This window comes from Ascaphus truei, chromosome 4 (assembly GCF_040206685.1).
Source record: "Ascaphus truei isolate aAscTru1 chromosome 4, aAscTru1.hap1, whole genome shotgun sequence".
NCBI classification, from domain to species: Eukaryota; Metazoa; Chordata; class Amphibia; order Anura; family Ascaphidae; genus Ascaphus; species Ascaphus truei.
Window position 1 is genome coordinate 398,435,853 of NC_134486.1, and position 121,896 is coordinate 398,557,748.

Consider the following 121,896-nt stretch of genomic DNA (forward strand, 5'->3'; position numbering starts at 1 on the left):
ACCGTGTGTCCTTGTGACATGTCTTATGCGATGCCCGTAGCCATAATGAAAGGCCAGGGTACTCACAGAAGACCGGAAGTAAATGTGGAGGCCACATCCAGTGCCTGAAGATTGAAGTAGAAAGAAGATGACTTCTAAGAAAATAACAAAGAAAGAAATACTTACACAAGAACATTTTTCTATCAACAGAGGATCCAAAGCTTGGGTCAAGTGAAGGATCCCCATTGCAGTCCCATGGATGGCCATGGATTACAAATAGGCCATGTGGCCTGGATCACTTTACTTTCCTTATGGGCTTTTTAGTTTTTATATTGTTTGGAGCATCGGGCCTTCGATTGATTTTTATGTGGTGGGGGTTGGTTATGGCTGGTCTTTGGCCTTTTTTGGAGATTGGTTTCAGGGGCTACAACCTTGGAGATGAGGATAGCCTTCATACAGGATAGAGTTAGTTACAACATTTTCTTACAGCTTCTCATTGATTGCCAATGTAGATATCTAGGCTGCCATTGAGAGTCACAGTGACAATCAATAGATTTCTGTTTACAATGTATTATTAAATATATATTTTTTATGATACTGTTTATGGTAATAATTTAAAAAAAATATTAATTTAATATGTTTGTACGGTAGTTTTAGTGACCAACAGCCCTATTACCCCCATTTGAATAATTGTACTATTGGCCATTACTCAACAGGCAGGGGTTATGTTTTTTAGGGGGGGGTGCTGGGGGTAGATTGTTTCCCTTAGTTAGTAAGGCATTGCATAGTTATAGCAGCCAAAGGGGTTAGCTAGTGTAGTTTGAATTGTGTATTTACCCCTATATAGCCCGTAGTGGTCAGCTAGTCATGAGAACCACTTGGACTACTAAGGGATTAATATGTAGTTAAATGTGTTTTATGCAATATTTTATCAACTACAATATTCCATGTTGGTCTAACTTATCTTGCTTATGTATGTAATGGCCATTATATACATAGGCAAGATAGGGCTAGTGCCAGCCTGGAGTAGGTTATAAAAAAATGTGGTGTTTTTTGGCATTGGCCTGGTTCCGATAATTATCGGGACTTGATGACTAGCTCCAAAAGGAAAATATTTGCAGTATTTAGTTATTTTAGTGCCGGTCCCGGTATTTTTAACATGGCCATATTTTTAGCTGTACATCATAAAAATAATAGCATTTTCTGCCCCATAATATCAATTTTTTTCATTATCTAGGCCAGAGGTGCGCAAACTGGGGCGTACGACCCCCAGGGGTCGCGCGAGAATTTTTTTGGGGGGCGCGGGCTGTTGCAGAGATCCCCGCGCTCTCCCCCCAGGCATTTAAAGTAAATGCCGGGGGACCGCACGAGGCCTCTGCAACCTCTACTTACCGAGGTTCAACCGGCTCCAGGACGTGTATACCATGGCAACACAGCATCAAATTACGCGGCGGGTACGTCGCGGTTGCCACGGTAACGCAACGTCAAATGACACCGCGGGTCACGTGACGTCACACGACCCTGCTGTGTCATTTGATGCCACGCGAGGTAAGGAAGGCGGGCACACCAAGGAGGAGAACAGGCACGGGGGGGGGGGGGGTGCAGCAAAAAAAGTTTGTGTGCCCCTGTTCTAGGGCATAGAATGTTGAGAGGAAGTTGAGAGGTGACTGTAGATATTCATGGTAATTCCAGTTGACTTGTGTGAAGTGTACGTGACATTAATATTCATTAATACATATTTTATTTGAAAAATACTGACAATAATTTAATACTTATTATGCCTTATGATTTCTTTGAGGTGAGTTCCTCTACTGCATGGATGTTAAATCTACACTCAGTGGGATTTGACCCCGATTAGAGTTTTTACATACAGGTGTAGCAAGACTTTCTGTTTTCGGTAATGTGACAAGGTGCGAGATTACAGCTGCAGTCAGCCAGCAGAATTATTTGTTGGTTATTTATGTAATTGCAATTCAGTATGTATCCGGCAGATAGCACACCGAATATCTTTGCCCAGGCCCACGTAACAACACACCCATGTCAGGACTACCACCAACCAAGAAGAGGGCCATTAAATAAATAAAAGTTTAATTTACTATAAATTATATCAATTTTCAAATTTTTTTGTTTTTGCAAAAGATGAATGAAAGTATGCAATGGTTCCTAGGCTGTGGGACTTGTACTGGGGATATAGAGAGAATTTATAATGGACTGAAGAAGTACTGTACATATGATTCTAATACTTGGTAGCGGTCGCGGTGTCGCAAATTAAAAAGAAATGCCGGGGATTTAAACTTGCGTTTGCCGAAAACAGCAATACTTACTACATCTGCATAGAATTAACTTATGTAGTCCGATAAATTATATTGGGTAATGTCACGTAAAAATAAATAAAAAGCTTTACTACACAGAAGGTGTTATGAGGCTCATAAGAAAGATAAACAGGGTTGAATGAAGAAATGTGTAATGGGTTCTGAGATTTCTCCAAGATAAACAAGCACTGCTGGCAGGACACAGCCAGAAGATTTACTGCACTCTGGTCTTCATGGCAGCAACCAAACAGGAGAGGGGAGAAACCAACAATGACATCATTACCCAGTTAAAGGCTGGTAATCTGAGACACACTGATATAAAGTAATTTGCTTAAGAGTTCATCAATTGGGTATAAATGACTGAGACTAGAATTAAACCGCTCTGGACCCTTTGGACCTTCTTCCCTTACTACTATTGGCGTGATGCACGCATCCGGATGAGCTGCTATCAAAGTGAGTACCCCATTCTCTTTATTTATTGAGGAGTCCATGACCATTACATAGTGCTACTCGAGGATGGTTGTCCCAGTGATATTACAGACATGACCATGATCGTTGATACATAGGTCTGTCTTTATCACAGGGACTATTATACTTTCCATACATACAGGAGTTATATGCACCAGTCTTATGAGTCTCACCAAGCTTTAATCAGAGTTCTATCCCATCTCAAGTGATTATTTATATCAGAACTTTATACATCACTGTCCATCTTTTTACTGAGCCCTGATATTTTGGGACTAGTTCCCTTTCACTCTATCTTGAGTATTGTGCCTGTGAAGCTGTAACACTATTACTAATAGGATGGGCAGGTTCAAGGGTTCGAAATCCCAACTACTTAAACTTTGAATTTAATTCGGTGGTCCGAGTTGAATTCATATGTCTTTATTATTATTATTATTATTATTATTATTATTATTATTTTGTTTATTAATCTGTGCAATCTTTTGAGTTAGCGAACGAAAGAGACAAAAAAAATTTTCTTCGTTGTTTTTCCAGATAAGTTTTACAAAGTAAAAAAAAAAAAAACAATTAAGTTCCACCAAAAGCAAACCAAAGCACAAAAAAATGTTTTGAACAGAAACCGAAACCCCAGGTAGTTAGCAACCCCAATACTACTGGTCAGTATGACAAAGCAATAGAATTGCTCAGAATTGTCTCTCACTCTTTCAAACCTTTCTCCTTCTTTACAATCTGTAGTGCCCAAAACAAAATTAATGCAGCAGTAAGTGATATGGAAGCCTTAAATGCAATACCAAACCATGTATTGTTATAACTCTGTGCCCAGGACATACTTGAAAACGAGAGGTAACTCTCAATGTATTACTTCCTGGTAACACATTTTTTATAAAAATAAATAAATAAAAAAACTGGGTGTCTTCATTATTGATACCTTTGAGCCCTTGCTTTCCTATGTGAAATAGAAGATTGAATAATGAGCAGTAATGTGTGAGATAAGGTCGTTTTCAGTAAGCGAAATACTTGCTTTTTCTAAAATCCTAAATTATTCATTATTAGTAATACATCTCCAGATGTTTCCCCCAGTCTGACTGCATTCGCTTTTGAAGTTATTTAAGGAATAATATTTGCAGAGGTCAAGTTAGACAGCGAAGTAAGTGATGTGGGAGGATGGGCAAGAAGGACATAAATGCTCATTACAATCTCCCAGACCACATATTTAAATCCATTTGCTCCCAGGTGCCCACATGCTTCTGTCTCTCTCTCTGTTTTTTTTTTTTTTTTAACTGCATGTTTCATCTGTCATTCATTAGCATTCCACAGATGTTAAGTACATTTTACAAAAATAAGTCTTGGTTTAGAAAGGAGAAAGAGACCATTCAGTCTGAGTAATTTTTCTTCTGTGCAGACTTCCAGCTCACACAGAGAGAGCCAAGTTTATAGCAAGCAACTGCTTAGCCCAAATACCTCTTCAGTCCCTGGGAGGGAAATCGTACCCAAGGAATGGAAGGAGATTGTTGAGTACAGAACATTTGGGAAAAGGAAAAGCAAGAAGCTCTTCCCTCTCCTAGGTCTTTGACATCCTTCTTCTCTGTATGATATGTAAGAAAGTGAACTTGGGATTATGAAGTAACTGACCAGAGAGGACTTGTTCCAAGCTGTACAGAAGCTAGGTGAGTTTTGACTCTTGAATTGTCTTGCAAACATCGCTGCCCTTCAGGTTGGTGTTAAGGGCCCTGTCACTTTCAGCAGCAGTCGTCTACCGCGATAGTGTCACCAGTTCTTATCAACGAATTAGTGGTGCAGAAGTTCATTTTAAACTTGTCGCAGGACTGAGAGTGTTAAAAAAAAAAAAGCCTGTTGTGTATTAAGGAAAAATCGCCCCAATCGTACTTAACATCCCTTTTCTTGAAGGTGCATTTCCATAGAAGACCAAATTGAACTTGATGGACGTGTCTTTTTTCTCTCCAAAATCATCTACTATGTAACTAATGGCAGTGATGTGTGTAATAGATTAACACTATGTGAGAGATGCATTTGTTTTTAATATTAGACATATGAAGGAATTAGATTGTTGTGTGTTTGCTAGTTTTCTCTTACAACATGTACAGTACTTGTAAGGGGGGGGGGGGGTGATTGTCAATCTTGTGTGCTCCACCTTATGTTATAAAGTAAGAGTTAATTGTAGCCTCATGCCATCTAATAACCAGTATACAAAACAAGGGACAGCAGATAAGGGCAATAAAGCCATTCCAGGGCTTCCGGTTACAAACATAGCCAGGGAAATGTTTAAAAATATTATTAAAACAATTCTGCCTATGATCTAGTTTTAACCTATCAAAAATGTCATTGTAATGCCCCATTCAAGGAGCAAGTCATGCAATTTCCTACATGTGTGTGTTTTTTTAAACAAATCAGTTCGGTATTAGTAAATAGTACTTACTACGTTATTTTGTAATTAAACTATTAATGCCATTTTTAATTAGTTTTAATATAGAGCATCCTTTGCTTTCTGTAGCAGGTTTTAACACCTCCCCAGCAGGGCAAGATCTTTGCAACACATCTGTTTGCAAACACTGTTTGTGACAATTTGTTGCCAATATTCCCAGCAGTTTGAGCTGCAAACTGTAACAATAGATAATGTTACCTTAGTGACATACGTAACATTGTTCCTGCTGAGTTACACTGACTGAAGCATTGATTGAAACTGAAAGGCAGCCATTTAGTGAACCCCGGGAAGCAGGATCTTTGCTGATCGATCACAGGAGAATGAATTGATCAGCAGCTTTTTTTTTTTTTTTTTAAGTGGCTCTTTAATTAGATGAACTTGAGTACAGTTCAGTAAGTTTTCGTTCAACGTAAAAATGAGAAACAGATGTCACTGATTTAGCAAATCAATGTGGGTAATAGTACTTTTTCAGCAGCCAGCTAGTGTAAGTGATTCATGTTTTTCTGAGTACATACAGTATAACATTTCATATTTTGTATTATCCTAATAGAGTCAATATGGCTCTTGAACACCAGCCTATATACAAAAACTTTACTAAAAGAAATCACATTTAGTTTCCAATTTTGTGAAAATGAACCTGAACAATGATCACATGTGTCATAAATGAACTATACCACTGCATGTACCATAAACCATGGAAAAATACATAGATTGGCAACACAAATACTAAGCACAACACTACGTGAGAAATGGGAAGTTAGCCTGGTAAGCTGCATATAGTTCTAGCACGCCTAACCTAATGCAAACATGATGAGAGCACGCAGAAATATAACCATAAAGGCCCTTCATGTACAGATGCGCGGCCGTTATTGAAATACTTCACGCGTTGTATACCTCGGAATACCCATGTCATGGCGCGGGATTTCTTCCGACCGTACCGCCTTTAGACGCGAGTGCAGAAAATGGCATTTTAGTGTTCTGGCTTTTAAACACCTGAAATTGACACAGTAGCACAGCACTGTACACATTACAATTCATTCATTTAATTGCATTTAATTGCACACAATCCATGAAATTCAAACTAAGCAACCGAGATAAACACGTGTGCCTGGGGCGATTGGCGGCATTAATGCACACGAAAATGGCGCCGTAATTTGTTCGAATAACGACCGCTGCATCTGTATCTGTTGAAAACCAGTGCAAAAAAGATATAATAATACTCAGCTGTGATAATATGCCAATGAATGCACGTGTCAGAAAATGCTGACAGAAGTTCTCATGTGTAGAGCAGTGGTAAGTTCTTTGAGAAATCATAACGTCCATGAGGGAGGAGACGGAGTGTGTGTGGTCCACGTTTCATCACCAACGGACCAACTGACTTCTTTCCAGAGTGGACTTATAAGCTTATGCGCGTGCACAGCTTTTCAGCACAGCGTAGGTTAAGATGCATAACCAGTAAACCTACTCACAGACGGCTGTTTCGACCTTTTGGGTCTCATCAGTGTGAGGCTGGCTATACTGGTTATTCCATTTGAATCTTGAGTAGGTTTCCACCACACATTAGATAAGTTATGGTGGGTGAAAAAGGTGACAAAAAAACCTCCACTGTATAGCATATAGCAAATGAAAATATCACTTGTGAGCACATTCACATGTCTTAGACAGGTCTGCAACCCAATGCTAAGCGATAATGGTGAAAGGCAGGGTTGCAGATCTGTCTAAGACATGTGAATGTGCTCACAAGTGATATTTTCATTTGCTATATGCTCTACGTGGAGATTTTTGTTGTCACTTTTTCCACCCACTACAACTTATCTAATGTGGAAACCTACCCAAGCTTCAAATTGGTAAAGAGTATTAGTTCTGCTTTGGATATGTTATGTTTCAGTGAGACATCCAGGAGGAGATTGCAGAGAGACAGTTGGTGACAAGGGACAGGAGAGATGTCAGCATAGATATGAAATTAAGCCAAAAGATTGTATTACTGTAGCTCATCAAGAGATGAGGTGTAGAGTGAGAAGAGGAGAGGTCCAAGGACAGAGTCTTGTGGGGCCCCAACAGAAAGAGGGAGCGAAGAGGAGAAGACTCCATACAGTAGAAGGAAACACTGAAGGAGCGGTTGGATACAGTAGTTAGGATGGGAACCAGGGAAGGCAATGCCACAGGGGCCAATGGAGTTGAGTGTGTTCAGGGGAAGGGGGGTAATAAACAATGTTGAAGGCAGCAGAGAGATCCAGGATAACTAGTAATCAGAAGTGACCCTTAGACTTACATGTGAGGAGGTAATTGGACACTTTTGTTAGAGCTTTTCAGGGGAGTGGCTTGGCGGCAAAGGGGAGAAGAAAGATCGGGTAGTAGCTAAAGAGGGACGCTGGGTCAAGAGAGGATTTCTTTAGAAAGGGCGTTATGAGTGCATGTTTAAAAGACGATAGGAATATGCCAGAGTTGGGAGAGATGTTTAAAAGGGGAGTTATGGTAGGGTTTAGTGTGCTAGAGAGGGAGTGGATGAGATATGAGGAAATAGGATCAAAAGGGAAGGTTGTAGGGTGAGATGATGAGAGAAGTCCAGAGACCTCATCCTCTGTCATAGGGGGAAATGAGCTGACAGTGGATTTATGTGTGCGAGGGGAGGTTGGTGATGTGTGTGGAGCTTGACATGAAGAAATGTTGTGTCTGATTGATTTAATCTGGTCTGTGAAGTAGAAGGCGGGGTCTCAGGCTATTTGGGTAGAAGGGGGAAGTGACAAATATGTGCTGAGGGTTAGAGGACAGAGTTTGTACTGTATGAGGGACAAAAAGTAGGTTTGCTTGGCAAGGGAAAGGGCAGTGTTATTGGATGAGAGTATGACTTTATAGTGGAGGAAGTCTGCTTTAGAGCTGGATTTTCTCCAGTAAAGTTCGGCATTGTGTGACCACTTTTGAAGGTAGCGGGTAAAGTGTGTAGGCCTTGCTGTGGCTTAGAATGTCAGGGGCATTGTGTGGTTGCTGGAGCAATCTTTTCTAAGGCGGATGAAAGTATATACTGTTGTATAGAGAGGCTGCTGGGTCCGGTCAGGAAAGGGTAGAGAAGGGAGGGAGGAGAGGTTTTAAAAGTGTTGAAAAATGGAGGGAGGCATGTAGGTTTTTGTGTGCGTCTGGAAGTAGGTGTTGTGGAGATTGCAGAGGGTAGAGTGAGGCTAAAGGTTAAGAGGTGATGATCAGAGAGAGGGAAGAGAGTGTTAGAGGTGATAAAGACAGAGCAGAAGCGGAAAAAAGTCAGGTCAAGGGACTGGCCATAGCAGTGATTAGGAGGTGGACCACTGGGAGAAACCCTAGGAGAAGGTTAAAGAGATATAATGGGCAGCTGAAGTGGCATTGGGATTGTCAATAAGTATGTTAAAATCTCCCAGGATGACAATAGATGTGTCAGAAGTGAGGAAGCTAGGAAGCAAAGTGGTCAAGAAATTGAGAAATAGGACCGGAGGAGGCGAGGGGGATGGCGATAGATGACAGTGACATGGAGGCAGAGGGGGAAAGAGATGGACAATGTGGAATTCAAAGGATAAGGAGAGTGAGGGCAAAGGGGGTATGACATTAAATGTGCAATGTGGAGAAAGTAGTATACTAACTTCTCTGCCCTGTCTATTCCCTGGTCTGGGGGTGTTGCTAAGGGAGAGGTTACCATAGGCAAGTACAGCAGGAGACACGATGTCTGAGGGAGTGAGCCAGGTTTCAGTAATGGCTAGAAGGCTGAGAGAGTTGGAAATGAATGTCATATATTGCAGTAAGATGGTTGCAGACAGTTCATGCATTGCACAGGAAAAGGGAAGGGAGAGTTAAAATGGGGATGACATTGGAGTGATTGGCATAGTAAGTAGGAGACTTTGGGGTAGGGCATGGGACGTGAAAAAATTAGTAGGCTGATAGGTTAGGATTAGGGGATATGTTGCCACAGAGTAGGAGTAATAGTAAGGAAAAGAAGTCAGAGTACTGTAGGACAGGGGGTTGCTGGGTTTTCTTTTGTGGTGGGGGTCCTATGTGAGAAGTAGATTGAGTTGATAGCTGCAGAATGAGGATGATGACAGAGAATGGGAAATTAGGAAGGAGGTTTGAGGGGTGAAAAATGTGGGAGCTAGGAGTAGAGGTAAAAGTGCAAGTGAGAGAGTGTAGGACAATTGGAAATGGTAGTTCAAAGCTAAGAGGTGACTGAAGTAATTGCTTGACATGAAGCTGTAGTGTTTCCAGTTGGCATGACATGAAGCTGTAGTGGTTCCAGTTGGCATGTGCAGCGTTCAAACAGCAAATGGTGTGTGCCCTTCAGCTGCTGCCAAAAGCTTGCCACATTAGGCAGTGCCAGAGTGTTAGAAGAGGTTGCAGAGGGAATTGGAAGATGGGATAGTCAAGAGCTGAAAGTGTGACGAGTGTATGCAAACCAGGGGAAGTTTTGGGAGAGACTGCAATAGATGAAAGTGTGGGGGGATGTGGGGGTGGATGGGGTTGTTGGTGCAGAATACTAGTGTAGAGGAGTGAGCTGATGTGATTAGGTCACCTAGAGAAAGTGTGTACAGAGAAAAGAGAAGAGGTCCCAGGACAGAGCCCTGAGGTACCCCCACAGAGAGATCTATAGAGGAGGAGAAGGTGTTAGCAGAAGGGACACTGAAAGTATGATAGGAGAGGTAAGAGGAGATCCAGGACAGAGCTTTGTTACGAATAACAAAAGTATGGAGCATGTGAAGGAGAAGAGGGTGGACCACAGTGTTAAATGCTGCAGAGAGGCCACGTAATATGAGCAGAGTGTAATGACCTCTGTCTTTGGCAGCATTGAGGTCATTAGTTATCTTAGTGAGGACTGTTTCAGTCGAGTGAACAGTGCTGAAGCCAGATTGTACAGGGTCTAGGAGAGAATAGGTGTTGAGAAAGTGGAGCAAGTGAGAGAATACAAGACGTTTAAGGAGTTTAGAGGCAAAAGGCAGGAGGGAGATATGTTGATAGTTAGAAAGACAGGTAGGGTCAAGCTTGCTGTTTTTGAGTAATGGTATAACTGTTGCATGTTTAAAGGAGGAGGGAAAGGTACCAGAGTAGAGGGAGGAGTTAACAATTTGTGTGAGCATAGGGATTATAGTAGGAGCAAGGGGTTTTAGGAGATGGGAGGGAATAGGGTTAAGAGGACAAATGTTAGAGGGAGAAGAGGAGATCAGCCGTGACACATCCTCTCTGAGACAGCAGAAAAAGAGTCAAGGACGGCAGGAGGAGAATTGGGATGTGCTGTAGGATGGGAGGAGGAAACAGAGGGGATGTTCTGACTTATAGATTCAACCTTTTCCTTAAAATAGTCAGCAAAGTCCAGAGGTGAGATGGAGGAAGAAGAAGAGGCAGCTGAGGGTGGTTTGAGTAGAGAGACAAAGACTGAGAAGAGTTGGCGTGGGTTATACTTGTGCGTATTGATTAATGAAGAAAAGTAGGTTTGTTTAGCCTGAGAGAGGGCAGAGTATAAACAGGATAGCATAAATTTGTAGTGAAGGAAATCTGCGAGAGTGTGAGATTTCCTCATAGGTATTCAGAGGAATGAGTGGAGGAATGCAGAATGCACGTGTGGGAATTAAGCCAGGGTCTGGGGTTCGAAAGGCGAGGACGGCAGAGAGAAAGCGGGGCATGTAGATTAAGAGAGGAGGATAAGGCAGAGTTGTAGTTCCTGACCAGGTTGACAGGGTCTGGAGCAGAAGAGGAGGGGCAGGAGCGTAAAGTGGAATCAAAGGCTGGTAGGTTAATAGAGCGCAGGTTTCTGAAGAAACGAGGACTAGATGGAGATGGAGAAGGGGAGAAGTGAGAGAGAGAAAATGAAATGAGGTGATGGTCAGAGAGAGGAAATGGGGAAATGGAGAAATCAGAGAGAGAAAAGTTTTTAGTGAAAACAAGGTCTAGGTAGTGGCCATCGTTGTGGGTGCTGGCTGCAGTCTGCTGTTGAAGGCCAAAAGAAGAGTTAGAGAGAGAAAGCGGGAAGCCCAAGGAAGAGAGGAATCATCAATGTGGCAGTTGATGTCCCCAATGAGAAGAACAGGAGAGAAAGAAAGAGAGCCAGGATTCAAAGTGAGAGGGAAAGGCAGAAGGGGGATGAGTAGAGGTAGGTGGGCGATAGATGACCGCCACATGGACAGGAAGAGGAGAGAAGATCTGGACAGTGTGAGCCTCAAAGGAAGGAAAAGCAAGAGATGGAGCTATAGGAAGGGTTGGTAACGGCAGAGAAAGGAGAGCAGGAGCCCCACGCCCTGCCATCAGGGCGTGGAGTGTGGGAGAAAGAAAGGCCACCATAAGAGAGGGTAGCTTCCAGAGCAGAGTCAGACTGAGTGAGCAGGTCTCAGTTATAGCAAATAGGAGCAGAGAGTGAGAGAGAAAGAAGTCATGCACAGAGAGGAACTTGTTAGAAAGGGAGCGAACATTCCAAAGGGCACAGGAGAATTGGAGAGAGAAGGGAGGGTGGCAGGGGACGGGTATGAAGTTGGAGGGGTTGACACCAGAAGGAGTAGAAGTTGCATGTGGGAGGCGAGGATGTGAGCATGTAGAATAAAGGCAGGGACCAGGATTGGGAGAGATATCCCCAGAAGCAAGGAGGAGAAGCATGGTTAGAAAGAGAATGTGTGAGGATGATTTGTAGGGATATGTTTTAGTGCAGGTGGTATAGCTGTGTAGTAACAGAGGGCGCAGGTAAGAAAGTAGTTCATGTGAACTCAGAAGTGGCGAAGAAAGGAGAAATGGAGATATATGAATAGTGTTGGAGACATACAGTAATGAGGCTGGTAAAAAGAAGTGCATAATTTGAAAAGAAGTGAGGCCATAGGAAATATAAATAGTAAAGGCAGCATCACAGCAATAGTAAAGTGCTGTGATATTCAGTCTGGGATAGATAATATCCTCCTTTCCAGCATAGATCAAATTCAGGAATCAGGGCCAGTAGGTGTTGTCTACTCCTTTTGAACTCCCTTTTAAACTCCAGTTTGCTTGCTACTTACAATGGGCTACTTGGACATGGGCTGCAAAAGAGAGACCTGTTATGATGGAGTATGTTTAATCAACATACTGTATAACATAGTAAAGAGAGGTTAAAAAGATACACTCACACTCACAATCAGGGTCTTCATTATCTCCCAGGAACATGGGCGTGTTCAGTATTTCTGTCTCTTTGTGTCCCTGATGTTAAATCAACTCTCTCACAGCTCGTGTCCACGGAGCAGGGGCTGCAGCAGGTACTCGGATCACTGGATACAGGTGTGTGGGGTCCAGGTGATGTCACTGATCAGAGACTACAGAAGCTTAAAGGTACCAGAAAGTAGTCAAGGACCTTTGGCCATGGCCAATTGGCCGCGATGCCAGTGGTTCGCCGCCACTGCAAGTCATTGCCAGGCAGGTCTCCGCTGTACAGTTCGCTGCACTTTGGTCGCCCACCGCTCCTTGTCCCATAACCGCCCACCACTCCTAGTCATGTGGCCACCACGGAGCTCCGTCATAATCACTTCAATATATTGATATGACTCACGTGTGTCTATATTAGTGAAAGGAAGTTATGAGTGCGTTTATATATTGAGGCAAAAATGTAAACATTTTTTTAGGAGTTTTTTTTTTCTCTGTCATAAAATCGTCAACCTAGCAGCTGATTTACGACAGGGGTGGGCTTATGTGGTTCTCATTGGGAAAAGAATGGTATATAGGGCTTGCCCTGGAGTTATGAAATCACAATTTAACAGAGGTGTGTTTTGGACCAAACAAGTGAATTTTCATATTTCTATGCCAGTGACCTCTGGAGAGAGTATTTACATTTTCAGACACATTTTGCTACAACAGATTTTTGTGTGTTAAGTGCATAGCTGTTTTTCTCTAATAACCAAGGACCTGAAACCCTGGCAGATATATGAATTTATATATTTTGCCTAATTTCTGGGGTAGTGGAAGTGGATAGACATAATTGCAATTGAGAGGAGAAAGGCGAGTTGGCTAGAGTAGCCGTGTGTATTAACCCTGATTACATATCTAAGTCACGTGTTCACTTCTGTGCTGTTCGTGACATATGGTACACTGGCGACACACTTTATTCGAGCTCGGCTAGTCCCACGAATTCGGGTATACCCGGGTGTATTGAGGTTTGTGACTGTTTTCTGCCCGAGTGCATTGGGTTATTTTCCAGGCAGGGATTGAAGCATTTTATTCCCGCTGGCTGCAATACTGCACAGTATATATATATATACTGCATTACAATTCATGAATTTATGCCATCTGGTAGACACGCGAAGCATTGCAGCCTATTAAATCCTAATCATTATCATTTAACAGATCAGCCGCCCGTCAGCCAGGCATGAACCCAGGCTGGGAAGGCAAACGCAACGGGGCTTGTCAGAGGTGAGGAGCGGCGCATTCCAGGTATCTGCCAGGTACATACTGGGTATTTGCTCGAATAAAGTGTGTCGGTGCAGTATATGGGGATGGTTTGGGGTGATATTTTTCATTTGAGGGACCTTTGCAAAGGTAAAAAGTGGATCTGCTTAAGAGCTGTGTATTAACACTTGTCCCGTATGCAGGTCACGTGCTCACAGGTGTGACAATACCTTAATATGGTGTTAGTGTGTTTAGTCGGGGGATGCTTATGCAATTTGACATGCGTATCTTAAATGTGTTAAAGAAACAGCAGTTTGTGTAATGGAGACATTGGTATGATTGTTTGCAGAGTTGCTCCAACTTTTTGACTTTGCAAATTCAGTCGCTGGTAACATAACAGGGGTTGTGCAATCAAAAAGAGCTTGTGCTGTTTAGCGCATCCAGATATTTCTGTTAGGGGCAGATCAGTATAATTATTCCAAACATTTTTCTAACAACTTAGTGGCTCAATAAGTAAAGACATTGACTAGCATTGAGTTTGAAGCAGGAGAACCTTGTTCAATTCCCTGTGTCAGGACATTGGGCAAGTCATTTTATCTCCCTGTGCCTCAGGCACCAAAAAATTGATTGTAAGCTCCACAGGGCAGGGACCTGTGTCTGCAAAATGTCTCTGTAAAGCGCGACATAAAAATAGTAGCACTATACAAGAACAAACTATTATTATTATCCTTAAAATAATACAATCGCCCTTAACCCAAAGTACCACAACCCCTTCCGGCACTTCACGATCATGTAACTGCTTCTTGGGGGGCATCAGACATTTTACGCACCGCACGGTATTGGTTAGCACCAACTTAATGACTTTTTACATTTTTTTTTTTTAGAGACCATAACTATCCATGCTAGTGTTTTTCCTTCCACATCACTGGACAAGTCATGGAGTTTCCTGTAGATATGCAAACACTTGTAATAACACTACAGCAGTGAGGTGGGATAGCGATATTTTATAGACTTTCTACATTGTTGTGTTCAAATTATATGGGTCTGGCTTCGGGTAATGTACTTAATTACTGAGTTGACTCACGATGTTGTTCTCAAATGCTTTCCTACTTAAGTGAATTTTGGCTCTCTAGAATAAAACAATCCAATTTAAACAAATAGCAGATAAAAGATAATGGTTTATTATTGGATGGTTTAGATGCTTTTAGTCATGACACTTCAACCACTCCACAATAATGTTACCTTGACCTTAAGTGTATCCTGGCTGTTATGTTTGGAAATGTGAGAAAATGAAAGAAGTCTTATTTCAGATCTGGTCTGAATATGTATTCACTATATTCTTTATTAACATCATGAAACATACTACAATATATGTATGGCAATGTACTGTACTGCAGTATTTCAGTATCTGTGTCACTAATGAATATGCCAATTACAATCTAACAGTCTATCACCGACAAAATCAATAATGCTACACTAGAAATATTGCAGAGGTCATCAACATGTAACTACATTGTACTTGGAGAGTCATCTAAATCACTATTACTCGTTGAATAGTAATGATTTAATGGTTGGCTAATTTGTAGAAAGTAAAATTCATCCTCACAGCTCTTTCAGGCCTAAAATAAAGTCATTTCAGAAAATTATTATTATTATTGTAGCCCATGTTCCCACCCCCCCGGACACAGATTGTACCTCTAGGGTGTAGTGAGGGCTGGCTACATGTATATGGTGGTGCATACCTGCTTGGAACAGGAGGGCCTGAGTCTCCCGCGTTGGTATTGGGGACAACAGGGACAGGCTTCTGGGGTATATGCCTCCATCTTCTTAGCAGTCTTTGTGGTGCAGCGCCTCCATCTCTATTAGCCCCAGGGATGTGGGGTGGGACCCTTACAGAGAAGCCCTGGTCCCAGGGCGAATGATCCAGATCTCACAAACAGTCTCTGATAAAATAGCAGCACTCTTTATTGTCCTTGACACAACAGATCAGCGACACTTCATGGACAGCGGCACACTGCAGTTCATATACAGCAGTGTACTCCAAATATGTACAGGTCTTTTCCTCCTCTCCTCTCCTCCAGGCTGTTCCCCTGCAGGATGGGCTGTATGGGGCGTCAATACCCCTTGCACCCACCCCAAGAGTATGTCCTCTGGGTGAGGCTAGATTGTCTTCCCCTCACCCCCTGAACAGGGTGAGGGGCATTGGTCCACCACTATAATTCTGTCCGCTCTACTCAGGCTGAGCCTGATTATCTCCTCCAATGTAGATGACACTCTCAGCATGACCTTGCAGGTCAGACACTCCAACTCGCTCAGCTCCCAGGAGAGAACTCCTTCACTCTCTGTTCCCAGGACATAACTTCTCCAACTCTTCTAACAACTAACTGTCTCTTACAGGAACAGGCAGTCTAAGTTTAGTCAGCCCCACCCCACATGATGTCAGCAGGCCCTCCCCTGTGTCTCAGGCCTTCCCACACAGAGTCAGGTGCCTACCTCCACCAATCACGGCAGGGCTTGAAGCAGGGAAAATCCATGATAACTACTGGCGGCCTGCCCTTAGCAGGACTTACACCAGTAGGAGAAAGATATATAGCCCCCATTTCTTACCGGAGCTACATATTTATTTATTTAATTTATAAAATGTTTTACCAGGAAGTAATACATTGAGAGTTACCTCTTGTTTTCAAGTATGTCTTGGGCACAGAGTTATGATGACAGAATACATGGCTACAAATACATATTTACATTAAGTGAACAGGGTATGCATTATATACAAGACATTGCATGCACAGTTACAGATAATATATATTATAGGCGTATGCAACAGTTACAGACCAGATTAAAATGTGAGACAGCTTTATTTTGAAATAACTTAGACTGGTTGTGGCTGTAAGAGTCTCCGGCAGATTGTTCCAGTTTTGGGGTGCACGCAGTGCTGTCTTAACGCATGGGCATGCTGGGCAGTTGCCCGGGGGCCCCATGAGCATAGGGGCCCCATGGTAATGTATGCACAGACCAGAATTTAACACTAATTTTCTGATCACCCGCCTCAACATTCACATCTCCCGCTAACTCGGTAGAAGGAGAAAAATTACGACTTGTAGCAGAGAGTTGGCAGGGCCCAGTGCACTGCTTTGCCCGGGGCCTATAATGCTGTTAAGACAGCCCTCGGTGCACGGTAAGAGAAAGAGAAGTGGCCGGATACTTTGTTAAACCTTGGGACCATGAACAGTCTTTCAGAGTCAGATCTCAGATGATAAGTGCTGCATGTGGTAGGGGGTGAGGAGCTTGTTCAGATAGGCGGGTAACTTGCCCAGAAAGTATTTGAAGGCAAGACAGGAAAGGTGAACTTGGCGCCTAGACTCAAGTGATGGCCAATCTAGTTCTTTGAGCATTTCACAGTGATGTGTATTGTAATTGCATTGGAGGACAAAGCGGCATGTTGAGTTGTAGAGGGTATCAAGTTTACTGAGGTGAGTTTGAGGTGCTGTACCATATTCTATGTCCCGATAGTCTATAATTGGCATCTGCTGTGTGATGCGCTTTCTGACCAGCAGACTTAAGGAGGATTTCTTCCTATAAAGAAACTATAAAGAAGAAGCTTGTTCAGATAGAAGGGTAGCTTGCCCAGAACGTATTTAAAGGCAAGACAGGAAAGATAAGCTTTGCACATATGTTTTTACAAAGTATTTTTGCTTTCCGCCATGGGCTACCATGTTTTTTTTATGAACTGTACATACAGTATATATCAAGAAGTGATACAGTAGGTGTGGAGAAACTCTGTAGGGGTTATCCATGTGGAGTGTAGAAAGGATTAGCAGAAATGATCAGAAGCTAAGTATGCTACTGTACAGGTAGTGTCAGGTTTGTGAAGAGGTGGAAGGCTGTTACCTTCTGTAAAATGTGAAGCAGCATGTGGATACATGTTGTCATAATGTGCCATGAATCCTGTACAACAATGTAATATTACATACACTAAAAGATAACAACATGGGATTTAAAATATATTAAATTCTTGGTTTCTATGGCTTAAATTAAGATAATGCATACAATTAAAAGTTCTGACAGATTGTGGCTCCATAACAACCAATGAAAAACATGGAATGTCTTTTACAGTTAATAAATGAAAATATATTTTAAACATGTTTGAGTCTATTTCGGCATTTATTACCAGAGAATGGTGTGATACAGTACATTTAAAGCCCATTTCTCAGAATATTGATCTATGCAACTGGTAATGCAGGATCATTGCTTTACGTTTTGTCTGATCAGTTAAAGAAATGATCAACCTCGGAAGTTTAGGAGTGAATCACACAAGAATAATTGTTATAAAACACTCACAAATGCATCTGTCACCAATGGTCTCCATGGGTCTACCGTTTAATTGAAAGACCAGGTCTTCTTTCTTCATCTTGTGAAAACGTGGACGCACAGACCTTCTGGTCCAGTGTAGCTATATAATTATGTACAGAAATCTTCTGGTAATGAGTAAAAGGTTGAAATGTTTTCACTGTGTATCTTTCATTCTGCACAGTATGGGGGTTATATCTTCAATATTTCCTGTTGTAAAACATAGCACCTGGAAAAACTGCATTAAATCAAAAATGAAAGAACTTGTATAATTATTGCCTTCAATGGGATTTTAGCCTTGAATCTCCTGTTTTTGTTTTTGCCCAAGCTGTATATTAGTTTTGAACTGGGGAATGTTAGAAACAGTCTATAATTCTGTTGACTTTGTGAAACATGTTCTCTCGGTTTGCTCAATCATTCTTGCACTTTTGTAGAGTGATTGGTTTTTATCACATTATTGCACATCAAAATGGTATACAATATTACCCATCTGAAGTTAGTGTTAGGGCTAACATTGTACATTTTTGTGCATCAACGTTTGTCTGTATAAATTTGATATTTTCATTCCTTAATGTATCTGTTAACCTCAGAGCCCAAATGCCCTCCTTAGTGCTTTAATGTTACACAAACAGTTTAACATTCTTTGCTAGTCTGGAACAAATGATTCATAGTCAATTTGACTTCCAAGTGTAACTGTAGAAAGTACTATGGTTTTATTTCTTAAGCTACAGGTAATACTTAACAAGGAAATTCAATAAAGACACAATGTTCTGCTACAAAATCACTTATAAATATAAGATTTTATTGCTGGTATATATATAAAATTTATTAGTAGTGCCAATCGAGCTGTAACCATTTCTTTGGGTTTATTTTTTTTATTCTTCTATGGATTTATTAAAAGAAATGAGAATGTATTTGAATTGGAACTGTAACATTCATCATTGGACGTACAATTAGTGTAAATATTCGCACCCTTCCTGGGTTCTTTGTTAGACCAATATATGCCACGGCATACAATAAATGTTCTGTATATAATATTGTGCTTCATTAAATGTGAGACATATGTAAGGGGGAGGAGCCAAGAACAATTCACATTTATAGTTTTAGATATCAAAATATGAATAGTTTAATCTCTGACAGACACAACTCTGGAACATCTCAAAAAGAGATATAGAATTTATTAAATCCATATAGCCTTCTCTTTTATCATATGTATGTAGCCGAGCCCCCTATTGCTGCTGGTGCGGGGGGGATCGTGGGGGGGAGTTGCAGATGGACTCGGAGTGTGGGGGCTGCCGTATTGGGCTCGCACATGTGCACCGCTTTACTCTGTGCGTGCGCAGTGAGTTCGTCGTTGCGGCGGCCATCTTTAGGGCTTCACAAGAAGCAGCGTGGGACTACAAGTCCCAGGATCCTTAGGGAGGGAAACCCACATGGACTGTCCCAGCCAATAGGGCTAGAGGAGCAGGGAGGAAGGGAGATAGCTTTGGCCCGTAAACAACACGCGCCCCAGTCGGACGGAGGGAGTCAGCAGGGAGCAGTTCTTCCCTGGACTAGATAGGTAAGTGGTGTTTATGGTGCATCACCATAGATAGCTCATTGATATAATGATAATTCCATAATGGATCCAGGTTCAGGAACATAGAGTATAATCCATAACATCCCAGGGTGAGAAACCAGAGGCCTGGTGGTCCCCACGCGGGTACCCCAAAGTAGGTCTCCTAATGATGGTGTACTGCACCCTGGGGAATTAGCTCAATCAGTCCAGCACTGGAGGGTAAAAGTATAATGGGCCAAGGCCCTTTACCTTCCTTAGTGGTGTCCTTGATGGGTGGATCCGTTCCCGCGTGCAGTCCTCTCAGGGTAAACACAAGCAGCAAGGATGTAGAGGAGCACAGCAGCATTTTTGGCAGCATACCAGCTAGTGGATCGCCAAAATGAGGGTCATTTGTCATTTGTGACGCGGCATTTGTGACGTCATCTCCATGCGACCGGTAGTCTCGTCGCTGCTATGACGCGCGCTAAACTCCTTGCTCGCGCCCATAATGGAGAAAATGCACAAAGCGCCGTGATTGGCTGAAAAAGCCATAATATTGAATGTGAAAACTTTAATCAAAAAAAAAATGTCAAACACATGTATTACACATAGAAAACTGATATAGACAAAACCAATGAATATAGGATTAAGCCTGTCCCCTTAGAGATGGGTTATTGATTGATTTTGTCTGCCATCCTCCTTCTCTAAGGGGACAGGCTTAATCCTATATCCATACCGGTCGCATGGAGATGACGTCACAAATGCCGCGATTTTGGCGCGAAAATGCTTATGGATATAAGGATGCATCTATGAACCTCTCTTTACACCTTGAGAAAGTCCTTTACGGACGAAACGCGTAGGTGCGTTCCTACCATTGTGTTTTTTTGCACTGACCATTAAAGTACTCTTTTAATACCCATCCCTGCTTGGAGTTGCCCTCATTTTGGCGATCCACTAGCTGGTATGCTGCCAAGAAACGCTGCTGTGCTCCTCTACATCTTTGCTGCTTGTGTCTTCCCTGGACTAGGCCTAGTACTGCCCCTTAGGCCCTGAGTCACCACTTGAGTTAAGTATTGCAGGGTAGGCTCCAGATAGGGACACTTCCCCTTATAGCATACTGATAGTATTTCACCGGTGACCGGAAGGCCTCGCAGTGTACTGTGATCTGGGACCAGGCCACAGGCCCATAGACATTAGGTGAGACACTCCAGCTGGAGCTCGCCTCCCAAGGCGGATTGGACAAGGCATGAGGGGATTTTGTAGACCCCACATCATGCGACCACGGATGCGGCTCTGCTAAGAGAAGATCTCCACAATACCCTGGTTGTAGCCATTAAGTACCCACCATGCACCATCACCACACAAGGGGGGTAGCGCTACCTCACATTTTGGGTGGGCTTGCTCGTGCGGACATTGGGTTACAGGTGCCCAGGGCACCCTCAGTATATTGTGTGACTCACTCTTGGTTGGGGAGTGTTATTGTATTATCTTCTATTGTATTGTTGTTGAGGTGTGTCAGTAAACAGTTGTTATATACCTGTGTGTTCATTACTCAATACTGTGTTAGTTCTGGTGTGGGGTTTACCCACCAACGCTGGGATCCCTCATGGGTGGAGGCCCTGCACCAAAGTAGAAAGAGCTCACCCCAGGCTCCCAGTGGCAGAGGCTTAGGCCTCCTGTGAGCAACAGATACAGCAGCACGTGTAGGCGCCCGCGTAGTTTCCATAGGCATAGGGAAAGGGGGCTACATGTATATAAGAAGTCCTAAAAAAACACATTCTTTACTGGTCCCTGTAGTCGGGGCAACAGTGTCCAGATAATTATACTGTTGTTTTATAACTTCTAAAATAATGTATCATGCTGCTAAGATTTAGGGTTTTCTTGCCAACCCGACCGAAACAAGATCCTCAATTCTGCAGTAAACTGGAATTATTGGAGGAGGATTTGGCAATTCACAAACCTGAGTGGATATGTTCTACTTTATGCTACCTAAGTAGGACAATAAAGCTAATATTACACCTTCCACCTTTTATTGGTTTATTGAAATGTACATTTGTTCTGAGGTGCAGGAAACAAAGCTTCTCTCACTCCACCCCTTCTGATAAATTTATTGACAGAGCTGTAACCACAGACATGCTTCAAAAAAAGAGGAGAGAGTAATCTGCCGTGGATGTCCCAAAACCACAGCCACATGTAACCACAACTCTGGGAACACGTATTCCCACTACATCTGTAATTGATAGAATGTCTCAGATTCCTAATAGAATACAGCTGTGCGGCACCTCTGTTACAGCTTCAAATACCATACACCCTATTACTGTCATCAGTCATTATTCTGGCCCTGCAGTAAAAGTGTGCTTTTCTGCTATTTTGTAGCAATCTTCCTCGGCGTTACCTTTTAGATATGATGGAGACAATGGGAATTAGAAAGGCTACAGTAGCTGCTAACAAGTCACTATTACCGTAGGTTACTATTACTCGCCATTATAGCCATGGGCATGCCCAATAACTTGTGTTTATAAGTGCACATTTCATCACCACTTGAATCCAGTTTTACAGACGTTGTACACATGGACATCCAGAGGGGGGACAGCAGGGACAGGTATGCCAGGCCCAGTGGAGGATGGGATGCTGTTGGCCCTTTTCCTCAGGGGTTGATGCAACCTTCTGGCACCTCCTCTCCACCCAATAAGAACAACCCTTGAGCCCCTGGGAGCCTCCCAGTAGGCCTGGTGCTACAAGATAAGTTGATTTTGCTCTGTACAGTATCTGCACTGTGACATACACTGTTGTATATGAATATACAGGAGTATATCTAGAGACCTGAGCAGACTTCAGTGCCATTTCCTCCCAGCCATTTGTTGTCTTTTGACAACATTTCTCTCTCTTCTACCTCTGATAAAGGACAAGTTAATCCTGAGGGTCTCAAGGAGATCCTGTTCAACTGCAGCTTGTGGACATCCGTGGGGGGGGGGGGGGGAGGGGGGGGGAAGCCACATAGCAAACATTAATTGAAGAAGACCAGTTTAATCTCAAGATTTCAGTTCACATTTTTAATAAACATTTTTTTTCGAGGACTATGAAATATTCTCCTGAATTACCTGTAGGTATGTTTATTCTGTTTATGCGTAAAAAGACTTTCCCGTCCCTACTTCAGTAACATTTTGGAAGTATCACATACTATCTAAACATAGAGAAATCAATTGCACCAAAGATTTATCCTTCTATGCTTTTACATCCTTCTATGCTATTCAATTTGACTTTTCAGAAAGAGAAAATCATCTTGACCTCAAACTGTTGATTTAACTTTGAAACTATGTAACTATGTGACCAGATGTAATATTTTCATGTTAATTTATTTTCTGTATGTATACCATAAAAAGAAAAGAACAAGAAGTCCAAGCTCCATAGCGTAACTCTGTATGAAACAATTTAATAAAAGGAAAAGAAGTCACAAGGCCTTGCACTCACAAGGGGAGGACTTACAATCACATGTCAGAGTAACAACTGTACTGCAACAGACTTCAAGTTCGCGGAGTACATTCAGATGGGCAACAGGCATCCAGGCAGACAATCTCTTTCTTCGTAGTGAGTATCTCCACAAAGGCGTGTACCAAACACAGATTTAAGGTCCGTTTGAATAGATCCATGGGAAATTGGGCCGCCAGATAAACCAGAGTCGGTTCTGACTTACACAGTATTCTAAGTTACGAGTTAACAGGGCTAGAACGTCAGTGCACACCCCTACGTGTTTGGTCACGTGCGTGACTCCATCAGGTCAATGCTTGGTTGACCAAAAGCAGGATCTTAAATAACCAATGTTGCTAGGCAACACTACACAGATTGTTCAATTAACTGGAATAGGTTAGATCAGGGGTGCGCAAACTGGGGCACGCAAAATTTTCTGGGGGCGGCACTTTCAGAGGCCCCGAACTTTTCCCCACAATATTTATTTGCCGGGGAGTGCGCAAGGCCTCTGTATATCCCTTACCTTGTCTCCGGCGGCTTCTTGCGACGTGTCGCCATGGCAACGCAGAGTCAAATGGCAACGCGATGTCACTTGACGCCAGATGACACAGGAGAAAAGGGAAGGGGGGAGGTGAGCATGGGGGAGAGCAGGCAGGGGGTCGCAGACAAAAACATTTGCGCACCCCTGGGTTAGACAATGATATACAAACCAGAAACAAACTAAATAAATGTGGCCATGTATATCCAATAGAAATGACATGAAAATAATATAAAACAATGATAAAAATTATTTCTGAAAATAACAAAAAGGAAACATTTTAAATTGAGTAAAACATTATCTAGAAATGCGATAAAAAGTATATATATTTCCAAATAAATAACTACCGTAAGAAGCATGTGTGTCATATGTGGGTAAATTAAATCCTTAAAGTCCAAAGCCTAATTGCATCCGTGAGATTAAAAAGTCCAGAACAGGAAGAACAAGCAGTAGTACTGTAACTAATGAAATAGCAAGGATCTAAACTAAAATTCTGGAATCTATGCCTATGTTCTGACCAGATGGTGTAAGAGTTCCCATATTGTAGATCCAAAAGGATTCTCGAAAACAAAGACATTTGAAAGCTGTCTCCTCCTAATTTTGGAATGTGTTCCAAACCCATAATGATAAGTTTAGCGGAATCTTTGGAGTGACGAGATAAAACATGACAACTCCTTTGATAATGGCATGTCTATATTCAAGGAACCTTACACACAGCGGGTGCTTAGTGCATCCTATGTATTGCAGTCCTCAGGAAAAAGTCTGAAGAGGTCCAGAAACATTGCACTATTGTGCACATGTAACAGTGCATGTCTGCTAACTTTTCCTCTCCCTGTGTGTGCTGATTTTTTTTCTGTATTTCTGTTTTTTTTATACATAAATGAAGAAACTTGGTGAGACCAAAAGTAAAACGCAAGCCCTTCATTTCTCTTTGATTTAGCTTTTGAGTGCTGATCCAGTTTGTTTTTTGGATAAAAATGTGCTAACAAATCCCATCAAACAAGTCCAGTGCCAATTCTCTCTGTAACAATAAATCCATCCCCAGTGTCGCCCATCCAACTCCACTCATAGAAACACAATTTGCACTTCCATCAGCCATCTATATGAGATTGGATTTCCAGCTGCATATCTAACTGCTCTGTTCGCCTAATGCACAGATTTGAATAATTTCCTCCTGGTAACATTCACGAAACTTGGCTACCATAAAGAATTTGATAAATTTCCAATCTTGTTAAAGCTGCATTTTATTTCCTGTACTTACACCCCCCCCTCCCTGAATGGCGTTAGTGAATTTTGGGAAAGAATCATCAATACATCGATGTTACTGTACATATAGGCACTAATTCGTATTAATACAAATAAAGACAACATTCACAATTTATACAATGGCTTTTCCCAACAACAGAATAATAAAATAAAATAAAACTTCTTAACATTTTGACTGCCAGAGTGTTGTTGTGAGATGCTTTGCTGGCCCCATCTGGCAGGGAATGGGTTAATGTGGTCACTAGTCATTTTCCTCATCCAGAGAGGACCTAGAACACATTTGAGACCCGGTAGAACCCACATTTTAATGTAGGAAACATTTATTTCCTTTTTGTAAGTTTAATATCAAATAACATACAGAGGGGATAAGAGAAAGAAAAGAAATAACCCAGTAAAGTGCATAATTTGAATTGAGTAACTGTAAAGGAAAACCAAACGTACGTGGACAAGAAACAAAATGTAGAGGAAAGGTGAGTCGGTGGGTTGAGAGAAAGCTACAGAAGTTTCAAAGGGAATGGGGGAAAGCAAGAGTGTCTTGGATGTTTAGCCATGATTGTTTCACCGCTGGACCATTGACCGCCGGGACAATTCAGTTCACCACCGTAAATGATCAGGGAGTCCAAGGATTCCAAGCCATTTTGGGTAATCCCAACCTTAACCCCTAATCCTAACCTAAACATAAAAAGCCTGACATTTACCCCTAACCCCAACCTTAGGGGCAAAATGGCGGTGCCAAATGGGCCTGAGCATCTGAACGGCTACAGCTGCGTTGAATTGTTCCATTCCAAAAACAGGATGCACATTGTAATATGCAAATATTTTTTTTACATAGGACTACAATATTTTATTTCCTCTAAAAGAGGACATTGTAGATTTTATACAGTTGTTTAACTTTTATACAGCTTCGCTTAATCCTACACTCACTCATCGATTTTAATTTCCATTCTCACCCCTAAAACCTCAAATCACCAGGTTTATTTCCCTTTCCATCCATCTACTCCTCTTTCCTAGGTAAGCTGCTCATGTAGTGGGGTAAAGGCCAAGCTAATCTTTGAGGCCTCAGGTAAGTAGTCCTGGGTAACGAGCAGGGCAACACTTCTATAATGTATAGCTATTAGAGGGGGGATTTTTTTTTTGCAGAAATTCGCATTCAACGCAAATTGTCCAGTTCCTTTCAGTTGCGGGTTTTTGAGGATCGGTCTTAAACCGCCATATTCACTTTTTTTTTTCTATCAGTGGAAATTCGCAAACGGATTTGAATGTATGAACATCTAAATTTGTACAGAAATGAAAAAAAATCTCTCTCTTTGTCTCTCGCTCTGTTCTCTCTCTCTCTGTGCTATCCAACTCTCTGCCTGACTCCCTCCTGTGCCTGCCTATGTCCCTATTCCTTAAAGCCTCTAACCTACCTACCCACACACTAACCCAGCCACCAGCCCACACCCTGCTCCCTTTCCTCAGAACGTTATCTTGTAATTCTCTCTTCCACCTTCCCAGCTTAGCTTGGTTTATTGGAGTGGTGTGGCGAGAAGGGAAGTTAGAGGTATGGGGAGGAGATGTTATGAGCATCATGGGGGAGGTTGGTAAGAAAGATTAAATAGGAGAACTGTAGGAGGAATGTGAGTGGGTGGGATGAGAGATGGCTATACAGAGTATGAAGGGAATTGGGATAAAGCAGGGAAGGAACAGTGAAGAGTAAAAGAAAAAGGGTATGTATGTATATCTTTATTTATATACTCACAACAATGTACTGTAGTCCTCACTTTATAAATACAGTACAGGGAATTATAATAACACAATAAGCGCAGCAAAGTCAGACAATAGGAAAGGAAATCCCTGCCCTGGAGAGCTTACAATCAAAGTGATATGTTGGGAGAGTTACAGAGACAGCAGGTGAGGGAATAAGTGCAGTAGATGGCAGTGCTTGGCCACAATGGTTGGTAGAAGTGACTGTGGGTGTGGGGCAGTAGCCATGAGTGCAGGCTGTTGGGGTGCTTCATTTAAGAGGTGAGTTTTAAGGTTGGTCTGTATTAAATTAGATGGGTTAACACCATTAGCTGGAGGGAGGAAGAAGCAGGGAGGAGTGGGCGGGAGCAGGTGTGTATATGGAGGGGTCTAGGATTCAGAGATATCGCAAGCATCAAAAATGAGTAGAGAAAGAGAGAGAAGGTCACCAGAGGATTTGTGGAGTGCTTTTTATTTAGGGGCGTAGAAGTTGTTGGTTAAGAGGTTTATGAATAGTGGTGCGGTGTTGGGCACAAGCATAGGTGGAGGGAAGGAGAAAAGAAAAAATGTGGATAGGAAGGGAGTGGGGAAGTTGGAGAGAATATAAAAGTTTACAAAGGAGCAAGGAGAGAAAAGTAGGAGAGTTCCCAGGTACTAGAGCATTTGAGGAGTGGAAGTTGAGGAGCAGGTGCATAAATCAGGCCTGAGAGGGCAATGTAGCACTAAAGGTTACACAGCAGCTTGGAATGCTAATTTGTGGATTAATAAAAAAAGTCTCAGAACGTTTTGAAAGCCAAGTTCTCAAATTTGAAGAGTTGGTAACGAAGTGCAGTTCCTCTTGTATTCTTCCTCTCCAATTCACCACCAATTTTAACTCCATAGACTCATCATATGTGGTAAAGAATAAATCAGAGTACAAAAGGGGAACCTGTTTAGGAAGAAAACAGAAAAGGGCGAAGGGAATAAATGTGACAATGTGCAAATATAAAAGCAGCCAGAAATGGGAGGAGCACGGGAAAGATTGACAGAGGTGAATGGGGAACCAAAGGCAGAGGTAAACGGGCAAAGAAATAGGGCAGTGCCTGAGCTAAGGGGGGTGAGTAGGAAATAGTGAAGAAGAGGGATCTTTGGGATGATAAAATGGAGGGTAGGAGAAAAGAGGGGGAAAAATGGGTGGGCTGAAAGAAATTGGGTCACTTTGAAGTCAATGGGGCTTTCTGTGCCTTCCAGGTCAACTTGATCCAATACTGTAAATCAGTTTCAGGGAAAATGCCCAAAGTGATCAAAAAGTCTTCATTTGTTTTGTATACAGTACTTTCTTTCCAACTTGCAGAACCTTATGGGACTTGCATTATGTCATCCCCGAAATATGGACCTTCAGTTTTACAATCAAGTCAACATAAAGTTTGACACGTAAGGAGCTCTTACTAGTTTACAGTGTGGGAACCGGGGGTCCCCCAGAGCCAAACGCTATCCTTTTCAGCAGTGGGGAACCCCCAGGTCAACAAAATACTTACAGGTAAAGTAACAGGTTTTAATCTCTCTCAGGGTAAACAAAATACTGCCAAGTCTCAAGCCACACGGAAGCGGCAATATCTTGGGGCTTCCTATTGGTTGTCATCTAATAACAGGGTCGTATTAAAGTCTGTGTCAGCCCTGGGCACTCTCATAGTCATAGGCCCCCAATATAGATCTATAGATAAATATTTGCATTGTATACTATGTATAGATCCCATAAAATAATCATAGATCTATATAATATATGACTATGATACTTTGATACTAGAACAATGATATTGTGTCTACAATACTGTTGTATTGTATTGTATGTCTTTATTTGTATAGCACCGTTAATGTACATACAGTAGCGCTTCACAGTAGTAATACACATGGTAATCATATAAATAACAAATAATAAACAGATATAAATAACAGGTCATGGGAATAAGTGCTTCAGACAAACGTAACATTTAGGAAGAGGAGTCCCTGCCCCGAGGAGCTCACAATCTAATTAGCAATATTGCCTTATATATAAGTGGCCACCTCTAATGATCGGGGAGGTTATGAGTTAGTGGGGAGAAGAAAATTGGAGAAGATGTCTGGATTGCGCAGGAGAGCATGGTCATGATATGTGTGTGTTAGAATCAGACTGTAAGCTCCTCGGGGCAGGGACTCCAATTCCTTAATGTTACTTTTATGTCTGAAGCACTTATTCCCATGACCTGTTATTTATATTATCTGTTAATTATTTGATTACCACATGTATTACTACTATGAAGCGCTATGTACATTAATGGCGCTATATAAATAAAGACATACAATACAATAAAGACATACAATCAGGATGCGGATATTGAGAGATAATCTTAGTTAATACATTATGTGAAAGGATTGTTATGTATTGATATAAACAGTTATTTGAATAATAATAAAGTTATGCAACTATTGTATCTATAGTATCTAACTATGGGGCCTATGCAGAGAGCTGCGAATTTTCGAAATTCGCCATTTTTTGGAGATAATCGCGCAGAAAACAGCAGAAAATGGAGATTTCAGAAAAACGCGCCAATTTTTCTTTTCTATTTGTAAAACTCGCCTCGCGGCTGGCGAGAACCGCAATCTCGCCAGTTTAAAAAATATCCGTATGCAGAGAGGCGCGAACGGCATCTAGCGGCTGTTCGCGCCAATAAAATGGCGCGATTGTCTCCGTTTTGCCTCGCCAAAAAAAACTGCCGCTCGCGGCCATTGCAAAGGGGAAAAAAAAGGCGCGAATTTGTTTTAACACATTTCTGAAGCGCGCATCTCGCCAATTTAAACTCGCCAGACGCATCCATGTTAAACATAGCAGAATTCGCACTTTTCTGCATATGGAGATTAAAACTCTCCAAAAAAGCTCCTTTTTATTAAATTCGCCAATTTTAAAATTCGCTGCTCTCTGCATGAGGCCCTATATCTACATAGATGATATTATTTTTATCTGGTCAGGCACTTTAGCACAGTTAACACAGTTTCAGTTATATATGAATAACAACACTAATAATTTAAAATTCACGTTTGTCACTAATACTAATAAAATAGAATTTTTAGATTTAGAAATCACTATAGTTAATAATCACATACACACCAGCACATATTTTAAACCGGTTCAATCAAATAATTATTTACATGCACAGAGTCACCACAACCCCACATGGGTCAAAAACATCCCTAAGGGACAGTTCATTAGACTGAAAAGAAACAGCTCACATCCAGATACATTTAAAATTCAAGCCGAGGATTTAAAACAAAAATTTGTGGAGAGGAAGTACTCCCCACTAGAGTTGGATAGAACTATCTCTGAAGTTGCAGCGATGGACAGAACCAGTCTCTTACAATATAAAAATAAAAATATTAACTCATCAGGCAATTTGTCATTTGTCACTCAATATAACCAAATGGCACCCAACATACGCAAAACTTTAAGAAAATACTGGCCAATATTGAAAAAGGATAAAGAACTAGAGGGAATTTTACCCGAATATCCACATATTATATTCACAAAAGCTCCTAATATAGGACAGAGACTGGCACCCAGCTGTCCAACGCTGCAGCCAGTTCAAAGAGACACAACACTCTGTGGGGGATACTTCCTCTGTAACAAATGCACGGCATGCAAATACAGTAACAAAAAAATAAATTTTATATCAAATAAAACACATAAACAGTATAAAATTAAACAACATATTACATGTAGTAGTTCCTTTGTTATATATTTACTTGAATGTCCGTGTGGTCTGCAGTATGTGGGTATGACAACGCGAGCTATAAAAAGACGTTTGTATGAACATATATACAATATTAAAACTGGTTTAGTCACACACAATGTGTCTAATCATTTTCTTCAGGTGCACAATAAAGACCCAAAAGGTTTGAGGTGCGTAGGAATAGAGCGCATTGTACCACACTGGAGAGGAGGTAACACATTGAGCCTATTGGGGAGAAGAGAGTCCTATTGGATTTATGAGTTATGTACTCTGTCCCCAATGGGCTTAAATGTAGAATTCGATTTGAAATCCTTTTTGGTGGGTTAGTACCAAATACATTCACATAAGGTGACATGTCATATACATTAGTGTTTAAATTCGCTTATAGCAGTAGGTTCCTCCTACATAAATAAGCACACTATCACTGGTTTAATACATTTTATCTAATCATAATTCGCAATATTATATTAAATAATTTTTTTTTTGTTTTTTTTATGTCCTACTTAAAATTATGCATTTTTTATTTTTTTATTTTATTTATATATTTTTTTTTATTCATTTATTATTTGTTTATATACATAAATATATGACAAACAAAAAAGAAAGAAGCAGCGCCTCTATTAAGCCAAAACCATAAAGTGCATGAACTATATAAAATAATTAATAATTAATAAATTATAATAGTATATATTAAATAAACAATATAAACTATATAGTATAATATATATATATATATAATCAATTCAATCAAACTATAAACCATGAACTAATTAAATAAATATATGAATATAAATATGCAACATAAAATATCAAAAACAGAGAAAAAAGAGTATAAAAACCAGTCCTCAAAAATAAGTCCAGTATTGATGTGGGTTCCGGTATGGAGGGTCTCCGGCAGCTCTCAGTGTGGTCAAACCAAGTCCACAGTGAATCTAGGGGAAAAAAAGGAGGAGAGAGCGCACGCCCATAGCGTAAAATTGTATTTTAATGAGGGGAGGGGGAAAGGGGGGGTAAAAAATGCACTCACAAGGGTACAATAAAATCAAGCATTTGTGATATAATCACCACCATCCGGTACGTATCTGCAATGTCTTGGGGCAGTCCCAGTCTTGCAGTCTCAGGATCGTACTCCTAAACAGATGTCCAGAGCAGATGGTATTCGCTCCTGCAGTATAAGAGTCCTGTAAGATGGCTCCGTATTATAGGAGTTTCTGCAGCAGTGCGCATGGATCAGTCCGTTCCAGCGCTCGTTGATGACGTCAGTGTCAATGCGTCTGACGTGATGACGCTCCCTGACGCGTTTCGTCACTCTCGGGTAACTTTCTCAAAGGGTAGTGTGGAGATGGGGGAGGTCCGGTATTATATAGAGAGTCCAATCATCTCAATTACTTTGATCGTCCACCCATTCTCAGCTGAAAGTGCTAAGTGCTCCTACATATATACAAATGCCTTAATTCAAGTTTTAAAAATAAAAAATATCTAAAAGTACTTAAAGAAGCTTGTTGGATTGGAGATAAACAGTACATATTTTGTCACATGAGATATATAGCTCGCCATAAAAGAATCCCAAGGGGAACTACCTTCCAAATAATAAAACATCAAAGTCACATTAGATAGATTCATCACAAAAACAATGTTGAATATAATTTTAAGACTAACAAATAGATGGAGGTATATGGATCAAACAATGAACCACATGAAGCTCCCCCCTAAATTCATTCTGGCCCATATTACATAAAACATCACAGGGGTCATGACAAATAGATGACACAAAAATCATATATCATATAACATATAAACACTATACGTGATAATTATTTAACCCCTTAAATGACAAATATCCCAATGACCTATGTAAACCAGGAGATATTAGGAAATACATAACAAACATATTCAATACCTATGCCACGGACAAAGTCAGCTGTCAGGAATAGTAGGATAAATGGATAAAACAGTATATAAAAAAGTATATAAAAAAGTATATTAAAAAAATATATATAAAAATATTTTTATATATATAAAAAATATATATATAACTATATAACTATATAAAAGTGTTTCTCAAAACCTGTTAGTGCATTTCAATAACCTCGTGATTTTATTAAGTGCTCAGTGAAAGTAAATAATTGAACTGCTATTTAAATGTGTATCTAATACTAGGATTAATTCCATGTGTTTGAAAGAAGTGCCTAGAATGTGTAAAAGTATATGTAGGAAGAATAATATAATATTATCATTAAGGTGTATATGTGTGTTAATCTAACTAACCATAGAACCCATGAATGATATCCAATATTTGTGAAAAAATCAATAAAAATTATCAATAAAAATTATATAATGTCTAATAAAAATTGTTTGAAACAATAAGTTTATTAAAAACATATATATTGAAATATATATATATATATATATATATATATATATATATATATATATATATATTGATATTGTGTGTACATTCTTGAAAGGATGGTGATGACCCCTACTCAGAGGCAGGAGGAGGGACCGGGGCACAGATAGGGATAAATATATATGTTGTTAGTAGTATATGTTCATTGTTTATTGTGTCATGTTTAAATATATATGTTGTTAGTAGTATATGTTCATTGTATATTGTGTTATGTTTAATGTTGTCATTATGTATAACAGCTGTACAAAATAGTAAGTAGCTTTTTTGTTCAAAGACATTCTCACTGTGCAGTGTCTGATTGCAAACACACTAAGAGCAACTTTATCACAAGCACAGCACATGTGCAATTAGCTACAGGTGGAACTATTTACCCAAATGGTGAAGTCAGTATTTAAAGGACATTTTGGACTTTTTTTATTCATATACCCCTGAGGAAGAGAGCAGATCGCTCTTGAAACGCGTAGGGTGGAGGTTCAAGCCCCGCACACATTGGTGTAGTACCCCCCGTACATCGGTGAATCAACGTGAGCTGCCAGCTAACCATCTCTTATAGCCGCCGACGAGTTGAACCAGCTGTTGCGGTTTCCCATTATTCAAGCGCCCTGCTTGGCGCCCTGCAGGAGTACCTGCTGACAAGTTGCGTCCACGAGCGGATAGAGACGCCAGCTAGCAGTGAGCAGCAGATAGACGAGCTCACGGTGGTCCGTGGCTGACATCGTGCTGAATCAGCTGCAGCTGAGTTCCATCTGCTCAGACGTGCTTCCTGGAGCTGCAGGAGTCCCTGCTGATGAGCTGCACCCACGAGCCGACAGAGACGCCAGCTAAGCAGAGAGCAGCACACAGATGAGAGGGGATACTCTCTAAAATATCCACTGCCTGCAAACCTATTCCATCTGGTGAGTAGGCATTGCTATCATCAACATTGGTGCTACGGAGCAGTTGAACCACCTATTCAGATTTTTAATTGCTTAAATCTATATGTCCATGCAAATTGTACATATATTAAATATTAATTGTTATTAAATGATTTTATTGTCCTAAAAATACCATTTCAGTATTCAGCTGTTATATGTTGTCTTATATGTTGTTTGTTTAATGTTTCAACAGTATTACGCTATGTGTTGTGCTTTCTCTTTTTTTTCAAGCCCACCGTGAGGATCAACAATCTTCACAACCAACAGGCTTGGTTTTCGTATATCCTTTATAGTGGTAAAATTTTATAGGCGCCCATGGAACTATTCCCTGTCCATACTGTTTTCCTGACCAGGGGGTCAGGCTTTGTGTCCTAGGCAGCCCCTTATGTATAGTTTTAATTAATATATAAGGTAATAGTTACTACACCACACACATTGCGGTTAGCGCTACCTGTTTTGTTGTTTATATAGCTATATAAATAAAGACATACAATACAATAAAGACATACAATCAGGATGCGGATATTGAGAGATAATCTTAGTTAATACATTATGTGAAAGGATTGTTATGTATTGATATAAACAGTTATTTGAATAATAATAAAGTTATGCAACTATTGTATCTTGTATGTTAATGTGTAGAGTTTATAGTGATAAGTGAGGCTATGATACTTTGTCTATAATATATACTTAAATGCTATGATACTACAGTATAATTTCTTGACTGTGATACTATCAATATGTTTCAATTTTATTTTACTTTACATGCCTGTGTATATATACTTCACATTTGTAGATGTATTATTATAATAAGGTTTTGTAAAGTAATTAAATTAAAGCAAATTATTAAATTTGATTTACCAGTTTTCTTTTCTCATCTTTGAGTCATCTGACATTTTTGGGCCTAAACCTTTATCAAGGCCCTTGGGAGCTTCGTAGGCCCCCGATCACTGTACTCAGTTAATAATCAAGGCCTGTGTAATACTGACACCTTCACAAGTAAGTATCTCAGAATCCCAGGTCCCCGAAGCTGAAAACAATGCGGTCCAGCTATGGAGAATCCCCCAGTTCTAATCCTGTACATGAAACATTAGAGGTTAGTACTGTAGGGTGGATTGCTCTTTTTAAACATCAAGGTGCAGAAATGGTCTTTCCAGATGTTTTTTTAAAATATATATATATATAAATATAAACAAGATTTTTTCATATGGCAATTTTTAATGAATACAATACAGAGGATGGAGTGTTACACAGGATATGATTTCTAGCATCATCCAAAAGGGAAACTCTTACGTGACTGCTAGGGACATATTACCGCACATATTTAAAGGACTAACTAAACACCTGAAATTGTAAAACGTATTTATAACCCCAAATAACTTGAGTAAAGCATCAGCCTTTTAGCATTTCACATGCACAACAATTGTAGATTTTGACAAAATATATCATATTCCATGAATAGCAATCACTGGTGCCCACCCAGCAAACATTAGTATTCAGCCTAAATAACATTAGGCTCATCAGTATCGCTCACATCACCTCTGTTTAAAAGTCCGTAGAACTTCTGTGATGACTCTTAATATTATGATATGTGCAATAAATCATGGATATTCCTGCAGCAGTGTATCCTGTCTATTATTCTCGTTGGGAAAGTGACTGTCAAGGCTTTGATTACGTGCACCGCCGGAACTGAAATATATTGTTTTAGATTTTGGCATTTACAAATGTGTTTGCTCAAATATGCTCATACATTCACGTCAGTAAGGGTGGTACTCACTGTGAGATTGCCAGGGGCCAATGTATTTTATAAGAGCTTTGGAAGCAATATTACTAACAATGCTATCATGTAACAACTTGACGACAATAGTGTGCCATCTGATCAGAAGCACCCACTTACCTGTAGGAGCTTGGCATACAGAGTGTGTATGTATGTATATCTTTATTTATATACCGACATTAATGTACATAGCGCTTCACAGCAGTAATACACGTGACAAACATATAAATAACAAATAATACAAATACATAAAGGGAAGAAGTGCTTGAGACATAAAAGTGACACTTAGGAAAAGGAGTCTCTGCTCCATAGAGCGCACAATCTAATTGGTAAATAGGAAGAACGTACAGAGACAGTAGGAAGGTGTTCTGGTAAGTGTGTCTGCAAGGGGCCCGATGTATGAGGTGTAAAGAATCATCCACAGAGCTTATTCTGGAAGCTAGAGGATCACGTGGTTATGTCTTAGCTCAGATAGTGCCAACTCGCCCTCTTTCCTAAGCACGACAAGATCTGTTTCTTTTCTTGGTTTTATTGAGGGAAAACAGGATAAGGTACAGTCTCTTGTGTAGAGGTGTAGGTGTCTCTGTGTGTGCTCAGTGATCAAGGGAGGTGAAAAGATTCTCCTTCAGCACCATTACATGGTTTACAGAGAGGTACTCACGAATCCAGGGAAAATGGTGGAAAGGATGAAGCAGTGTATGCTGGGTGTAAGATAGTCTGGGGACAGACCATCTGTGGGCAGAACAGAGGGGGAGACAGCAGACTAACCCATTTGGGAGAAAGGCTGGGGCTGCCATGGCAACTCACAGGAGTGCCTGGAGAAGCTGCAACATGTAGCAAAATGTAGCATCTTAATGCAGCAAACTGCTGGGAAGGGGGAAATGGCTCTGTATTATCACACAAGCATTGGATTTGCATGTAGAACCAAATACATACAGCTGCCACTAAGCATGCTGACAAGCAGGGCTGCAAGGACAAGGGGGGGGGTGAGACAGAAATGCAGACAGGGGTATTCCTGTTCCATGACACTCCCCGTCTGGTATCTGTAGATACCACTATATGGTAGGCTATGTGGAACATATGTGCAATGCATACAACATAACAACATAATAATGCAAAGTCCATGTCCACATAACGAGGTGATACCGGCCGGCACCACTGGTGTTGAAATCCCTTGGCAAAGTCTTTTAGCAAAGGATATTGGATGGATGAACCGCTCCAGGTTTGCTGGTTTCACCACAATGTCTTTCTGTGAAAGTCTCTGGCACTGTTTCCTTTCGACTTTGTGAGAGAACAGTCCCTTTGACTCTGTAGCTTTCTCTACAGAGTGCATCACCTCGTGGATGTGCCAGTCATGGTAGTTTGTCATCCCATCACCTGGCGTTTGGCGGGAGGAGATGGCTTTAGGTTCCTTGCGGAAGCGGATTAATGTCCCTGGAAGACTGATCGTCAAGTCTTGTCCAGTGAGGAGGGTGTCGTTCAGGGAGACTCCCTGGAGTTGAGCGCTAGGGTTGAACACTACCCGGATTTGATCGGGTTCCTGAGGGTGGTAGGCCCCAGGTGATTGGAGGAACCGACATTCTCCACCTTTCTTCATTAGAAGTGCTGGTTTTGCGTGGCCGGTAAGGAATATCTTTTGGGTGAAGGCCACAAAGTTGCTTTTGATCGCCGGCTCCCTTTGTGGGTTGTGGCGGAGCAAAGTGAACCTAGAGATGGTAGGTCCTCTATTGTTCGGGAGGCATATTTTTGGTGAACGGACTGGTAGCGGAGTCACCCAACTGCTTAGTCCGTCTTTAGAGAGCTCCTTGACTGTTAACTTCGGGAATCCTCATCTTCCCTCGATGGTGTTTGCTTGTCATCGTCCCTTGTTGTCTGGAACGCTGTGCACCGTAGTTCATCGGTACATTTCTCTTGCACGAGAACATCTCCGTGCGGCTTGGTGAAACGCTTTTGTGTTTCTTTGTCGACTGCCATCGGGAGGTTATTGTCTCCCCGGACGTAACGAAAAACAGTCTCTTTTGCCCTATTAAATCCCTTTGTGCAATGTCTCTGTGGCTGTCTCTTTTTAGACGTGTGAGAGGACAGTCTTTTTGACACTGCGGCTTCACCTGTGGGGCGCAATCTTTTGCGGCTATGCCAGCCGTGGCGGCTGGTTGCTTTGTCGCTTGATACTCTATGGAGAGAAACAACTGTACACTTTTGTCGTGCCATTGCTCGCGAGAGAACTGTTTGATCGTTTATTGTTTTTTGGACGATCCCTTTATCGGTCACCTTTGGGAGGTTACTTTCTTCCTTCGGTGGAATCGACTCCTCATCCTTAGCTGTCTGGACTGCTGAGCATCCTAAGCCATTGTCGCATCCAATCGGCGGGAGGGTGTCTTTGTTGGTCTCAGGGATATGACCTTGTCTTTTCTCTTCACTTGGCCCTTCGGTCACTTGGAGATGGCCAAGACATGGTTCAGAGAAAGATGTGTCCACATTCTGTCACCTCCGTTCTGCGGGCATCGACGTAGTCTTGCCCGTGCTCTTTGTTAGTGCACGAGTTGCCCACTATCACCCATCCTAGGTCGAGTCTTTGGGCGTATGGCGCGTTGTGGGGTCCGTTGTGCTGTTTACGGACTTTATGTACTCTCATGATGTCCCTACCGAGCAGCAGCAGGATCTTGGCGTCTTGTTCCACCGGCCGGATGTGGTTGGCTATTCCTTTGAGGTGGGGGTAATGGAGTGCCACGTCTGGTGTGGGTATCTCGTCCCTGTTTGTGGCCATGTGGTTGCACTCGATGAGTGTGGGAAGGGGCATGTTCACTTTGCCGTCTATTGAACATATGGTGTAGCCATTCACTCTTCTCCCTGTGGTCTCCATTTGCCCTGCGCACGTTCTGAGAGTGTAAGGAGAAGCACCATCTTGTATGTTAAACATGTCGAAGAACTCTGACCTGACCAGTGATCGGTTGCTCTGGTCGTCGAGGATTGCGTACATCCGAATAGCCTTCTCAGGTTGTCCCTGGGGGTGCACTGCGACAAGGCATATTTTGGAGCAGGACATTTTGTCACCTTCTTTTCCGCAAACTTCAGTGCGCTGAGATGTGACGGATGTTGACTCTCCTTCTTCTTTCTCCCCGCCATGCTCCGCTATGGAGGATGGGTTCTTGAGTTGGTGGAGTGTCATCGCCTCTGGGTGTAACGCTGTCACGTGCTTGTCACTCTCGCACACTATGCATTTGATCTCTTCCTTACAGTCCCTGGCTAGGTGAGTCGTGGAACCGCAGCACTTGAAGCAAACTCCGAATTCTCCAAGTAACCTCTTGCGTTCCTCTAGGGACTTCATCCTGAACCCAAAGCACTTGTTGAGTGGGTGTGGCTTCTTGTGTATGGGACATTCCCTGTTTGGGTCCCTTGGTTCCTTGTCTCCGGCGACCGACTGATCGGGAGTAGTTTGGGTTATGGGAGGCACGTCCGTCCTGCGGGCCGAGACGGGTGTTTGGGGGTTACCATATCTCGTCGCTGGTCTCTCGTTCTTCTGGCTGCTCGCACTGTATGTGGTTTGCGCACCTAAGATGAAACTGGGATCGTTCCTTGTCCTTGCCGCTTCGCGGATGAAGCTCACGAAGAATGAGAATGGGGGGAAGACAACCTGCTTCTCCCTTTTGTATTTGGAACCTTGTGAAAGCCACCTTTCTTGGAGGTTGAAGGGTAGCTTCTCCAGGATGGGTCTCACTCCACGAGCTGAATCTAGGGCGTTGAGACCTATTAAAGAATGGTCTTTCCTTGCGAACTCCAGTTCTTGCAGCAGGTCTCCAAGATCTCGTAACTTCGAGTAGTCTTTAGTTGTGATCTTGGGGAAGCTCTCGATTCTTTTGAAGAGTGAATCTTCGACTGCTTCGGGGCTGCCATAGGACTCTTCTAGCCTTTCCCACACTAGGTCAAGACCTACTTGGGGTTGATGCGCGTTTGCCGTCCGAAGTCTCTGTGCTTGCTCCCTGGATACGTTCCCCAGGAACTTGACTAACAGGTTGAGCTCTTCCCTTGCTGAGAAGTCCAAGCTGTCGATTGCGTCTTTGAACGTGAACTTCCACGTCCGGTAGTTCTCAGGGCGGTCGTCGAAGCTGATGAGTCCTGCGTGCACCAAGTCGCGCCGGATCATGTACTTGGCTATGTCTGTCAGACCTGAGACATCGGCGCGTTTGCCCCGTTCTGAGGTAGTTGCTGGGAGGGTCTATGTGGTCGCCTCTTCCTTGGCGTGGACGCGTGATGACTGCTGGCCAGTGTGAGGGGCTGTTTTCTCCCGCGTGGGTGTACCTGGATTGCGAGCCTGTGGTGCATCCATGTGCGCGCTGGTGTGTGGATCACTATTGTGGCTGTGGCTATCCCAGGCAGCATGTACCATTGATGGAGCAGCGTCTTCTCCTCGTGGTCCTAGCGAGTCTTCGTTATCTGTGGAGTCGCTCCATCCATGTTGAGATGGTGCGCTGGTGTTTACACTGAAGAGGCTCCTTACGTAGTCTTCAGTGCGTCGGGCTGGATCCTCTGAGGCTATCCGTCTGTACGGTAGCTCCCCGCCGTCCTGTCTCGCAGCTGCTTCTAGGACTTCGGCTTGGGCTATGGCGGCAGCGGCGTCCTCTTCTTTGCTTAGAGCCTCTAGATCTGCGTCTAATTCGGCCTTTCTATGCGCGTTGGCAGCGGCGGTGGTAGCCGCGGCGGCATTGGCAGCGGCGGTGGTAGCAGCGGCGGCGGCATTTGCAGCGGCAGCGGTAGCAGTGGCATTCTGCTCCTCCTCTTCTATGCGCGCTTTTTCTGCCCTTACGGCTGCCTCTCTGCGACTATATTCGGCCCTGGCACGTGCGGCCTCTGCGGCGGCTCGCGCCTTGGTAGCGTTTGTGCTTGCGCTGGACGCGTTAGATTGCGCTGATCTTGCTGACCTTGAGGAATGCCTAGATGTGCTTGAGCGCTGCGATGCGGTTTCCAGCAAAAGGTCTTTCCTCTTACTCTCGGCTTCCGTGATAGAGGTTCGCACGCGGCTGTCACGTGTCAAGTCAATATTGAGCTGTAAGTCCCTTTCTTGCAGGCTTTCACCGGTGTTAGCCCTAGCCAGGTAAGTGACGTATGCCTCTGACAGTCTTTGGTAGCGTGCGTGATCTATCTTTAATTGAGTTATTGCCTGCTCGAGCTGTTGCACAGAATTGCCAGCGCCGGCGACATTGCATACCCCAAGTGCGGTTGTTTCCCAGGCCAACTCTAATTTAGCGCGGTGCGCTTCAATGTCAGTCTCATATTTTTCGCGGCCCTTTTGTGTCAGTGTGACTGTCCGTTTGGGCCTTGCGCCTGCCTGCGCCTGTTGCAGCTGCGCAGCGGTCTCTGTGTCTGAGAGATCACTTTCCTGCGTGATGTCTGGTGAGGCTCTGAGTTCTGCCATGCTGTAGGTGTGTGTAGGACTTTGCCAGTGCATGTGGCGTGCGGTCTTTTACCTTGTCAGCAATGGGCGTCTGTCTCAGATGATGCCGAGCGGTGTCCTGCAGCGTGCAGCGTTGGGGTAGCTGTACTTACAGGTGTCCGTTGGCTCCTCACTGTGGGGCTGAGCAGCGGGTGGACTCAGACAGAGAAAAAGGCAGTTAGGTATTGTGAGAGAAGCACTGTTTGTTGCAAGGCTGCTGTGCAGTTGCAGAGGCTGCTCTGTGTTAGCTGTGTAAGCAGCAGGCTGCTTGCAGTTTTGAGCTACTGGTGCTTCCTTTGTGTGGTGTAGAGGTTGCTCTGTATAGCTGTGTAAGCTGCTTGCTTGTACTGCTGTAGAGGCCACTCTGTATAATGGAGTCTGGAGTAGCAGCTCCTGTAAGTGTCTGTAAGGCACACGATTATCTTTTCACTATTCTGGAAGCTAGAGGATCACGTGGTTATGTCTTAGCTCAGATAGTGCCAACTCGCCCTCTTTCCTAAGCACGACAAGATCTGTTTCTTTTCTTGGTTTTATTGAGGGAAAACAGGATAAGGTACAGTCTCTTGTGTAGAGGTGTAGGTGTCTCTGTGTGTGCTCAGTGATCAAGGGAGGTGAAAAGATTCTCCTTCAGCACCATTACAGGGTTTACAGAGAGGTACTCACGAATCCAGGGAAAATGGTGGAAAGGATGAAGCAGTGTATGCTGGGTGTAAGATAGTCTGGGGACAGACCATCTGTGGGCAGAACAGAGGGGGAGACAGCAGACTAACCCATTTGGGAGAAAGGCTGGGGCTGCCATGGCAACTCACAGGAGTGCCTGGAGAAGCTGCAACATGTAGCAAAATGTAGCATCTTAATGCAGCAAACTGCTGGGAAGGGGGAAATGGCTCTGTATTATCACACAAGCATTGGATTTGCATGTAGAACCAAATACATACAGCTGCCACTAAGCATGCTGACAAGCAGGGCTGCAAGGACAAGGGGGGGGTGAGACAGAAATGCAGACAGGGGTATTCCTGTTCCATGACAGAGCTACTCATATGCTTCGATAAGGAGGTGTGTTTTAAGATGGGTCTTAAAGGTGGATAGAGAGGGTGCTAGTTGGATATTGAGTGGAGTGATCTGCTTTCATTCTTATTAGGATATACTGTATAGTCATTACATGTTTTTGCCCTGAAAACCAGATGCAATTTCTGTCCCAGAGGCCATGTATTTTGATACCACTGCAGTACCTCATCTTATGATTTTAGCTGTGAAAAGTTGTATTAAGTGAATTAAAAAAACCAGCATTGAATAAACACATATAAAACAAATTAAAACGTTATCACCTAATACTGAAGTATTCAGTTACTCAGCACTATGATGAGAAAGAAAATTCTGTATTAAAGTGAGAGTACGCATGAGTGGGTGGGGGTTAATATTTAAAAACTGCGGTTAGGGTAGTGCAGGAGATATGTGCAGAGGTACGCAACGGAGACCGTTTTAAGGTGAAACTAAAATGAGGCTTTATTGCGCCTGTCCCTTTAGCACGGCAAAAACACTCAAAATAACAAAATAAAGGCCTTTGGAGAATATCTACACCTTTACTCCAGCCCTCTCTTACTGGGTGGGTTGCTAAGCTAGTTACCACCCCCAAACATATACATATAGATATACAATAGTCCAAGAAGAAAGTCCCTTATCTGTTTGTTGTAGCTGTAGGGGAAGACCTTTCTGCTCTCCTGGGTCAGCACCCTTGTGTGCTATGGCAATATATGTGTCCAAGTATAGATGTCGGGTCCCCTTGTCTTGCTATCAGCATACAGTCCTTGGATACTTATCACTTTATGTAACATTTCCCGGCTGCCTAAGGTGGGATAACATTGGCGCAAAAAATACATTAGTTTTATCAAAGAAATTTTTTTAAATAATTTTCTTTGATAACAATTAGTATATTATTATTATTTGAGTTTCACGAGTTGACTAGGAGATTTGGGATACCATTACCTCATGATAAAATGTAAGGACCAACAAAGGTATTGCATTTTCTGGTTAATGAGAAAATTATGGAATGTAGGTTGTTCGGACAAAAATTAAAGTAAAACAGAGGGTAGTGAGGGGCATGTTGTTTAGGAAGAAGGCGACATTAAGTGAATTTGAGTCAGTTTTGGGGCAATTGATATCTGCAGACATTTGGTAAAAGCAACAGCAGGGGTGAAAAGACCAGAGCATTTTCTAAGATTCACAAGGGAGGTGAAAGAGGACTTGAGGGTTTTGGATCAGTTTATAATAGTTGTAAGGGGCAAGGTTAGTCACTTACCTAAGCAAGAAAAATTGGTGTATATAGCGCTAAAAATCAAGTGCAGTGACAGTTATAGTAATGTGATGTGACAGTGCAAATATTAATAATAATAATATATGGTGATAAACATAGGCTGCCAGGTGACACCAACTCCAGGACACAGTTGGAAAAACAGGACAAATATAAACAATACAGACCGGCGCAATTTAAAGACTCTTTCATTGCTGGACATATTTCCACCTTGAACTAATTGGCGCCGGTCTGTATCACTTACCTAAGCAGCAAAGTGGCCGGTGGGATAGGCCCCGCGCGCTTCCCGAAGGCATTTAAATTAAATGCCGGGGAAGTGCCGAAGGCCACTTTAACTTCTCCTTACCTTGGTTCAGACGGCTTCTGGTGATGCGTCGCCATGGCAACTTGATGCCGCGGGGTCATGTGACGTCACACGCCATGATGCCAGAGCCAAGGTGAGGAGGGGGGGCGCGAGGAGAGGGGGACAGCCGGAAGGTGGGCGCAGGGAAAAAAGATTGTGCTCCCCTGTTCTAGACCATTAAATGGAACATCTATTATAAGGCACATCATGTTTCTGGGACTCCTAATACGGTAGCCGACGCATTGTCTCATTTTAAGTTCTTAGAGTTCAGAAGACTGGTTGACACCTAACCCAGCTGCACTTTTCATAGCCAGTATAACCAGCCTCACACTGCTTTTTTTAGGGACATTCACAAAATGACTAGTTTTTAAATGTAAACGGTCACATATTTTACCCCAAGAAAAAGATAAACATATGCTGAGCCATTTAAAAAATCCTGGGAACATTCTTGCAAAGGAAACATTCTGTCCCACAATCCATGTTTTGTTTGTTGATTGTTTCTTTCCTTTATTGTTAGGCGCAGAAGGCTTTCGCTGGAGATAGAGAATAACGGGCAGAAATCTCCCACTCCTGCTTCTTCTCTTACAGAAGCCCTTTTTGCCCTATTAGGAAAATGAGGGTAGTAAGATTTCTGCCCGTGACTTTCCTGGCGATGTGAAAGCTTGGTGTCTAATGAATAGCCCATGAAAATGTTCTTTAATTAATTGGCCTCATCACGCAGAATTGCATAGTCTTTTTGGACTGTGCGAAAATAGCTCTTTCCCTCCGGAAATGCACTTATTAATGAATAAGCCCCATAACCTCTTGTGTGCGGTATGTTGGAACTGTGTTATTTGGCAAACCCCACATAAATGCTAAAACAGAAGACGATAATTTCCTGTTTTGTTCCAACAGGAAGAGATGGGCTCTGGCGTCATGTGATCCCTGCAAATGCTATCACATGACCACAGGACTTCCCTACAAAAGTGATCATATGACCCTTGTTGTCTACAGTAGGTACCAGAAAACCTCTCAGCACTAAAGGGCTAGTTGTGCTAAATAGAACCACCGAATCAAAGTTAGTTTTGCACTAGAAGAGCACGAAGAAGGAATTTTTATAATCTTACATGTACTGTAATTTCTGTCTTTTCTAGCTCACCAGTGAGCTTATTCAGTGACCCCTTTTTTTGGTTCTCCTTCAATCCCAAGAGGATTTATTTTTATTCACAGAATTTGTATCTACATTTGCTCTTCAAAAAATGCTCATCAATGACATCTGACACAATACATTTGACCTCTAGCTATGGTGTATTGTTCATTTACAAGTAGTCTATTATCTGCAAGATGAGTAATTAATTTAACTTCTAATGGTTTCAATCACATTCTAGGCAACCAAAGTCAAACTGACAGGCCTGTAATGACTATAGAAAACTGCAATTTGTAGCCGAGAAAAGTGCCATTAAGTACTTTCTTCTCCTATCAAAGATACTATATATGCACTTAAATGGCTATCCATACTTGTATGTTACTAATATTACTAAAATGATATCACATACCACAGAATTATCACATCTCAAATTTACAGACCAGATACTGTAGGTGGCTATTGCCTTTTTTAGCGTGTCGAAAGTTCGTAAGAATATAACATTTGAAATTTATTTCAAGGTAAATATTCCCGATGCAAACAATGGAGGTTCTGTGAAACGGGGCCAAAATTGGACTAAAAAGCAGCACAATATTTATCACGGTAAAAAATCCCATTGTAATCTCATGGGACCATTTTCTTTGACAAACCTGATGCTCGTTTTTGGCTCCAGTATTGCCCTTGTGAGACTTTTCTGCAGAATCCCACACGGGATTCTATGAAAAAAATACAGGCTTTCTACATCCGAAGTTCTTCAATAACATACTTCTACTCCCATTAACCCATCATCCTACAGGCAAACACCTATTCCCCATATAATACCCACTACAGGAGAGAGAGAGTAGACAAGTGCTCACATCACGGTGCCTGAAGAAGGACAACCTGCTTATATCTCAGTGGGAACTATTTGTCAGCATGAGCAAGTAGAGACTTCCTTGTACGTCACTACATGAACGTCATGATCGCTACTATTTTTCTTTTTACCATGAGGTCCCTGGTCATTCCATCTGTAATGAGCACAGTATCAATTTCTACCATCTCATATTAACCTCTTCAATGCTGGAGGGACCTGCAATGCAAATGAAAGCACTGCATTACTGGGCCAATTGCATTTTGGGGCAGTAACCCTTATTCTACAATAAATGTATGAAAAAGGCAATCTAATGGAGGACAGCAATTCACCAAATTCAAAGATGGATAGAAAGGGAACAATAAATGAAAGCAACACTCAACAGACAAAACATGGATTGTGGGACAGAAATTTCCCTTTGCAAGAATGTCTCAGCTTTTGTTTATATTTTCCTCGTGTGACAGTTTAAGCGTAAAAGCTAGTCATTTTGCAAATGTTCCTAGTAAGACAAACTCGAGCAGAATAAATTGCCTCTTTTGTATTGATACAGAGAAGCTGCAACTACAAGATTTCTCCCCGAAGTTCAGGGAAAATGTACAAATGGGATTTCTTTCCTAATTAAGTTTAAAAACACAGAAACATAAAAAAAAAATATATGTGTAACATGGTACGTCCCATAATACCTCTCTTTCCCCCACAGTGTATCTGTGATGTAAGTCCCTAGCAGGTTCAGGGCCTTCATGGGTTAATCTATGGGCCACTGACCCCCCTTTCCACCCACTTGTAAGTGATGGAAGTAAGGTGGGGACTCATGGCCAGTGTAAGCCTATTAGTGATGGGTACAGTCCATGAGACGCCCCTTCCTGAAGCTAACCAGTGGGTGTAGCAAAGTTAGATCAGTTTGGTCTGCCTTCCAAGGAGAGAGCATGGGCTGTCAGACTCTCCCATGGCGCGGATGAGCTGTCCCACCTCAGGCCTAAGGGCCTGAGGACCACAAAGGCTCAAGGCCTCATACTATGGTGGCAGCACCATCCTGAAGTCCTGGGACTTTGGACCTCAACAACTATGCTGTTTGAAGAGCTGCTGCAGCATGTCCAATAAACCTATTTGTTCACTATACCTCTGCCTGGGAGTCAGTTCCTGGGCAGGAGGGGCAAGGAGTGTTGTAGTGGGAGCTGACATCCTGTATCCCAGGAGCCCATCACAGCTGGAGGCGCTGAACCAATGAGCAAGAACCCAGAGACCACCCAAAAGCCTGTCCTGTTGCCCCTTACCATTACGGCTACTCTGCTCTCCTGCCTCAGCACCACACTATTAGTAACAGCAGTGAACCTTCTAGAGGGGTGGAAGGGGGGGAAGGGGGGGGGAGCGAACTGGGTTACATATGTTTTTACAAAATAGGAAGGCACTAAACAGTATATTTTGGTTACACATTGTTTTCTTTTTCTGTACAGCAGAGCAAACATACTTGTTTTTAGTTAATGTATATTCCCCCCTCTTCTCTTCAAACACTACTAGACAGATTTAAGCATAACTAACAACTTTCAGTTTATTCCATTGTTGGATTAGAGGATATACAGTAAGCATAAAAAATTACAGGTTTAATGGAGCCGTCCTCCGCTTGGCTTCCCTATATTATATATAGGTGGGATGCCAGGGGTCTCCGGACCTGACCCATGTTAATTTCAGCTCCGGAGACCCCCTGCTTCCCGAAATACTTACCTCTGAAGGGACGGCCAGAGCAGCCCCAGCTCGGAAAGGAAATGGATGTTTAAAGGTCCCACGTCACATGAGCCAATAGGAAGCCGCAACGTCATCTGCCATGGCTTCCTATTGGCCCATTTGACCTTTAAGCGGATTGAGATACCGGCAGCACCTTTAGATGTTGGTATCCGTGACCCCGGAGTTGAAATAAACCCCCTCCTAGTTCTCACCCAGGGTAAAAAAAATAATTATTTTTAAATGAGGAAATGCTCCTTTAATAAAATGTTGTTATATTTGTATTAGCATATTCCACTCTTGGGAACATTCCTATATAAATATTTTTTAGGAGCATAATCTTTACTTGTGAACATTATACATATATTATATATAATTTAGATTACATTTTGGTTTATTTATCATTGGTACAGCTTTAATCTGTTTTTTTTTTTTGAGGCGGGGGGGGGGGAAGGTTGTTAAATGTAAGGCTCAAGAGTTTAAAGATTTATACGTATGTCGCCGCACGCAAATTCATGCAAATATTTGCTCCGTGTTTGGAGAAAATTGCTAAATGTTTGATGCTTATCACTTTATATAACATTTCCCGGCTGCCAATGTGGGATAACATTGGAGCAAAAAACACATTAGTTTTATCAAAGAAAAAAATGCTAATCATTTTCTTTGATAACAATTAGTAGTATTATTATTGCTTCCATTTCCCCACACTTTTATGGTGGAGAGATATTGATAAAACCCCGTAGTGAAAAAATAGATGTACAACATTATATGACGATTGGATAATCCTATGTCCTTTAGTTGAGATATACCATTTAAATTGGAAAAAGTTAAAACACAAAACTAATATAGGATCAATATCCTGGTGTTCTCGTAGCTCTCCTTTAAATCCTTCATGCTTCATTTGCAACACAAGCAAAATTGTGCCCGGGGTAAATGTCAAATAGCTTGTGGCAAAAAAAGCACATCCTTTAAATACTGCACATTTATTGTAGAAACGGTTATAAATTGTGCACTGGAAAGTGGATGTGAGGTAAAATATGACCCAGAGGCACTTGTGGTATAATTGTCGAGAATCTATTAGTGTGTATTGCTTACAATGCAAAGTTAGCCTCTGGTCATGGAAGTTTCTATGTTGTAATGAGATGTTTTCATGGAGATGTTTGCAATGAGTGTCCATTGTGGATGCTTATACTGTAGGGCTAGTAAACTCAGTTATTCCCCAAGTGAATTATACTGTAAGAGCTTAGCAGCTAAAACCTTCCAGAAATGCTGACATAGTCTGTGAGTTCAGTACAGCCGGTCCTCGGTTATCCAACGGAATCTGTTCTGGAAGTAGCGTTGGATAGTGAAACCGTTGTAAAGTGAGTCCCAGGTTAATCAGTGGCGATGAGCGTTGGATAACGCATGCAGGCGTCGAAAAATGGCCCATAGGGTTGCATTGTAAAGCGTTGGATATGCATTCGTTGTAAAGTGAAACGTTGGATAACGAGGACTACCTGTATAGATAATGTCCATGTTACAGTATGTGTTTGTGCGCCCACAATGTGTTAGCAGCATGGTGCTTTTACGGCAATTTGGACATCTCTAAGAAGCCTTTTCTGGCGTTTTTTATTAATTCCGAAACATCTCAAAGCTTTAATTTTCTTGCATCAATAAAGCACATTAGACTTGAGAATAATAATACAATAATACAAAAATGCAGTGACCCGGCGCTAGAAGTGACAACAATACCCCAGTCCAATGATATGTCCCTATAGATTGGGAAAGTTCTCTTAATGTTCCAATTGAAAACGAAGTGGTGGTTCAGTTTCTAGCTGGTGCTTCCAAATTCCTCCTGCAGTATAATAGACAAAAGGGAAAGAAACCATTGCGCAGCCACAAGTACCAACAGACGACTCCAAAAAGGGCTTAAAATAATAATCTTACAAAAGTATTGTGTCTATGTTCATTTGAGAGAATCGGTGCTTTTACCAACTTCTTCTCCTGGACCTCACGAATCCCCCGTGTTGTGAATCATACGTCAGCTCACTCTCCTGTTAACTCACAGCCTGATCACTCAAAGGTGATCTCCGTGGGTTCCCGGAAAGGAAATGACATAGGAGATGATGGTGCAGATTGCTAAAAACTTTAATAACATTAAAAACAGTAAAAAACAGCCAAAGGCTTACTCACATAAACCGTGCTGTTACAGAACAACTGAAACGTGCCGTCCGCAGCATGTTAAGGTGAGAGGTAGTGAACACTGGGCTGATCGCGCTCTCACTGCTCTCAGGTCCAGAGACTACCGCCTGTCTCCGCGCAACACTCTGACGTCACACGGTGTCGCCCTCGTGTGACGTCAGTGTGTTGCACGGAGACAGGCGGTAGTCTCTGGACCTGAGAGCAGTGAGAGCTTGATCAGCCCAGTGTTCACTACCCCTCACCTTAACATGCTGCGGACGGCACGTTGTCAGTTGTTCTGTAACAGCACGGTTTATGTGAGTAAGCCTTTGGCTGTTTTTTACTGTTTTTAATGTTATTAAAGTTTTTAGCAATCTGCACCATCATCTCCTATGTCATTTCCTTTCCGGGAACCCACGGAGATCACCTTTGAGTGATCAGGCTGTGAGTTAACAGGAGAGTGAGCTGACGTATGATTCACAACACGGGGGATTCGTGAGGTCCAGGAGAAGAAGTTGGTAAAAGCACAGAGTCTCTCAAATGAACATAGACACAATACTTTTGTAAGATTATTATTTTAAGCCCTTTTTGGAGTCGTCTGTTGGTACTTGTGGCTGCGCAATGGTTTCTTTCCCTTTGTCTATTATACTGCAGGAGGAATTTGGAAGCACCAGCTAGAAACTGAACCACCACTTTGTTTTCAATTGGAACATTAAGAGAACTTTCCCAATCTATATGGACATATCATTGGACTGGGGTATTGTTGTCACTTCTAGCGCCGGGTCACTGCATTTTTGTATTATTGTCTGTTAAACTAATTGGTGAGTTATTTGTTAGGCAGGGACCCCATGGCAGCTTATATCTAATCACAAGTAGATTTATTATCACTTACATTGTAATCACAAAATTAATGGTCACAGCGCTGAGCTTTAGGGTACCAATTCACTATTTATTCACTTCACATGAGACTTGAGCTCTTGTTGTTTTCTGATAAAGATACCACTGATGGTGTAGTACGTACAGTACAGTTCTTGCAAAAATCTAGTTCAAGTAAATCAATGCAAGGCTTCCACTATAAAGCAGCAAACATATTCTTGTGTTATAAATTACAGTCTCTCAGCTTCAGAACGGATACAAAATTGTTCAGAAACAGTAACAGATTTATAAAAGAAAAACATTCCTTTGCTTTCAAGTGGAGTTTTTTCTTCCAGAAATGTGTTGTTTAATGTTTTTTTGCAACAGGGAGACCGATACCTAAGCTCAGGACCAACCTGTTATTCAATTGATAACAATGATGACAACTGACAGTTGAAGGGGATAGCCCAGTCTTCTAGAGGTTATGCTATGGAAGTCTGTTAGAGTATCCAAACTCTACCTTTAAGACATGTATGACTGCCCTACAAAGGTATTCAACAGCCTTCCGATTGCTAAATGACAAAGTTACTTCTGACTTCTCATTGTTCTTGACTTATTGCTCTCTTCTCTTTCACATTATCCAATCTCCACTCACTTGGTGTAATACCACCCCTACAAATCCATTTAACGCCACCACCCCCCAATATGTATTACCCAATACAATTACCACTTCCCTCTGGTTGCTACCGCCGGGCCCCGGCTCCTGGCTCTCCCCAACTGCATGGGGAGAAGCAGGCAGAGCAACTGGGGAGATCTTGGGCCCGGCGGCTGCAACTAGAGGCTCGGCTAGCTGGATGCAGAAGTTGGACCCGATCCTTACCCGGCCAAACTTCCAGCACCGGCCAGCCGAGCCCCCCACTTGTCCCGTTTCTCTCCCCCTGTCAGCAGCCTTTTACGTGAGAGTTAAGTTCATACATAAATGTGTTCACATCAGTGTTTCTCCAAGAACAAAATATTCTGGATAATTTAAAAAGAAAAATGTAATAAGGATGAAAAAAATAAACTTAAAGGACCATTTAAGGAGGACGCAGGGGGTCTCTGGTGCTGAACCACGTCAATTTCAGCTCTGGAGAACCCCTGGCTAACAAGATACTTACTCTGTAGGCGCTGCCAGTACTTCCTGGTTCTTAGATCACCCGTGGATTAGGAATCCGCTGTGGATGACGTCGCAGCACCTATTGGCTTACATGCCGCAGGAGATTGAAACCTCCATTTTGTTTCCCCAGTAGGGGATGGTACGAAAGGCACCTTCATATAGGTCGTAGGTATCAGCTATTTTTCTTTTGGAATAAAATACAGTTTAAAAAAAAATCAACGAGCAGTCCCAAAACTAGAGATGGGAAAACAGACATAGTTCAGTATGGTGAATACATATATGTTTCTCCGTGGGCCATTAAGTGTTGAAGTCATTATGTTAATATAATTTTGAAGGGCTTTTTTATGGTTCGATTATAAAATTTGAACCTCAATACTCAACTTACATAGGGAAAAGTAGACCCGACCCCTTAAGTGCCAATGTGGCTTCCTTGGCTTTCCTATACTGTATACATTGCCTAAATACATGTCCCTTGTCTCACCCCTGGTCCACCTATTATATCAGCCAGAGGCTCATCTTGCTAGCTACGATAACAATTTGCTGATATTTTTTTCTGCAACCCATGATGTTTACAATGAAAAGTTGTGTGAGAGCCTCTACAGATCTCCTCAATGGTGTAAAACACATTGATTTTATTAATGCTGAGACATTATTTGTGCTCAAATAACATTTGACAGTACCTGCAGTGATCCTCTGTCATGGGGGAGACTCCTGGTGCAGGTAGGACCTTGTGGCCAGAACAGTGGGAGCAGGCAAGACTCCTCAGGGTCGCAGGCAAGGCTCCTCAGAGTTGCAGGCAGACGGCATATAGCATGGTCACATCCACCACCAGTTTAAGTTCTTTGAAATCTAAGGCTGTCTCACATTTTAACCTGGTCTGTAACTGTTTCATACGCTCATAATATATATTTTCTTTAACTGTGCACGCAATGTCTTGTATATAATGTATACCCTGTTCATTTATGTAACTATTTGTAACCATGTATTATTTGTCTTAACTCGGTGCCCAGGACATACTTGAAAACGAGAGGTAACTCTCAATGTATTACTTCCTGGTAAAATATTTTATAAATAAATAAATAAATATGGTCGAGGTCACGGACAGAGGTCGGTGGCAGGTGGCAAGCAGGATCATTGGGGTCCAGGCAGGGGTCGGCAACAGGAAGGCAGGAGCAGGAACTGGGCAGCAGAGCAGGAACTGGGCAGGGGACCAGGAACTGGGACCAGTGACTCACAAGCAGGAAACAGACGAGACAAGCCAGTACATAGGCAAGGACCTTTAATAAGTAATCAGGACTCCACACGGAACAGAAACAGAAGAATGGGCATACGAATAAGGAGTCAGGACACAAAACAAAGATAAGGGAGAAACAGGAAACTATAAGGACAGAGGACAGGAGCACCAAATGGAGACAGACAGAGGAACTCCAGAGCAGACTAAAAACAGCAGCACATCCGGTGGACAGACAAGGAATAGAAGGGGAGAGGGAGAACTAGGAAAATATGTCAGGGCTATTTCCTGACATCCTCCATGTGAATATTCTGTATTGTTAATTGAATTGATTCTCTTTAAGAATTATATAAAAATGTGAGCATAACTATTACCTAATGCTACAGGGAACAGTGATGGGGTCAAACATTTCCCCTTCATCTCCCAAACGTTTTATGGGCCACTATGAACGAGTCAAAATTCTACCTGGTCCACCACAACGGAACACTCTCTATTGGACAATCAGAGATTTTTTCTATCCTTCAGCGAAGTCTTGATTAAGTTTTTAGACATGACAGTATGCAAAACAGGAGGAGATCAATTAGAAATCCACATTTATTGTTAGGAAACAGACATAAACACCCCTTTTCTGCTTGGAAATCATCACCCACTTTCATCTAAAAATAGGTCTTCAATTTTCTTAGCTTTTAAAAGTTTTATGGACTACCAATAATTCTGGTGAGGTACCCGATGCTCTGACTAAGATGGGACAGATATTAATTGGTTAGTACTGTGAGGAGGTGACTGATACTATTAATTCAGTTTTGGCACTTGACAGGAGTCTGTTACTGTCTCGTACACTAATTGATCAGTCTAATAAGTCACACTTTTGTATTACGAGCACTTTTTCCAAGTGTTCTTAGACACTGGTGCATTCCCACTAACGAAGTCACCACTGGTCATATTTTTTAACCATCTTCCTTGTTTTGCTTTAATTGTGTAAAATACATCTCCGGCATCTATACTATTAATTCAGACAGAGCCTGTTGACAAGTATACTGCCCTGAACCAGTATCTGTTCTGGCTATTAAATCCAAGGAGTTTTCAAATGCCATGGATAAATAAATTGCCAATATCTGATCACTGGACAAACTATCCTCAAAAGGGCAAAGCTTTAAAACACAGACTTTTTTTTAACTGTGATTCCAAGAATGTAATTGTATTTATGAAATGCCAATCTGGACTATATTGTATTAGGAAGACTAGCAAAATGCTCAAAGAAAGAATGAATTTGCACCAATCTGTGATTAGAATGCCCTTAATGGCAAACCTGACCCTGAAGACCTTACTGTAAATGCCAGCCTGTCACTTGACACTTTCAGTTAAAGGACCACAGTTTGTTATTGCTGAGTTGCATACCTATCTCACAAAATTCATTGACCTTACAGAGGAGGTGACTGAGACAGACTCATTCAACAGCTGGAGGCCAAAAATGATGTTCAAGTTCTGTACTCTGACACGGCTCCATGGGGGCTTTAAGTTAGCAGTTTGTTATGCATCCTATGGGGCCTATTCACTAAGCTTCAATAAATTCAGTGCATTGCCGAGTGACTTTGCATTGTCTTACCGCACTAAAAAAAATGTGCGTCAAAACGGTATTCAGTAAGAAAAATCACCATTTTTTAAAAGTTCGGTAAAAATAATGCAAGATTGCACTAATTGCTTTTTTTTCTAAGTGTTATCGCACTGAAATGTTTTGTTTAAACTGCAGCCTGGAAGAGCTGCATGGAGAGAGCTGCATGGAGAGAGCTGCATCTCCATGCACATTTTTAATAGAGTGCGGGAACAGGGGTCTCCTCAGCTCAACCGTATTGATTTCAGCCTTGGGGACCCCCTGCTTCCCGAGTTACAGGCCCCAGTATGGGGTGCCGGAATCTCCTGAGTGTCTAAATCTCCCCCGTCACGTGACCGGGAGATTAAAACGTGGTTTCCGGGGTGTCCCCGTGAGCCTCTGGTATCAATCCTGTGCAATAAAACAAAAAAACTCCTTTTATGCATCTTGCAATTCCTTTAGCGCCAGCAAGAAAAGATTGCAAGTTTTTGCATATTGGAGTTAGTGAATTGCAGTTTCTGGCACAAAAAAAATGCGATTTCGGGCATTTTTGGGGCTAAATGCACGGATTGTTTTAGCCAGTGATATAGTACTATATAAATCAATTTTAGTGCAATATTACACTGTTATCTGAGCTTTGTGAATAGCAACACAGTAAAAATCGCACTATAAGGGCAATTATAGTGCTAAAAGTCACTTATCGCAGTATAGTGAATATGCCCCTATGTGTTCTATGTTAGCCCCAGACTCAGTATTTTGCTGATCTTGGAACTCTGAGCTATATTCACACAAGGTTGATATTGTTGCGCTAAAATGTGGCCTAAAAAAAATGGGACTGCAGCAATAGCTTTTTAGAACTACCCCTCTATTCACTAAGAATTCTTTATTTATGAATGGGTTGAGATTTTCATTCTCATTTGCATACTTACAAATTGCGTTCAATCAGAGTAAAATAATACTAGTGATACAAATAAGTGTTAAGTCATAGAAAGCTGCATTTGTCAGCGCTAGCAATGCAATTGCAGGTTGGAATATCACACTTTACTACTATAGGGTTATATGCATAGGAATGCATAGGAATGCTTTAAGGGGTTTCATAAATACCCTACAAATAAAACACAAAATGTATAACATCCATATGCGTTAATAATAAGTCTTTAGTAGGGTTGACCATGATTAGCCAGCCACTTGAGCTTTCAAAGGGTTAATATATGACTATGGTCTACATTGTTCATATTATGTATTTTCATAATCTATTCTAGGTTGAATGGTCTTATCTTGCCTGTATCCATAGCTGCCATTCTTTACATAAGCAAAATAGATCTAATATCAGTTTGGTTTCGGTGATACAAATTGGTGCTATTTTTGTCATACGTCCGACATTGCCAGGTTTAGGAGTTTAGTGAATAGCATGGAAATAAGTGATTAGCCACTAATTCCTTATTTGCATACTTTTAGATGCCCGTTTGCATGTACAGCAATAAAATAACGCTGACATATCGCTGTGCTAAAAAGTCCCTTATCACTGCTTGCGATATCGCTTTATTGAATAGGACAATAAATAATGTTGTTATTAAATATTTGTAACCCCTCTATTTCCATTGGTTGGTAGGAGTGACTGTGGGTGTGGGGCAGTAGCCACGAGTCCAGGCTATTGGGATGCTTCATTTAGGAGGTGAGTTTTAACGTTAGTCTTATAGGTGGTGAGAGAAGGAGCTTGGCGTATACTGAGTGTGAAGGAGTTTTTTTTTTAGCATGTTCTTGTATAGCGCTGCTAGTTTTACGTAGCGCTTTACAGATACTATTTTTATTATTATTATTATATATTATTATACATATTATTATATATTATTATACATACTATATACATATACAATGGTGTGAAAAAGAAAGTACACCCTCTTTGAATTCTATGGTTTTACATATCAGGACATAATAACAATCTGTTCCTTAGCAGGTCTTAAAATTAGGTAAATACAACCTCTGATGAACAACAACACATGACATATTACACCGTGTCAGGATTTATTTAACACAAATAAAGCCAAAATGGAGAAGCCATGTGTGAAAAACGAAGTACACTACCGACACACTTTATTAAAGTGTGGCCGGTACCGCAAGCCGGGAGATTTCCCGGCTTGCTAGTGGCCGCCCCTCGGCGTGCCGCACGGTCACGCGTCTTCGGGAGCGTGCGCCCCCTGCACGCGCGTCCAGGGGCTCCCCGAGGGAGCCCTGGTGTCCCGCGATCGCGGGACAGCGGCAGGGGGTTCCGGGGGACCCGGCGGACCCGGCAGCGGTAGGGAGAGCGCCCCGATCGGAGGGCGCTCTTCCGCTGCTTCGGCGCGCGCCCCCGTCACTCTCGGGCGCGCGCCAGGCTACTGCTGCGGCCAAGAACGGGCAAATGCTCGAATAAACTTGGCCGCAGCAGTATACCTTATGATTCAATAGGTTTTGGAACCACCTTTTAGCAGTAATCGTTTTCTTTATGACTTTATCAGTCTCTCACATCGCTGTGGAGGAATTTTGGCCCACTCTTCTTGACAAAGTTGCTTCAGTTCATTGAGGTTTGTGGGCATTTATTTATGCACAGCTCCCTTAAGGTCCAGCCACCGCATTTCAATCGGGTTGAGGTCTGGACTTGACTGGGCCATTGCGACACCTTGATTCTTTTCTTTTTCAGCCATTCTGTTGTAGATTTGCTGGTGCGCTTGGGATCATTGTCCTGTTGCATGACCCAATTTCGGCCAAGCTTTAGCTGTCGGAAATGGCCTCACATTTGACTATGGAATACTTTGGTATACAGAGGAGTTCATGGTCGACTCAATGACTGCAAGGTTCCCAGGTCCTGTGGCTGCAAAACAAGCCCAAATCATCATCCCTCCACCACCGTGCTTGACAGTTAGTATGAGGTGTTTGTGCTAATATGCTGTGTTTGGTTTTCGACAAACGCTGTGCATTATGGCCAAACATCACCCCTTTGGTCTCGTCTGTCCAAAGGACATTGTTCCAGAAGTCTTGTGGTTTGTTCAGATGCAACTTTGCAAACCTAAACCTTGCTGCCATGTTCTTTTTAGAGAGAAGAGGCTTTCTCCTGGCAACCCTTCCAAACAAACCATACTTGTTCAGTCTTTTTCTAAGTGAACTGTCATGAACTTTAATATTTAAATTGCTAACTGAGGCCTGCAGAGTCTGAGATGTAACTCTTGTTTTTTTTGCAATTTCTCTGAGCATTGAACTGTCTGACCTTGGGGTGAATTTGCTGGGACGTCCATTCCAGGGAAGATTGCCAACTGTCTTGAATGTTTTCCACTTTTGAATAATCTTTCTCACTGTAGAATGATGGACTTTAAATTGTTTGGAATGCAAAAAAGCAGCAACAGCAAATACTGTTTTTATGTGCCAATAAATCTTTTTTGTACCCAGTATCCTGCAAGTTTGGTCCTACGCTATTTTTCCCAGGCAGATGCACCGCCATCCACGAATTTTCTGCATTGCATACCATTTCGGTAGGAGCACGCCCCAAGCACCTGGATCGTCAGTGATTTGTGAGTTATTCTTGCTTTATTCCATTTCTTACACTGTACCTTAGCCAGTGACACCCATATAAAATTTACCTCTTACAAAGGTTAGTGGGAGTCCACACAGAGTGGCTTTCAATAGGTTACAAGTGACATGGTTATACTGATTAACAACGCTGTGTGTATTTGCAAAGACTATTGAATCCTTATAATCACTACATGGACATTCCCTGTGAGCATTGCATAGGAGTCCAAACTCCTATTCCTTCACCTTTAAATTGTTTGGAAATGGCCTTAAAACCCTTCCCAGATTGATGGGCAGCAACAATTGTTTCTCTAAGATCATTGCTGATGTCTTTCCTCCTTGGCATTGTGTTAACACACACCTGAATGCTCCAGACCAGCAAACTGCTTAAACTTTGGCTTTTATAGAGGTGGTCACACTTGCTGATGATCAATTAATCAAGGGAATTTGATTAGCAGCACCTGTCTGCTACTTAGCATTTAAATTCCTATGGAAGCAGTAAGGGTGTACTTAGTTTTTCACACATGGCTTCTCCATTTTGGCTTTATTTTTGTTAAATAAATCATGACACGGTGTAATATGTCATGTGTTGTTGTTCATCTGAGGTTGTATTTACCTAATTTTTAGACCTGCTAAGGAACAGATTATTATGTCCTGATATGTAAAACCATAGCATTCAAAGAGGGTGTACTTTCTTTTTCACACAACTGTATAGATATACACATTTATATACAAATATACATATATATATACCACACGCACGTTTAATAGTGAGATCTTCCAGAGGGTGGGGGAAAACCTTTTACACAAATAAAAAGGATTAGGGTCTTTCAAAATCAGGTAATAAACTAGTTGCACATTTTGCAACAGCAACGAGGTGCGAGATCGCAGCTATGTGGAAACAACCAGAGATCCCAAATATCCCAAAAATTCGGAATCGATTATGGTACATATGCCAGATGGAGAAATTGACGAGTCTGGTCAATGACACTGGCGAAAAATATCTAAAAGTCTGGACGCCTTGGCTGGAACAGACAGACATCTCGGGGGTTGAGGTAGCCACGATATGGCAGTGATTATTCCAAGTGCATTCTCGTACAAAGTAAGCGGAACGGACTACGAGACCTAGTTGAGGACTCACCAGGTGAACACTTTGGGCGGCCCGATAAGTCGGCAAACAAACGGTGTATAGTAAATCTACCAGCCACCTATAGGAAAGTGGCAGTGCAGCGTGCCCGCGCCACCCCCATTCCCTCCTTCCCACCCTCCCCCACCTTAATTTACTTTTTTTTTTGTGTGTTGTTCCCCCAAGTTTAACCTACATAAATATCCCAACTGGTTTTAGAGATATCATGTGCAACGCATGAACACTTGTGGCTCCAGAAAGAGAATGTAGCAGTATCGTACATGACTGTAATACTGTGAATGTTCGTGTTATTTGTATTGCGATGCTATTTATATTGAAAATATTCCAATAAGCTTGAAGTTATAAAAAAAAAAAAAAAAAAGGATTTTTATAAACATTCCTGTAAATTACAAGCTGACGCACATGAATACTTCTATCAATGCTTTTCTGTGCCATGATGGAATGCCCGGAGCACACAGGGGGGTATGTTATCCCTGCGTGGTATTGTTTCATTACATAGCGCATTCTCTGATACTCTCCTCTGATTTTATACTTACAAGTTTAAATCACATTCAATGCGCCATACGCAGTCTTTGCAATAGCAAGGTCACTGTGCCGTTTATCCTCCTATTTTTGGGGTCTTTTCTACCCCCATCATTAATACAGTATTCTAACAGTATTTGTTTTGCTCTAGATATATATATATTTTAATTTTTTAATTTTTATATTACCATTGGTATTTAAATAAATGTAACTGGGATCTTTTCTTTCTCCTTATTTTTCATGAACTGTTCTATTTATTACATCCCCTCAATGAATTTAAAGTGGCTGATTTTCTTACAATTAAAGTTATACAATCTTATAATAAAATAGCTTTAAGAAGACTCTGTTGTTTGGCTGTGCTGAACATTTCTCCCTTTGACTCTAGACAAATGTACTGTAAAATTAGTTGTAGTAGGATTATATATGTACGTGTAGCCAGGTCCCCCTCTGCTCGGCGACCCCCCCTCATTACCTCCGTGCCGGGAGCAATGGCGAGTGCTGCCGGCGCCAAGCGGCAGACCCGCCGGAGGTTCTGGAGGGTGGGGGCCGAACAGGGAGCGCTCCGGTGCGCCGGAGACTCCGTGGCGGCCCGACAAGGCAGGGCGCCGCCATAGTGATCCTCGCGCATGCGCAGTGCGGCAGGTAGCGGCGGCGGCCCCTAGAGCGCTCACGCATGCGCAGTGATCGCGCGAACAGCACGGCAAATCAGCAGAGGGCTCACAGCAGGGACTACATGTCCCATGAGCTCTAGGGGACCCCACGTGATGCCAGGGAGCCAATAGGGCTGTAGCCTCTCCCTGCTGAAGGGATTTTAGATACATTTCGCGGGGTTTTGAGGAGCACATTAGTCAGGACCAGGACAATCTAGGGGAAGGAGGTGAGTGCAGGGGTCAGTGACCCACTGCATTAGGCCAGCAGCCCCCTAGGTCCCAGTTAGGTCCTGAGCCACTGTGTAGCTTGTGGTGCTATAGGGACAGGCCCCAGATAGGGACACTGCCCCATTAGCTATTTGGATAGTCATTGACACAGCGCTGAAGCCGTGCAGCCCTGCAAGGTGGTTTCTGGGCTCAGAACGCCACCAAAGACACTGAGACTAAGGTGATATTATCCACGCCGGAATTCACCCAATGCGGTGTGGAGGACGACGTCGGATCAGGCGGAATCCCGGTCGTAGTCTGTGGACCCCGGGGTAGGAGCCCCAGGCAGGTATCATTCTTCAAGTGCACCAACGATCCTACATTATACTCACACGGTACCAGTGGCTGCACAGTCACACATATCATCTCACCTTAAGAGTGCGGGACATATTGTGTGGGGTTATTGGACACGGGGTGGGATCACCCTGTGTAGGTGGGAAGCGTCCTGCCAGACGCAGTAGTTAGTGTCTCCTCCAGAGAGGGACACCTGTTTATATATGAATAAGTATTGCTACAGTAAAGTCATTGGTTATTTTACATGTGGTGTGTGGAGTGATATATATATATTTGTCCTGCGAGGAACCACTCCTCCTCTGGCGGGAGCCATCGCAGGTGGAGGCGTTGCACCACGAGATTGTGTTATATGTATGTACCCCAGGCTCCCCGAGCAGAAGCTTAGGCTCCTGAGAGCCACACAGGTATACACAGCAAGTAGTAGCGTCTGTATTCACAGGGAATACCCGTTACATTTGGAGGCGCTGCTGAGATAAGTCTTGGGGTGCCCTACTCAGTGGTTAACGTATTATACTATCAGTCAGCATGTCTGCGCTCATGCCCAAACAAGTGGCCGACTGGGCCGAAAAGCTAGGAGAGCTCCTGCGACACTTAGTCGCCGTAGACGGGGTACCTGCCGATGTATACATGTTTACTGTTTGCAGCGCAGTAAAGACATTACCTGGTCTGGCGAGCGCCCGCCTCATCAGCAAGCACTATAACATTGACCGGCAAGAGAACACCCTATTGCTGGCCACCGAACAAGCTATATCCCCTGATAGAGGCCCACGAGTAGTGTATCTACCAGAGACTTTACCGCAAGGGTGCCCTCTAATTTACCCTGGAACCGTTTCCAGTCACGTAACTTCCCTTACCAGACATGCGGATTGGGAAGACAAAGATATTGCCGCCAGTACACCCCTTAGATCAGACATATCTCTACCCCGAGTGACCTTCTCTTCTGATGCTAGGCAAGGTGCCACCAGCTGGGCCGGTAGCCCGCCAACATCACCGGTCCCTAACCAGTTAGTGAACAGCTTCACCCCAACCTCTACCAGTCAGGGAGCAGGGATCGCAAGTTCCTCAGACAGTGGTGGCTCCATGCTAGGAGTGACATTCCCGCAGCTTGTGGAAGCTATAACTACGTCCGCCCAAGCTCAAACTTACAGGAAATTGAAGTCGTTTTCAGGAATGATTCCTGTCCCCGCAGGCGAGGAAAACATCGAGTCTTGGAAGGAAACATACCCTCAAGGTGATAGATGAATGGCCCTGCTCTGAAACGGTCAGACGTCAGAGAATCCTGGAAAGCCTCCGACCCCCAGCAGCCACCATGGTCAGTGCACAGCGCGACCAAGACCCTAATCTCTCTGCTCATCAGATGGTAGACTTGCTAGTCCAGATCTATGGCAAAGATGAAGAGGAGAGCGAGCTGTGGTTCAAATTTTACGGTCTCAGACAGAAGGAGAAGGAAGACCTGTCAAACTTCCTTCAACGAATCCAGCTGTTCCTGTGGAAATTGCGAACTTGTGGCCTCATTCTAGCCTCAGAGATGGACGAATACCGGCGCAAGCAGTTCCTCCGAGGAGCCATTCCCACGCATCACATAGTGATCATGATCAGGTGCTCACTAATGGAGGGGCCTCCCCCTACCTTCATGGAAATTTTGGGGATCGTCAAAGGGCATGAAGCCTATACCAAGCTGCATACAGGCACCAAGGTCAAAGATCCCCCTGCGAGTGACATCCCGGGAGCCTCCGCTCGCCGGATCAAGAAACCTGTCAAAGAGGAAGAGGAGCCACCCAAGTCACCCTCACTGAAAGGCCGGACTTCGGGGAGATCCTCCCCCACTTACCCAAGACGACTGGATCCTAAAGATATCGTCTGCTATGGCTGTGGACAGAAAGGCCATTTCTCCAGAGAGTGCCCTGATGGAGTCACCCAAGAAAAGAAAACACCCAGTAAAGGAAGCTCGGTTAGGTCTATGATTTGTCGAATACAGACCACAGAAGCCAAGACAACTGAGGCCACCCCTGCGCCTCCTGAAGCTCCTATTGGCCTGAACCCCGACGATGGAACTCCGGTCGGGGATGGTTACTGTCAGGTAGGCCCCTCTGCCATTGTGCGTGTGGTAGTAGAAGGAGTCTATGCCTCTGCTTTACTGGACACCGGGTCTCAAGTGACCATAATATACCGACAATTCTACGACCAACACCTTAAACACTGTCCCCTGCGGTCAGCAGAACATATGAAGGTGAGGGGGTTGAGCAATGAAGATTACCCCATCGATGGGATTGTGAGAGTTCAACTGGAGATACTTCAATTGAATACCGGCAAGAAACATCCCATGCATGTGGAGGCAATGGTATGCCCGAAGCCTCAAGGACAGTGTCAGTACCCGGTCATCTTGGGAACAAATACGGATATAGTGCGAGCCGTAATCAGAGCCTACCTGAAGGAGAACAATGAATTGCCGATGGCCAATCCACTCCTTGACCCTGTACTGAGAGAGGAGTGCAACAGTGTATATGTCTTAGAGCGTCACGGGGACCTCTACAATCGTCAACGCGGACTGACGACCATTTTACCAGGGGGAGTGCAACGCCTGGCCGTTTGGTGCCGTTATCTGGATCGAGATGAGACCGATCATCTGTTCTCTCTGGAGAGTGCCCCTGAGGAAGAAATCCAGAGAGGGTATAGGGTAATACCCGAAGTGAGAGAGAGGACGACCCGAATTCCTCTACAAACCTAGGTGTATGTTCAAAATCTCTCTCCATTTCCGATGGACATTGATGTAGGACAAAGTCTGGGCAGCATATATCCCGTCAGCCCGGTAGAAACAGTGCCCCAGGTGAACGCCGCTGCAGTGGGTGAACAGTTAGTCGCTCTGGACTTCAACTTCGGAGACTCGACGCTGCCAACTGAGTGGAAGGATCGACTGACGGCCAAACTGAATGAAAGAAGGATGGTATTTTCCACCAGCGAGATGGATGTGGGTCGCAGTTGCAGCGCCCAACACACCATTAGGTTGAGTGACGCCACTCTGTTCCGTGAACGCTCTCGTCGCATCGCCCCCAGGGATGTGGACGATGTAAGGAACGTCCTGAAGGAAATGGAGACCGCTGGGATATTGACGGAGTCTCGGAGTCCTTATGCATCACCCATAGTGGTGGTAAGGAAGAATGGATCTGTAAGATTGTGCGTCGATTATCGAACTCTGAATAATCGTACGGTACCCAATCAATACAACCTCCCTTGCATTGAATAAATCCTGGATGCTCTAAACGGGAGCCAAGGGTTTAGTGTGCTCGACTTGTGATCTGGGTACTACCAGGTATCTATGAGTGAAGAGGACCAGGAAAAGACAGCCTTCGTCTGCCCCCTGGGCTTCTACCAATTTACGCGTATGCCCCAAGGTATATGTGGAGCTCCTGCCACCTTCCAGCGACTGATGGAGAAAACAATTGGGGACATGAACCCTCAGGAGTGTCTTGTCTACCTGGACGACATCATTGTCTTTGGGAAGACCCTGGAAGAGCATGAAGAGAGGCTGCTGAAGGTGATAGACCGTCTTGGAAAAGAAGGATTGAAGTTATCCCTCAACAAGTGTCGGTTTTGTCACACCTCGGTGACCTACGTGGGACACATCATGTCTGCTCAAGGAATTGCTACCGATCCAGCCAAAGTAGAGGCGGTAGTGAACTGGCCGCGTCCCGAGAATGTCACGGAACTGCGATCATTCCTCGGTTTCTGTGGGTATTACCGTCGCTTCGTGGAAGGGTACTCTAGTCAAGCTAAACCCCTGAACAATCTGCTGAAGATATACCCTGAAGATACCGGAAGGAAGGCCACGTCGGCCCGTCAACCGTTTGGCGATAAGTGGATGCCCGAGTGTGAACGGGCCTTCCTGAACTTGAAGAAAAGCCTGACTGAAGCACCAGTGCTTGCATATGCTGACCCAGAACAACCATACGTTCTGCATGTGGATGCCAGTCTCAATGGACTGGGCGCTGTCCTGCATCAGAAGCACCCCGAGGGTCTTCGGCCTGTAGCCTACATCAGCCGCAGTCTGACACCCAGTGAACAGAAATACCTTGTACACAAGCTAGAGTTCCTGCCTCTCAAATGGGCGACCACAGAGAAACTTAATGATTACCTCTATGGTGTTACGTTTGAGGTAAGGACGGATAACAATCCCCTCACATACATAAATACTTCAGCCAAGTTGGATGCAGCAGGGCACAGATGGCTGGCAACCCTATGTAACTACAGATTCTCTCTGAAGTACAAGCTGGGGCCTTTGAACATTGGAGCGGACGCTCTATCACGACGACCAGGATTAAGTGCTACTCCCGATGATGATGAATGGGAAGAGATCCCCGGGTCTGGGATGCGAGCAATGTGTAGCATAGCGGCCGTCATCAATGATCAGGTGGCCTTCTCCGAATACGAGTTGCAGATTCGTTAGGATGCCAGTCGCAGGCTATCCCCGCCGCCTACTGCGATCCCGAGGGAATGAACATAACCCATGACAAAGTCATAAGATGGAAAGACTTAGTGGACTATCAAATAAGAGATCCAGTAATCAGCATCATTCGTCAAGCTGTTCAAAGAAAGAATCCAGCTCTACTGAAGAGTTCTCCCCGAGACCTGGTCGCGTTGCTAATGCATGAGGTGGACAAGTTCGAGATAGACAATTGCTTGCTCTATAGGGTAGTCCAATATCACAACCACCCTGATAGGCGACAACTGGTTCTACCCCAAACCTTGAGATATATGGTGTTGAAGTCTCTACACGATGAACATGGGCACCTCGGTGTAGAGAAGACTTTTGGGTTAGTCCGAGACCGGTTCTTCTGGCCCAAGATGCGGGAAGCGGTGGAACAACACTGCCGCCATTGTTCCCGGTGCGTCCAACACAAGACTTTGCCTACCAGAGCAGCACCCATGGCCCATTTCAAGAGTTCTGGTCCAATGGTCCTGGTGTGTATGGACCTTTTGTGTATTGAACCCGATACCCGAGGAATCTGTAACGTGCTGGTCATCACGGACCATTACACCCGGTATGCTCAGGCCTTCCCCACAAAAGACCAGAAGGCCATCACAGTCGCACAAATACTATGGGAGAAGTTCTTCGTTCACTACGGTCTTCCAAACCGACTTCACTCTGACCAAGGGCGAGATTTTGAGAGCACTCTGATCCGAGAATTACTCAAAATGCTAAACATCGCCAAATCCCGGACGACTCCGTATCACCCCGAAGGAGATGCTTTGCCTGAACGATTCAACAGGACCTTGTTGGACATGCTCGGAACCCTGAAGGGAGCGCAGAAAATGGAATGGAGTCGACACGTAGAAGCGTTGGTACACGCGTACAACTGTACTCGCCATGAGTCCACTGGATTCTCCCCATACTTCCTCATGTTTGGGTGGGAAGCAAGACTCACAGTAGATGTGCGTCTTCGAGTATCAACGGATGGGATACACAATGCTACCCATTTCAAATATGTGCAAAGGCTAAAGGACAGTTTGCAGCAAGCTTACCAACAGGCTGAGAAGTCTACAGCTAAACTGAATGCTGGCAATAAGAGACGATATGACAATAAAGTCAAATATCGGGAGCTACGACCTGGGGACGCGGTGTTGCTTCGTAATCTGGGAGTCCCCGGAAAACATAAACTGGCGGACCGGTGGAGAGACGGTGTATATGAAGTAGAGTCACAGATGCCCGGCCTCCCGGTCTATCGCATCAAAGACACTGACGGCCGGGTAAAGGTTTGGCATTGTAATCACCTTCTCCCCATTCCCCAAGTGGGAGACGAAGAAGCAGAAATACTGGCCACACCGCTCAACGGTGAGTCCGACTTATCAGAGATGGGTCAAGAGACAGTAAATAACGAAACCCACTCTGAAACTCCTGAAGACCCTATGGAAGGACCCTCTCAAAAGGAATATTCCACAGAAGGGGCATCTCCCGGAGGAGGTACGGGTAAAGGGCCCCGTAGGCCAACGCCTACTAAGGTGGCACCAACAGGCCAGCCTTTGGATCCACAGAGCCCGTGCTTTGTGCCTAACAGAGACTGTTCAGAGACATTTCTCCCCTCAAGGGAAGAGGCTGAGCCTCAGGACTGTACTTATTACTCCCCAGAGGGAGTTGCTGAAGAACAGCTCCGTCGGAGCCAAAGAGTCAGGTACCCTCCAAATCGGGTAACCTATGATCAAATTGGGGCACCCCATTATGAGGCTCAGCAGTGGTCTCGCAGCAGAATGCAGTCCGTCATTGTGATGTTCACTGAAATGTGCAATCTGATCTACAGATGATAAGTTAAGATCGCATTGATTGTTGCATTTTTATTATATAACGATGTTGTGCCATTTTCATTATATAACTTTTGTACATAGTTATATCAAGTTATGTGTCCCAAGCAGGGATGTTGGGGATTTTACCAGGGGGAGGATGTAGCCGCCCCCCTCTGCTCGGCGCCCCCCCCCCCCTCGTTACCTCCGTGCCGGGAGCAATAGCGAGTGCTGCCGACGCCAAGCGGCAGACCCGCCAGAGGTTGTGGAGGGTGGGGGCCGAGCAGGGAGCGCTCCGGTGTGCCAGAGCCTCCGCAGCGGCCCGACAAGGCAGGGCGCTGCCATAGTGATCCTTGCGCATGCGCAGTGCGGCAGGTAGCAGCGGCGGCCCCTAGAGTGCTCGCGCATGCGCAGTGATCTCGCGAACAGCACGGCAAATCAGCAGGGCTCACAGCAGGGACTACATGTCCCATGAACTCTAGGGGACCCCACGTGATGCCAAGGAGCCAATAGGACTGTAGCCTCTCCCTACTGAAGGGATTTTAGATACATTTCGCAGGGTTTTGAGGAGCACGTTAGTCAGGACCAGGACAAGCTAGGTGAAGGAGGTGAGTGCAGGGGTCAGTGACCCACTGCATTAGGCCAGCAGCCCCCTAGGTCCCAGTTAGGTCCTGACCCACTGTGTAGCTTGTGGTGCTATAGGGACAGGCCCTAGATAGGGACACTGCCCCATTAGCTATTTGGATAGTCAGGGACACAGCGCTGAAGCCGTGCAGCCCTGCGAGGTGATTTCTGGGCTCAGAACGCCACCAAAGACACTGAGACTAAGGTGATATTATCCACGCCGGAATTCATCCAACGCGGTGTGGTGGACGACGTCGGATCATGCGGAATCCCGGTCGTAGTCTGCGGACCCCGGGGTAGGAGCCCCGGGCAGGTATCATTCTTCAAGTGCACCAACGATCCTACATTATACTCACAGGGTACCAGTGGCTGCGCAGTCACTCATATAATCTCACCTTAAGAGTGCGGGACATATTGTGTGGGGTTATTGGACACGGGGTGGGATCACCCGGTGTAGGTGGGAAGCGTCCTGCGAGACGCAGTAGTTAGTGTCTCCTCCAGAGAGGGACACCTGTTTATATATGAATAAGTATTGCTACAGTAAAGTCATTGGTTATTTTACATGCGGTGTGTGGAGTGATATATATATATATTTGTCCTGCGAGGAACCACTCCTCCTCTGGCGGGAGCCATCGCAGGTGGAGGCGTTGCACCACGAGATTGTGTTATATGTATGTACCCCAGGCTCCCCGAGTGGAGGCTTAGGCTCCTGAGAGCCACACAGGTATACACAGCAAGTAGTAGCGTCTGTATTCACAGGGAATACCCGTTACATTCTGTACATATATTTTTTATTTATATAGCACCAACAATCTATGCCTAAGATGTGGGGTATTACACCTGAATTTAGGTCAATGTCGGTTAACACGGGATCGCAGTGTGATACCCCGCATCAGCGGTTAGGGAAACCGTGTGTTGGTGGTATGTTTGGAGGCCCAGAGTAGGGTAGACAGTAGGAAAATGAGTAAGTGTAGCATATAGCATTGCGGGACTAGGATGGTTGATAAGTGCCATTGTGGGTGTGGGAAGATGTGGTCACGAGCCCCAGCTATTAAAATGCAGAAGGTGTGTTTTAGATTAGATGTGACTGTGTCTGATGTTGACGGAGTATGGGGGATTTCAACTGGTTGGGGCCTTGATGGAAAAAGGTTTTAGGTGAGAGATATGCGTTGAGGCAGAAGAAACAGAAAGGAGACGGTTAATGAGGAGAGTACTGGACTTGAGCAGGGGAATAGGGAGAAATCAAAAGCTGAGATGTAGGGAGGAAAAGATAAGTGTAAGGCTAGAGGTTAAGGATGGAGGTTAGGAGGAGAACTTTGTAGGTGTGGCGGAACTTGATGGGGAAGCCTGGAGAGGGATTTAAGGAGGAGATGTGCAGGCAGTGTTCTGTGAGGAAGTGCCGTTTTTGTAAGTGTGTGATTATTTCTGTGTACAGAACTTAGCCGGTGTGTTAGGTACTGAAGATCTGTGTGTGTCTGTGTGTGTCAGGGTCAAAGCTATGTTTAGGAGAGGTTTCCCAGTCACAGAATTGTGACACTCATGAAGCCAGGAGACAGTGATAAATACACCGATAAGGGCCTATTCATTAAACTCTGATAAGTGTATTTCTGGGCTTAAACAAAAGCTTTTGCTCAGATTTGCATCATGTAGTTATTAGGCCATTAGTGCATGTCCAAACTGTGAAATTGCTGTTTTGGAGGCGATTTTATTCCTGCTGTGCAATTTTGTATGCCAAGGATGCATTACTTTTTATTTAGTCCCCCCTCAGGTATGTCAAATAGGGTGTTGTGCTGGAGAGTAGACAGAGAGAGAGAGAATATTTGACATATTGAAATGTAACCCCACTGCTAAAGGGTTACTAGCAGTGTTCGTGCAGGCTAGGCCCGCCCTGGGTTGCTATGGGGATCCAGACATCATGCATGGGTATTTAAGGAGGAGAGACGGTTCTGGAAAGGTAGGTTCCAGGAGTACACGAGGAGAGGAGCCTCAGGGAGAGTAAACACGTTTGTTCTTAATGTAATAGAATAGACCAAGCCCCCTACTTTGTTATGTTCTAGACATGGACACTAACCTTGTCAGTTAGGATCCCTAGAGAAGTTTAAGGGAGTCCAAGGTAAGTGCAAAGTATGAAACAACATGTGCTAGAGGGCTCTCAGTAACGAGTCCCGTATGCCTGCGGATTTGCTCTAACCCCGGATCTGCTTATATATTTCTCTGAGGCGGAAGTGGCAGTAACCATAGCGGCTAAAGGTATTGGGTTATGTAAACAGGACTTGCTAGGATTCCAAATGAGCATAGTATTATCGAAATAGTGCGGTTCCACAATTAATAGGAGTGGGGCCCGGGTCTGATTAGAGTAAAGGAACAAGATATGTACCTTAATTCAAGTGATTAGCAAGGGCACTGATCGAAGAACAGTATTCATGTATGGCTGATGTAAAATACAGTGCAACGTGTCAATATATGTATTTAATTAAAAGTTGAAAAAGTTCAAGAGATGCTCCAGAAAACATATTACTTAGATTTAAAATCCAAAGTATGCGTCTTGTAATAAGATTTTCTTAATCAAGGTCTGTGTTTGGGGACACAAATAAAGGACAGATGTGCTATAAAAGTTCCTGGCACCAATTATTATACAACCTTGCTATCTCATCGTCCTGAATTCCAGAGTCAAGGTAACCCACGCGTTGCCATATACACACCACACTGACTTATCCTCCTCTAAGGGTTCCAGTCCTGGCTTTGGCTGGAACCCGCCCTTACCTGGCTGCTGTGGACATTTTTATTACTGGCAGCCTGCTATATTGGCTGCAACTGTTCAAGGGCATAAATAGTAGCCAGGGACTTCCAGCCCCTGTCTGAGCATTGTATATGTTTCCCTGTTTTCCTGGCCACTTTGGGTTCTCGTAGCTGAGCCTTCCTGGTTCGTAAGCCTTCCCTGTTCCTGTTGCTGTGCTTAGCCTGTTACTTTGCCTACCTTGTTCGTGAACCATCCCTGGGGCTTCCTTGTTCCAGAGGCCAGCCTGTTGCTGTGGCTAGTCTGTTCATTTGAAATTCCTGTTGCTGACCCCGGACTGTGACCCCGACCTCACTGCCTTTCACCTGCCCTGACCCTTTGCCTGTTGCCTGGATTCTGCACAACTGCCGCCAGCCCTGACCTCCTGCCGGCTTACCGACTACGGATACTCTAACAGGACTCTGTCCCTGGGCCCTGGTCGGTTAATTTGCATCCCTACCTGTCAGGGGAGACTAGGCAATTTACACCTTTTTAACCAGGATCATTCACTGAGCAAAACAAGATAATGAAATAAATTGAAATGTATTTGCACAAAATCGCTTACACACAATGGAACACAAAATACAGACAAAAAGACAGTTTTTTGTCCCTCACTGGACATAGCCCGGAATCTCCTGGTTCCCAAATTGGCGTGAAGTTCCACACGCCACCGCTCCCTTCTCTTTTGAAAACTTGGACTTTCTTGACCGCGAGCTACCACCGATCCTCTGGAACTCAAATCGGCATGAAATCCCAGCCGCGTCCCCTACGTTCGATTTTGAGAACTTGGACGCAAAAGTCGGGACTTAGAATCTGGCAGGCAGGCTTCTCTGGCTTGAAATCGAAGCTGGTTGCTCTGCTATTCGTGCAAGAGCAACTTTGAAAAGCCAGCCCGCGCTCTTTCTACCATTGAACTCGAATCTCATTGGCTCACAGGTTCTTCATAGTATTCTGAATTTCATTCATGAAACTTAGCAGCCAATCATCGTGTGGGAAAATTCCCAGCAACAAATCAGAGCCAAGCAGGTAAGAAAAGCCAGGTCAGCGTGAAATATGAAATAGCCAGGAGACATGTGCAAGCCTGGCACCTCACTCCCTGACTATCTCATTGCCACCCACTGGGACAGGTTCCTCCAGGTCTGGCAGGTCAATTGGCATTCTAGATGACTGCCATTGTTCTCCGGACCTGGGTACTCAGCCCTTCCCTGCTAACCAAATGCTTTTCTCACCTTTGGCATCCACTGGTTTCTTTGAAACCCCATGTCCAGCAGACTCACTGGTACCTATGGGTTAGCATGGGCAGCCTGACTGGACATGGGTTCCGAATGTAACAACACATTACATTACAGTACATTTCTAAAATATACTTTTATACATTTCTCTGAGTCTCTGGGTATAGGGGATTGAATAGGAAAAATGTTGTACTTTATTTTCCATCTCCCTTATTCTCTATACACTTTATCTTAGACTCAGTGTGGACTCTTGGATTCCCCCCTCAACCTTATATAGAGTTGGGGCACCCACAAACCCAATACAGGTTCTGGGTTACCTGGGCCCTTGGTGGGGTACCCCACTTAACCTAGAGATCCCCTCAGCTACAGGGATACTTGTTCAACCCTGTGCCCCATTCACCTTTCTGGGCTATGCCGAAGCAGTGGTGAGTAGCTCTTGCGTTTTCAGGGGGAGATATTGCTGGGACAATGTGCCTACATGTATCAGAGAATCGGGCATGATTCCTGGGTACATTTTTAGGGGAACCGACAACTTCAGACCTCAACTACCTAGGCACATTCGGACAACAATTCCTCTGCAAAACCCTTCTTGAAACTCATACTCTAGCAATCCCTGCTCGCTGGCATGCCCGGAAAGGGAAAAACACAAAAAATACTTTTTATTACATGTGATACTCTACATTGACACAGTGCAATGTTACTGGGTCCAAGAGCTAACTCTCTTGAACCCTTATACATGGATTAGGGGTAACCAAAACAGGCTTAACCTTTATTTGAGAGCCTGGTTACTCCATACCGTCACACTACCTCAGCCCTGCGGGTCCGCTTCCTGATCGGAGACGAGCACCATCACACCTAGTAATCCGGGCAGGAATGATTACATAAATTAACATATTTCCCAGGTATCTCAGGTGTATACACAGGTATCTCTCATGTGGCTTATACTGATGTAACAAGACTTACTATTTCCAGAGACATGGCTGAAAAAGTTTAAAGCCAAGCTCTGGAGATATTGCTATCCTCGTTTCAGCGTTTTTTTTTGGGGGGGGGGGTTATTCCATGCTTCCGTATCAGCCCCCCCCCCATAGTAATAATACTCTGGCCCCAGTCCGGTGCTAAAAACAGTAAGTCTGGCTACATCTGCTGGTCAATCTACAGTATTTGGATGTGTATACATCAGTGGGTCTCTGTCTCTTCTATACTGGGTTTATTACCATACCCTGAGATGTGCTGATCTTCTGATGATTGTTCCCACAGTCTTCACAGCAGTGTTCCTTTCACATAGATGACGTGTTACTGAGAGAAATGGAACTACTCCTGGGTTCACACTTATATTAGGACTAGAATCGTGCTACAGACGACCCTATAGAACTAAGCACTTTCACAAGGCTAGTTTAAAAGAAGACAATTGTAATTATCTTATTTACAGACTGTAATGTTGATGCTGTACCCTCTTTTTTTCCATAAATATGTACTCGGGTCTTTATATTCTGTTTTCGGAGTGCTGCTTATCCTTTTATATTATAAAGTCATGAGTGTACTGTTAATGTACATTTTCAAATACAACTGATGTACCACTTTCCATAAAAAATAGACAGAACTAAGCGTACAAACTGGGAATACATTTGAATTTGATGTTTCCCATTTAAGACTAAGGGCAAAAAAAGTGCTGATGCATGAAAAAATTTAGTTGTTATCTTGTGAAAGTGTTGGAATAACAAAAAACAAAACGTTAATGTCCTTGGCACAGGCAGTACTGTAAGCAATAAAGGTGTTCTGAGTTGAGAAATAAGTTCTATCATTCAATTAGACTCACCTGAAGACACATCTGCTTAAAGAAGCATTTGAGTAGCACTGGATAATCATGGACACATGATACATAAAGCTTGGCCCCCTGCAGACGCACTTACTAGTATTCCCTCCTACTGTCTCTGTACGTTCTCCCTACCTACCAATTAGATTGTAAGCTCCTCGGAGCAGGGACTCCTTCCTTAATGTTACTTTTACAGTATGTCTGAAGCACTTATTCCCATGATCTGTTATTTATATTATTTGTTATTTATATGATATGTATTACTACTGTGAAGCGCTATGTACATTTATGGCGCTATATAAATAAAGACATACAATACAATACAATACAATTAGGACTTCCACTAAGTAGAAAAAATATGCAAAGTAGTCGGCAAAACAATTCGCTATGTTTTTATTAACACTCCTCCAAAACCACTAGTATTCTGTACACATTGTGTTTACAGATGGGACCATTTGGGCCATGTGGCCCAAAGTTGGCAGATACAGGTATACTAAGAATATAAAGAACTGATATAGCCAGTTTTATCTTACTTAGGTACTGTATAACCAGAATATTCCGTTATAACCAGAATATTCCGTTATAACGCAGACAATCCCAGAGTTTCCATAGGATTCAGCGGCAGTGATAGAGCAGAATATACATATAGAAATGAGGCAGTTCTAATAATATCTGACTTTCCACTGCATGAAGGAATCGAGATTTCCACTGGGGACTGAATGTCACTCCTTTTCAGTAATTCCTAAATATGTATAAAAACCTGGAATGAAAGCACTGACAATGCCAAAGCCAAAAGAAAGCATCAACTATTTTGATTCAATGTTTGTTCACCAAACAATGAGACACTTTCGAGTTATGTATGTTATCCTGAACCCTTGGAGCTCGTGGGCTGCTTACGATGATGGATGGCTAGAGAAGATTTCTTGACAGGTTCTATACCTCCAAGCTACACCTGTCTAAATCCCATCCTGAACTCGTGACACTTAGCTGCTTTTACTTTAGGTAAAATCCATTTTCATGTTAATAGGCTGGATCAGCATGGTGTGTTGGAAATGCATGCCCTGCTTTCTCAATTGCTTGCAAATGAGAACCAAGCAGGTCTGATTTCAGGAGAAATAGGGCAAACGTGCAACATTTATCTTTATCGTCAGATTTTCTGACATGCTGCTGAAAGTGGAAACAATAATTAATGTGATGATCAATGTATGCAGCTACAGTATCAGCATGGAGGGAAATAAATTAGTGGTCAAATGTCAGCATATATTAAGTTTCTTCTGCACTTCTGCACAGTTTAGAATCCCTTGTTAGCGATCCACCTGTCCCTAAATTCATTAACTGTACAAGGGTGTTGATCAGCAAACAAATTCCTTCATGGAGGCAGCAGCTGCATTCAAGAATTTGTTGTTAATTAAACAATTCGGTTAATCCACAGGTACTGTAGATCAGGGTGCGCCAACTGGGGGGCGGGAGATTTTCTAAGGGGGGCGCAGCTGTTTCAGAGGCGGCAATGGCCTCTGGAACTTCCTTTACCATGGCTCCGGCGGCTTCTGGTGATGCATCGCCATGGCAAGGTGGCGTCAAATGAGGCGGCGGGGTCATGTGACGTCACAACAGCGCAGACAAGGTAAGGAGGGGGGAGGGGGCGCAAGCACGGGGCGGAGAGCCGTCAGCGGGAGCAGGGGAAAAAGTTTGCACACCCCTGCTGTAGAGTGCACATTTAAATATTAGATAGGGGGTAACTGCCCTGTGGAATTGCATTCGTAAAGAATACGTTATATTAATAAATAGTTACATTTTTATAATGGTTTTACATTGTCACCTAGTAAGGCAGATCTTGTAGACAACTTCATTATCTAGATGACAGCCATGATAGTTAGTTACATTTGCAGGGAAACAGAAGACTGCACAGCTCACCTATGCAATAGCCATACCTTATAGTTTATTGAATAGGAAGAAAATAAGTAATTTTGCAAATATTAAACAAAAGTTTAATTTCACACTAAAATGTAGTTGACTGAATAAGGAAGGCAGCTTTGTATATTTGCCAAGTGAAAACAACCCCCCCCCCCCCAATTTCTGCATAGAGAAAAGTATTTATCACTTTTGACTTCAACAAGGCTTTTTGATAATGAAACTAAGCACCAGGAAGAGAATTCTGGGGAATATTTGCCATGGTTGGTCTGTGAATCATTGGTTTTGTTACAGCTAATAAGCCAAGATCCAAACACAGCTAAAGAAAAACAGAAATCTACTATGTGGCATAGAGGGATGGAGGAGGGACAAGGAGGGAACAGAGGAAAGGTTATTAGTTACAGGGGATTAGTGGTTTAGTGGGGGGAAGGGTATCTCAGCAAGTAGGGAGGCACCCATAGTAAATAAAGGTAATACCAGCAGTCCTGTGAAGTCTAAAGTCCATGGGGAAAAAAAGGCAGTATCTGTTAAGATAACTATATTAAGAAATCTAAAGCAATAGCGCAGAACGGCAATAACCTTAAGGGGGCATTCCCTCCTAATACCAACATGTTTAACCCTTTCACAGCCAGATTAAAGGGTGTAACTTTTGTGTAATTGGATGGACCAAAATCCGACACATAAGTATTCAGAAAAAAACAAATATTAGTTTGTATGGAGAGATCGCTTAAGTGTCTTGGAAGACCGTCATTTCACAGGGATTAAAGCACCAGGCAGGGTAAAGCAGTAAAATATAGAATGTTTATTCCAGCTTTAGCCAACAAGCACAACACAAAAGCACAAATTGGAGCTATAATCACCAAAACAGGGTATAAGGGAGGAATCATAGCAGGCTAGGTGCTGAGGGTTTGCTTCCACATTCCGTTGGAGTAGGGACCACCCAGACCTCTCTGTTGCAATTCACGGCAGAGAACTTTCAAATCTTCCGCTTTAAAGTCCTGCTCTCTGCTTCTCCGTCAACACACAGTCCCGTAGCCAGGTCCGTATTTCCCAATAAGCCTACTAAGCTTGGGCCTAGGGTGACAAAATCGAGGGGGGGTGGGGGGGGGTCATCTCTGTGCCCCGCCGCTTCCATTTGCCTGATCCGGAAGATTTCGGAAGGCCGGTGCTCCATCGCCATCCTCCTCCTCCAGCTTTTTGGTGTCTACGTCAGATGGTGTCACGTTTCTATGACAACACAATGTCACGTTGCATGACAACGCGTTGCCACGTGATGTGATTTGACACCCTATGACGTTGAGGTGTCATTTGACGCTGTGACGCTGGAGTAGGAGGGCGGCCTTGCACGTAGTGCAAAGGCACTTGCAAATATCCTGCACGGATAGTCTAACAGCTTCATGTTCAGGTGTCTGTGGCACAGCCTCAGAGTACACAGCTTAGATCACCTCCACGTCAGCATCAGAATGAGCAGTGGAACACTGATTGGGTTCCCCTTTTCTAGCTTCCCCGCAACCATAGGAAAACATAGTAGAGGGATGACGACAAAATACAGATGCTTCCCATGGACCAATCAGGAGATGAGGGCTCGCCTGCGTTGACCAATCAGGACTGGGGGTGGGCTTCGAGAGTTAAAGGGCTTGTGGAGAGAAATAGAAATGGGCCAATGGGAGCAGCCCCTACCAGAGGACTCGGCAACGGCTTCCACGGTCAACATGATATCTACCGCTCAGTTGGCACCGCTCTGGCTGGGTTTTTGACTGAGCCTCTGATTGAGCCACCTTTGCTGAAGATGGGATTTCCTGAAAACCTTACCTGTTGGGGGGGAGGTAGGGGGGGGGTGGAGGGTGACATGAGGATTGGAGTTGAGCACCCCTGGGCTAGATCATGGCCAACGCAGGTTGTAATCTAGGACGGAAAAAACATTGTCCCTGGGCATGGCGTAGTCACTACATCGTCAAGCCCCCGAACTGCTAGTCTCCATGATGCAGTGATTTATGTTCTGGGTCCTGGTGCAATCAAATGGTTAATGAATACACTTTTAAAAAGATAGCAAGAGTAGCATGTAAGTGCATTGGATCAGAGAGGATGATTACAAAGGTGCGTGTGTCTCTAGAAAGAAGGTCTTCAGTACACCCACATTTATAAGTAACATGTTATATCATGTATCACTCTATAACCAAAGCACTTACTCAAATTCTGCACTGCAATCAAGTGAAATACTTGAATTTATTTTGGAAACATCATAACAGCCTCCCCATTTATGCAATGAATGTGTAAATACTCAGCACTCTGGTATCTTTCTGATTTTAAACTACCACTAAATGGATACTAGCAACACATATTTGTCATATACTCTTAAAAGCTTAAAAGCAGCTGCAAAATATATTTTATCAAGCAAAAATTGACATGATTTTCTTCTCTTTGATCTTAGCCATCATGCCAATTTCCGTCAGGGAATCAAGGCTTTTATTCTAAGTAAGTGTTATTATGTATTTTATTGGAGTTTTCGGCACAGCTATATAAATATGTTTGAAATGCTATTTCATTTATTGCCAGTAGAAAGCTTCACAAATAGTCTTGCTATTACATTTCTTTGCTACCTGTGGGTTTTAGAAGAGATCATTTTGTATGGGATATATATATATATATATTTTTAAAGGAAACAATAATAATTTATGCAGTTAAGGCTGAGTCCATAGACACTAAGCCCGTGCAGAGGCACGCGGAGGCTGAGGAAAAGTGGGTGCTTTCCCTGGTTTTACTACGCGTGCCGTCCGGGGGCGTATCTATGGGCGAACCGCTCACTTGACCGGCCCTGTGCGCGTAAAATAAAATTTGAGTGTCGGCTACCTTTCCGCATGCCTGCGTAATGGTGCGTGAGCCCCTGCTAATGCCGCTCTCATTGTGGTTGCAGGGGCTCACTGACACGCGTCAGCGTCTAAGCGTTGACCATGCCCGCGGCCTAAGCTGTACTCAAAAATACATTATGCTTCTCTACAGACAACCTCATCTACAAACTAATGCAATAAAGGAGGAAATCTGTGATATTGCGTACTATCGCTGCTCCCATATCACAACACCACAAGATACAGTAGAAGCAAAGGTTAGTTAGTGCCTTCTGGAAGGGTATGCCAAGAGAAAAAATGAGCAATACAGATGCAGCGGCCGTTATTCGAACACTTCGCGTGGTGTATACCTCGGAATACCCATGTGATGGCGCGCCATATCCCCTTAAGACGCGTGTTGACTTGGGTTTTTATTGGGTTCAGAAAATTGCATTTTAGCGCGGTCTGCAATACCATTGAGAAACTCAAATGGGTGATCGCGAGTTGTTGTCTTAACAATCTAATAGCACTTCAACCTGTCTTTTATTGCCGTACAGTTCTGCAAGTGTGTGTGTGTGTGTAATTGTAATTTGAAGATTAATGTTATGAGTTCATACTGTATGGTGTACATGGGAAACAAGTCCTTTCTGAGGCTCCTTAGCCATACACAGATTAAAAATATGAGTACACATAACAAAAGTATTAAGTACGAATTAAGGGCCTCATGCAGAGAGCATCGTTATTTCAAAACTCGCCATTTTTTGTTCAATTTCCCTCAGAAAACGGCATAAAATGGCGAGTTGCGAAAAACGCGCCATTTTTTTATTTCTATGTTTAAAACTCGCCTCGCGGCTGGCGAGAACCTCCATCGCGCCATTTTTAAAACTCTCCGAATGCAGAGAGGTGCGAACGGCAAGTAGCGGCTGTTCGCGCCAAAAAAAGGCGCGATTCTCGCATTTTTGCCGCGCCACGAAAATATGGCAAGATGGCGCTCGCCGCCTATAGTAAAGGGGAAAAAAAAGGCGCGAATTTGTTTTTACACGTTTCTGAAGCGCGCATCTCGCCAATTTAAACTCGCCACACGCATCCATGTTAAACATAGCAGAATTCGCACTTTTCTGCATATGGAGAATAAAACTCTCCAAAAAAGCTACTTTTTATGAAATTCGCCATTTTTTAAATTCTATGCTCTCTGCATGAGGCCCTAAGTGTTGTATTTGTACAGGATAATAAAGGGAAAAGGAGTAATACAAAAATACAACGTTGTTTCTTCTTCCGAATGTTAAATATTTTTTCCGCTCATTCATGTACATTATGTCTCTACTAAGAAACCCCAACAATAAAAAATGTATATCTTTTATTCTATATGTATTATTTATTATTCAATACTTACAACTTTGCTATTGTAGGCTTGTTCTTCTTTTCATACTGCATACATACTGTAGTGCCGACGAGTATTCTAAAACAAATCTGGGGCAATCACCAACAAGACCAAGGTACATGCTGGGTAAATGCTGCAACATTTCAGTGACATTTCTGCAGACAGACTAATGGCCCATCGGATTAACAGTGGGGGTCCCTGGCAGTCCCATTCAAACTGAATGGGACTGCCAGGGACCCCTGCTGTGTTAATCCGATGGGCCATTAGTCTCTGCAGAAATGTCACTGAAATGTTGCATCATGTACCCAGCATGTACCTGGGTCTTGTTGGTGATAGCCCCAGATTTTCCAAGGCAAGTTTAAGGCAAGTTTTAGAATACTCGTCGGCGCACCTGTATGCGTGTCATCACATTTAGGCGCATGCGTTTATGTCTCATTGGTACCTTGTTGAAACGCATATGCGTATCATCACATTTAGGCGCATGCGTGTATGCCTTTGAACTACAGGTACAGGTATAATCGTGCACACCTGGATCAGTGTGATACTTTAAATACTTCTTGGGTATTTGGCGAGAATGACTGACTCCACATTCAATGTGAATTTCAAGTCCAAAAAAAAAACCCCATCCCTTTTTTTTTTCCCCCACGACATGGGCTTAACAATTTTTGCCATTCTTACAATCAATTACTAGCTTTTGAATTCGACAGATGTATACAGTACTTTATGAGGTGGGTATCATACTGTAATTTTTATTTGGGGTTGGGGGGTTCAAAACATTCTGATGACCTGTTCAAAAGATTTCTTTGAACGAATAATCCTGCATACACACGCCCAGTCTGGCAAAGCTGCTGTAAACTTTAGTAGCACCTCCCCCCTCCCACACACACACAAAGCCTAAAGTATTTCAACTGCTAATCGATACCTCCCCCAAAGCCATTAATTTAATTGGAGGCTTTGTGTAGTCTTCTTGAGGCCGGTTTCACACACGCATGTGCACTTGTGAAAAGCCCTTCTTGGGGATTTGGCGAGAATGACTTCTAATTCAATGTGAATTTCAAGTCTGAAAAAAAAACCATCCCCTTTTTTTTCTCGACATGGGCTTAACAATTTTTTTCATTCTTACAATCAATCACTAGCTTTTTAATTCTACAGTAATGTATACTGTATTTTATGAGGTGGGTGGCATACTGTAATTTTTATTTGGGGATGGGGGGGTTCAAAACATTGTGATGACCTGTTCAAAAGATTTCTTTGAACTAATAATCCTGCATACACATGCCCAGGCTGGCAAAGCTGCTTTAAACTGAAGTAGTAGCACATCCCCTCCACCCCCCACCCCACACACACAAAGCCTAAAGTATTTCAATTGCTTATCAATACCTCCCCCAAATCCATTCATTAAATGGACTCTTTTAATGTAGTCTTCTTGAGGCCGGTTTCACACACGCATGCGCACGTGTGAAAAGCCCTTCCTGGGGATTTGGCGAGAATGACTGACTCCATCATCATAATCATCAATTTTCATCATCTTTTATTTTCTCCTTTTTTGCGCTCACTGTTATTCACTCACAATACAAGGATCCAGGGAAGGTCCTTTTCCAGTTGAGCAGCAGCAAAGTCTGTGGCCAGTATATTTTCAATACCTTTGGTCTATACTTTTGGTTCATTGTATGTTTCTCCTTCATTAAGTAACATCTCTAAATTAGAGTGGATGAAACATTTCTTTCATCTTCATATATTATATACGATATATGGAGCGTCCCAGATACTCTTGTTCTACTATGGTAAAAGTACTGTAGCACGTGGAAGGAAGTATATAGATATGGGTACAGTACATACCCTAATCCGATAAGCAGGGTGGAGGTATACTCTGTAAATAATGTAGGCAATAAAATATGATATTTTCTTCTGCTATTCTGATAACACAGGTCATCACAGTTTAACAAATAGCATGTGAATAAGTAATGATGTGAAAGTTATATATTTACATGCCCATTAAATATTGCACTTGAATTTTTTCTCATGGACAACTGAACATGAAAAATACATTTACACACCATTAACCAATATTAAAAATGTTACACACTGTAATTACATAGTTACATGGTAGATGAGGTTGAAAAAAGACCTATGTCCATCAAGTTCAACCTATAATTAATTTAGATGACAGATACTTATCCTATATCTGGTTTACAATATTTTGATCAAGAGGAAGGCAAACAAAAAACCCCAGTGAAAAATCCAATGTTCTCATCTCATGTTGATGAGTGAAATGGGGTGAAGGTGATTTTATTAAAATAAAAATATGTATTTTCCTTTGAATATAATTTGACTGCAGTTTAATGAGTGTAGCATTAATAATGTCCATACGACTAATGTAACTGTATACCAACATGTTGATCTAGTTTTTCTCAATTCCACCCCATCTCCGCCAGTATCACAACGTATTCATGTACAACATTTATTTTAAATGTAGGTTTTATAAGCTACAGTAGAATATCATGATGAGAATAAATTAAACTGACAATTCATTGATGTTAAAGAGAGCAGACTGATATTTTAAATATTTTCACATGTGAATTTCACTTTAACCAGACCCTCATAGGGAGTTCCTGGCTTTTGGCCTGGGGGCCCTCATTCCAACATCCACTATCCTCTGCCGTCTAGTGTGATGTAACAATCCCTTGTTTATCCCACATCTATACAAGAATAGTCAATCCCAGTATAAAATGTTATTCCATCCTTGCTATACCTTTACAGAGTCATTTGCCCAAACTCATAAAAAAGACATAAAGAAGCATAAGATCATAGGAAAATATTTGTCTTTTTAAACTATTGTTCTTTTTAAAACACTATTGAACGTTTTGTCTTCTTCCCTCCTGAACACTAGAAATGTAGGTGGTGAATTGTATAATTGAATATAATTGTATAATACTACTTAAGTGCCCTAGTTTGGAGAATGCTACAATACCTGAAATGTTACTTTGTGCATTGAATGCTTATACTTCCCTATAACCCAAAGTTATCACTGACTTAATCCATCGAAACAAACATGCTGGTACAGAAGTGGCAGACGATATTGCAGTTGCTGGCATGTGCCAGTGGATACAGTACAGTAACAGATTCACCTGCCTCTTTTGTGCACAGCTAATTGATTCACAATGGTGTCTGCTCCCGCTGGGGAGTTGCGTGTCCCCCATTACAACGCGGCAGCGGGAGCAATAACATTATTGCTCCCGTTAACGCAAAGCCATGGGCCATAGCGCAATATGAACTGTGATATTTGACGTAGCTCCATTGAAACAAATGATTACACCATTTCCGTAATGTGAGATTTCATGCAGCTCCATTTAAACAAATGATGTCACGCCATTTCCTTAATACACACACTATTTATCGCACCATTAATGCAACACAGCCGCATTAATGGGGGCATATAGCATTTATTTGCCCTGTGCATCAGTTTGGGATTTGGGAAGTGCCAATAGGACGAGTTACATGATGTACAGATTAGTAGGAGCTGTTCTGCACTGTTTGCTATACCGCTCTCTGCTTCACTTTTTCGCCCTTTAATCTGCGTCGAAAAATCTGCCGAGATGAAAGTGGCAGAAATGTGTGGCCTTTAACAATCTGTACGAGGTATGAGGTTCTCGACATTTGGCTGAACTGAACACCATCAAAACACACTTTCACCTTTGCTCTGACATTGCCTTGGTGCATAGCGGTGCCATGTGCTATACTGCATGTTACACTATTATGACGTCATGAAGATTGTCAACATTTTGCAGGATGCTAAACTGAAGTAGCCTGTGTGATTTCAATTTTATAGGGATCCCTGAACCTAACTAAAATGTGAGTTAAGAAATGAAGGTCGGACAAAATGTACTGATTACCTGAAGTGCGCACCACGGAGGCAGTAAATCCTGCTACATCTGCAGTACCAAAATGCAAAAAAAGAATCTTAAGAAATGCAGAAGTTTAAACTGCGAAGACCAAGCAAATGCTTCCAACCCAATCAGTTGCAATCAGTCTCATGCTCCAGTAAATGCCTGCTTACATGTTCTAATCAGGTTAAAGTGTGTCTGAAAAGGGCTCATGATAATTATAATACAGCCACTCGAAACATGCATTCAAAGACAACACTATCAAATAATACAGTGAAAGTCTTCCTGCTTAAGGATTGCAGATGTACTAAGACTTGCTGTCCTTGGCACCACGGACAAGGAAGCAAAAATCTGCTGGGCCTGGACAGTGTCTGCCGTGATGGTTCTGTGGCAGGTCCATGCTGCGGACTGGAACCCAGTACTGGAACTGATGTAACATTACTGCACCATATTTATCAATGGTTTATCTGTCCCATTGGTGTCCATGAGAAAGTTTCCTCTTAGTAAATGTGGTACCATTTATTTGCCCCAGTTCTGCAGCTATGAGAGTATGAGGAATAGACCCTCTTTCTCTGTGTTAGCCAATTTAAAGCATCAACTAAATAGTTTTCACTGTACCTGAATTAGGTTATGAATATATTGTTTGCAGCATTTCAGGAAGAAATACAGATGTAGCTGCTGTTATTGCTCCTGCTTCGGTGTTGCAGCGGGACATCCACAACGCCAAGCAGGAACAGATCCCATTGAAAGTAATTAGCCATGTGTGAAAAAGGGGAGGGGCTAGTATGCTATTGTACTCTGGGCTAATGGGAGGGGCTAATATGCTATTGTACTCACTGACATTACATTTGTAAATGGCCACCAGCAACTTGTATGGCATGGAGTCAATGGCCCATATTCACTACATGGTGCTAAGCTTTAGCATGTGGTAACGTCCATTCATTTCAATGGGAGTTCAGCCATGCTAAAGCGTAGGACCCTATAGTGAATATGGGCCAATTAACAAGAGGCACATTCCCTATCATAAAAGGATGTCCCCTCTATTCATTTCCTGAAAATGCCCAGAACAATCAGGTTATATGTTTGCTGACCCAAGGTGACTTCTAATATTACCACTCTGACAGTCATGCCTTGGAGGTCCGTGGTTCACAGCACCTTCCACAGCCAAGGTATGTATATAAAAAACTTTATTGACAACTAGCAGCAAACATCAGCATGATCACTCTTACGCGTTTCGTCCAGACATGGACTTTTTCAAACTGGTGTCAATCTTCTATCAAGAGTCATACTCCATAGTGCCTGGTTAGTAGCCTCGATACACTGGGGGCATACCCTATATTTTTTCTATTATGCCTTGGAGGTCCTCCAGATTAGGTAGGAGGTAACAAATGAAACACTAAAAACGATGCACATGGGGATTCATTGCTTTACCTTATACATTCGCACATTCTCTCTACTTTGCAATACCCATCCTGGTCATTAGGAGAAGCAGGAACTGGATCCTGTCACTGCGTGCTTTTTAATAGATATTAATGGTGAGTAGTGGGGTTTAAATGTGTAACAGCTTGTAACAAATTGTACATCGGTTAGGTTGGTAAATATGAATGAAGTATGGTTATGAGGTGAATGTGAAATGATGTATAGTCTGAGAAACAACCAATCCATGTTAATGTAGGTGATTGATTAGGTAATATTGGTGTGGTACAGAATAGGGATACATTGTATTAACATTTAAAGCAGATGCTACGATTTTGACAAGGATGTGGGCCAGCCCTAATACATCATGTTCATTTATTGATCTTAAAACGGATTTTCACAGAATTTTTTTTTTTTTTTTAACTTTTACATGAGAGGGCTCTGGGTATTTCTAGGTAGAGACTTACATTGATTCGTTGTTAAACATTTTCCTTGTGTGATGGACCTAAGTGAAAGCGAAATATGACACACTTACTATTCCTATTAAATGTCCACCACTAGAATTATGCTACCCTTAGTTTAAATGCTCCCAGGAAACTGGAACATACGTGTGGTGTCCATGTGAGACTTATACTGTAGATAAGACCTTAATATTTATTTTTCTTATTAAAGATTTCCTATGTCAATATTATAGACATTGCAAATAATATTTGTGCAAACTTCCATATTTGAACTCCCAAAGAATATATATATATATATCTACTATATATTTGTGAAATCACTGTATGTCTGCGTCCCAAGGGTCAATCGCATTGGACCTTGGGCCTGTCACTCCTGCTCAGGCCATGCCCGCCCCCGCACACCTCTCATTGGCCTACGTCCAACACCAATGCCACACTGTCCCACCCCTCACTGACTCTCATTGGCCTGCGTCCAATGCCCGCCCCCGCACACCTCTCATTGGCCTGCGTCCCACCCCTCACTGACTCTCATTGGCCTGCGTCCAATGCCCGCCCCCGCACACCTCTCATTGGCCTGCGTCCCACCCCTCACTGACTCTCATTGGCCTGCGTCCAATGCCCGCCCCCGCACACCTCTCATTGGCCTGCGTCCAACACCAATGCCCTAATACTTCCACACTGTCCCACCCCTCACGCTTTGCTTTTGCAACACCTAATCCTCTAATCCTCAACCTGCTCTGGGGCCACGCTTCACAGCTATCAAAACCTTCACGTCTGCTACCACAGACTGCCGAATCAGGTACAGCAGTGTTTCCCAAACTGTGCGCCGCGGCTTGGCTAGAGGGGCGCCGCGATCAGGGCCGCCAGCAGCGGGAAACAAGGGCTGCTAGCTCATTTAAAAAAAAAACAAAAAAAAACCTCTGAGGGGAAGCAGAGGAGCGGTCACGTGACCGCTCCCATCCAATGGGGCTGCAGCCTGCCCGGCATTGCAACTGCAGAGCCACCAGACAGCACCAAGGTGTGTGTGTGTGTGTGTGTGTGTGTGTGTGTGTGTGTGTGTGTGTGTGTGTGAGAGAGAGAAAAACGGGCTGCAGGGTGTGTGTGTGTTGTGTGTGTGTGTGTGTGTGTGTGTGTGTGTGTGTGTGTGTGTGTGTGTGAAAAACGGGCTGCAGGGTGTGTGTGTGTGTGTGTGTGTGTGTGTGTGTGTGTGTGTGTGTGTGTGTGTGAAAAACGGGCTGCAGGGTGTGCGTGAAAAACGGGCTGCAGGGTGTGTGTGTGTGTGTGTGTGAAAAACGGGCTGCAGGGTGTGTGTGTGTGTGTGTGTGTGTGTGTGTGTGTGTGTGTGTGTGTGTGTGTGTGAAAAACGGGCTGCAGTGTGTGTGTGTGTGTATATATGTGTGGTGTGTGTGTATATATGTGTGGTGTGTGTGTGTGTGTATATATGTATATATGTGTGTGTATGTGTGGTGTGTATATATGTGTATATATATATATATATATATATATATATATATATATATATATATATATATATATATATGTGTGTGGTGTGTATATATGTATGTGTGGTGTGTATATCTACTATATATTTCTGAAATGTCTGTATGTTTGTCTGCATGCCCTGTGTCCCTAGGGCCAATCGCATTGCACCTTTGGCCTGTCACTCCACCTCAACACTGTCCCACCCCTCACCACACTGTCCCACCCCTCACTGACTCTCATTGGCCTTCGGCCAACACCACTGCCACACTGTCCCACCCCTCACCCCACTGTCCCACCCCTCACTGACTCTCATTGGCCTTTGGCCAACACCACTGCCACACTGTCCCACCCCTCACCCCACTGTCCCACCCCTCACTGACTCTCATTGGCCTTTGGCCAACACCACTGCCACATTGTCCCACCCCTCAGTGACCTTTGGGAATGCTTCAAAGCACCTAACACTCACCGCACTGCCTCTTACAAACACCCCCCTCCACCACCACCCCCCCAACCTCATGCACCCCCCTCCACCACCACCCCCCTCAACTTCATGCACCCCCCTCCACCATCACCCCCCCCAACCTCATGCACACTACAAACGCACGCCACAGCTCTCCCGCTACTGCAGCCCATCACCAACCCCCCTCACCCAAACATACAACGCACGATGCTCCATCACCCCCCCCTCACACCAACAGCAAACGCACGCTGCTGAACATACAACGCACGATGCTCCATCACACCCCCCCCCCCTCACCCGAACATCCCCGGAGCACACCCAAAACTACCCCACCACCCTCACCCATACATCCACCGCACGATGCTCCTCCGGAGCCCCTCACCCCTCCCCCCCCCCACCATCCACCGCACGATGCTGCTCCGGAGCCCCTCACCCCCCCCCCACTCACCCGAACATCCACCGCACGATGCTGCTCCGGAGCCCCTCACCCCCCTCCTCACCCTCTGTCCGCCCCCCCCCCTTTCCTGGCCGCTGGCCCGCAACAACGGAACTACCCCCTATCACCACTCCGCGGGACCTCAACATCACCCGCTCTCCCGGAGCACCCTCTCCCCCGGTGCTCCCCCCCTCCCTCCCCCCCAGAGCACCCTCTCTCCCGGTGCTCACCCGCTCCCCCGGTGCTCCCCCCCTCCCCTCCCCCAGAGCACCCTCCCTCCCCCCCCCCCCCAGAGCACCCTCTCTCCCGCCCCCCCCCCCCCCAGAGCACCCTCTCTCCCGGTGCTCACCCGCTCTCCCGGTGCTCCCCCCCCCCAGAGCACGCTGTCGCCGCTCTCACCTTCAGGCCTAGAGGCCGCGCCCCCAGCTCCCCATCCCCGCGCGCGCTGCTCCGGCTCTCAGGCCTAGCTGTCTCTGTCGGGAGCTGCACGGGCCGCGGCCCACACACCCCCTCACCTGAGCGTCTCAGCTCCGCATCGCTGGGGGGAACCGCCGAGGAACCCGAGGAGGAGCGCGGCCCGGTGCGAGGTAAGTAACCGCACGGGAAGAGATCTTTCACCCCCGGCCTGGACCTTCACCCCACCCGGCGCTTCACCCCACCCGGCCTGGCGCTTCACCCGGCCCGGCGCTTCACCCGGGCCGGCGCTTCACCCCCCCCCCCTGGCCCTTCACCCCCCCCGCCCTGGCCCTTCACCCCCCCGCCCTGGCCCTTCACCCCCCCCCTGGCCCTTCACCCGCCCTGGCCCTTCACCCGGCCCTGCCCTTCACCCCCCCCTGCCCTTCACCCCCCCCCCCCTGCCCTTCACCCCCCCTGGCCCTGCCCTTCACCCCCCCCCCCCCCCCGGCCCCCTGCCCTTCACCCCCCCCCCCGGCCCTGCCCTTCACCCCCCCCCCCCGGCCCTGTCCTTCACCCCCCCCGGCCCTGCCCCCCCCCCCCCGGCCCTGCCCTTCACCCCCCCCCCCGGCCCTCCCCTTCACCCCCCCCGGCCCTGCCCTTCACCCCCCCCCCGGCCCTGCCCTTCACCCCCCCCCTGCCCTTCACCCCCCCCCCGGCCCTGCCCCCCCCGGCCCTGCCCTTCACCCTCCCCCCCTGGCCCTGTCCTTCACCCCCCCCCCCTGCCCTTCACCCCCCCCCGGACCTGCCCCCCCCCCCCCCGGCCCTGCCCTTCACTCCCCCCCCGGCCCTTCACCCCCCCCCCCGGCCCTGCCCTTCACCCCCCCCCCCGCCCTGCCCTTCACCCCCCCCCCCCGGCCCTGCCCTTCACCCCCCCCCGGCCCTGCCCTTCACCCCCCCCCGGCCCTGCCCTTCACCCCCCCCCGTCCCTGCCCTTCACCCCCCCCTCCCCGGCCCTTCACCCCCCCCCCGGCCCTGCCCTTCACCCCCCCCCCCCCGGCCCTGCCCTTCACCCCCCCCCCGGCCCTGCCCTTCACCCCCCCCCCCGGCCCTGCCCTTCACCCCCCCCCCCCGGCCCTGCCCTTCACCCCCCCCCCCCGGCCCTGCCCTTCGCCCCCACCCTCCCTGCCCTTCGCCCCCACCCTCCCTGCCCTACACACGTACACACACGTACACACACGTATACACACGTATAGACACGTACACACACACGTATATACACACACGTAGGCACATGTATACACACACATGTAGACACACACGCGTAGACACACACACGCAGGCACACGTAGACACGCAGGCACACGTAGACACGCAGGCACATGTAGACACGCAGGCACACGTAGACACGCAGGCACACGTAGACACGCAGGCACACGTAGACACGCAGGCACACGTAGGCACACGTAGACACGCAGGCACACGTAGACACGCAGGCACACGTAGACACGCAGGCACACGTAGACACGCAGGCACACGTAGACACGCAGGCACACGTAGACACGCAGGCACACGTAGACACGCAGGCACACGTAGACACACGTAGACACGCAGACACACGCAGACACGCAGACACACGCAGACACGTACACACACGTATACGTAGACACACACGCACGTGTACACACACACACACGTGTACACACACACGTGTACACACACACGTGTACACACACGTGTACACACACACGTGTACACACACGTGTACACACACACGTGTACACACACGTGTACACACACACGTGTACACACACACACACACACACACACACGTGTACACACACACACACTTGTACACACACACACACACACGTGTACACACACGTGTACACACACACACACACACACACGTGTACACACACACACACACTTGTACACACACACACACACACGTGTACACACACGTGTACACACACACGTGTACACACACACACACACACACGTGTACACACACACACACGTGTACACACACACACGTGTACACACACACACGCGTGTGCACACACACGTGTACACACACACACACACACGTGTACACACACACGCACACGTGTACACACACACACACACACGTGTACACACACACGTGTACACACACACACGTGTACACACACACACACGTGTACACACACACACACACACACGTGTACACACACACACTTGTACACACACACACGTGTACACACACACGTGTACACACACACACACACGTGTACACACACACACACGTGTACACACACACACACACATGTACACACACACACACACACGTGTACACACACACACGTGTACACACACACACACACACACACACACGCATGTACACACACACACACACGTGTACATACACACACACGTGTACACACACACACACGTGTACACACACACACACGTGTACACACACACACGTGTACACACGTGTACACACACACACACACACACACGTGTACACACACACGTGTACACACACACACACGTGTACACACACACACACACGTGTACACACACACACACGTGTACACACACACACGTGTACACACACACACACACGTGTACACACACACGTGTACACACACACGTGTACACACACACACGTGTACACACACACACACACACGTGTACACACACACACACGTGTACACACACACGTGTACACACACACGTGTACACACACACACGTGTACACACACACACACGTGTACACACACACGTGTACACACACACACACACACGTGTACACACACACACACGTGTACACACACACAAGTGTACACACACACACGTGTACACACACACGTGTACACACACACACACACACGTGTACACACACACACACACGTGTACACACACACGTGTACACACACACACACACGTGTACACACACACACACACACACGTGTACACACACACACACACGTGTACACACACACACACGCGTGTACACACACACACACGCGTGTACACACACACACACGTGTACACACACACACACACGTGTACACACACACACGTGTACACACACACACACACGTGTACACACACACACACACACGTGTGTACACACACACACATGTGTACACACACACACGTGTGTACACACACACACGCATGTGTACACACACACACACGTGTACACACACACACACGTGTACACACACACACACACGTGTACACACACACACACACGTGTACACACACACACACACGTGTACACACACACACGTGTACACACACACGTGTATACACACACACACGTGTATACACACACACGTATACACACACATACACGTGTATACACACACACACACGTGTATACACACACACACGTGTATACACACACACGTGTATACACACACACACGTGTATACACACACACACGTGTATACACACACACACACACGTGTATACACACACACGTGTATACACACACACACACGTGTATACACACACACGTGTATACACACACACGTGTATACACACACACACGTGTATACACACACACACGTGTATACACACACACACGTGTATACACACACACACGTGTATACACACACACACGTGTATACACACACACACGTGTATACACACACACACATGTATACACACACACACGTACACATACACAATGTATACAAACAAACATGTATACACACACACACAAACATGTATACACACATGTATACACACACGTGTGTATATATACACACACACACACGTATACACACACATACACTATCCCCAGCACCACCACATCAGCACACCGGTATCCCATGCCCCCCCCCCCCCCCCCAGCACACTGGCATTCTCGGCTCCCCACCATTCCCAGCCCCCATCAACACCATCAGCACCCACACATTGGCACCTTCGCACCTCCCCATCGGCACACCCACATCCGCACCCCCACATCAGCAACAAACCCTCCCAAATCAGCACACCGATACAATCACCATCAGTACAGCCACAGCAGCAGTACCACCGCACACTGCCATGGGCCGCGTGGACCACTCCCCTCCCAAATGCCACCCCCACACCACAAACATCCCGGGCAACGCCGGGGCTCTCAGCTAGTATATAATATATATATATATATATATATATATATATATATATATATATATATATATATATATATATATATATATATATATATATGCATTGGCTTAAGGATTGCTCATGTAATGTGAGCTTGAGACAAAAGGTGGCACTGTGTGCTCATGCTCATTTGCATGTCATTTCCCAGAATCCCTTGCTGCAGTGGAAGTGCTGTGTGCTCATTTGCATGTCATTTCCCAGAATCCCTTGCTGCAGTGGAAGTGCTGTGTGCTGGGTGATAATGGTGAAAGGCAGGGTTGCAGACCTGTCTAAGACATGCAAATGACCTATCTAAGACATGCAAATGAGCAGACAGTAATATTTACAGTTGATATATATATATATATATATATATATATATACACATATACATATATATATATATATATATATATATATATATATATATATATATATATATATACATACACACACACACATACATATACAGACATAAAATTAAGGCATATTGGTTCATTAATTCATTGTTATTAATTCATTAACCACTGCCCACTATAATATCTTATTTTAAATATACAATCCAGTAAATGGAGCATAATGTTTTAATGATTTCAGCCCCTACAGCGACTGTGTGCCATTTCATACATGATTATACATTGCATTTTGTGCCTGTGATGCATAAAGTCTAGTCATCCTTAAAATTACAAACACACACTATTTCATGTACGTCTCTAACTTGAGGCGCTGTGTGTACCTGGCACCCTGTTGCTTTTCGGTATAATATTTTTAACCATTCAAAATACACTAGTCCTTGATCACAATAGGTAGAAAAGACTGGTGTTAAAATCACCTAAATGATAATGTGTATAAATAATTATAGTTACATAGTTACATAGTAGATGAGGTTGAAAAAAGACGTACGTCCATCAAGTTCAACCTATGCTAAATTTAGACAACAGATACTTGATCCTATATCTATACTTACTTATTGATCCAGAGGAAAGCAAACAAAAAAACCCATTAAGGGGAAAAATTCATTCCTTCCTGACTCCAAGAATTGGCAATCGGATAAATCCCTGGATCAACATCCTTCCCATGTATACTTATTTGGTATATCCCCGTATACCTTTCCCATCTAAAAAGATGTCCAACCTTTTTTTGAACAAATCTATTGTATCTGCCATCACAGTCTCCATGGGTAATGAATTCCACATTTTAACTGCCCTTACTGTAAAGAACCCTTTCCTTTGTTGCTGGTGAAATTTCCTTTCCTCCAACCTTAAGGGATGTACTGCCCGTGGGATGAATAGTTCTTTTGAAAGCTCCTTGTATTGTCCCCGAATATATTTTTATATAGTTATCATATCCCCTCTTAGACGCCTCTTTTCTAATGTAAATAAATCTAATTTAGCTAGCCTCTCCTCATAAGTTAGATTGTCCATCCCCTTTATTAATTTGGTGGCTCTTCTCTGCACTCTCTCTAGTTCCATAATGTCTTTTCTTAGGCTTGGTGCCCAAAATTGTACTCCATATTCAAGGTGTGGTCTTACTAGTGCTTTGTAAAGGGGCATAATTATATTTACTTTCCTTCCATCCATTGCCCGTTTGATGCAAGATAAGATCTTGTTTGCCTTTGCAGCTACTGCATGACATTGGGCACTATTGCTAAGCCTGCAGTCTACAAGCACTCCTAAATCCTTCTCCATCAAGGATTCCCCCAATATATCTGCATTTAATTTGTAAGTCACCTTTTTATTCTTGCATCGTAAATGCATAACCTTACATTTATCTGTATTAAACCTCATCTGCCATTTACCTGCCCACGTTTCCAGCCTCTCCAAGTCCTTCTGAAGAGAAATTACATCCTGCTCTGATTCTATTACCTTACACAATTTAGTATCATCAGCAAAGATGGAGACTTTGCTCTCGATCCCAACCTCAAGGTCATTAATAAACAAGTTAAAAAGCAGGGGTCCCAGTACCGATCTCTGAGGTACTCCACTCACGACTTTAGCCCAACCTGAAAAAGTTCCATTTATGACAACCCTCTGTTGTCTGTCCTTTAACCAGTTTTCAATCCAGGTGCATATATTATTACTGAGTCCAATTTTCTTTATTTTGTACACCAACCTCTTGTGTGAAACCGTATCAAAAGCCTTTGCAAAATCTAAGTAGACCACATCAACTGCATTACCCTGGTCTAAATTCCTACTTACCTCCTCAAAGAAACAAATAAGGTTAGTTTGGCAAGATCTATCCTTCATAAATCCATGCTGACTATTACTAATAATTTTGTTTCCCATTAGGTATTCCTGAATATTATCCCGTATTAAACCTTCAAGTAGTTTCCCTACTATTGAAGTCAGGCTTACAGGTCTGTAATTTCCCGGTTGTGATCTAGCTCCCTTTTTAAATATAGGCACCACATCTGCTTTACGCCAATCTTGTGGTACTGAGCCTGTGGAAATGGAGTCCTTGAATATTAAATATAATGGTTTGGCTATTACTGAGCTTAACTCCTTGAGAACTCTTGGATGTATGCCATTGGGGCCAGGTGCCTTATTTACTTTAATTTTTTCAAGTCGCTTATGAACTTCTTCCTCAGTTAACCAATTGTTCATTAATATGGAGGTTGTGGCTTTCTCCTGCGGCACTACTATTGAACTTGATTCTTCCCTGGTAAACACAGAGGCAAAGAATTTGTTTAATACCTCAGCTTTTTCCTTATCTCCAATAATCTGTCTACCCATCTCACACTGAAAGGGTCCTATATTTTCGCTTCTCATTTTTTTGTTATTAAGGTACTTAAAGAACTTTTTAGGGTTGACCTTACTTTCTATTGCAATCCTTTTTTCATTATCCATTTTTGCTAATTTGATTGCCCTTTTGCAATTTTTGTTGCATTCCTTATAATTCTGATACGATGTCTCTGTCCCTTCTGACTAAAGAATCTAAACGCCTTCCTCTTCTTGTCCATTTCCTCCCCTACCTATTTATTTAGCCACATTGGTTTTGACTTATTTATTTTATACTTATTACCCAAGGGTATACACTGATAAGTGTGCTTTTCTAACAATGTTTTAAAGACTGCCCATTTATCTTCTACATTTTTCCCTGCAAAAACATCCTCCCATCCATTATGCACTTACATTACTTGATCTCAAGTCATTGATTTGGCATCATAGATGTTTGTAGGGTAAAGATGTGTCCTGACTTAAGTGAATTAACCAATCACGTGTTACTGTATTTAGTAGACTTTGAAACTGGTTGTATGTTACAGACTCGGCACTTATACTCATTTATTATGTTGCCCTGAATGGGTGGGGGGCAAGAAGCCCCGCTGACAGGCCCCTCTGCTTGTCTGTGATTTGAGCAACTTACAATGCCCACTGTAATGTATATAAGCACCTGCAGTTCAGCACTACGCCCACACAATAAATCAATCCTAACATATCTTTGAGGGCTTCCTTCCCCTTTTGAGCTGTCCTTTGCTGTACATATTGTGCTTGGTTTGTTATCACTACAGGTATTACAGCCCCCACACACGTTTCCTTTCCCCTGTGTTCCAGCCTCATGCTGCACCACAATTAGCAGTCACTCCTGTTTTCTGTCTAGGATAAGCCGCAGAAGGATAAAGACAGCCACAAATTATGGTTGTGCTTCTGTCTTTACTCTGCTGCTTTTCCACTATTCGGTTGTGACACCCTGGGCAGACCAGCACAGGGAACTTTTATGGTAGCCAATCTGTTATATGCATCTTAAAGTGACAGCATCATGTTAGAGTACCTGTACCTCTGTGTATTTTGTGTATGATGAACCCGCATATCAATGTTGACTTAGGTCTATTGTATGTGTGTATGCAAATATATAAATATATATTATATAGTATGTGCATGAAACATACAATCACAACATAGAAAATAGAATCTCTGCTCCGGAAAGCTTATAATCTGCCGGCGGTGGTGAAACGCAGTCCTCAAGAGTTTAAAGGATATCGCTGCTTCAGCACAGCTCAAGCTGGGATATCCTTAAAATCAGCCTATTAAGCCACCTGTGTTGGAGTAGAGATATCCTTAAAACTTGGCCTGTTGGTGGCTGTTGAGGACAGAGTTTGTCCACTCCTGATCTACAGTATGTGATTCACTAACCTTTGCCCATTGCTCAGATTCTCAACAGTATCTACTTCATTTATATTGGGCTGTCCCAATATAGAACACAGAAGGGAACAGATAAAGTATTGTACACATTCAACGTGTTTATGTGTAAGACCCTTTTCAGGTCAGATATAATTCCTGCTGAATAAAATTGTTTGTATGTATGTACTGTATGTACTGTATGTATATCTTTATTTATATAGCACCATTAATGTACATAGTGCTTCTCAGCAGTAATACATGTGACATAATAATATAAATCACAAATAATACACATAACATAATGGGAATAAGCGCTTCAGACATAAAAGTGACATTTAGGAAAAGGCATCACTGCCCCGAAGAACTTATAATCTAATTGGTAAGTAGGAAGAACGTACAGAGACCGTAGGAAGGTGTTCTGGTAAGTGTGTCTGAAGGGGCCAAGGTCTGTGGTGTGTTTTAAAATGGGTCTTAAAGATGGATAGAGAGGGTGTTAGTCAGATATGGAGAGAAGGACATTCCAGAAGTGTGGGGCAGTCAGTGAGTGAGAAGGGTTAATGGCGGGAGAGGGCTTTAGACACAAAGGGGGTAGCGAGAAGACATCCTTGATCGGAACACAATAGCCGGGATGGTGCGTAGAGAGAAATTAGGGCTGAGATGTAAAGAGGGGCAGAGAGGGTAAAGCTTTAAAAGTGAGGAGGAGAATTGAGGGTGAGATACGGGATTTGATAGGAAGCCAGGAGAGGGATTTCGGCAGGGGAGACACTGAGACAGATTTAAGAAAGAGCAGAGTTATTCTGGTAGCAGCGTTTAGGATAGATTGTATGGGAGACAGGTGAGAGGCAGGAAGGCCGGACAGCAGGAGGTTACAATATGTATTACTGTTTTCACAATTTTTCAATAATCATTTACAGATTCTCGCCTTGGACTTTGCCAATGTTCTGAAAGACTCGCTGCAAAAACTCACATTACCATCCTATTAATGCAGTCTTTTTCCAGATGGCTTTGCTAGATATCACTCCCTTGGGTGTTATTGATATTAACCGCAAAATATGTGACTCAGCCTGCTCAGGTTAATAAACAGGGTGCCAAACCCCCGAATAGTGAAATAAAGGATGGTGCTAAACTTAAAGATACAAGACAGATAGAAACAAGTAAGGTATACACAGCACTCAGGCTTGCCCTCTAAACTTCCCAAATGTAAAAATGACTGACAGAGGGGGAGAGGCCGGTGGCTGCGTGGGGCTGGCCAGCCACTGCTGGAAGTTGGACCCAACTTCTGAGTCCGGCTACCGGGCTTCTGGTCAGGCCTCGGCTCTCCCCAGCTGCTGCGGACCTGCCTCTCTCACCCTCACTCCCTCTCTATCCTGCTGGGCCCAGCTGCCGGCAATCACCAGCATGAAAGAGAGGCCCGGCATGGGAGAGTGAGGGAGGCACACAGCAGCGTGGGAGAGAGAGGCAGACACGGTTGAGACAATCCCCAAGGTAAGTGTAACTATGTATTTGGGGGGGTAGTGTAAGTATTTATTGGGGGGGGGACTGTATGTATTTGTGGGTAGTGTTGTAAGTATGTATTTGGGGGTAGTGTTGTAAGTATGTATGTAGGGGAGAGTGTTGTAAGTATTTATTTGTGTTACATGTATTTTGGTGGGGGATTGTGTGGGGAATTATATGGGTATTGGAGGGAATTGTGTGTGGCAAGGGGGGAAGAATAGAATGAGTGTGAGGAGGGGAGATTGAGAGAGTGGGATATAATGAGAGGGAGGTAATTGAGTAATAGCAGAGGGGGGGGGGGAGAGTGAGAGGGACTATAAGAGGGAGTGAGGAAGAGAGGGGGGCGTAAGCGTGAGATGGGGAGAGAGAAATAAATGGGAAGAGGGGAGGTAATAGAGGAGGGGCTCGAGAGGAGGTGTGAAATGGGGTGGCGGAGGCTCACAAGACCACCGTTTAAGGTAGAACCATCCCCTCTAGGGAAACAAAATGGCGGTTATAATCTCCTGTATGACATATTGCAGTTTGTTATTGGCCTGTGGGACATGGGGGATTTCCATTTACGGAAGTAACTGGTGTTACTTTTCTTGTGAGCTGAAATTAACGGGGGCAGCTTTGGGGGCCCCCGTCTTCCCATCTATGTAATACAAAAAGGGGGGGGGGAGGAGTGATCAGCGGGGAAAATTCTTGTATCTTTCTGGTTTGCTATTTTTTGTTATCACTTTTATAAATTGCACAGGAATATAACAAGTTAGAGTGTCATAGAAACCAACATGTCTTGTTCATTCAAATGTTTACACAGCTAACGTGCCACGCACTAGCTTTCGTGGATTGTAGCTACAATCCCAGAACAACATATCAAGATGAACTTCAAAGGCTAACATTACATGTGCAAATAATGAAAACGAAAAGAGAGTTGTTCTTTAAAGCAGCAATATGGGTTAACTTTATATTTAAAAAAAAAAATATATATACTGTATATCTATTATTAAAGGTTTGAAGCAGGGGTTCTCCTGAGCTGTAACCCAATTAATTTCAACTCCGGGGGCCCCTGCTTCCAGAGATCTGTACCTCCATAAGTGTTGCCAGTATCTCTGCTGTTTAAAGGTTCAGGTCACATGGCTAATAGGATGCCACACTGGATGACATCACGGCTTCCTATTGGCCGGCATGACGCGTGATATTTTAATTTCGCCATTAGATTAAGGATTAAGGTTAAGGAGATACCAGCACCACTGTGAAGGTAAGTATTTCTGGAAGCAGGGGGTCCCTGGAGCGGAAAGGAAAGGGTTTCAGCTCTGGAAACCCCCATTCTTCAAACCTGTAATAAAAAAAAAAATTAACCCGTATTGCTACTTTAAGCGGGGCTACTAATTTTGCTCTTCGGAATGAAAATGTGTTGTTACATTAGACTATAATTTATGTTTACGTGGTTACTATATCTATACAAATAAGGTTGCGGTTTGCGGTAGGAATATATATTGTAACCAGTGTCTGGATCTGTGAAAACACATGTTTCTGTTTGATTGTAAGTAATAAGCTGCCCTGCAAATGCCTTTGTGACTCAGATTCCCATTGGAACCAGGTTTAGGACATGCCAAGTGTTTCCAAGCATTTGGCTGGTTCTTCTTAAATAACAAGGTCCTGTGGCCTCAAATTGAAAGCAAAGACGTTCTTCTTCTTATGAGAGAAATGCTTTAGGTTTTAGCAGAACCTAATTACCCACTAATAACAGAATATGTTGACAAGCTGGAGAAACAATGATGCACAGTCCCATCTTGCAATATTTTAAATAATCACTAATGCAACTCCTTTATAAGAAATTGACAACATGAAGAGATAGACTGCTGTAGTTATGTTACTATGAAAAAGAATCCGAAGGGGAACTACAACACGATAAAACGTTATACAGATGTAGCAAAGCTTACCGTTTTTGTTACCGCAACCATTGTGGATGGATTAACGCTGAAGGGAACCCCCAGCAGCTATTAATGGACCCCCCCGCAGCGTGATTGTGGCAGACCCCATCCCCAGCTCTGCAGATAATTGCTTTTCAGCTGTGGTGCGGAGGACAGTAAGTCTTACTACATCTGTATGTTAATGGAGCATAGGGGAATAGAGAACAATCCCCTAACTGGTGCTACATATGTCACATGTGGTGCAGGTAAATATTAAACAAATCCGGAATTCATGTAGCATGAAATAACAGATCATTCCAGGTGCACAAAGAAGTGTGTAAATAGAGGTAATCTCACTCCTATTAGAGCCCCATAAGGTAAGACCAGTAGGGGGGGGTCTGACTGTCTGACAAGGGCAAGTTTATGGCAATTTATAAGAAGTTTATGGAGGATGGACTTGAAGCGATGATATTCTAATTTACTGAATCTTACTGATCTCGAATCCTGTATAAACAGTTCTTCAATAACCTTGAAATCAACACTTACCCTATGTGAGAGCACAGGCCTCTGCCCGGCGGTCTGGACGGCTGGAGGGATGTGAGAAGCACACTGGCAACCGAGGGAAGTTCCTTATAAATAAATAAATAAATAAACCCGCAAAGTCTGCTGGATCCCGGTAAGGCGTGCTTCAGTCCAGGTAAGTACAGCAAAAATTCAGAGAAGGGACTGATCACAGCAAGTGATAGGGCTGGAGGCAGATAACCAATAAAATAATATTTATTTAATTGAACAGCATAACAGCAGCTCTGTTCACAAGCTGGGTTACTCTTTGATAAAGCGCCTGACGGACGCGAAACGCGTCAGAGGACCCTGTTCTGTCTGTTCAATTTTGTATTGGTTACCTGCCTCCAGCCTATCACTTGCTGTGATCAGTCCCTTCACTGAATTTTTACATCTGTATGTTAGTTGGTGCTAATACCCCCTTCCCTACATGGAGGTAAGCACTGTCTCACGGGTAAATGCCAGTGCATTCAAGTATTTCAGTTGTGTGTATTTGATATTTTACCTTGAAGATTGTAGTAACCATAATTCCTCTCGTACTGTGTACTGTCCTGATCCATATTTACTAAGTGGTGCTATACCATAGGGCCATCAACAGGAGAGGGAGGGGGTGGGGCAAACTGCAAAGACAGTCGTCCTTGGTGCGGAGGATAGAGAGCTTGACCAACTATGGAAGTCAGGGCCAGATTTCTTCCCAATGGGTGGCTCCACCTTCCTGCAGGTGGATTGAGCCAGCTTGACACATCATGGCCCAGAAGGTACTGCAAGACGTCTCATGGAATAACGACACTAAATGAAGTGTTTGGTGGACTGGAAGGCATGTCCTACTGTATAAATATGGGCTTATATATTTTACTCAATTTGTTCCAAATTAAAAGGATTCTCGGGAAGATATAGGTATTTTGTTCATGTCACCAGTTCCATACCTGTCCATTACAGGGTCATTTTGTAACACTCATTTTAATTTTATTTTATTAATATACAAACAAAACTCAGATATTTTTTTACAAAAGATACAGTATATTGTGCTCTACAGTACATATCAATTCATTGTGTGCATTAATATACAGTATAAAGTAATAAAGATATTGTACACATTTATAAAAAAAATGGTTTATGATGTAAAAACACATTTGTAAAATTAATAAAATATTGCTTCACATTTTTTACCCTTTTTTTCCCTCATTTTTCAAAATTGACAAAATCTTAGAATATCACCAACAAACCTGCCAATTCCTTTGATGGTAAATCTTAATGGCCAAGTAACATAGTGGCACTTGTCTTTTTTGGGCAAATTTTGGTTCATATTATGCATCCTTCCTATTAATCGTCTTCTCTGCACCACAATTGACATGTGGCTCAATACTAAAATAATAAGTACACCGTAGACCTGCCTTGAAAGGTAATGCCGTCAGACTTTACTTATTTACTATTTGTTCACACGTTTCAGGAAAACCTTAAAAACTAAAGGAGCTTATTTCCTTAAGTGCCTCCCGGCTGCAAAACTGGGGCAAAGAATTGCATCAGATATATCAAAGCAGCAACTCCCAATGCTTTCAATGGGACTCCTTTTCTTTGATGTGTGTGGCTCTGTTTTTTGCATTGGTTTTGCCGTACTTAGTAAATAGACCCTTCAGTGTAGACTTATCAGTCAAAAGACGATCCTAAAAGTACTGAAGTCTTATGCTCTGTACACTAATGCGTCTGCTGCTTGGCTTCCTGCATGCCTTACTGCACTGACCAACAGGATGTAAACTAAAAATTGCTATGTGTTCTGACATTGGCAAAGTAAAGAAGTCAAAACTGGCCTTCTAAAACTCTGAGCTAGCAATGTAGAAATTATCCATTGAATAATTGCTCCCTTGCTGCCATGAATGTAAATAAATAGCTTTTGAATGTGTATTCTCCTGTTGTTCTCATTAGGCAAAATGATGTAGCATGCATTATATTCTTTAACAATTTGACAGTGTATTTAAATACAGCATCTATCTTCTTATGCCTCTCTCCATGTTGCATACAGTAAGCCTTTAAAGCCTTCGCCAGCTCGAAGTGGTATTTCTATTTCGAAGGTAATTGTTCCTGGGTTTAAATTAATAGGAAAGGTTATCATGATATTCCAGGTGCCCTTATCTTCAATAAACATCACACAAGAAAGGTTCTCATTTCGCACAGCAGTTCACTGGTCATAAAGGAACCACATTATATCCTGATGCTAGATACAGAAACAGTAATGGGTTATCAGCAGCATTGTTTTTGCTTAAGTGCGGTATTTTTCTCATAAACTACGCCTCTATTTATGCTAAGATTAGTTATCCTATACCAGGGGCGCTCAACTCCAGTCTTCAACAGGTCAGGTTTTCCAGATATCCCAGCTTCAGCACAGGGGGCTCAATCAGATTGAGCCCCCTGTGCTGACGCAGGGACTGATTGAGCCATCTTTGCTGAAGCAGGGTCTGATTAAGCCACCCGTGCTGAAGCAGGGACTGATTGAGCCACCTGTGCTGAAGCAGGGATATCCTAAAAACCTCACCTGTTGTGTGTGGGGGGGGGGGGGGGGGGATTGAGGACTGGAGTTGATCACCTCTGCTCTATGCCATTGCAATGTTTGCTCGACTTTTTTTCAAAGGTTCAATGCATAAAAATGTGTGAACATCTAACATGTCTTGTGCAGTGAAGCAATAATACTGCACTAATGTGTCCCATAACTCAGTCAGGGCACATCTGTGCATTTCAGATAGTACAGTATTTGTCAATACATACAGTAGGACACACAGCCAACTACTTTTCCCAGGAAAGCTGGGTGTTTTTGAAAGCATTGAAACCTCTTGTAAACAAGACACACACATCATTGATGCCATTACTGCTGTATAAAAGATTGAAATAATGCTCCGGGGCTTGGAAATGATCGGTGATGGTGAGCCCTTCAGGGAAGGCTTCCATTCACAATCACAGATAATGGAGGTGAAAGTGCACTGCATTAGACAGCATGACACTTTTCTAAAGACAAGAATCAGAGCTAATGTTACAAGGTGAGGAGACACATCAAGCAGCGCAGGCAGAAATCCTGTATCCGAATGGCTTTGGAATTACCGAAATAGCAGCAGGCAAAAATGAGTTCACCTAGCACTCATCCATCAGTACCAAGTTGCCACTAGCCAGAAAATAGAGCAAGTTACAACATGAGTAACTAATGTGCTTCTGTTTTGCTTTGCTTGCATGCTTGCATTGATTTTTATTTGCTGAAAACATAGTGCATAGTTTCGGTTAGTTAGAAAATAATCAGAAATAGGCATATTATGCAAATGACATAAATACAGTATACTACTGAAATGGGGGTTCCGGGGTTCAGCTACATTGAAAGCTTTGTAAGTCAGAGCTTGGGTTTTAAATTTGATTGTAGAGGCTATGGGAAGCCAGTGTAGGGATATGCGTAGTGGAGCAGCAGAAGTAGAGCGGTGAGTGAGGTACGGTACATGAGCCTGGCAGTAGCATTTTGGATGGATTGGAGTTGGGACAGACGGACACAGTGAATGCCAACTAGGAGAAGGTTGCAGTAGTCGAGGTGGGACACGATGTGAGTGATTTAGGATTGTAGTTGCCTCATGAGGGCATACCCTGGCGGTATTGCTGAGGTGAAGACAGCAGGTCTTTGTGAGGAATGAAAGCAGAGAGTCAAAGGTGACCCTTAGACAGCGGCCTTGAGGTGTTAATTAGATTGGCAGTGAGGGAGGTTTGGGTGTAGGGGTGGAAGGGGTAAAGAGTATTATTTCTCTTTTGAATATGCTTCAGGTGAGACATCCAAGAGGGGATTACAGAGAGACAGTTGGTGACACAGGACAGGAGAGAGGGGTAGAGGTCAGGGGAGGAGAGGTAAATTATTGTGTTATTGGCATAGAGATGATACTGAAAGCCAAAAGATTGTAGTAGTTCACCAAGAGAGGAGGTGTAGTGTGAGAAGAGTGGTGGTCCAAGGACAGAACCCTGGGAGGCCCCGAATGAAAGAGTGAGTGAAGAGGAGGAGACACAAGAGAAGGAAATACTAAAGGAGTTGTTGGATAGGAAGACGTGAACAAGGAGAAGACTGCATCACAGAGACCAATGGAGTGGAGAACGTTTGGGAGAAGGGAGTGCCGAAGGCATGAGAGAGAGCCCAGAGAATTAGTAACGAGAAATTACTTAGTGGCTACTTTTGTTAGTAATCTCTTAGTGGAGTGTAAAGGATGGAATTCAGATTGCAAAGAGTCAAGGAGGGGATTGGAGGAGATAAAGTGAGTCAGGCGGATATATACAAGGAACTCAAGTAGCTTGGAGGAAAAAAGGAGAAGAGAGATGGGGTGGTAGTTAGAGATGGAGGCTGGGTCAAGAGAAGGTTTCTTTAGAATGGGTGTGTTGAGTGCATGTTTAAAAGAAGGTGGGAGTGTGTCGGAGGTGAGAGAGAGGTTAAAAAGGTGAGTTAGTATGGGACTTTGTGTGCCAGAGAGGGAACGGTGGAGATGTACAGTAAGGGAATAGGATCAAGAGGGCAGGTTAAAGGGTGCGATGAAGAGAGGAGCATAGAGAGCTCATGCTCAGTCACAGGGGAAAATAAGCTGACTGTATAGTTAGGTTAGCAATGGAAGGTTGGTGTTGGGTGTGGAGCTTGATATGAAGAGATGTCTTGTTTGATTGACTTAATCTTGTCTGTGAAATAGGTGACACAGTCTCAGGCTATGAGGGTAGAAGGCACTGCAGGTGTAGTTTGGTGGAGGGAGATAAAGGTAGTGCATAGGCATTGAGGGTTAGGGGACAGTTTGCATGAGAGAAGATAAGTAGGTTTGCTTGGCAAGGGAAAGGGCAGTGTTATAGGACGAGAGTATGAATGTATAGTGGAAGAAGTCTGCTTTAGAGTTGGATTTCCTCTAGTAACATCCCGCAGTGTGTGAGCACTTTGAAGGTAAAAGGGTAAATTGTGTCGGACGCGACGTGTTGTGGCTTAGATTGTCGGGGGTAATGTTTGGTGAGAGGAGCTATCTTGTCTACGGCTGGAGAGTGTACTGTCATATAGAGGGGTTGCTACAGTAGATCAGGGCAGGAAAGGGTAGAGAAGAGAGGCTTACATTATTTTAAAATAGAAGGAGCTCTAGAGTATGTAGGTTTCAGTGTGTGCGGATGCAGAGGGTCGGGTGAAGTTAAAGGTTGGGAGGTAATGGTTAGAGAGAGGGAAGGGTGTGTTAGAGAAGTTAGAGACAGAGCAGAGGTGGGAGAAAACCAGGTCAAGGGAGTGTCCATTGCAGTGAGTAGTCAAGGTGGTCCACTGGGCTTGCCAATAGGTAGGTTAAAGTCTCCCAGGATGACAGTAGGTGTGTCTAAGCCCCTACCTACAGTATATATTAGTTTTACTGAATTGGTAATACAGTAATTAAGTAAAGTATGTGTTGTTAATACAGGTAAATATCATCTCAGAAGCAACATCATTGTAAAAATGTGATTACATACACATAATGAGGGTTTGTGTAACAAGCAATATAAACTCATTATGACTAGGCTGATGCTGAGATCAAGTAATACAGCATGTAATAGAATATTATGGAATGCAGTACAGTTTTAATTAATCATTTTGAGACAACATCATGCTGTGGGATTTGCCCATTCATTATGGCTATTGCACATTTACAGTACCTGTTGTTGAAAAGTATAATGTGACATGTACAGTACAGTACATGTCATGTGGGTGTTTTATTTTGCAAAAGTATAAATTTTTACAGATAGTAACAGAAACAATTAGGGTACATGGGAAAATATATATTTTTCGACTTGCCCTATTTTGTAACATTTTGGAAACATTTATTTTTAGGAAGATATACACAGACTTGTTAGCTTTATATTTTTTATGGGCGTAACGTATAACTGTGTAACACTTTCACGTGTCCATAGGTGTTCCTGCAATTTATCACGTGACATTAAAGCAGAAGAATATTCATTATACACAAAGAACCAAATCGAACTAATTTTGGAAGCATACAAATTATTCAAAATAAAAGATGTATTGCTTCTCCCCAATTAAACCAATGATAAAGTAATCCGCTTTCTTTAGGCACCCTGACTGTATGAGTAACGCAAACAGATGTAGCCCATCTTACTTTCCTTGAAACCGTGGTTTGCCAGATAGAAAAACCAGCAGGAAAAACTGCTCGTAGCCTCAAATGGAGCAATCATGGACAGCCATTGATGGTTCTTTCCGGAGCTGCAGGAAATCTATTTATTTCACGTGGCTTTGAGTAATGGTATCTGGGCTACATCTGTAAGTACGTACGGGAGCTGGATGAGCAAAATAACAAACCCTTAAACTTCAGGTTACCAATGTAAAATAAAATAAAATTGCAGGATAAAGTTTACAGTACAGTTCCAAAGTACGGGGAAGCTGTTTCAGGCGAGGAGAATCCTGCTTGTGCAGTCAACACAGACCTGATGAAAGGTCCATACGGGACCTGAAACGTTGTTTCTCCTCTGTTCTTGGCTGTTACAATAATTGGAGAATTGCATTGTGAACTTGTGAGTAGAGGTCTACTTTGTACCTCTGTCCTAGAGGAGACCTGCACTTTGAGGAATTTGTTAGGATAAAGTTTACAACATGATATAAAATACTTATAGTTGCCTTTTTTTAATGGGTCAATCTCCAAATCCCAATTAAAATCTAGCTTTCCATTGTGATTTTATTAATTTATCTATAAAATATTTGACCAGAAACAAAATACAGTACATTGAGAGTGACCGCTCATTTTCAAATCTGTCCTCAGCGCCAAGTACTTTTTACCTTTGCTAGCTAAAACCTTCCCTTTTTTGTGACCTAATGTCATGTCTAAAGCTTGGCGTGTGCCAGATCAATAGGACACCTGGTTCAAATCCCGGCTTCTTGTGACCTTGGGCAAGTCGCTTTATCTCCCTGTGCCTCAGTCACCAAAAAATAGACTGTAAGCTCATCTGGGCAGGATCTCATGCCTGCAAAAATTATATGTACACTGTCAACACTACATAAGAAAAAACATAATTATCATTATCTGTACAGGGCAAATGACAAAGCGCTGTAGCGCGAAACGCGTCCGAGTGTTACATCTTTTTCTCCTGATGTTGCCGGATCAATAAAGGTATTTTTTTTAACCTATTCATGGTCGTGGGCCCCCCTTCACTTTCACTTGTTCTCACAGTGCTCCGCCACTTTTTCCTTTGGATATTCTACTATGTAGTAATTAGCTGGTGTTTGTGCTAATTTATGTAGTATATTTCCTTAGCATTTAAGACCATTTAATTGCAAAACAAATTGCCACCTAGGGCAGAAAACACTGCTGTAACTATGGCCCATAAGACAATGCGTGGTTTCATTCTGAAACCGCGTGCACATTGTGCAAATGGTGTTGTCGCCTCTTGGCCTTGCCTACTAGATGTAGCATATTTGACAGGATGATGAAAAGTAATGTTTTACACTTGGAGATGTTTTTTTCAACAAATGTCACCGATACTAAATGAATGACGTACATACAATTCCTTACTAATTGAAACAATTTATGGGACGTAGGGATATGTATGTTAATAGTTTCTGATTTACCATAAAGCCAGTGAGTGTTTGCTAAAAATATGCGCCAGTGGTTCTGTGTACAAGACAGATGAGGGGTACTCAAGTCCAGTCCTCAAGCCCCCAACCCCTCCAACAGGTCAGTTTTTCAGGATATCTCAGATTCAGCACAAGACTGAGCCACCTGTGCTGAAGCAGGGACTGATTGCGCCACCTGTGCTGAAGCAGAGACTGATTGAACCACATGTGCTGAAGCAGAGACTTAGTGAGCCACCTGTGCTGAAGCCGGGACTGATTGAGCAACCTGTGCTGAAGCAGGGACAGATTGAGCCACATGTGCTGCAGCCGGGGTCTGATTGAGCCCCCTGTGCTGAAGCTGCGATATTTTGAAAACCTTACCTGTTGGGGGGGCTTGAGGACTGGAGTTTAGCACCGCTGAGTCAGATACAGTCACCATCTGCATGTCAATCTTGTAGGCATATCCTACCACCAAGTGCAAGATCTTTTGGGCCGATAAGTCCTTTTTACGCTTCATTCCCTTTATACACAGAGTACAGAACTTACCTTTGTCTCAAATTGCTCCACTTGCGTGTCACCTTCCCAGTGTCACCTACCCACAACACCCACCGCCACTTCTCCCACCCAACAAACTTAACCCCCCTCTTAGACCCAAAAGAACTAATTCACACAGAGCTGATACCCAACCATAAAAAAACACAGTTTAAGAAATCCACTGCCCCCCGCCGCCCCCCCCCCCCAGCTGCTTTGGCTTGCTAGCTGAGTTTATGTAATGGCGGATTTTCAAAGCTTCTGCATTCTGCGGTCCAATAGGAAGCCATGATGTCATCCGGTGCCGCTTCCTATTGGCCCACGTGATGTGAGAGCTTTAAACTTTGCAGAGATACCCTGATTCAAACCTATGTGAAAAAAAAGGCTGCTTGTATAGCCTGGGTCCCCCTGGTCACCTGTTTGTCCCCTTACTTTTCCATAGGAGTATAGCAGCTAGGGAACTGCAAGTTCCAACAGCCTCAGGGGCTGCAGTCCACATGTTGCCAGGCAACCAATAGGGCTGAGAGATTCTGACAGTTAAGGCAGTGAGTGAGGCAGTTAGTCAGGAGTCAGTTTGTCAGTTATTCAGGAGTCAGTTAGTGAGGAGTCAGTTATTGAGTTGGAGCCAGGGCAGACAAGGGCAAGGGAGGATCTGAGTGTCAGTGGCACTCAGACTAGGCTAGAAACTCCCCTTAGGTCCCAATCAAGTGAAGCGTGTGACTGATTCAGGGAAGGCCCCTTAGATAGGGACGGTTACCCATTTTACTATAGTGTCAGGAACACAAGGAAGACGCCGTGTGGTGATTGTGGTCTGTGGTCTGGGACCAGACCACCGCGGTGTTAACAAAAACTCTTAAAGGTGAGACCCTCCTACCGGAGTCCACCCAACGCAGAGGCGGACACCATCGCTGAGGGCCACGTCGCTGGATCAGACGGATCCTCATTTCTAAGTCGGCCGCACCGAATACTGGAGTACTTGGCAGGTACCTCAAAGAGTGCACCAACAGTCCATGGGAGAGCGCTACTCCTTACACGTTTTGGTGGGCTGGACACTGGGAAAGAGACAGCAGGGTATTGGTGCCTAGCACCCAAAGTACATTTGGGACACTCACTGGTGGTACTGGGTCGGGTGCTCATTATACTGCGATGTGGTGTTATGTTATGTTGCATAGTTGTTGTTATAAGTTACTGTTCAGTAAATACGGTTACATATACCCTTGTGTGCAATTACTGACTGTATTGTCTTGGGGGGGCTATCCCACTGTGTGAGGATCCTTCCCAGGTGGAGGCGCTGTTAGTATATTCATTACACACACCCCAGGCTCCCAGTGGCGGACGATCAGGCCTCCTGTTTGCCACTCAGGTAATAGCATCACACGTGGTCACCCTAGACCACCGAAGAGGGGAAAGGGGCTACACTTGGATTGCGCTTTTAATGAGGCCTAGATACTTTCTGATGGAAAATGTCTGGATTGAAGCTCAATCTTCAAACATGATGGAAGCCGTGGCTCCCCACTTGCTGGTGTAGTGCTGGTTACCTGTTTGGACAGGAGAGCTGAGGTACCCGCGATGATGTGGGGAAGACAGGAAGACTTTTAGAGATTCCTCTGGTTCTTCTTCTTGGTGACAGCGCCTCCAGACATAGGGGGCTTCAGCAAAGCTGAAGGCAATCCCGCTATGACAGTCCTTACTCACAATACTCCCTCCATACAGACTGCCGCAGAGCCAGAAGTATAAATGAGGGTGACCTTTATTATTGCAGCCACTGCGATGTTGTTACAGCGAATGCTTAAGTTGATAAGGTAGATCACTGGCTTCTGGATGGTACTGGCCTCTGGTAATAGTGAGGCCTCTCTGAATTAAGTTAGTGCCTCAGCCCATGAGGAGCTCAGCCGGGAGGAGAACTCACAGCTCCTACTCCATGAAGAGATAGTTGGAACCCCAATCACAGACTGAAGGACACACCCCTAAGGGGCGGAACTTCATACTATAATTTAGGCACTTCCTTCCTGTAGCTCAAAGAAGGAGGGCCCAGCACATGCACCACCACCCCTGTCACCGAAGGAAGTCAGCATGAGGAGGGGTAAAGCCCCATAGGACAGCCTGTCACTGTCTGTGTCTTACTAGAACTCACATGGCAGGGTAGGTAGAGAGCTAGCTGGACCAGCCACCAATATATATGCAGAAATATGCATTTAATATATGCAAATATAATTTTCAATTGAATACATTTCACCATGAAGTGAGAAAGGTTAACTAGTGTCTGTGTTAGCTCTTTTTCTTTCTGAAGTTTTCAATCTCGTACCTTATTGAATTGCATGAATACTTAATTTGGCGGGGTATCCATTTCCATGCTAAATGTACACGTTGCATGGCTTTTCAAATAGAGCAGGCATAATCGATACATAAATTACAGTTTTGCATGGCTTGGACATGTGATACTGCATGTTTTAGGTAGAAGGAACACAGGGCACAACGGATTTCAGATAATTAAACTCATTTATTGAGCCAACATGTTTTGACCTTAGTGGTCTTTATCAAGTGACTTAGTGGCATGTTTTTATTGTTATTTTTTTTAATGTGTGCAGCATTCACCTCATATGTCTATACTGCATGTTTTCACATAGAAGTGCCATTCTTGTACTAAAATAAATAGTCCTGTTAGAGTTCTGTAGAGGGGGCAGAGCCTCTAAGAAGGGTCAAATGTATACATAAAATAAGTCATTAAAAAAATGTGACATAAGCAAAACAAAAAACAAAAAAAAGGGTTAAGATTGAAATTATGTAGGATTTAAAGAATTGAACAAATTGTCGGACTAAGCGGGTCCCAATGCTGATGTCAAATTCTGTTTTACTTAACATAGTCCATTAGGCATACCAAACAGACCTTGTACAACACAATCCTACTTGTAACCTCTCTTAAATGCCTCAGACTAACATCTGCTGCAGAGGTGGGGGCCCGAGTCCTTCTCTGTGTTATATGCCAGGGGCGCACACACTTTTCTTGCTGCGCTCCCCTTCCTGCTCTCCTCTGTTCAAGCCGCCCCCCCTTACCTCAGTTCGGCGTCAAATGACGTCACAGGGTCGTGTGACATCATGCGCGGCGTCATTTGACGTCATGTTCCCATGGCAACGTGGAGTCAAATGACGCCGCGGTGTCATGTAGATTGACGTCACATGACCCCGCAGTGTCGTTTAATGCCATGTTGCCATGCGGATGCATCCTGAGCCAGCTGGATCTCGGTAAGTAGAGGTTGCAGAGTCTTCGTGTGGTCCCCAGACATTTAATTTGTGGGGAAGAGCCCGGGACCTCGGCAACCGGCCGCACCCCCCTAAAAAAATCTTGCGCCGCCCAGTTTGTGCACCCCTGTATATGCTACACATGGGTATAGGTCAGACATTGGGAGACAAACTATAGTAGTGGTATAAACTAGATTGCAAGCTCTTCGGGAGAAGGAACTCCTATTCCTAAATGTCACTTTTATGTCTGAAAGCACTTCATAGTTGCATGTTGAATATGCTAAATGGAGCAGAGTTGTTTTAAGAATGGATAAGTATTTTTGACTTGTCCATGCTACACACAGTCTTTGGAGGATATGTACTGTACAATCTTCATCAAATGTATTTTGGTGATAACAGACCATGGGGTCTGTGTGCTACTAGAGGATCTTGCCTGCCAAACTGGGGAACAATAGCATTTGAGTGATAACTGAGCACAACCAGAGCAGTCGATAAAATATCACGATCAAGGTGTAACTCCCATCAAAATTATTTATTTACTCATGGATTTACTCATTTATTTATTAATGACTACTGATGAAAAATGCACCAACGCATTTCGCGCCATTGCGCTTTATCCTAGAAAAACATTAGGAGTTTTTCCTTCGATAAATCTTGGGCAATCCTTTTTCACTGTTTTTTCCCCCCAGTTTTTGCAGCCGATGGCTTTAGCAAATAACCCCCACCTGCCTCCCAGAGTGTTAGTCATGAAAACCAGAGGAGCGTTGTGTGGTCTTTGTCTTGTCTAATGTTTGTATAATGATAATGAAGCCCTTATACACGTTAAACACACATAAGAATGAAAATACCTAAAACAGTTACTTAGGGTGATGGAATTTAGTAATTCTAAGGAAGCCAATGAACATTTTCTTTTTATTGGTACTTGCTGTTCCAGAGCCTTACATTAGCACTCCTAAATACTGTATAGATAAAGATACTTACCTCAGAAGGGGTGCTACTATCTCTGCACAATTTAATTGTCCCACGTCCCTTGAGCCAAGAGGAGGCCACAAGGGAAGTTGTCACAGATTTCTATTGACCGGTGGGACATTTAAAGCTGTCATTTCTGTGAAGCGCTATGTACATTAATGGCACTATATACATGAAGATATACATACTGTACATTTCGATAGCCCAGATTAGCCCTGTCATGGCTGCTACAACACCCCCTTTTGAGGTCAATTTCTCGGAAAGCAGGGGGTCCTGGAGCTGAAATCAACCCTGCTTAAAATTATATATATATATAGTGGCCCCAGGAGTGCTATTTCTTAATGTGTTTAGATACTGTATGCATTTCAAGCAACTCTTCTCAAAAGCTAAATTCTTATAGAATAGTTGTCGTCCATTGAAAAACATGACAGTTGTGAACACAAAATGACTAAACCATTTGGAATCTTTTCCGTTGCAGGAAGAGTTTGCATTGCAGATGGTTGCATTGGCTATAAGCCTCGCATGTTAAATAGCATAATGAATTGTGTATGCATAATCAAGAATGGCATTTTTTTTTCCAAAGCAGCTGAGAGAATCACCAGAGGATATGCTAACAATGACAACATTATGGGAAAATAAATTAGAAAGCATTTCACGCCTGACCTCTGGGCTCCATTAGAACTAACCAGGCGAGAAGCTTTTGAGATGCACCTCAATTTTCAAATCCAGAGATGTGGCAGGAGATGGTCCTGCCTTCTATTGCCTAAGTGACAGAAATGCTCATTTGTAAACAATTACAGGCGTGGAACAGAGTAATTTCACCCTCTCTTAACACTATAAGGAATGTGTCTGTGACCGGAGAATTAATGACAGCTCGTGTCTATTCCACTCTGATCTGTGAATAAAAACAAGAATTTTATATATTCTTTTATTTGTTACCCTATTCCTTCTAAACATCTCTAGGTTTAAATTAAAAAAAAAAAAAAAACCTTGAAGAAGTTGTACTGTTGATGACATCTAGCAGAATTAATTAATGTGGTTGCTGATTAGAAATGAAGCTGTGAGTGTAACATTTACTCTTTGAATGAGAATAAGGCTTCGTCCATGGTTCTTGCTGGCGTGCGGAGGCGCGCTGAGTCTGAGGGAAAGCGGGTGCTTTCCCTGACCTTAGACAGCGCGCCGTCCGTGGGCGTGTCGGGGGCGTGTCGGCGGGCGGGCCAGTGACGTAACGGAGCTGGTCCACCCTCATTGGGCGAACCGCTCACGTGACGGGCCCTGCGCTCCGGCAAGCAGGAACATTTTTAATTTTCCTAAGACCTACGCTTTCGCAAGCGCGCGGAAGCATAGGCGAGCCCCTACTAAAGCCGCTCTCATTGCGGCTGTAGGGGCTCAGTGCCGAGCGGAAGCGCGCCTTAACGCGCCTCCGCCCGCAAGCACTAAACATGGACGCGGCCTAATGCACCTTTAAGCTGATTAGCATTCCTGATGTGGGTTGATAAGGTGTTCTCCATTGAAGCCTCTTTTTATTGATGTTGCTTGTCATCTCTGATTTGTCTCTTATGGGACAGGTTGAGCTGCTGAATTAACCCTGTAACCCCAACATGGATTCTGTACCTATGCTGGTATTCATTTCTTGCATGTTTGCATTACAGAAAGAAATAGTCTTCCTTCGCCTCGGGGAGAAATTTATCATTCCGGCCCAAGACTGAATAATATCAGACTTCAAATGCTGTGGCTGGTTATGCATGAAAAAAGTGGGGAAGGGGCTGCTGAGCCGAGAAACGCTCACACATATATATACCGTTATTGTGGGTTCATGTATGGATATTCATACACATACACTGTCCTCTTCCATTCAACTCCCCCCTCACATCTCCTTACTAGGCTGCTTTTGCATTTCAATAGAGAATAGTCTTTTATTTCTCTACTGATCATTTTCACACCAGGCTACCTGTGCCATGTATGTGGCTTGGAGGGGGAATCGGAGGTCAGTGGTGGTAAGGGGGGAGGGGGGAAGGGGACGCCTTTAAAAAGGAACGCCTGGAACCAGGTTGTCCCCGGAGCTGAAATGAACGAGGTTCAGCTCCAAAGACCACCTGCTTAAAACCTATGGTAACAAAACAAAAATCCCTGATAAAGTAAATGGGTTAGATTTCTCCTTTAAAACATCATTAAAACATTATTAAAACATTATTAAAACATTATTAAAGAAATGTCACTTTTTTTTTAACATTTCAACCCCCATACCCTCTGTCAGTAGTAATGGTACATTTTAACTTGTGTCAATGGAAATGTCCCTTCAAAAAACTGTATTTAGTATGAAAAATATGAGCATATAGTTTGTTGAAAATTTTTACCAATTATATTTAAGCAAATACATGTATATCTCTGTACCAATCACCACTATCGCAGTTTAATGAATGACCCCCTATAACAGATCAACAGCAGTTGTTCATCAACAGAAAGCTGTTCATGTCCATGCATCAATGCACATAATAACCCTAGTGTTTGATGCATGGTAACCGTCTTCTTCTTGCTGCTGTATCGAGCGTAAGAGACATGGCACATCAGCACCTTTTGTGCAGATGAGGCCGATCCGCCAAAGCTTATTCCAACTGGAACCCAACAGCTTTTTATGATACAAAAACAACAAAATGACAAAGGCACAACATTGGATATCTCACATTATAAAATATATCCATGTAATTCCTCCTATTGATTCCCCACATGTGCAAGCTGATGCTCATGGGGCAAAGAACTTTGATCTGTCGATGCTAACAGAAGTACAGTAGGATCTCTTAACATAATTGTAATGCTAAAGTTGCCTACTCATTGACCTGCATCTAGCCAAAAGTGAATTTTAGTGGCATATCAGGTTATGTGGGTTTTTGGGTTGTTGAATGATTGAGGGGGGTTTTATGGGCCCTTCCTTGGCTGCACAACTGGGACAATGTTGATACATAAATACAACTCCACATTTATCAACGGAAAAAAAGCCTATTGCTTTCATTTGGATTTGTTTCCATTGCTATTGCCCCAGTTTTTCAGCCTGGAGACTCTGATAAATAAGTTGCTTGTCGTGTAAGACAGACTAACACACAGGAAAGAGTAGGCAAGAAGAAGACAGGACTCGTATGTCTCAGACAAGCAGGTGGCAGAGGAATAAAAAAAGGATTGTGCTAATAAATTATGGCATGACTGAGAGATGGATATAGTGTACTTTTATGACAGCTTGTTGGCATTCACTCTTCTACTTTTAAAGGTCAACATACTGTACTGTATGTGAAAACACCTTGCATATGAAAGTGACTTTTTTGGGGAAATAGTGACTGGAAATGTTGACTGATGAGAAATTGTGGTGATTATTGCGGACCTATTTATTAAATGTCATTAGAAATGTTGTTTATTGCACGTGTGTAGTTTCCACTGTAAATATTTATATTAAATTCAGTACATTTACATTGCTAACATGCTTACGTCAATGGGTGTGTGTACTGTAAGGGCTGTAAGTCCACAGAGGTGCGATAAGTCTGGGCTCATAACATCACGTTACCACACTCGTTATTTTCCCTGAGGTGAGGCATATTTACAAAGCTAATTATGTGAAAACAACGGTAGTTGTCTCTCATTTGCACTGGTTTAACTTCATGTCACTGTAGCGCAATGAGGCACTAGGTTCCAATAACGTGTCGTTGGGTATGTCGTTGCCCTACTCCCTTTCAGACAGTGAGATAGGTGGTTAATGAAAGTCAAGGAGAGGGAAATAATGTGTGATCTAAACATCTGTTTATTAATTCATGCCTAACTGTAGTGTTACACCCGTCCAGACCCTGTACAAGTCCTATTTTATAGCTTTTAATGCGTGTAGGTACAACCTAAATAACATAATGTTAAGTCCCTGCGTTAACCCTGACAGACCTTGGTGAATATGCACAGTGAGGGGAACACATCCTGCGCATATCATTAGCACCAAAGTCCGTTAACGTAATGCCCTTTCTGGATAAAACATGATTAACCCAACAGTATTGAGCTTTGAAGATATACGTTAAGGCAGAGCAGGACATTCACTTAGGTTAGCATCTCGTTACTTAACAGGCCTCTGGGAATATGGGTCTAAGTGAGCTCCAGTTTTGCTATTTCTTTAATTATGTGGGAGGGTCTTTAAAAAGTCTGTGTACTTTGTCCCATTTGCATTACTAGAAACAGACAGCGGTAAAATGATGCAGAGAGTGTGTGCGACTGCACCTCAATCTGTGATAGTAATCACCAAAGACAATTACACTGAGCAAATATAACCAACATAGCGAGCCAATTACTGCACATTACTTTTGCTGGCAATTGCCTTTCCCTCACTTGTAGCTAGGGTGCTAGATAAATAAATACTATAGATACCTTAGATAGAGGGATAGGTGATAAATGGATATCCTGCCGTGTTCGACTTCAGTTTGGGAAGGGATTTAGTTATACAAAATACAAAAAGTGTTGTAATTAGACACAATGTCACATAGCTAAATAATAAGCACAATCCACTTTTATATTGCTAAAAGATATTAGCAAAAATGAAACATAATAATGTGAAAAACACATACTGATACAATGTTAGCAACATTTACAGGTGCACAGAGAGTACCGTTCCAACAATACAATCATTACACAAGCTGGTACACCTGCATAAAGGAGTCTCAATGTTTTGGGTACAAGCCCTTTGTCAAGAGTCTCTTGCACACCTTTCCAAATGTTGCTAACATTGTATCAGTTTATGTTTTTCACATTATGTACCATCTTTTATAATATTTGTTTTGCACTATATAGAAGTAGATTTCTCCCTGGTTGTATCTCTGGTGTAGAGGTAGGGGATCCTTCTCTTGGACGCTCATTTTTTTAATATAATACCAAAATTCAGACACAAAAGGGTCTACTTACTGCACCGACACACTTTATTCGAGCAAATACCCAGTATGTACCTGGCAGATACCTGGAATGCGCCGCTCCTCACCTCTGACAAGCCCCGTTGCGTTTGCCTTCCCAGCCTGGGTTCATGCCTGGCTGACGGGCGGCTGATCTGTTAAATGATAATGATTAGGATTTAATAGGCTGCAATGCTTCGCGTGTCTACCAGATGGCATAAATTCATGAATTGTAATGCAGTATATATATATATATACTGTGCAGTATTGCAGCCAGCGGGAATAAAATGCTTCAATCCCTGCTTGGAAAATACCTCAATGCACTCGGGCAGAAAACAGTCACAAACCTCAATACACCCGGGTATACCCGAATTCGTGGGACTAGCCGAGCTCGAATAAAGTGTGTCGCCAGTGTAGTAACGTCTTCCAGATGAAAGTCTAGTGCAAAAAAAAACCCCACTTAGCATCAGATTTATCACAGGAAAAATGCCATTGCTTTCAAAGGGATTCCTGTACTTTGGGTCAGTCTCACATCTGTGGGCCAATAAGGTGACATTGCAGCTTTCTATTGGATGACCCTGGCAGCCATCTTGATTTTTACATTCAGTCTACTGGTAAATGAAAAAGTAAATTTCTCAGGAATCAGGGGGTACCCGGGACCGACCATAACCGGTTTCAGCTCCCAAAGCCTCATGTGCATAACATTAAAAAGTGCTAACGGTTTTATCTTGTTTCTTTTTCAGCTTACAATGTGGCAGCGATTCGTCCTGAGTACAGTGCTGAGGTTGTGGCTTGTTATATCTTGTAGCTCAGGCCAAAGTGGAGATGAAGAACTGGCAGATTTGGGATCAGGGTTTATTATTGACACACTTCGAGACCAACCCAAGGAACCTCATAGCAATCCTCAAGACACAAACCAATGTCATCTGACATTTGTGACTTCCCTTCAACAGTCATGCAGAGAACAAGACACACCTCCAGTTTTGAAAGAGGATGTGGCTTATCTTCAGAGTCTTCTTCAGGACTCCAACAGGATACTACAAAGCCTGAAATATACAGTCAATGCTGATGCTCAAGAACTTGGCTATCAGGAGGTCATTTCCGAACATAACAAAGGAATCCAAGAGGACAACAAAGAGTTCTATGGAATTCTAAACAAAGTCATGCAAGAGCTTAACACTCAAATAGAAGAAGACAGTCCAGAGGAGAAGAAAAAGTAAGAATCTAAACAACAGGGAATAAGCGTGCATGTCTGGTTTATCATTCACTTTACAGAGGAGCAAGGGGACAATGAGATGGGTCTAAAAACACAGCGGAGGTCTTGTGTAGAAAGCGATGGGAAAGGGGATATGTACCTAGGATTGAGATCGGCACAGGGAGACCAGCACTGGGTAACCTTAAAAGTGAACACTGCAAAGTAAATGTAATTCAGAAGAGAATGAGAGGCAAGTAGAGGGATTGGCACAGATTGCTGGTAGAGGAGGAGAGAAATGCAATGTTCACTGTCGTCTGGTAGTAGCATTTTGAATGGGTTGCAGATGTGTGGGAAGATTAAGGAGATTGTGGCCAATAAGGTGGAAGTTGCATAAAAAAAGAAAGCGGGAATCATTATCCATTCATGTTTTTTCCCCTTTGGTATGTTGTAATTTGTAATACCTTTTAACACGAGAGGTTTCCACTGATTAAATTATAGTGTACAGAGCATTTGAAATGTCACAGATTTCTTCTTTAACTGTCAATACACTTTAAGAAGAAAGCTGAGGTTTTAAAAGCTCTGCACATTGTACTTTCATTTATTAAGGACTATTATGTTGGTCTATTAAAACTTTACAATGCTTTTGTGCTTAGAAACGGGTTGCTTTTATGTGCTAGCAGTTTTGCCCCAATTCTATAGCTGAAAGACTTTATTTTTTATTTTTGCATCAAAGCTTCGAAATGGTATTCAAAAAATACTTCAAAAGTATTTGCAGAGGAAAAATGGAAAGGCGTTTACATTATAAACCTGTTACCAGTTATGAAGTTTATCAATAATGGCAATGACACGTCAAAGCAGCAAAACGTGAAATCCTATGGGCTTTTGTTTCATTTATTTTTTTAAATAAATGGTTCTGTAGTATTAGATAATAGTCTGCATTTTTTTAAAACTCCTAATGCCATTTTTTATTATTTGTTTAATATACTGATCATCCTTTGGCTGCTACCGCAACCATTTAGAAAGTCATGTAAACTTCCTCTTTTGAAACAGGCTCTGACATGTACCTTTTTGAGTTCTGCCCTTTGGCAACAAAGTATCACAGACATCTGTTGCTGTGTTCCAAACAGCAGACTATATATTACTCTGAAAACTAACAATAATGGGCTACCCTTAGTAATATAATGTAACATATCAGCTGCAGCATTTCATAGACTGCAGCCCAAAGTTATAAAACGGATATTTCATTAGGCACACAATCAAAAGTTTTAAAGATTTGAAACTGAAAGGCGGCCATTATGTAAGGCACACAATAAGGATTGTTACAGATTTATTACAGTAGCACCAAATGATTGCCAGCTTAGGTAAGAATGTAGTATTCTACGCTGTCACACGCTTTACATATAAAAAGAAGAAAAAACAGGGGGTGTAGTATTGCTACTTGAATTACTGGACTCTTGTGTTTCGCTTCCACAGGAAAATGTTTGAGTTTATGTTGCCTGCATGTTCCCTAGTGTAGCAAGACTATGTACCTTACACATTATTATACACTTGAAAGATGTTATTTCTTATTATGACAAGGGGTATTTGTAGTTGTTATTAATTATCTAACTTTGTACTGATAAGTAACAAGTAAATTACCCATATTAAGCAACAACGTCCTTTAGCTGCTAAGGTTTCATTCATTTCTCTGCTAGATAAAAATGAACCATTTCATGATTGCACTTGAACATTTATCATCCAGCTCACGGCACAGAATTATAGGTTATTCATACCAAAAAGCACTTACATTCTGATTAGGCGATGAATGTTCATTTCTGTTTGCCAATTACATTATTTCACCGCTTAATTCCTTTTTGCATAAAGAAAATGTGCAGATCTATTCGGCTGAAATGTAACCCTGCCCCTGATATCCAACAGAGTTTACATTCGTTGTGAAATAATGCTGTGAATACAATGTATCTTTCAGCACTGACAAATAATATCAAAATTATATCTCTGCAGTGAATACAGAAGATAAACATAAACACATATATATATATATATATATATATATATATATATATACACATACACATACATACATATATATGTGTGTGTTAGTTTTAACCTATGATGTTCTTATTGCGCAGGTTGAGAAAAACCTTCCGTATGATGGATCATTTGCTCCAGACAACCTCTCGCCTTGCTGAAAATCTTGACAAGGCTTCACACGACCTCGATGTAGTTATAGCAAAGCAACTGCACAAATCTACAACCTTGGCCTACAGAAACATCATGAAATCTTGACCATACAAAACTAACAAACATTAGCAAGTGGTGGAAAGCCTAGTTCCAGCACCCAACTGACCACACAGAGATAAACTGCAAATAAAAAGGTTTATACTGTATGTAACACACTAACACACTAATGTGTCTCATAATGTCTAACTCGATTGTCTGCAAGGAGACTGAAGAAAGTGTTTGTACAATAGCTAGATGATCAGAAGCTACGTTCTGTACAGGAGGTGTTGTTCTCTTTTATTCAGTCCAGAAATGTCCATCTCACCTTTTTTATTTCTTTTTTTAATTTTTCTTTATGTATATGTATATGCAGATGAGCGCGGTGTTTTTACCTTGACTATTGCCTATCCAAACACCTGTGCATATAAATCAGATTTATATATCCAATGTAAGCATCCCAAAAATAGTACATATTGTAATGGAAAAATGTTTTGCCTTCGAAAATGCGCTATCAATAAATATTATGTACTCAGGCCTATAAATGTATGAGCCATATTACGGTGTATATCACTTTCTATACTGCTCCATTTGGAACTGGAAAATACCTATATGTGGGGCAGGACATTTACTGTACCACACAGTGGGAATCTATGTTGCAATCTATATCAAGTACAGTACGCACACAAAATACGGAACACTGTTCATGTCAACACATTAAGGCTGGAGGAGCAGCGAGTAAAGGCACTGACCCTGGGTAACGGAGGCTGGTTCAATTCCTGGTGTCAGCTCCTCCTGATCTCGGGCAAGTCACATTATCTCCATGTGCCTCGGGCAACAACATTAGATTATAAGCTCTATGGGGCAGTGCCTGCACAATTATATGTACAGCAATGTGTACGCTGTGAGTGCAATATAAGTAGGGTGACCATTCGTCCCGGTTTTGCCGGGACAATCCCATTTTTTTTCTGGGCTGTCCCGGGTGACAGTCCGTCCCGGAAATGTCCTGGGTTTTGCCCCTGGTGACTGGTCCCGTGCGTGAGTCGTCGGCGGTGCGCGGGGGCAGCATTAGGAGGATGCGGCGGCGTGAGTATTTTCTTTCCCCCCAATAGCAGAATGCCGGGGGGCGGGGCTTTTGAGTAGAAGCAGGGGATGTGTTGGAGGTCAGGGTATGCCGGGGGCGGGGCTTAGTATCGGGGCGGATGGAGTGTGTGTGTGTGTGTGTGTGTGTGTGTGTCCGG

At 43.4% G+C, this 121,896-nt stretch overlaps 1 protein-coding gene across 6 annotated transcripts; it reads left to right on the forward strand.

Annotated features, from left to right (window-relative positions):
* Nucleotides 1-4,125: 4,125 nt before the first annotated feature.
* On the forward strand, nucleotides 4,126-121,202 carry LOC142492199 (uncharacterized). 6 transcript variants are annotated; one of them, XM_075594870.1, is made up of 4 exons: nucleotides 4,126-4,423; nucleotides 12,390-12,492; nucleotides 117,987-118,459; nucleotides 120,568-121,202. In XM_075594870.1, exons 2-4 carry the CDS (start codon nucleotides 12,460-12,462, stop codon nucleotides 120,722-120,724), a joined length of 663 nt encoding a protein of 220 aa, XP_075450985.1. In that variant the 5' UTR covers nucleotides 4,126-4,423; nucleotides 12,390-12,459; the 3' UTR covers nucleotides 120,725-121,202. The 6 variants fall into 6 exon arrangements, with proteins under 6 accessions (XP_075450985.1, XP_075450989.1, XP_075450986.1 ...); XM_075594874.1 differs by lacking the exon at nucleotides 12,390-12,492 and adding an exon at nucleotides 27,760-27,945; XM_075594873.1 differs by lacking the exons at nucleotides 4,126-4,423; nucleotides 12,390-12,492 and adding exons at nucleotides 108,589-109,110; nucleotides 113,989-114,079.
* Nucleotides 121,203-121,896: the final 694 nt, after the last annotated feature.

Bases quoted from the DNA above. Each gene is read 5' to 3' on its own strand.
- LOC142492199 (XM_075594870.1), top strand. From the start codon at position 12,460: ATGTCACTGATCAGAGACTACAGAAGCTTAAAG. The intron at 12,493-117,986 runs GTACCAGAAAGT...TTTCTTTTTCAG, and splicing joins GAGACTACAGAAGCTTAAAG to CTTACAATGTGGCAGCGATT. The intron at 118,460-120,567 runs GTAAGAATCTAA...CTTATTGCGCAG, and splicing joins AGTCCAGAGGAGAAGAAAAA to GTTGAGAAAAACCTTCCGTA.